At 42.5% G+C, this 144179-nt stretch overlaps 1 protein-coding gene across 3 annotated transcripts; it reads left to right on the top strand.

Moving 5' to 3' along the window:
- The first annotated feature begins 46823 nt into the window (after positions 1-46823).
- EHF (ETS homologous factor) lies at positions 46824-117074 on the top strand. Of its 3 annotated transcripts, none has more exons than XM_084851507.1 (10): positions 46824-46949; positions 75981-76080; positions 81348-81593; positions 83824-83883; positions 86640-86708; positions 86809-86877; positions 95796-95858; positions 99286-99481; positions 101974-102131; positions 115474-117074. In XM_084851507.1, exons 2-9 carry the CDS (start codon positions 75984-75986, stop codon positions 102071-102073), a joined length of 900 nt encoding a protein of 299 aa, XP_084707633.1. In that variant the 5' UTR covers positions 46824-46949; positions 75981-75983; the 3' UTR covers positions 102074-102131; positions 115474-117074. The 3 variants fall into 3 exon arrangements, with proteins under 3 accessions (XP_084707633.1, XP_084707625.1, XP_084707641.1); XM_084851499.1 differs by lacking the exon at positions 115474-117074 and adding an exon at positions 103505-103790 and having other exon boundaries at positions 101974-103321; XM_084851515.1 differs by lacking the exon at positions 115474-117074 and adding an exon at positions 103505-103764 and having other exon boundaries at positions 101974-103061.
- Positions 117075-144179: the final 27105 nt, after the last annotated feature.

The following is a 144179-nucleotide window of genomic DNA, read 5'->3' as shown; positions in this document are numbered from 1 at the left end:
ACAAATTGTTAATAATTTTTTCTAATAATTCCTTTCCTCACTGCAATGAGGTACAGAGATCATAAGAAGAAACTCTCAAGGTAAAAGAAGCCCTACAAGACAGCTCAGAGTAAGACCTTCTGACTACACTTGTGAAGCCTGACCAAGTTGGAAGAAATCTTCCCCTAAGAGAAGTTTAAACATTTGGAAAGGTAAATAGAAAGTGAGTAACGTCTCTTCTTTATAGTATAGTGCGGCTGAAGGGCTGTTTGCATTTTTGAAAGGGCCATATATGCAGTTTAAAAGATCTTTCTCCTCAAGTATTTTTTGTTACTGTTGCTCCAAATGTTACCAGTGAGGTTAGAAGATGCCTATTTAAAATTATTTACATTCCTATTTATTTAAGGGATGTATGAGAATTTCATTTATGTTTGCAAATTATGTGAACATGTTCCATTTGCAATCCCAAACACAAATGCAAGCAGGAACACATAATCTCTGAAAATGTTCACGAGTTCATGAACCTGCATTTGCAAATGCGCAGTTTAAAAATGCACATTTCCCCCCAAATGAGCATTTTCATGCTTTATTTTATGGGGGGAAAGTGTGCATTTGGGTGTGCTCTTTTTTAAAAATGCACATTTTCCCCATTCAAGATGTGCACTTTTCCCATTTGAATGAAACATAAAGTGCAGTTGTACACAGGAAGTGAGGTGAACCAAGCTTCAAGGTGGTGTTCAGAGAATCTTGACTACTGTGAAAATCTCTTGTTTGCTCTTCCCTGATAAAGATCTCGGCAATTGTTAGTTTATTTGCTATGGCCATAAAGGAAAAGTGGGCCCACCAACCTAACATTTCCACATTGCACAGAAACGATCTGAGGTAGTTTAAGATAAGTTACAGAATTCTTCATTTGCATGTCCCACCTCCTCCAGGTTCTGGAGACACTGAGGGTGTTTTGCCTGAGGGCCCGCAAAATCCTGGAGCCAGCATTGCTTAAGAATATTAAGGATCTATTAAAATGAGTCAGGCAAGTTCTTATATAGGTGCTGTTAGATATAGTTATGGGCGGACTTACTTCAAGTAAATTTGTTGCTTCCTTGGAAAGTAACAAATTCATCCATGTAGGCTTGGACAAGAGTATTCTGTTAAGATGAGATCTCGTTCTGTGCATATGAGTTTTTGCACATGTGTGATATCAAAGTGCATCTTGGAAGTTGTAGTTTGGAATCACATTGTCTGGAATGACATCATGCGTTACCACGTTATGTACCCCCATCCTGATTGGTTGTTTTTGTGTGGCCTGTCTGGGTGATGTGATGTTTACTTGCTGATTGCCAGTATATGGAGGAGAGAAAGAGATGGACCTGCAGAGTCCTCTTCATGGAGCCAGAGGTGCAGTGGCGATCAAGACAAGGGAAGCAGCGGTGGATGCACCAGATGATTCAGACGTTAAACCCACCCAACTTAGCACATGCACAGATACGGTGTTATTTAGATGCAAACTGCGTGTGCTCTGAAGCTCACAATCAATTCCAGACTTAATAGTGAATTTGTAATACATTTATCCAGGCTCACTACAAAGGTGAGCATTAGAAATGATGAGTTTCAGCCAAGGATCTGGCTACTTACGAAATTTAGCAGCATCACTAGCTATATACAAACAGAGAATTAGGCCTTTTTAATTTGTAGAGGAAATTTGTACAAACATAAGGATTTACTTAACCATATGCAAGTATGGTGATTTGATGATATTACATATTGCATGAATAATCCATCTGCTCCTTGCTTTGATTACTTACAACTAAGTGAATATATTAGGACAGTAAACAAGCAAGGGTATAATTTCAGAAATCTAACTACATTTAAAAGGATTAAATGTGATATCTGAAGATTAAAAAAAAAATTGGCTCCGATCCCAAGATTGCGTGAGCAAGATGGAAAGGATGAGGTGATTTTCACCAGTTCTCTCCTTACTCACACATGCAGCCTTCCTGTGCCTCCTGAAAATCTTCGCTGGAGGATTGAGGGACCTTCTGGCACAGCATGGGAGATGGCATGGGAGGCTGAAGGGGGATTAGTAAAAATCTCCTCCCCCACTTCCATCAGTGGGAGCCTCTATTGTATCAAAGGCCCTTCTGTGAATGGAAAGAGCTCCTTCTGTTCACAGAAGGGCAAAATGGGAACCAAGCCCTTCTGTCCTGAATATATAAAGTCTTTTCAGCATTGCAACAGAACAAGTTTTAAAAGTTATGCTTTGTATCCAAAGAGTCCTATATGTGAGGAGAAGGCACTTGCACTCCCTCACACGTGTGGGGCAGTGGGGGGGGGGATACCCCTTCCTGCCAATTGCCTGGCTACAGACCTCCATGTTGCATCACACACCATTGCAGATGAAAGTCCAATCCTTAAAAGTGGCTTTTCAGGGGGCCCCAGGGGAAAGCAGAGCCTTGGTGCGCACGCAGAACAACTCTTGCTGTTCTTTGTATCCAAGGTTGTATGATTAATTGAAGGCAGGATCTTGGAAGGTCTATATATGTTTATAAATTGGATTATATTTGGAAAACTGGAAGTAGCCTCATTGTGCTTTAATGGAAGAAAATGGTTTTAAATCTATAACCAGATGGTCTGTCTGTTTGTGACTGGGTTCACAGGAACACGACAACCCAACATAGGTAATAAGCCATGTTGGGTTGCTGTGTTGTCCGAATCCAGACCCTTTCCCACATGGTGGCTTATTAGTGGGCAACAAGCCACCCTGACAACTCATGGCTTGTTCTTCGGGTTGTTCAACCCATGATGGGTTGGCATGTCACCGGAACCTGGTATACCCAACCCATTGTGTATTGCAGCGACTGGGTACAGAGCTGCTTGGCAAGAGTGGCAAAAATCCCCTGCTCTTCACGACCATGCCCATGCTGCCTCAAGCTTCCTTTGCCAGTGACAGCCCCTCCAACGGTGCCCAAACGGCACTTTGGAGGGGCTATCACTTGTTTGCTAATTCATTTTTGCATTTTTTCAGCCCCAGACAGGTGTGCAAATGGGGCTGTTACATGTGTGTGTGTATTCGGCCCTAGAAATGTGTGCAAATGTGTTCTTATGGTGATGATGATGTCTGCCTTTCAGAGGTGCGCAAGTGTGCACTTACGGCAGTCCAGTATCACCAATATCTTTGTATATTTCAGCTGTCAAAGGCAGTGAAGTGCAATATGAAACATGCCAGGAAATTGAGAAGATGAGACTGCATATAGGCTAATTTGCACACCATTGACAGTGACAGGTCAGGGAAAGGGGACAAGATTGCCCACTTAGCAAGGTAATCCTCTAGTTTTAAGTGCTGAATTTACACGTGTGGGTGCCCTGCTTCCATTTCACATGTCCCCGGGTCTCCAGCAAGTCCTTATAAGAAAGATCTGGGTCCCATTTGCAGTACCCATGGCAGTAAACTAATAATTAAAAAATTACAAACACATTTGTGTATTTCTGGAGCCTATATGTGTGTGTGTGTGTGTGTGTGTGTGTGTGTATGTATAAAACGGCCCTATCTGTGTAAATGTCTGGTGCTGATTTTTTTTTTTTTTTAAGCCAGGGAATGAAAAGGGGTTGAGATTGGAGTGGGGAGGGGATGAGCGGACAAGGTGAGTTCTGCTGCAAAGGACATGGGATGCTGGCTGGAGGACCAAGGGGAAAGAGAGGGAGAACAACCCACAGTGAGCCCAATCGTCTATCGGGCGCAACCCGCACCATGTAGCTTAATCGCAGGGTGGGCTTTCATGTAATGCAAACCTGTTCAGTCTCTCTCACTCCCCTCCTGCCCGTCACGCTACATAACAGATAACAGGCACGTATGACAAGATAAGAAAGGCATTTCTATATGTGGTGGACCCTGGAAATTTGGGAATAAGATTAACATGGCTTTCGGAATGATTACTAGTATAAAATTACTGTTGATCCTTTGATATTGTTGTGAATTTATTTTTATACCATAACGTAAATCAAGTTTTTTGCTATACAATAAAGATTGTCTTGATCTGGTTTCTTATATGATAGTTGCAGCTAGAATATATAATGCAAAACACTAGAAAATATCTGTCCTCTCTGTTATTGTAAGGAGAAATAATAAGATACATAAATATGCTATCTTGTCAAAACTGATGAAATGGTATTAGGGCAAAAGACCAAAGAAAACACAATTATATAACCTCATTCAAAATTGGTATACTTTATGAAGGTGACTGCATCTTCAAAAGTTTAATTTATTTTAATACCTTACAAAAAGCAGCTGTGTGTGTGTGTGTGTTTATTTATGGGTGTACGGTTTTCTGTCTTCAAAAGACTGCTGTTTTTTAAAAGGCAGTATATGCATTGCATCTAGTAAATATGAGTTAAAACTTGCAATGGTTGTATGACTCCAATGCTATCTCACACTGGATCACTTGATCTGCCTGGAAGCACATCTTGCCCTGAGTTGTACATAGATAAACATCTTTACCCTTTCTAGGGTTTGGCTTTTATTTGGCTTTTATTGGTAAGTTGAAACAACTGCCAAGAATGTAACAGACATAAGAATGAACAACATACCGCCCAGAACTTAACTCAGAGCTGGATTTTGTGAGTGAAAGGGCTGGATATAGGAGTGTTGTTCCAATTCCTTATGCTAAAAGAGGGGCTGAATTTCCAAGTGGATTGAACTGTTATTGAATTTAGAAAAATAATGTGTGCATTTATTTATTTAACAGATGCTTGCTGCAAAAGCTGGTATGGGTTATTTCAAATCAGTGTGCTGTTATTTCCCAATTCTCCAGGTGTTGAAAAGGCCAGGGGCAGCACTGGATGTTGTTTCCACTGAATATGATGCAGCACTAGAAACACATTGGGTCTTATCCATTTTATTTATAAATATACAAGCAGAACGTAGTGGAAACAAATGGATTCCAATGAGAGGCAGCAAACTTTTCCTTCTGTGTCTCTTTTTGTGTCTATCCCAACAGTCTAAACTGCAATCAACTCTAAGGGTGCTTCCAGACCAGGGAGACCTCTAACATCACCTTACTTTGCTTTTCTACTTTAAGCCTCATGCCAAATTACATCTCAGTGTCTACAACTGCACAGGTATAGCACATTTTTTGTCACTTAGATCCCACTAGGTTCATCCACACTAGCAGGTGAAACATAGCTGGGTATGCAGTGGTTCAGCAAACTGACCTTCCTCCCCACCCTCTGAAATGCTGACCTATGTAGGATACTTGTCTATACCAAATCTGATGGGTGTCACATTCCAGTGGAGAAAGATTCACAGTCATTAGGTGTGCTTCCAGATGGAGGGCTCCTAGCGCTACCAATCAGAAGGCACAGTGCAGCAATTCCATCTTTTTTTTTTAAATCTAAAGCATCAAACACATATGAATACGAAATCTAGCTCTGTGTTCGCTTAACACACTGCTCCTACTCCACCAACAGCACACATGATCTTTCGCTTCTCCCGCCCTCCCTTGTCACAGGTCTCTCCTCAACTCCCTGCCCTCTCCATACCTCTTCCTCTTATTCTGTTTATTTACTGATTACATTTCTATACTACCCATTAGCAAAACCTCTCAGGACAGTTCACCGATCAAAATTTAAAACCAACAGTACAGTAACGTAATATAATATAAAAATCTGGAGTTTCAAACAGAATAAAACCAAAGTAAAAACCAAGGTAAAAAGCCAGCAGCAGTGCAAAGATCTAAAAAGACATTAACACATTAAACAAACAAACAAACAAACAAACACTGAAGGACTGAAAAGCCTGAGGAAATAAAGAGCTCTTCACCTGCTGCCAAAAAGACACCAGGCAAGCCTGACTGGGGAGGGCATGATGCAACCAGGTTGCCACCACTGAAAAGGCCTTCTCTTCAGTAGCCACCAGCCTCCCATCATTCAGCAGGAACACCAGGAGAAGGACTTCTGAAGAAGGTATATATGGGAGACGATCCTTAAGGTCCCCTTTTATCTTTCTACTGCCAATAACCATCCTTTCCTCAGGTCCCTGCTTCCCAGCTACTGCTATTCTATCCCCCCCCCCCCCCCGCTTTGCTTTGCCTCACCTCCTAGATCATCTTCCCATCAGCACTGAGCTTGCCTGCCAAGCTGCCTGCAAGGGAGGTTGCCTCTGACATAAGCTGAGAAAAATAGATGACTGATGACAAAATAAAGGTACAGTGGAAGTAAATAGGGAGCTTTTTTTCGCTGTCTCTCATACAACATGGCCAGGAAGTTGATCTGGGGGTAGATTCAGGTAGATTCAGTTCACTACAAGTGCTGATGACCCCTTGGTTCAGCAATTAAACAAAAAGGACCAATTCATTCCAACTGATAAGCCAATTAGAGCCTCTGCGATTAGAACCACTGGGATTCTGTAACTGAGTGTCAAACAACAGGGCATGGATATTACATCATGCTTTGCCTTTCACTCTCCCTTGGAACTTGTCTGCTTTTATTTTCAACATTGTAGGTTGGATTGTATTTCACATATCCTTCCGTTATAATCCCAGAAAATAAAACCATTTCTAGAGTCAAAAGGTTTGGAAGCATGGTGTACACCCCAGTTTCCACCATTCACTCATTTAGGTGGCAGAATATTTATGGGCCCAAACTATATGAGATAAGAAATGTGTGACTGAACTTTTTTGGACTTTTTTTTTTTTAAAGAAAAATAGCAATTGCAGGATGGCTCGATCCAGATTGGGACAGTGATGCAAGGAAGGAGGATTTTAAATTTTTTCCTCCCTGTTGCTCCCCCCACCCCACCCAACACACATATCCAATCTCCCCGGAACTGCTATTTGTCCTGAAGAAAAAGCACATGGGTGCCCAAGTAAGTTGTCAAGTATACCTCAAGTCTGTTCCAGAATCAAATCTGCTGCAAAGAAAGAATAGAGCAGAGTTTGTTGCTGGTCCCCACTCATAACAGGTATGGAATGAACAACATGATAGTATATTGATTTCTGAGTTAATATTATGTGATGTCCTTGCACTAGTCCGCATGCCTCTCCTAACTCTGTTTCTGCAATCAGATGGCTATAGCCAAGTCTTTGATGTCTCTTTATAGTTTTTTTTTTTTAATTACAAAGAACATAGTTATGCATTCTGATTCTCATTGGCAGGCAAAGATGGGCTCCAAATGATAGGGAAATAATCCATTCAAGGCCCTTATAGAAACCTAGGTGCTGCACAGAGATTTTACCAGCAGACATTATTTCAACAGTGGTGACCCATATGATAACAATATCAACAGCTGCCAAACTGTGAATTCTTGAGCTCAAGGGATTTTAAATTACTTCAATCCTATTTTACTTCAATTGATGTATTTTCTACTTTGAACTCAAAAGAGAGGTTTCGTGAATGTATTTTTGGTCACAGTGTTTTTTCTAGACAGACAGGCTATTAATAATTCAAAATTTTCAAAATGATACAGGCTCTACAAATATGATCACCAAAGAGCCGCCTATTTGACAAAGCTTACATTTCCAAAACTTAAGCAAGCTTTTATGGCTCTTCATTTACAAACTATGCCAGCAGCGATAATTTATGGCAGAGATTCCCAGATTCCTCTGGCTCAACATTTACGTATTTGTGATGCTCCAGAGATTGCCATATTATTTGCTGTCCCTCTCTATATTCTGAACCAAAGTTTAAATTTTTGGGTTTTGTCTTACCTGTATTGTAACACTGTTCCAGAGAAGCTTTTTAAAAAAATCTTTTGTCTGATATAGATTCCACTGTAACTCACAAGGTCTCTCTCTTTGCTTTGGCAGCATCAAGAATTCATGCAAAATTTATCTTTGATAATGCAGTTGACTGTTCTGGGATGCCTTGATTTAATGGTTTCTTTAGTTGTCTTAACTCTCAGATTATAATTATCAATTTAAATATGGAAGCAGTTTAATTTAAATTAATTTTAAATAATGTATGTGAATCATTTAAGATTTTGACTTTACACCATAGTTGCCCTAATTTGTTCTAGCTGCTTTGTATACGTGAATGGCCTATGGCCCACACAAGAAAATGTGAATAAAGTTCTGATAACAGAATATCTATAATTCTCTCCTTCAGCAAAGGAGATCGTTACCTTGTTGTGGTGCTGGAGCTTGAGCACCTCAATGACGTCATGAGCTAAACCATGAAGGGACACCCAAGACGGGAAGGTCATGGCAGAGATGTCAGACTAAATACGATCCCTGGGGAAGGAAACGGCAACCCATCCCAGTATTCTTGCCATGAAATGGATCAGTACAACCACAGATATGATGGTATACCATCGGAAGATGGGAATCCCAGGTCGGAAGATGGTCAAAATGCTACTGGGGAGGAACAGAGGATAAGTTCAACTAGCCCCAGATGTGATGACGCAGGTAGCTCAAAGCCGAAAGGACGGCTAGCAGCCGATCGTGCTGGTGGTGAACGACGAATCCAATGTTCTAAAGATCAACACACCATAGGAACCTGGAATGTAAGATCTATGAGCCAGGGCAAATTGGATGTGGTTATTGGGGAGATGTCAAGATTAAATATAAACATTTTGGGTGTCAGTGAACTGAAATGGATTGGAATGGGCCACTTCACATCAAATGACCACCAGATCTACTACTGTGGACAAGAGGACCACAGAAGAAATGGAGTAGCCTTCATAATTAATAATAAAATGGCTAAAGCAGTGCTTGGATACAATCCAAAAAATGACAGAATTATCTCAATGTGAATTCAGGGTAAGCCATTTAACATCACAGTGATCCAAATATACGCCCCAACCACAGATGCTGAAGAAGCAGAAGTAGATCAGTTCTATGAGGATCTGCAGTACCTACTGGATAGTACACCAAAAAAAGATGTTATTTTCATTACAGGAGACTGGAATGCTAAGGTGGGTAGTCAAACAACACCTGGAATTACAGACAAGCATGGTCTGGGAGAACAAAATAAAGCAGGACATAGGCTGATAGAATTTTGCCAAGACAACTCACTGTGCATAACAAACACTCTCTTCCAACAACCTAAGAGACGACTTTATACATTGACTTCACCAGACGGTCGACACCGAAATCAGATTGACTACATCCTTTGCAGCCAAAGGTGGCGGACATCTATGCAGTTGGTAAAAACAAGACCTGGACCTGATTGTAGTTCAGATCACAAACTTCTTATTGCACAATTTAGTATCACACTAAAGAGAATAGGGAAGACCCACAGATCAGTTCGATATGAGCTCACTAATATTCCTCATGAATATGCAGTGGAGGTGAAGAATAGATTTAAGGGACTAGATTTAGTAGATAGGGTCCCGGAAGAACTATGGAGAGAAGTTCGCAACATTGTTCAGGAGGCGGCAACAAAAAAGTCCCAAAAGAAAAAGAAAACCAAGAAGGCAAGATGGCTGTCTGCTGAGACACTGGAAGCAGCCCAAGAAAGAAGGAAAGCAAAAGGCCACAGTGATAGGGGGAGATATGCCCAATTAAATGCAAAATTCCAGAGGTTAGCCAGAAGAGATAAGAAATTATTTTTAAGCAAGCAATGCGCAGAAATGGAATAAGATAATAGAATAGGAAGGACAAGAGACCTCTTCCAGAAAATTAGAAACCTCGGAGGTAAATTCCAGGCAAAAATGGGTATGATCAAAAACAAAGATGGCAAGGACCTAACAGAAGCAGAAGGGATCAAGAAAAGGTGGCAAGAATATACGGAAGATCTGTATAGGAAGGATAATAATATCAGGGATAGATTTGATGGTGTGGTCAGTGAGCTAGAGCCAGACATCCTGAAGAGTGAGGTTGAATGGGCCTTAAGAAGCGTTGCTAATAACAAGGCAGCAGGAGATGACGGTATCCCAGATGAACTGTTTAAAATCTTGCAAGATGATGCTGTCAAGGTGATGCATGCCATATGCCAGCAAATTGGGAAAACACAAGAATGGCCAACAGATTGGAAAAAAATCAACCTATATCCCCATACCAAAAAAGGGAAGCACCAAAGAATGTTCAAACTATCAAACAGTGGCACTTATTTCACATGCCAGTAAGGTAATGCTCAAGATCTTGCAAGGTAGACTCCAGCAATTCATGGAACGAGAATTGCCAGATGTACAAGCTGTGTTTCGAAAAGGCAGAGGAACTAGAGACCAAATTGCCAATATCTGCTGGATAATGGAGAAAGCCAGGGAGTTTCAGAAAAACATCTATTTCTGTTTTATTGACTATTCTAAAGCCTTTGACGGTGTGGATCATAACAAATTGTGGCAAGTTCTTGGGGGTATGGGGATACCAAGTCATCTTGTCTGCCTCCTGAGGAATCTGTATAACGACCAAGTAGCAATGGTAAGAACAGACCACGGAACAACGGACTGGTTTAAGATTGGGAAAGGTGTACGGCAGGGTTGTATACTCTCACCCTACCTATTCAACCTGTATGCAGAACACATCGTGCGACGTGCTGGGCTTGATGAAGCCAAGGCTGGAGTTAAAATCGCTGGAAGAAACATTAACAGTCTCAGATATGCAGATGATACCACTTTGATGGCTGAAAGCAAGGAGGACCTGAGGAACCTCATGATGAAGGTGGAAGAAGAAAGTGCAAAAGCTGGGTTGCAGTTAAACCTAAAAAAAACTAAGATTATGGCAACCAGCTTGATTGAGAACTGGCAAATAGAGGGAGAAAACGTGGAGGCAGTGACAGACTTTGTCTTTCTAGGCGCAAAGATTACTGCAGACGCTGACTGCAGCCAGGAAATCAGAAGACGTTTACTTCTTGGGAGGAGAGCAATGACAAATCTTGATAAAATAGTTAAGAGCAGAGACACCACACTGACAACAAAGGTCCGCATAGTTAAAGCAATGGTATTCCCCGTAGTAACCTATGGCTGTGAGAGCTGGACTGTAAGGAAGGCTGAGCGAAGCAAGATATATGCTTTTGATCTGTGGTGCTGGAGGAAAATTCTGAGAGTGCCTTGGACTGCAAGAAGATCAAACCAGTCCATACTCCAGGAAATAAAGCCAGACTGCTCACTTGAGGGAATGATCTTAAAGGCAAAACTGAAGTACTTTGGCCACATCATGAGAAGACAGGATACCCTGGAGAAGATGCTGATGCTAGGGAAAGTGGAAGGCAAAAGGAAGAGGGGCCGACCAAGGGCAAGGTGGATGGATGATATTCTGGCGGTGATGGACTTGACTTTGGGGGAGCTGGGGGTGGTGACGGCCGACAGGAAGCTCTGGCGTGGGCTGGTCCATGAAGTCACAAAGAGTCGGAAGCGACTGACCGAATAAACAACAACATACATAATTCTCTCCGATATAGAATTGGTGCCTATTAATCAATCTTTGTAGAAAGTCCATCATGCCATGCGCTACCATGATGTCAGGCCCCATGTAGCTACCAGGCAATCTGTGAGCTAGATGTCAGCACCTTATTCTCTGCACCTCCGAATCAGCTAACCAGGAGATGGAGCTGCAGCTGCCCACTTCTCTTGGGCCCACCGAGGCATCTGTCTCTCTGGAGTTACCATAAGTCATTTCCCCCATCCCTGCTGGCAGACTGCTAGGTGGGTCAGGATCCAATGATATTCCAACTTGTGCTCTAAAACTCAGGTGCTTCTCTTATTCTTTGGTCTTCCACCTTCTAAGGAACCTGTGTCCTTCACCTAAGGATGGAAACAGATCCAGGTAACTGCTGGGTTTTATAATTTCAAAAATGGGGGATCACCCATTGTATGTTTGTTTGTTCATCCAGCACTTCTTGGAACAGTCCTAAGTGCAACCTGGAATCTAGTATCACCTAATTTGACTGTCTGCTACCTTCTCCTACATTCCATCTTAAGGCTGTCCCTAAAGGCAGACTCCATGGCTTCAATACCAGACAGCTTTTTTCCTCCTGCCACACCTGCTTTATGTGATACAGCCTGATAAAGAGCCCTGGAGAACTCGAAAGCTGGCACACTATTTTATGACAGTTTGGTTGACCTAATAAAGATATTGCCGTAATGTGGATTTTGGGATTGTTGCTCCAGTGAAATCAAGCTGCTGTTTATTATCTCCCAATGAACTTATATACTTACCTACCTGCTTATCTTCCCCCTGTCGTCTGTTGTTGTGACTCACCTTGCCTCCGCTCCCTGCAGATGGCCTTATCCATGATCCCGCAGTTTCCAACTTATGTTGATCCATGAAAAATGCCCCCCAGCCAAGTTTAGGGATGTCAAGGAATCTGTCCGGGGGATGTGTATGTGAAGTTCGCTGAGCTTTCAGCAGCTCAGCCCTCTGGACTGAGCTGGCCTGACTCAATCTGTATCAAGTTGGACCAGCTTCCAGATTTTTGTGGATTTTTTTCTTAAATTGCCATTTACGCAAATTGCAGCTGCAAATTGAGCAATTTGCAGCTTGGCTGTAATATGCTTACTTTGCATGAATTGCTGGTAACTTGCACAAATAAAGCATATTATGGTTGTAATTTGCACAAATTAAGTAAATTATGGCCGAAATGTGCACAAATTACACAAATCGTAGTTACAATTTGTGTAAATAGCAATTTACGGGAAAAAACCCTGATGAAGTTCCTGGATTTTGGGGGAAAGCCCATGCCTCGGCTTGCAAATGCAAGCTGAGCTGGGGGCTCCAGGGAAATCTGGTGAGCCCCCCAAAAGGGCCAGATTTCCCTGCAACATCCATGCCTAGCCAAGATAGCTAAGGCTGCTTGTATGGAGGGAAACAAGCAAATTATATGAACTTGCCCTGAGACATCTATCTAATTTACATTCTTCCTCAACCTGGTGCCCTCCAACTGTTTTGGACTTCAACTCCCATCAGTACAGGCCAGTATAGCCATAGGTCAGGAATGCTGGGAGTTGTAGTACAAAACATCTGGAAGGCACAAGGTTGGGGAAGGCTGACCTACAGACTGCTCACCTGACTTGTCTTGTGATTTGGTTTCTGACCATGTCTCTTGACTTTCAGCACTAGGAATGCCTGTTTCCTCCTTTCTACTCTCCTGACACCACCTATGAGGCTTGAGCAATGGACAACCTAGCACCTGATGGCACATAGTATTGCCCAACCTACTCCTCCGTTGTTAGTAATAAACTATGTAAATGTAGTTTAGGGGAGATGTTTCCAAAAGATCTGCAGCCACTAACTACGCTAAAGCTGAAACTAGATGTTACAGGGAGAGCAAGGCGTCCACCGAAAACAACAAGTCCATGTCTCTTCCTTTCTCCTGGTAATGGGATTTTCAGTGTGTGGTGTTATCATGCTATAAATTTCCCCACCTTTGAAAGCAGCAGCTTAATAATGTAGAGCAGGAGTGGGGCAACGGGCCGCCTGATGACATCACATCACACATTGACTATATCTAGATGTTGGGAAAAGAATGAGGAATGGGACTGCTGTTTTCAAGCGAAGTACCACATCAGCTGTACCGCTTAGTTCAATCTGTGTGAAGAACAAAGAAACTTTCCTTTTGCCACCTTCACCAAAACTGAAGTGTTAGTGAGTTATAGCCAGACTTAGTCATTCTTAGGGACTCCCACCTGGAGTTCCAATCCTGCCTTTCCCAAATGACCATGCCTCCTGCCCCTGCCTCCTGCCCCCCGACTGTCAATGGTTTGGCAGTTTCCCTGCTTTTGTGTGGGTTTTCCTCCATTCTAAAAAGTTGAAATGGTTCTCCTAAGGCTCAGTTACTGACAGTAAGAGCTTTAAGCTAAAATATCATGGTGTTTTTGGTACTTTGGCCTGCCCCATTGTCTTTGGCTCCATCCTGTTTTGCCTTTGGTCCCACCCACCACTGTAGCGTGGCCCCCAAAAGCTTCTTGGGCTGAAAGAAGTTCAACATGCCTGGGGTACACCCACTGAAATCAGTGGGACCTAATTTAGTCTTGACTAACTTGTCTTGCTGTTTTCGATGGATCTGCTCTAAGCATGACTAAGTCTGGATCCAGCCCACTGATTGCTGTATTTCTCCATAAAAACACAAGAGCTTGGTAGATCAGACCAATGGTCCATCTGTTCCAACAATCTGCTTCCTACACTAGCCAGCCGGATGCATCCGGGAATCTTACAAGTAGGTGAAGAAGGTAAGAAACCTCCTATGTTTGTCCCCAGTATATCATCTTGATGAACATTTATTTTTCTGTCTCCTTTCTTGGAATCCAGCATCATCCTAAGATTCCCCATAATTCTTTGTTTTCAAGAACAATTCTATGATAACTCTAAATGGGTTATAAAAAGAAACAAACACTTCTTCGTCGTGATATTCCAGGACTGGAGGGTGTATGTAATTTTTCAGAGAGTTGAAGGTGTGATTGTACAGACATCATTGTCCATGGTGTGTGCATAGTCATCATTTCTTCACAGGAGGTACAGGTTTTTGTGGTGCTTCAAAAGCCTGCCGAACCTGTTTGACCAGAGATGACAGGAAAGGAGGAAAGAAAGGTATGCACACCACAAACAATGATGTCTGTATTGCACCATCTTCAACTTGTTTTAAAAAACAATTGTCTGTGATTCTGCATCTTTTGTCAGGGAATAGATGCGGTGGTTCATACTGTCATGGCCACCATGGCAATGCTGGGTTTTCCATTAGGCAATCCCATAATATGATCTCTGAATTCAATACACAGGGAATGTGGGAACTTGATGTAATCGTGTAATTAATTATTAAGCCTTACATTTCCTTGACTTCTGAACTCATTGTACTCTGACTTCCTTATCTCTTAGTCTTCTGCTTTGAAGGTGAGAGATGGAGAAAATATACCAGGACTAGCTTAAGAAATGCTGCAGGTTATACTGTTTCTATGCTGTAAAAATTGTAACATGAGGACAAGAGTAGACTCAGATAAATAGTTTTGTTGTTACCTAACACTGAACAAGCAACCTTATTTGACAGAAACACTAATAGATACATTCAATGGTACCTAAACCATTTAATGACATTTGTTAGTTTAAAATATCCCTCTTCTGTTAAGATAAGACACTACCACCATCATCACCAACTATATATGCGAATGGAGTGGTCCTCTCGTGTCGTGACTGTTTCATCCTCACATTGCTATGAACTGGAAGAGATTTTTACAAGGCATCCAACTGCAGGCCAACACCCTGTTTCACTTTTGTTCTTCACAGCTAGGGATGGACGAAAGTCACTTACCTGATCCCGAAGCTTGCTTCGTGGTGGGGGGGAGGCGCTCCGTCCCTCCCCCCGAAATTCTGGCCGGGGGGGAGGCGCCCTGTCCCTCCCCGCCGAAATTCTGGCCGGGGGGGAGGCGCCCTGTCCCTCCCCGCCGAAATTCTGGCCGGGGGGAAGGGGCCCCGTCCCTCCCCGCTGAAATTCTGGCTGGGGGGGAGGTGCCCTGTCCCTCTGGCCATGAAACCTCGTCTCCTGCCGGGATGCAAATGGTGGTGGCCGTAGCCACCGCCGTTTGAGTCCCTGCAGTCAGCCATGATAGGCTATGTAAATGTTTACGTAGCCTATCATGTCTGACTTAAAAAAAAAAAGCGCGTATGCGCCCATGGGCGCCGCCATTTGCATTCCTTATTTTGGCACATGTAGTCTACGTAAACATTTACGTAGACTACGGCGAAAATAAGGGCAACGCTATTTGTGTTGCCCTTATTTTCACCGTAGTCTACGGAAATGTTTACGTAGACTACACGTGCCAAAATAAGGAACGCAAATGGCGGCGCCCATGGGCACCGCCATTTGCGTATGCGCTTTCTTTTTTTTTTCAAAGTCAGCCGTGATAGGCTACATAAACATTTACGTAGCCTATCACGGTGTTTTTAAAAAATCTAGCCGTGATAGGCTACGTAAATCTTTACATAGCCTATCATGTTTGTTTGTTTTGTTTTGTTTTTTACTTGGAAATGGCGGCGGTGGCAGCCGGTCGGAAGACCGGCTGCCGCCACATCGCCGCCGCATCGCCACCGCCGCCGCCAGGGACATTTGAGCAAGGTAAGTCCCGTCCCGGGCGGGGGGGGCGCAGACCGTTTCTGGCATTTGGCCTCCCCAAGATTCGTGGAGAAATTCTCTGACATCCCTAGCTGTAACAGAGCTTTTCAGGCATTCACTTTGGATAGAAGGAATTTGCTGGGGGAGGGGAGGGGTATCATGTGATAAGCTCTGCCCCAACTTAAGCACTTGGTTTGAAGGTCTGAAGACAACCTGTCTTCATACAAAAGTATATATGTAAATACCTGTCTGCATGATCAGGAATTTTGAAAAGGCATAGGTCTTCTTCAAACAAATATCAGTAGTGGATCATGCAAAACACTGCTGGTCTAGAGACTTTAAAAAAGAACCAGGCTCTGGAACACCTGTGGATCTGTTGCCTAGCTCAAGGTGGGCAGAAGGTAGATCTCCAGATGTTTTGGACTTCAATTCCTAGAAGTCCCTGCCACAATAGCCAATGTTAAGGAATGGGGGGAATTGAAGTCCAAAATATCTGGATATCTACTTTCTGCCTGGCCTAGTTTAGTGTAAAGGCACTTAATGTAAAGGGCTTTTTTTGACCAGAATTTACCCAATTTGCACCATCCAGAACCAACAGTGAACTCAGACACAATCTGTGGTTGAAGTCCATACATTTTCAAGCTTGCAAAATGCTTTGCATGGATCAAAAGAAAATGTGTTCAACAACATGCATACATTTGAAAAATGTGTATGTAAAAGTGGATACTTTCAAAAAATGCATATGAACATGCTTTAATCACTGGGAGAAAAATGCACACATTTCAAAATGAGCACAACTCATGCCATATATTTGGGGAAATGTGCATGCAAATGTGCATGAATTTTCATGCAAACAAACAAAGAAAGCTCGCTATCTGAAACAAGTCAGGATTAGCCTTGAGGTGGAATTGGCCACACTGGTTGGTGATGATGGGAATTCAGAACATAAGAACATAAGGAGAGCCCTGCTGGATCAGACCAAGGGTCCATTTAGTCCAGGGTTCTGTACACACAGTGGCCAACCAGCTGCCGACCAGGAACCCACAAGCAGGAAACAAGTGCAACAGCACCCTGCCGCCCATGTTCCCCAGCAACTGGTGTACATAGGCTCACTGCCTCTGGTACTGGAGGTAGCACATAAGCATCAGGACTAGTAGCCATTGATAGTCTTTTCCTCCAGGAATTTATCTAACCCTCTTTTAAAGCCATCCAAATTGGTGGTCATCACTACATCCTGTGGTAACGAGTTCCATAGTGTAACTATGCGCTGTGTGAAAAAGTACTTCCTTGTATCTGTCCTGAATCTCCTTCCAACTGGCTTCATAGGATGATCCCGGGTTCTAGTATTTTGAGAGAGGGAGAAAAAATTGCAGTCCAACACATCTGAAGGGCATCAGCCTGTGAAAGGCTACAGAGAGAGAATCATAAGCCACCAAGTGGTAGAAGCTACTAATGCACTATTGTAAGACAACTCAAGATTCATTACTGGGAAGGAGCCAGTTTGTACGCTGGGTGGACCTGCAAGATATGCTTTACAGTAGTGATGCAGAACCTCAAGCCCAGGGGCCATATCTGACCCACCTGGGGTTCTCAGATAGCCACACCCCTTCTGCTGGCCCCCCTTTCCCCAACCACCAATGGTTTGATGGCTTCTCAGCTTTTGTGCATTTCCCCACCTGCATTCTAAGAGGTTGAAATGCCTCTCTTAAGTTACTGGCCATAAGACCATTAAGCTAAAATTTCCTCTAATTTTGGGTATTTTGGCCCTGCCCTTTTGCCTTTGGCCCTACCCACCACTGGAATGCAGCCCCTGATAACTTCACTGAAATGGAATTCAACCCTCAGGCTGAAAGAGATTTTTACTCTTGCTTTAACCTAACTGGTGGAATATCTTAAGGAATATGTGTTCTTCCGTGAAACTATAGCCCTTCCCAGAGTGGCTTATATTAATTAATAACTTCAAGTGATACATATTAATACTATGTACTACTTTAATCTTGAGTTTCCTGTTAAGCTGGTTGCCATTTGGGCCATGGATCGTAAAATGTGGACAATACTTTCTAAGAAAGAACTCTGCGACTCATGCCATGTTGGAGCTGTGGATGGGGAATTGTATAGTAAACTCACTTTTTCTTTAGGGCCAAATTCGAAACAATAGAGTCCAGAATTGTCTCAGTCCTGAAGACCAACATGATCAGGAATTAAAGCTGCAGAGCTAGTGAACCTCATACCCATTCTACAAACACCTTATATAAAATATATTTCAAAAAGCACTGTTACAGAGGAGCTTCAAATGTACTGGCTCTCTGACACATGGATTGTTTGCTATGTATTTAATTGGTATTACCCCAACACCTTGGTTCAAGAATCCATTTTCCCACCAGATGGCACAGCCTGAAAACCTGCCAGAAATGGTGCTGAGGCTCTAGAACCACCTCGAAAGCACAGGAGCCATAGAATATGCTTGCTTCCTCCTTGATTAAAGAGTTTTCCCTGTGACTACAGAAAAGATGCAGGAAACATGCCATAGAACCATCCAGACTAAGAAAGTACCTTTGAACTGGCTAATCAAAAGTCCTTGCAAGGAAAATGGCCCAATCCTGAAGCATCCCCACCTCCCAGCCTCTATATAGCTAGCTGGATGTAAATTAATTAAGGGGAAAGGAACTTCCCTTAGCTTTCTGTTCAGGTTCCAAAACCAAGCTATTGTTCCCTTTGGTTTAACCCATCCAGGGTCCAGCCTCTGTGTGATGGAGCTCTGTGTCCCTTTTGTTTTGAACCCTATAATTGCCTTGGAGTTTGGGCAATCGTTCATTCTGTTTGCTTTGTCATTCTTAACATTGGCATGCCTTAGATCTGAGAATAACCCAGGATCTAACTGGCTTTAATATAATTCCTCATGACTCTTTCCTAGCACAATTATCTGTTCTACTCTGGTACCAGTCTCAGTTTTTCAGGACCAGCATTTCTCCTTGCACTTTCCTATTGTCAGTAGGAAATGGGTCACCGAACCACCATAGATGCCCAGAGAAATATATTTACCTTGTACTCTCAGAGAAAAAGCTTTAACAACCCTGGAAAAGTGCCCCCTGAATCCCAAAGAGAGGTTCCATATGTGCAGCAATGCGGTTTGTCCTGCGACGCCATGTAGGGACTCTCCAACCTCCATGTGAGGTATCAGATTTGATTTCAAGGGAGGTAGTCAAGAAGTGAGCTTAAGCTATTGGGAAGTGGTGACCAAAAAGGATGATTGATTGTACAGAATGGGTTTGAAGAATTAGAAGTTATTCAAAATCAACGTTTATGATATATTTTAGCTTTACCCACAGTCACCTCAGCTGCTCTCCTGTGTACTGAGGTGGGTTTACCCTCTATCACTGCGAGGGCAAATAAGACCCATTTTTCTGTCTTAAAAGACTGTTGAACACACCTGAGCACTATACAGCAAAACTCTGTTTTCAAGAACAAAATAGCACAGGAGGTTGGTTCCATGATATGGATGAAAGACCTGCTCAATATTTCTTCACAGTGTATCCCCCTCTTTCAGGAGAGGGTTTTAAAAACAAAACTCTGGGATTGGATATATCTAATGGATGCAAGTCAGGGTAGGAGAATTATCCAGTCCTCACATTTCAGTGGATGGCTTTCAAAAAGATGCCAGAAGTCTATCCTCCTACCTTCAGATCGTGATATTTTTTTCCTTTGAGGCAAGCCTTTACTGAACTACACTTTCAGACAATGGCCTCTGCTTATTTGGATGGGAGGTATGCTAAGTTGCAGATCATGCAGCGATTATGTATTTGTTTAGCTTTACAAATAGAGAATATTCTCCATTACATGTTGTTTTGTGAGTTGTATTCATCTCTAAGAAAGAAATGTATTGCTCCATTGTTAAAAACAAGGCCTGGTAGAACATTATCTGAGAGAAGACTAGCACTGTTACCTGTTAATGATCCTTACGTTACTAAACAGGTGGACTTGTTTGCGACTGCAGAAAAGAAAATCAGAGCAAAGTTTTAAAAATCCGTTTCCGTTAATTGTAAAAGTAATGACCTACATTTGTTTTAACCTTTTGCCATAATCTATGGTTCTTACAAATAAACTTAGATAAGATGAGACTGTACAGAAGGAATTGTGTTTATGTGTGTGCAGAACGTATTTTCCATAACACTGAATCACTACAAACATCTTGGATTAGGGGTAAGGGCTTCTGGACAGACAGTATGGTCTAGAAAGTACTGCCCCTTCTCATTTTAGAATGAAGGACTAGAGGGGCATCCTGTGTGTGTGTGTGTGTGTGTGTGTGTGTACCTTCCTTTATTGCCTTTGCAAAATCCCTTCTTCAGGTCTGTGACATTTGAAGAGCCAGTTGGAAACCCGTAAATGTACTAGGCCCCTTATAATGAGAGAAATGAGTTTAAGAATTACTCTGAGAGATCCTGCTTACATTCTTCATAAATAAATCAATTTCTAAAACTGGTAAATGATTAACTACTGCTTGAGATGACCAACTATGTCTGAGCAAAAGTCAAAGAAGCATTAGAGAGCTCAACAGATTGAAGGTTATCATCATTGTTTAAGAATGCACCCAAACATACATGCATCCAGTGTATCTGTACTAGAAGACGAAGCTAAAAAACACTTGGCCTGGGACAGAAGAAGGAATTGCTTTGTGTACCTATTATTAATTATTACTAAATAGGAAGCTGGAAAGCAGCTAGCTCAGCGATTAAGTACAAAATAACTTTGTCTAGACAACATGACCTATATTTTGGTCCCCTGAAAAGACTATTTCATTTAAAAAGATTATTTAAAAGACTAGAGTCGATGGCACTAACATGCTGGTGGAAGGGTTCCCAGGAGAAAGCATGAAGTACATATGGCTACACCCCACCTTCACATGCTCATCCTTCCCCACTCTAAGGACCACTTCATCCATTACGTTTTTAGGTGTTCACTTATAGCTTTTATTATATTGTACACTTAATGAATGTAAAGTATGATTTCAACAAAGATGTTATCAAACACGTCTATCGTGCAGCTACATTCATCAGAGGTCTGTGACTGAATACAGCTCCTTGTTGAGTGTACATTCAGGGACAAACTACACGCCCCCTATAGACCAGTCCAGATGTTAAGATCAGCAGGGGAGGCCCTTTTGTCAATACTGCACTTTGAGATTCGTGGGGCAGTAGTACATGAAAGGACCTTCTCTGTGGTATCCCCAAGGTTGTGGAATTCTCTCCCCTCTGAGGTGCATCTTCCACCTTCATTGCATGCAATTTGTCTGCAAGTCAAGATGCATCTCTTTAACCAGGTCTTTGGAAGTGCATGAAGGATATGAAATCGTGTTTTCCCCCCTCCCCCCATAGTGTTTACTGTATGAGTGTTTGGGATTATGAAGTGAATTCATTCATTCATTCATTCATTCATTCATTCATTCATTTACAATATTTATATACCACTCCATATCTAGAACAGATTTCGGAGCACTGAACGCAAAAGATAAAACAGTAAGAGCATAAAAAGACTAAAACACCACATTAAAATTACACTTGTTTAAAAACACAATGCTAATAGAAACTGTAACTGGTCGATTAAAGAATGCCTCCTGGAAGAGTGCTGTTTTCTGGAGGCGCTGGAAACAATGCAGTGTTAGTGCTTGCCTGACCGCCAGGGGCAGGGAGTTCCAAAGAAAGGGGGCCACCACACTGAAGGCTCTTCTGGTGGACTCCAGTTGGGCCATAGGTCCATGTGGAATCACCAGGAGCAAACCCTCCAATGACTTTGGTGACTGCGTAGGCTGGTAAGGAAGAAGGCACTCTCTCAGGTATCCTGGTCCTGTGTTGTTTAGGGCTTTGTGCATGAGTATTAAAACCTTAAACCTGGCCTGGTAGTGAATAGGCAGCCAGTGCAGTTCCCTTAGCAAAGGAGTTACATGCTGGAAAGGGGTAGCTCCCCCAAACAGCCGAGCTGCTGCGTTCTGCACTAGCTCCAGCTTCCAGAGCAGTCGTAAGGGCAGCCCCACATAGAGCGCATTGCAGTAATCCAGCCTTGAGATTACTAGCGCCTGTGCCACTGTGGCCAAGCTATCCCTGTCCAGGAGAGGCCATAGTTGGCGAACCAGCCGAAGCTGGTAAAAGGCACTCCAAGACACCATGGCCACTTGGGCTTCCAGCGACCGTGATGGATCTAGGAGTACCCCCAAACTACGGACCTGATCTTTCAGAGGGAGTGAAACCCCATCCAGGACTCCTATCTCCTGGACTCAGGAACTACTCATCCACAAGGCTTCCGTCTTGCCAGGATTCAGTTTATTGGCCCTCATCCAGCCCATTCTGAGTCCAAGTACTAGTCCAGTACTTGCACAGCCTCTCCTGAGTCAGATGTCACAGGGAGATAGAGCTGTGTGTCATCAGCATACTGATGGCATTTGGCTCCAAATCCCCTAATGACTGCTCCCAGTAGCTTCATTTAGATGCTAAATAACATTGGGGACAAGATGGTTCCCTGAGGAACCCCATAGTTCAATTGCCAAGGGGCTGAGAAATGGTCACCCAATGTTACTGTCTGAAATCAGCCCCGCAGGTAGGACCAGAACCACTGTAACACAGTGCCTCCAATGCTCAGCCCATGCAGTCAATCCAGGAAAATACCATAGTCAATGGTATCAAAAGCCAATGAGCGGTCCAGGAGAATCAACAGGGTTGCATTCCCCCTGTCCCTCTCTTGATAAGGGTCATCCATCAGGGCGGCCAAGACTGATTCAGTCCTGTAACTAGGATGAAACCCAGATTGAAATGGGTCTAATTAATCAGTATCTTCCAAGAGTGCCTGCAGTTGTTCCACCACTACCCTCTCCAGAACCTTCCCCAGAAAAGGGGTATTTGCGACTGGGCAGTAGTTGTCTAATCCCATTGGGTCCAGAGTTGGCTTCTTCAGGACTGGTCACACTACTGCCTATTTAAGAACAGCAGGGATCACCCCTTCCCAAAGGGAAGCATTCACCACACCCTGGACCCACCCAGTCATACTCCCTCAGCTAGCTATTATTAGTCAGGACGGGCAAGGATCAAGAGGGCATGTGGTTGGTCACATTGCTGCAAGCACCTTGTCCACATCATCAGGCCACAACAACTGAAACCGATCCCACAAAATCGGGCAGATGGTGGCATCAGACACCTTGACTGGAACTGCTTTAACAACAGCATCAAGTTTGCTGCAGAGACAAGCAATTTTGTCTTCAAAGTGTGATGGAAGAAGGTCATAGCGGGTCCTTGAGGGGACCAGGGCCCCGTTCACTGGGGAGGGTGTTAACAGCCCATGGACCATCTGAAAGAGCTCTACTGGATGGTTACTTGAGAGCGCAATGGAGGCAGCAAAGTAAGCCTTCTTTGCTGCCAGCAGCACCACGCAATAGGCATGATTATGTGCTCTAGAGCATGCTCAGTCATCTTCACCTCAAGACTTGCGTCATTTGCATTCTAGCTGATGTCCAGCCTGTTTCATTGCCTGTAGCTCCCCAGTATACCAGGGAGCAGAATAGGTTCCACAGCACCAGAGAGGGCACTCAGGTGCAATTGAGTCGATGGCCCTCCGCACCTCACTGTTCTACATTGAGGCTTGGGCCTTGGCTGGATAACCAGCTTTCTCCAATGGGAAATACCCAAGAGCATTCAGAAATCCACCACATTCCACCAGTCTCCTGGGATGGACCATCCGAATGGGTCCCCCACCTCTGAAGGAGGGAAGTAACGCCATGAGTTCAAATCTCACCAGGAAATTATCTGACCATGACAATGCGGATACTTGGCCCCCCCCCCCTCCGATTTTCAGATTACTCACCTCACAGCTTGGAGCAAAAACCAAATCAAGGGTGTGCCCTGCTTCATGTGTTGGGACGAAGACAAACTGAGACAGCCCCATGGCTATCATGGAGGCCATGTAGTCCCAAGCTGGAGCTCCAAAGAGCCTCAGGGTAGAAGCTGAAGTCACCCAGAACTACCATCCTGGGCTCCTCCAACACCACACTTTAGACCACCTCCAGCAGCTTAGTCAGGCAGGCTGCGGTGCAGCAGGGTGGGCGGTACACCAGCCGCATCCCCAATCTGTCTCTATGGCCCAACACCAGGTGCAGCTGCTCAAGGCCTGCTCCAAGGTGGAGTGGTTTCCTGGTGATGGAGATGGAGGTTCTATGAACATTGGCGACTCCCCCCACCCCCTGGCCCTCCAACCTATGTTGGTGCTGCACCAAGTACCCAGGTGGGCAGAACTGAGTCAGGTCAACCCCACCCAGCTCACCCACCTAGGTCTAAGTAATACATACCAGATTGGCCTTCTCATCCACAATTAGGTAATGGATGAGTGTGGTCTTATTGCGGACTGATCTGGCATTAAACAGCAGCACCACATGACAGGAGGGCACAGTGGATAAGCTACCAGGGATATGAGAGCTAGAGAAGAGGGGTAGCTTTTGATGGTGGTTTTAAGTGGTTTTGCACTGTTTTATTGTTATGTATGTTATCCTGCCCTGGGACCATAAAGTGGAGGTTGGGCTAAAAATATAAACAAACAAACAAACAATGAATGAATGAATGAATGAATGAATAAAGTTATGCCAGAGATCCAGGACTGGATATCCCAACTTTTTTTTTAACACCGTGGTATGTGTCTCTGCACGTGCAAATTGGATCAGAGTTGGAGCACTGGGGAAGAGGGCATCAATCCTTTCACCTTGGATTGTTTTCTCACTCAAAATCCACCCCACCTCCTGCCACTACAAGCTGTCCTGGGGGAAAAGGAGAGGTAGCTATTATTGTGCTTGCCTTTTTAACCACTGTGCCCAACAGAAGCTTCAAGGGTGATTTTGAGCAGGGAAATAGCATTGACAGAAAGCCTTTCCCCCCCAGCACAGCAACCTTGAGCTAATTCAGGCTCCCACAAATTTCTTTGAAGACTTTAGATGATTTTTTAAAAGCGTTGCAACATGGATATCCATGTTATTGATAACATTCACAAAGCTGTTTTCTCTTCCCCATCCTTCTCTTTCTCTCTTTATCTCTCATGCACACATACACTCATACACATCATGTTTTCAGCCTTCTGGAAGAAAATTAACACAGCCAAAAACACACTGAAAATTGTGAGCTAGGCTCACAATTTGCATTGAAGTTTTAATACATTTTAGTAATATAAAATGCAAATAATGTTCCACTGACAGAGGCAAACCAAATTGGGTTACTATTTTCCCTGGGAAAACAGGGCTGGAGTTGACATTCAAGTAAAACCACAAGCGTGTATCATACAGAAAAGACAAAACCACACGCAAAACAATTAGCTATATCGTATGAAATCTCAATGTTTCTTGTATACCTCCTATATGGTAGCAATAATAAGATTGGCTCTTGAATGAAATTTGCCAAAGCTGGCAGTAGTGAGAGCACAATTGCCTTGCAGCCAGAGGTTGGGGCTAGTTCTTATAGGTCTTTGATCTTCTGATTCATTACTATACAAATTAAACGCCGTTGGCTTTCAGCCCACGTCCAACTGTACTGTCAGGCCTCAAACGGCTCTTTATTTGAGCAGATGCTCTTTCATTTTCCAAATGCCTCGTGGCTCACCAGGCTCACCATTTATTATGCTTGTTCCCTCGTGATTCCTTATCTGAGCCCTTCTCCTTCAAGGACTTGGGTGTCGATAAAGCTGTCATCTAAAATAACGCAGATCATATTGCGGCTGAGAAGACAATTTGCCTTTTCTTCTGGAGCATCTCAGATGTTAGGACTAAGAAAGCCCTTAGAAGTTAGTCAATGCGGTGTGAATAGATATCTAACGCAAGCAAGCACAGCCTTTTGGGCCCTGAGGGCCACATCGGGTGCCTGCTGGCGTGGGCTGCCCATGTGCGCACACAGACGCACGCACACACATATTCATGTTCAACACACAACTCACACACCTACTGCTCACTCACTTTTCAAATCCAGCTCCCACCCAAGAGCATTTCAGAGGTCAGGCACCTGTTTCCATCAGATAAAACCAACACTTCTCCCAGAAACTTCAGTTCTCCACCCACCCCATCCAGGAATCCTGTCTCCCAGCCCTTCTGTCCACTCTAATCCACTCTCTTGCAAAAGGATCTGACATCCCACATTTTGTTACCTGGAACATTGGGGGGGGGGGAATGGAGGGGGGATGAGGAGAAAACGCTCTAGGAATGGGCTCTATGGTTCCTAGAAGCATCCTAGGAACCAGGAAGGAGCCTTCTTGCACTGCTTACTAGGATGGTACAGGGATGTTCTAGGAATGCGGCCTCAATGGCAGGCCCATGAAGCCCACTCCTAGTGTTTTTCGTCCCCGCCCCCCATTTCTCAGGTTTGGGAGGGTGCTAGTCCAGTGTTGGGGGCTGCCACTTTTTTTATACCCCTGATCTAAGGGTATCATAGACCTGTTGTTTCTCAGTCTCTGGTGGCTGAATGCTGCTGTACAGCAGAGTCAATCTGCTGTAGTGTTGTTATCAGAATTAACTGGACAAATTGCCTCTGGAAACTAAGAATCTTTGTTTTGTTAAAAATATTTATCCCTCTCTCCTTTTATAAAAAATAATGTAAAGCAGTTTACAGAAACATTAATAAAAATATAAAACAGAAGTATAACAGGAAAAAAGCACAATAAAAAACAGTTTAGCCATTTACCACCAGTCACAGAGAAGTAGCTATTAATCTGTCAGATGTTTCTTAAACGCTGCTTTCTTCTTTTTCTTTTAATTGTCCTCAGTTGAACTCAGTTTTCTACAGAACATGTTTTCCGTTTTACTTCTTTCAAGTTTTGATCTTTACCTGGATACTACAGCTACCCTGCTTGATTGGACGCTTTCTGAAGTGATATTCTGAACTCAGCAACAGCAGCAAGCAATGAGCCCAAAGACCTGTGAGGAGGACAAATGATTGGAAATGCATGGAGGTGCTTGCAGGAATGTCATAAACTGCTCAATCCCATTTGGATGTTCATTTGGATGTCAGAGGGAAAATACTGTATCATTATCTTCTTTGTTACTATACATCAACCTTACCCAACCTGATGTTTTGGACCACAACTCCCACCATCCCCAGACAGGGTACAGCTGGCTGGTGGGTGGGGATGATGGGAACTGTAGTGCAACACATCTGGAGGGCGGCAGGTTGGGGAAGGCTGCTTTATATTTCCTGCATTGTGTATTGATTTGATTTCTATCCTACCTATCAGTTCTGAAGGATCCCTAAGGCAGCTTACATAATTAATAAATAAATAAATAAATAAAATGTCATTCTATGGCAGCCAGTGTGGTGTAGTGGTTTGAGTGTTGGACTGGGACTTGGGAGATCCGGGTTCTAGTCCCCACTCGGCCATGGAAGCCCACTGGGTGACTTTGGGCCAGTCACACACTCTCAGCCCAACCTACCTCACAGGGTTGTTGTGAGGATAAAATGGAGAGGAGGAGGATTATTTATGTATGTCGTTTGGGGCTACTTGGAGGAAAAAAGGCGGGATATAAATGCAATAAATAAATAATAGATATTGGCACTGCTTTTACCCCTCCCGACACCTGGCATTGGTCTGAGTAGCATATTGCTCAACGTCCGTCTCAAAACCGAGTTCTCATTTGGTTGTTGCAGCTGTTCCCACTGACTTTCATTCCAGAGCACTTCTCTGAGAGCCAGCAATTGGGTGATTTGTTATGTAGCTGCATTTTCTTTACTCCAGGACTGTGGGTCTTTTCACTTCCCAAGGGCAGTGAGGGAGGACCGAAAGAGTGGCGCAGTTGGGTAGTTTTATACTCTGGACCTAATAGTCTCCCCTTTTTAGATAATGTGGTAATGCGTATTGGTTCACTGATTTCAAAACATGGTAAACCAGCTCTGCCATCTCTGTTGATATCATTGGGAATGTGATGGAATAGCTTGGCATTGGACTTGGAATAAATAAGCCAAGCTGTTGGAGTGGAGCAGGGGGGAATAACTCAATTTAACAATTCTGAACTGAGCTGGGGGTGGGGGCTTGTTCATTTTTTATTTAATTTATTTATTTAAAACATTTCTTGGCCACCTTTCAGGGCAGAAGCCCTCCCAAGGTGGCTTAAAGCAATAAAATACATAAAAACAGTTAAAAAGCAATAAAAACATTTTAAAAAATGAAAACCCACAATAAAACCAGCAACAACGATAATGGCAGTAACAGCAACAATAGCAGTCATATCAAGAGAAGGACACAGTAAAATAATATGTTTTTAAGGACTTCTTAAAAGCCTGCAATGACAGAGCATAGTGGACCTCCAATGGCAGCTTGTTCCAAAGGTGTGGGGCCACTGCAGAGAAGGCCTTCTCATGTGTGGCCACCCACCTGAGCAAATGAGAAGGGCCTCTCTTTCTGATCTTAAAGTGCAGGCAGGCAAACCATTTAAGGCTTTAAAGGGCAAAACCAACACTTTGAATTGGGCTCGGAAACACACTAGTAGCCAGTGTAGCTGGCACAGTATAGGCATTATGTGATCGAATTGCCTCGCCCCCACCAATACTCGGGCGGCTGCATTCTCACAAGCTGGAGTTTCTGAACCGTCTTCAAAGGCAGCTCCACATATAGCACATTACAGTAGTCCAGCTTAGACATCACTAATGCATGGATAACTGAGGCAAGAACCATCCTCTCCAAATAGGGCTGCAGCTGGAGTACCAGACTAAGCTGGTAAAAGCACTCCTGGAAACCGCAGCAACCTGGGCTTCCCCAGTTAGCTCAGAGTCAAGGAGGACTCCCAGACTGTGTACTTGGTCTTTCAGGGGGAGTGCAACCCCATCAAAGACCAGTTGTAAACCTCCATCCAAAGTAGTTGGTTTCCCAACCCACAGTACCTCTGTCTTGTCTGGATGAAGTTTCAGCTTGTTCACCCTCATCCATCCCAAAACAGCCACCAGACATTGGTTCAAGAGTTCCACAGCCTCCCTGTCCCTGGGATGTACAGATGGAAACGAGAGGTAGAGCTGAGTATCATCTGCATACTGATGACGGTTCAGCCCAAACCTCCTGATGCCTTCCCCCACTGGTTTCATGTAGATGTTAAAAAGCATGGGGAACAAGATTGCGCTACCCCGCAGACTAATGGCCATGGGATGGAACAGAACTCCCCCAGCACCACCTCTTGAGACCGCTCCTCCAGAAAGGACCGGAACCACTTTAAAACTGTGCCTCCCAAGCCCAGTCCAGATAAACAACCCAGAAGGATACCATGGTCAATTATATCGAAAGCTGCTGAGAGGTCCAGAAGAACCAATAGGGTTGCACTCCCTCCATCCATTCCCTGGCATAAGTCATCAACCAGGACAACCAAGGCTGTTTCCATCCTATAGCCAGGCCTGAAACCTGATTAGAATGCATCTAAGTAATCAGTTTCATCCAAAACAGCTTAGAGTTGTGAGGTTACCACAGCTGCGGGGACCTCACCATCCCCCATTTACCACCTCTGAGGTCCAGATATCTAGCCAGCTCTGGACCTCAGATTTCACCAGCCAGGATGGGCAAGGATCTAAAGGGCAAGTAGTAGACCTCAGTCCTCCAAGCAGTTTGTCCACATCCTCAGGTTGCACAAGCTGAAAGGTATCCATAACATGACTAGATGGTGCACCAGACCCATCCATATCAGACTGTCAAAACAATGGCATCCAAGTTGGCATGAATATGAGCGATTTTATCTGCAAAGTGTCTGGCAAATTGTTCACAGAGGGCCTTTGAGGATTCTAGTTCTTATTTCCAAGGCCTACACCCAAGAGGTCCGTAAACACACAAAAGAGTGCTGCTGGATGACACTGAGCAGATGCAATGGTGGTGGAGAAGTAGGATTTCTTTGCTGCCATCACTACCATAAAATAAGATCACAAGTAGATTCTTACCGATGTTTGATTGTATTCTTTCCAAGTCTTCTGCCATTTGTGCTGTGATCATCGACAGAGTAGTTTCATCGCCCTCAGCTCCTTGGAGTATCAAGGAGCTGACACGGTTCTATGAATAAGTAGCCCAGGTCATCTCCTCATTCCAAGCATTGACCAGGACCTCAGCAGGACCACCGGGTAAGCCTGCAGGAAAATTCCCAAGAGACCTAAAAAATCCATCCAGATTCATCAGTCTCTGGAGGCGGACCATCAAATTTGGCCCCCCACCCCTGCAGAGGTTACAGGTGGCCTGAAGATCAAAACTGATCAGATAATGATCTGTCCATGCCAGAAGAGTCACTACTAGCAATACCATCCTCAGATAATTTTCTCCCCCAGCACAGAAAACCAGGTCCAAAATGTGTCCTGCCACATGTGTTGGGCAAGATATTATTTGAGGCAGGTCCATGATTGACATGGCAGCCATGAAATCCGTGGCTATTTTGTACAAAATAGCCACGGCATGAATATTAAAGTCCCCCAAAACCATAACCTTTGGGGTTCTCAACATCACACTCGAGACCACCTCAGTCACCTCAGGCAGGGAGACTGTCACTAGATGCTCTAGATATCCAAGTCAGGGCCAAACTAGATGTGACATGGGGCATCAATGGATAGGATAGTCTGCTTTTTTTATTATTATTCTTATTTCAATGTAAAAGCAACTATGCAGGCCTGATTTCGATTAGGGTAGTGATACTGATGCCTTTTTCTGATTTCAGTCAGCATTCAGGAACCATATAGGTACCCCAACAATCCTGACCCAAATTTGTCCATGGTTACTTTAAAAAAAAACATTTGGGAAATCCTGTATCTCCTCCAGGGATTTGGATGCTGTCTGTGATCTTTCCTGGCTGCCCACCCATTTGGCTTGTTCACATCAACACACAAATGGATACCCTTCTGAGGGGCAGGTGGTAGCTACAGCAGGCTATACCTGACCCTAGAGCAGGGTTTTGTGCACTCTAGTTTAGTTTTGCTAAAATCAGTGTCTTAAACTGGAAAAGCTGGAGTGGAACCTGAAGTGCAATGAGTGGCAAGTTCTTTTCTGCTGACCAGACAAAGGCCAGTTCCTAGTATTTATATCATGCCTGTACAATCCATAGTCTTCACACCGCTTGCCAATCACAGGGACTAGATTGTCTGTCTCTTACTATGTAAACATCTTCTGATTGTACACTGCCTTTCTTGCCTGCATTTGAAGAGAGCCCTGAGGCATCAGCACACACAATTCCCACTTTACACTATCACAGGCTGGTGGCTTGTTAAATACGGTGATGTATTAACCACCCTTTGTGTATGCTGGTTATGTGCTGGCCCGATTGACATAATTACTTTCGCTGGCGTGGCTTGTTGTGACATCCAAATGCAGTGAGGATGGCTTGTTGTGGTGGTTATCAAACCAGCTAGAACCCATGGCCTGTTTTAGGATTGCTGGGTAGTTTGTTAACCACCCCAACCATCCACCCTCACTGGGTTCTGACATCACAGCAAACTGTGCCAGTGAAGGTCATTATGTCAATCAGGCCAGGACATACAGAGTGGTTAACAAGCCACCATGGCGATTGTGTGAACTGTCAGGAGTGCCCTAGCTGCCTCTTGCAGTCCCCTCTAATAGCCAACTCAGGACACAGACGACGAGGATTCTTTCCAAGGCTTTATTCCTTTATGACTCTTTCAGATACTAATCACTAGCGACTAAGCAAGGAACAGCACTGGGGAAAGATAGCAGAGTAGCCTAAGCTCCAGGTAAGGCAGTTGGTCCCCGTTTGAAGGGCAGCCACGGGAAGACTCTGAACTTATGGGCTAGGGAGAGATCCTCCCTCTTTCCCTTGGGTCCTCGGGCGCGACCGTTGCTTGCGTGCCAAACGAGCGGAGCGCCTCCTTTCGGCGCCCTCCATCTGTCGCCGCTCCCTGCGTCTGCGCCGAGCGTCTAGCAAGCCCCCCTCCAGCGCTCTCTCACTGCCAGGGTCACTATCTCTCCCAGGAATGCTGGCAGGAGGAATCTCTGCCAGCTGCTGTGCTTGTGAGAGATGAGTGACCTCCTCTCCCACGGATTGCTGTTCCTCCTCAGAATCAGAACTGCTCTGGGGCTCTATGGGCTCAGTTTCCACCCTGACATGAACTGGCCCATCTATGGGAGGTCACTAGGCTAGAACCCACCATTATGTTTCTGGCTGAGTGTTTTATAAAATTCATCCTTAATTAGTTTGGCCACTTGTGAATTGCCAAAAAAGAGGAAATGCGTTAACAAAAAAGGACACAAATTTGCATAACATGTGCATGTGTTAATCTATATGTATAGATGCTAATTTAGAAATAATTAGTATAATTTAAATAGAAATACAGTACATCTAACCTTAGCGTAGAAGACAGTGACCAGGGGTGTGTCTCCAATGAGTGACTTACTCCGAGCTGGCTCATTTGCACATCATTAGGGGTACGTCACATCATCGCCATCTTGCAGCCACTCTGGAGTTTTGTGCTGAAAAAACGGTTCTTCTGAGACTACTTTTAGTCTGATTGTTTTCCTTAATTTGGCTTGTCTGCACTTCTGTTGTGGTGTGCACTACCCTCTGCATTTATTCCGGCACGATGGTCCTGCCCAGCACTGTGTCTTTCACTTCACTGACGCCAATCAAGGGGTGTTTCCCCAGTGTTTTCCCCACCTGTGTTTCCCTGCTGTTTCTGCCATTTCAGGGCTGGCCGTCAGAGTTCTGCACTACCTCATGGCATTTACTTCACCTTGCCTACCACTAAACTCTGGTGGTCATCCCCGCAAAGTATGTGCTCCGGGCAGCCTCTAACTTCTTTTTTAAAAATTAAAGTGTTAAACTGAAATAGTGCTTTTGTCGGCAGTACCTACACTTCCCCTATATCTCGCTGACGCTATCTCAATATGTCGCTATCATGCATTTGTCCAGCAATACCTATATCCCCTATCTCACTACCTCACTATGCCACTATTCAGGGGCATAGCAATTGCTGGACAAATGCATGATAGTGACCTAGTGACATTGAAAACCCCTTTGTAGGGGTGATTTTTGAACTTCTTTTCTGGATGGGTGATTTCTTTCATGTCTCTATGCCTCTATCACGCATTTGCTCTATCACGCAAGTGCTCTATTGCTTTATTATGCAATTGTGCGATCGTGTGATAGCGCAATTGCATGATAGAGCACTTACATGATAGAGCAAATGCATGATAGAGGCATAAAGGCATGAAAGAAATCACCCATTTAGAAAGGAAGAAGTTCAAAAATCACACCTACAAAGGGGTTTTCAATGTCACTAGGTCACTATCGTGCATTAGCACTATTGCGCTATTGTAATAAAATGATAGTGGTTTTAGAGGGGGAGAAATAAAAAAACAATTGGTAGAATCGGGTATAGCTTGGGGAAGGGCTCTCCTCAGAAGCAACTCCCATTGTGGTCAATGAGGCTAAGATTCCATCCACTTTACAGGAGTATCAAGGGAAGGAAAAAGTAGAAGTTTCCTTGCAAGAGGAAAAAAGGCGGGGTATAAATGCAATAAATAAATAAATAAATAATGTATACAATTTACACTAGATTGTTGATCTGTATATATGTACAGTTATTCACCTGTAATGGAGTATATATGTTTTCATACAGGGCATTCTGGCTGATAACTCCAGATCCTTTTGCCCATCGAATGGCATATGCACCTGGAAGTACACATGACAGAATATGGTAGCCCTTACATTGCTGCAGCAGCATTCAAACACCTTAATTAAAGAACAATAGAATAAGGACTGTTTGGATCATGAGTAAAGGGATTACTTTTTAAAAATTCAAGTAATTGCTCATAAAATACTGCTGCTATTCTACACAGAAATACATCTTAAGGCACAATCTTATGCATGTTTATAGACAGAAAAAAGTCGTACAACTCCCAGCATGCCTAGCTAGCTGGGCTATGCTGGGAGTTGTAGGACTTTCTGTCTAAACATGCATAGGATTGCACCTTTGGTGTGTTTAGTGGAGCTTGCATAGGATTGCGTTATCTGGAAAAGTGACTAGATCTACCTAAACCATTTTAAGGGTGCAATCCTAACTACATAGGCGGCCGCCTCTGAATTTGGAGGTGACCGCCTATCCTAAGCAAGGCAGGAGAGGCATGGGGGGATCGTTCCCTCCGTGCCTCTCCTGGCTTGCTCTTTTTCGCTAGGCAGCCGTTTTCAGCTGTCTAGAGGCAGGGGGCCCGACCGGGAGAGGAAGCTGCCGTATGACACATAAGGTGTGTCGTACGCGCAGCTCCGCTCTCCCTGCCCCAGAATACCCCCCCGCCCCTTTTCAGTCGCTCTCCACTTTTCTTCTGAGCGCAGAGGACAGGGCCTCAGAGGCAGTGCGGATGAGGGGGGAGGTCAGATTTCTGGGAACCGGCCTTGGAGTGCAAGCTCCAAGGCTGGTTCTCAGAAAGAAGCATCTCCTACGGCCCTCTAGTCAGTGTCTAGTAGCCATAGGAGTGCACCCTAAATATATGTTAACCAGTTGCATATAATTAAAAAAAACCCTACCCACTAAAAAACATTATTATGAAACTTTCAAATGGAATAAAAATACAAATGATAGTAAAAATTTTTTGCCAACACACATTTATTTAATGAGGGGGAAAGAAGGAAGGAAGCTATAGGAACGATTCTTATAACTATGCAATTTAAGGTAAATCTCTAAACAAAAAAGAGGAGGGGATGGAACCCAAGAAATCATTTATCCACTAGTGAACGCTTAGGATGTCCCATCTCAGGCCTGTCTGCTGTAATACAGCTGTAGGCCTCAGTCTGCCATTCTTTGGCATCAAAGCTGCTGCTGGATGAGTGCCATGTGAGGGTATTTGACTGCAGTTCGCTCCTCAACTGTCTACTCTAGTTTGTGCTTTTCATTCACACTGTGGTCTCCCCAATCTATTTTCTCTCTCAAATTTTCCACTCTCCCTCAGAATTGCCTCACAAAAATCTCCTCTTCAGAATCTCCTAAGAGCGAAAAATGGTTGTACTCCAAGCATCCTACAAGGGACTACACTTCTATAAGCTGGAAAAATTTCAGAGCTGTTTTATCAATACTGTGCTAATACCCAGACACCAACTGGTGGCATGAGAGACTGAGTAAACTTGGATGAGGTCAGGTACCTCGCATTTTTTTTTAGCCTGGGACTCATGATATGCTTTGGGGGGAACACATAAGAGGGATGGAACTTTGCCTGTTGGGTTTCTGCCTAGTTATGCACTGGTACAAGCCACACCAGTCCATGGAGTTCATATTACACTGGCTTAAGCAAAAACATTTTTGTGAGACAGACAATTGGAAGATGTTTACATAGTAAGAGCAGTGGCAAATGGCACCTGTTGACTTTGTGCCTGAGAGACAGAACACTGAGAGGAATGGAGGGGAAAGGCAAAGAAATGGAACTAAATTCTTGATGTAAACCATATTCAGAAGTAGACTCTGTGTCAGGGGTGGGAAACATGAGGCTAAGAATGTATGAGCATTTCATTTCTGTTCACAAATCATGCAGACATCCCATTCCTAAACCAGAATGCGAACATGAGCAGGACCACTTTTTTTTTTTTTTTAGAAAAGTTCACAAATTTGTGAATTTGCAATTGTCTTTGAAAAATGCATATTTTTTAAAAATATGCACTTTGAAATGCATATTTTCCCCATTTTCATTCTTAAGTCCATGTGTGTGTGGGGGAAGGGCACACTTTTCCCATTTGAACAATCCAAAAAACAGGTCAAAAACAAAAACGAGAGTGAGCTGAAATAAGGCTCAAACTGATTTTTGGAGAATTTAGGCAAACTTGAAAATGGCTGGTTCTCCCATCTCTAGATGAGGCCCTTTGGCTCCCTGCACCCCTGGCTGTTTTTTTTGCATCCCCATTGTCCACCGCACTGAACTGCTGAATTTGCCACTGAAATATTGAGATTACATTTTGAATTTACAGGTATGGAACTTAGCATGATGAGAGGTTGGAAATGCAGCCACTGTAAACTACAATCCTATGCAGGTTATGCAGAAGTAAGCACTACTGACAGGGCTGATGGAGTTCCTGGAGCCATGTTCTAGTCTGTATTTTCTTACTCAAATGTAAGATGGATTTCATTTAACAGGCAGCCTCCATTTGCAATCCACATCTTTCATTATAAACTCCAGGAATGGCGTTCTAATAAACCTTGTTACTGTAATTCAGCACAAAAGTCAATTCAGACTTTTGGTTATTCCTGATTGTATTTTGGTGACTCCTAGTAGAAGTGACTGTTCAGTTATTCCTAATAGCAGTAATTACCCTACTGTTATGCTTTTGATTGAATATAGGACCAGGATAATGTGGGGATCTTTGCTGATCCCAGGCACTCCATCCTCCCCATCTGAATTTGGACCTAAAAGACCAAGGAAAAGTGTGGGTGCCTGGAGGGTAAGTTGTAAGCAAGCACAATTTGTGACACTGCACAACATCATTGCTGATCATAGGGCAAGTCTGTTACAGCAGCCTTACCCAACCTGGTGTCCTCCATATGTTTTGGACTTCAACTCCAGTCAGCCCCACCTGGCATGCCTATTGGTCAGGAATGCTGGGAGCTGAAGTCCAATACATATGGAGGGCACCAGGTTTGGGGAGGCTGTATTAAGGCATCTGTCTTAGCTTCCAGTTTCCCAGCTTCATGCAGCTTTGAGCTAACCCTGGATTAAGTCCGCAGCTTTTGGAATAACTGAATATGGATTCCAGTTCGTCTCTCTTCTGACCTGCTATGAGATCGGGTTGCAGCCCTACCTCGTTATGTGTAACCATGAACTACTATTATTTACTGGCTCACATACTTCAGATATATCTAGGTGCATGTGATCTTGACCACATGTGTTGTATTACTGTAGTAGTCTCTCCTACAGGCTGTTAAACAATATGAAAAAGATTCAGCTCTACATGGCATGGAGATACAGAGGATAGGCTATAAATCACCAGCTGCCAGGACAAATATGGAAGTGTCGGTTTTCACTGTGGATGACGTTATTTTTGTATATTTCTGCAGAGGGAGAGTGATGCACACTAACCTGCCACCCCAGTCCTCCAGGTAGCTGAAGACCAAGTTCAGCTCTTCCCATGAGAGTATGCTCTAACTTGAGATTTCATCCCCACCTCTTTGATTCTTTCTGGAGATTCACTGCTATAATGCTTACGTGGAAGTAGAGCAGCACTGGTTGGATGAGTCAACAGAACTCACTGACCCTTTCCCCATTATGATCATCACTTGATAAGAAGGCGGAGTGAGTCAGTTCAATCCCAGCCTATTATAATCTCCCACGGAAAATTAGCTTCTGAAGCTACCTGCCCTCAATGGAGGTGATTCTGCTAATGCAAAGATTAAGCTAGTGACTCAATTCTGTGATCAGGGTCTTGTAAATAGATTTTTTTTTAAAGGAAGACTTTCTTACTTTAAATCCAAAGAGAGAGAGAGGTAGGGGTGTGTGTGTGTGTGTGTGGGGCAGCATAAATACAGTCAGGGCCAGAAATATTGGAACAAGGATAACTGTTTTGGCAGTTGGCCTCTGTACACCACCACATCGAAGTTGAAGGGAAATACACCCAGATGGGAGCGAAGTCAGGACTTTCAGCTGTAATTCAAGGGGTTTGACAAAAGTGGGGCACTAACCATTCAGGAAGGACAGCCAGTGGCATACACCACCACCCCATCGTTGGTGGCGCATAAGTAATGGAACAAACCAACATTATTTCAAACTGAAGGATCGCCTTTAATACCTGGATGAAAATCCTTTGCAGTCAATGACTGCCTGAAGTCTAGAACCCATGGACATGACCCAATGCTGAGTTTCCTCCGTCAAGATGCTTTGCCAAGCCTTTACTGCAGCTGCCTTCAGCTGCTGCTTGTTTGTGGGTCTTTCTGCCTTCAGTCTTGTCTTCAGTAAGTGAGAAGCATGCTCTATTGGGTTGAGATCAGGTGACTGACTTGGCCATTGAAGAACATCCCACTTCTTTGCCTTGAGAAACTCTTGGATAGCTTTTGCTGTATGTTTTGGGTCATTATCCATCTGCAATATGAAGCAGCGTCCTATCAGTTTGGCAGCATTCGGCTGAATCTGAACAGAAAGTATAGCCCTATACACTTCAGAATTCATCCTGCTGCTTTTATCAGCAGTCAGGTCATCAATAAACACCAGTGACCCAGTTCCATTGGCAGCCATACATGCCCATGCCATAACACTGCCTCCACCATGTTTGACAGATGATTTGGTATGCTTTGGATCATGAGCTGTTCCTTTCCTTCTCCATACTTTTCTCTTCCCATCATTCTGGTACAAGTTACTCTTGGTTTCATCAGTCCAAAGAATCTTATTCCAGAACTGGACAGGCTCTTTTAGGAGTTTTCTGGCAAAGGCTAATCTGGCCTGTCTGTTCTTGAGCGTTACCGGTGGTTTGCACCTTGGTGTGAAGCCTCTGTATTTACATTCATAAAGCCGTCTCTTGACTGTAGATATTGACAATGACATGCCTACTTCTGCAAGAACGTTCTTGACCTGGCTAGATGTTGTGAAAGGGTTCCTCTTCACCATGAGCAGAATTCTGCGGTCATCCACTTTAGTTGTCTTCTGTGGTCTGCCAGGCCTTTTGCTGTTGCTGAGCTTGCCAGTTAAGTCCTTCTTTTTCAGGATGTTCCAAACTGTTGCATTGGCCACTCCCACTGTTTTTGCTATCTCTCTGATGGGTTTATTTTGTTTTCTCAGCCTAATGATGGCCTCCTGCACTCACATGGACACCTCTTTGGACCTCATGTTGGGAGTTCCCAAATGCAAATGTAACACTCAGAACCACCTCCAGGCCTTTCATCTGCTTGATTGGTCATGGGGTACCCAGGAAACAGGCCACACCTGGCCATGCAGCTGCTTGTCAGCCATTCGTTCCATTACTTATGAGCCCCCAACGATGGGTGTGTGTGTATGCCACCGGCTGTACTTCCTGACTGGTTAGTGCCCCACTTTTGTCCAACCCCTTGAATTACAGCTGAAAGTCCTGACTTTGCTCCCATCTGGGTGTGTTTCCTTTCAACTTCAATGTGGTAGTGTATGGAGGCCAACTGCCAAAACAGTTATCCTTGTTCCAATATTTCTGGCCCTGACTGTATGTACAGCGCTTATGTACATACATCAATGGGTTGTCTACCTGGTATATTACTTATTAAGAAATCACTGTTGGGGAATGGGTTGGGTATCTGATTGATTCATATTAATTTATCTTCAACATCCTTGCAACATTTTGAAGTAATTTTACCCACATCATGCAGGTAGCGTATCTCAGCCGCCAAAGAGAAAATGCTGTGCTTAAAAACTAATAATAGAAAAGGTCCAGGTCACCTACTGACAATCTTTGTTCAGCAATTAATATAGAAATGAGTACAGAAGTCATAGCTTTGGGGTTCAAATTTAAAGTTTTAAATTCAGAATATAATAACCAAGAGCCCATGGATTCACCAAAGGTGAATGAATTAATAGCAACAAGATCCTTAGATGGAAGCACATCTGCTTAGGCATTCATCCCTGAAGGGATGCTATGCTTTAGAAACATACATCTTTAACCAATTATGAGCGCATATCCAGTTGCAAAGGAACATGGTGTTGGAGGGGTTAAAATGTGCATCAATGGATGCATAAAATGTGTGCATGTATGCCTGAGATAGATAGTGGAAAATTATAAGCAACTTTAGACTCTCTAAGAAAGTCTTGCCCAGCTTGGGGCCTTCCAAATGTATTGGACTACAACTTCCATAATCCCCATCCAGCTCTAAGAGAGGGGGCTACCTTCTCTGGCCTGTATATTCCTGACATCTAGGGAGATGTGCTTTTGTGTCTTTGTGTCTAGATCTTAATTTCCTAAGATCCAAATATAGTGAGAAAAGGGTGTACTCTTTGAACTCAGCTGCATGTGTGTGTGTGTGTGTGTGTGTGTGTGTAGTACTCCCGGTTCCTTGGAATTTGAAAGCTGTTAATCATAAACCTGACATTTGCATATTAATACCACTGTACTTTGTTTTGATATTAGAGATAGGATGAACTGGTTCCAAAAGTATTTGCCTGTGGTAGCTGCAGACAAAGCTGTATTCACAAGTGTGGGGAGGGCTGAACCATTCAGAGTCCAAAGGTATTGTGCTAGAAAGGAAAGAGAGCAACGGGCACATATATTTGTCCTTCATAGAAAGAAGAAGATTTTTTAATGTGCAGATGCTTTGCTTATCTGCAGTTTCAACATGTCCATTTGAATGTACAAAACTTTGTCTTAATTCCAATAATACTGAAGACATATAGAAAGTGGCTGGTGTCAAGCAGAGAATAGGTGGATGGATGAATCTGTCTATTTCTGGTCCGTGTCTGTTATGCATGTGTTCCTTTAATCCTGTTATGTTCCATGTCCACAAAAAACTATTATTTTAATCTGTATTAACATTTCTATTTTCTCTCAATATATATATTTAAATGCCTATTTTCAATACATTTAAACGGCTGAGAACTGCATTGTAACATTTGGAGAAGTATGAAATCTGGTGAATAGCTAATGTGATCTGACCTGCGCAGGAGTCTCGGAGGTGTAGATCAGGTCATTTCGTATTGGAATTTTCAAAGATCGAATTGTCAAGCATCACTAACAGATAACTGGACATGATCAATTCTTTTGTTTTTACTCTGCTTTATTCCATTATTTTGACAGCAGTCATCTGACAAAGCCATCCACACAATTTGGGAGATAGAGAACTAGTCTCTGTCTCCTGAATTCAGCTCTCTCACCCTTGGGGTCAGCAGAGAACTCCAGACATGAGAGTTGCTCCTAGCCATCCCACACTATCAGCTCCCTTGCAGCAGGAAAGGAGGGTGTATGATGAGGCACAACCAGTAGCAGGAGAAGAACATGAGACCAATATGGTGGTAGGTTTAGAGAAGGGGTGGGAAGAAGTTAGATCTGGATCTACGGGTAGATCTTTGGGTGATTTGCAGTAGATCAGCAAGGATTTCCAGCTCCCAATTATTTAATGATAGCAACAACAAAATTACTCCCCATGCCAATTATACTGCTGAAATTAAGAAAGCTTGGGGTAACCAGGAGAGAATTCTTGTGTGGAAGGACCATGAGCTCCTTTCAGTTTTGGAGTCAAAACAAATTCTTGGGTTCATACTTCTTTAATTCTAAGTGTATGTCCTTTGTGTCTTGCTCTGTTTGGTGGATCTTGGTGTATTGTTTTAGAGGGAAAAAAGGTAGATCCCACAAGCCTGAAATCTGTTCACCCCTGGTTTAGAGTACATGAAAGAGGCGGAGGCACAGAAAAGTTGGAAGTGGTGGCCCAGAGGGATCCAGCTCATTGTTTGATATAGGTATCAAAGGGCTTGGGAGAAGGTGACATTGTAGCTTGACCTTTTTTTCCTCCTAGTAAACTGGCTCATCCTGATATTGACCAGGTTCAGATGATGTCGCCCAGCTCCTGTGGGCACCAGGTTGCATATGCAACCCGTGCTCAGGGGTTGTTGTGTTGTGCAAACCCGGTGAGCGGGTTTTATATGAGGGTCAAACAATATGACCCAAGGGAATGCACATTTGGGAAGTAAAAGGACATATGTGCTTGATTTAAACAAATGAAATGGCTGGTCTGCTGGAGAAGCCACATTAAGCCAGGGCCTTCTGGAATATCTTTTTTTTTTTTGCAGTGTAGCATAGGAAGTACTTTCATCCTTTCATCTTATTGTCTATGCTTTTCTTTTCTTTATTATGCTGTTTTTCTTACCATGATCATCATTCTAGCAAAGATATTTGGATGCTAATATGGTGCCTAACAAGTTGTTTCATCATATTTACTGGGACAGATGAGTCAGAATATTATCGCTTTGTGATATGATGCGTGTTCTTGGAGAAGTTTTCTGTATTCTTGACCTACTTCTGGAAGCAGAGCTAATTTCAGTATCATACTACCAAGTGGTGAAACCCTGAGATGGAATCTCTTGGAGCAAATGACATCACCTTCTTTTTAAGTGTTGCTTTCCTGGAAGGCAAGAAATCAGTGAACAAAAGAAAAATATCACAGTTAGAGGTTCGCAAGTGTGATGGAATGGATGGTCCAAATATTAGACACTTTTTTCTCTGCCATATCACTCTCTCCCTTTTTATATAGATAAATAACTGAAACATTGCAAATGATATTAAATTGTTTCTTTTTCTTTCTCTGTGTTTAACATGAAAATGTAATTATTTTGAAATCATTATAAAAATACAGGCAACAAAATGGAAGAACACCACATAGTAATACAAGAAGAGCACAAATTAAGAGGAAAAAGTGAAAAGGAAACTCACCGATTACAATCCTTAGTATCCGAAAAATGAAGGTAGCTGTATTTGATCAGAATGTGGTCAAAAGCTTGAAGGGCTTCCATATAATTATTATACCGCCCAATAGCCAAAGCTCTGTGGGCGGCTTACAAAGATGAAAGGAAACCACTGCCAAGACAACTTTTTAAAAATTGAAATTCCTTGTTTGCTGCACTTCCTGAGTTAATGTGGGCGTCATCGTGGCCCCTGAAACGTTATCAGCCCACTGCTGTTTGCTTGGGAGGCTCCACTGGCAGAGACAGAGGGTAGCACTATTGCAGTTGTTGCGGAGAACCCTGATGTAATACTGGTGTTTCCTGCAGCAATCATAACCTGTAGCACTGCCTTGTGCAACACAACAGAGAGATCGGCTTTTGATTTCCATTTGCATCTGTCTCACAAATAGGCTGCAGCTTACCCATTTGATATATTGGACTTATTTTCTCTGGAAACTAAACCTCGGCTTCAAGACAGCAGTAAAACATCCCTGATACTGTTGCCATTCCTGCCAACCTAGCAGTTCGAAAGCAAGAAATTGCAAGTAGATAAATAGGTACCGCTTCGGCGGGAAAGGTAACAGTGTTCCGTGCACCTCGGTGTTTAGTCATGCCGGCCACATGACCACAGAAGCATCTTCGGACAGCGCTGGCTCTTCGGCTTAGAAATGGAGATGAGCACCACACCCTAGAGTAGGACACGACTGGTTGGGGACACCTTTTTTTACTTTTGCCATATCAAATTGCTCTTCTCATCTTACTGAGCATCACCTATCCCCCTAGCCAATTTCCTTGTCTGCATATGGTGATGTTTCATAGCAACCAGAGAAGATATGCTCCTCAGTGATCTTTGTGGCCACTTCGCTGGACACACACACACACACACACACACACAAGGGAAGGGGTGATACAGACCTGAGCCCATATCAAGAGTGTTTAGCTTTGCTTAGAGAATACGAATGTGAACGTTTCACAAATGTGATTTATGATGTTGTCACACAAATAATAGACTTTTGTGAGTGGGTGTAGCATAGTGGCTAGGAGACTGAGCAACAAAACAAGAAGTCCTGTTTCAGATATTGCCTCTTCCTTGAACTAACTAAGTTGCCTTAAGCAAGCCAGTGTCTCTCAACCTGAGTTCCCGTCCAATCAGGGCCTGCTCCTGGTTTGACATGGCCCTCACAGTCCAACCCCTTCCCATGGTTCAGAGTCCCTTTACCTTGATAGTGACATCTGGTGGCTATGCAGTGTCACAGGTCTGCTCCCCTTCCCCACTGTTATTGTTGCAGTGATGGTGTCAGCAGCAAAACTGCTGCCCTAGCTGCCAAGCGCTGGCTGTCAATGGTGGCTGCCGTTTTAATTTCAGTATAATGACTCTGGGCAGTGCCTAGTGAGGAAAAATGGTGGATGCTCAGATCTGAGAGGAGTGCTGGGCCCAGGAGGCTGTAGCCACCATTTTGGGTCATCAGCAGTATCCATGGTTGGTGTTGATGGGGTTGACCCCTGACATAAAGTTTGGTGCCAGATGGGGATAATAATATGGTCATCCTAAAGCATTTTTAAAGCATTACAGAAAGATACCGTATGTGATGCACACTGAAAAATTCTAAATTATTATTATTATTATTATTATTATTATTACTCCTGCAAATGTGGAGTTTCACTGTACTATATGTACCATGTCAGTGAGAATTCTAGCTGCTATGAGACTTGGACATTTGGTGCAAAGTAAACTTCCTTTGTTTACAGGTGATTTATGATATCTTCTTCCCTAGTGTACAAACCACAATTATATGTGGCTCTTACATGCTGGCTACAAACTGCATGTAATGGAAGAAACATTTTGATACAGAGGTCCGCATTTCAATCCCTGGTTTGATGGCTAGCACACACCCAAAATGTTTGGCAAAGTGTTTTTAATATGGATTTTATGACATATGCCAAAGAACAAACTAAACCAGTCCAAAATACTCTTTGTAGATGCCATGTGTCAGCCCTCAACCTGGGCCAGATCTACACCTTGTGTCATATCATTACAATCCCATCATGGTGACGCTATATCCCTCTTGCATATTTATACCACGCAGGACACACAATGACATTTATTGCGGTATATTTGATAATGTGGAATAAAGCAGGAAATGACACTATAAAAGCATTATATTGAATGTGTAATGTGCCCCAACAGTTATCAGTGTACTTCAATACTGCTATAAAGCAGCACTGTAGATCTAGCCCTGTACTAAGCTTACCATTGCCTCATACATGCAGTTCTTTGAGCTCTATATATACACTACTTCCATTATGTTTTAGCTGAATCCATGGAGAATTGATAACACATTGGGATAGTTTTGTTTTGTCAAGTTCTGAGTTCTGTTCAGGAACAGAAATCAAGGAACCTTGAGTTACAGCACAGCTTTTTGGGGTGGTGGTGGTCATGACTGAGTCTAGTTTCCAGCCTTGTAGGTAGATCACTAGTCAACAATGAAAGATTGTGCTTGATTTCTCTGTGGGAAGTGGGCGGTATCTTCTAATGCAGCAGTGTCCTAATCTTTTTATCTCTAGGGGCCATTCACTTAGGTAGGCCAAGACCTGGGAATAAAGCCTCACATCTGTACCTGGATCCATGTGAGTGCACAGAGGGACAGAATTATGCAATACCATCCTTGCCCTTTCTCTCTCTCTCTCACATTGCCCATTGCAAAACTAAGCAGACAAAACTCAAAGGCCTCACCTCTCCTCCTCGTGAGGACAGCCTTGCCCCTGAAGAAGCCTTTTCTGCAAGTGGGCACTCCTTTGCCTGGCCATGGTCTGAGCCCATACTTAAGGCACCAGAGTTCTTGGAGGCTGGGTGATGGATCAGCATCCCCCTCTGGCTCGGAAGCAGAGTTTTTTGCTTTCCAAGGGGGAAGATCTGAAGCCCTCCCTCCTGAGGGCCCAGGACCTTTTGGGTCAGACCCAGGATCCCTTGCCAGCTAGCAAGCTGAAGGCATGAGCAGAAGAGGAAGAAGAGGCTGATCTAACTTGAAGGCAGCCCCCCCCCCTTCTCCTCTTTCTCCTCCATGATTTTTGTGTGTGTTGCTACTTTTGACTGTACACATATGGTGGAGTAGACCTCTCAGCTGTCATTTTTAAACTTCTGCTGCTCCCCACCATCAAAAGTGCACCGAGTTGTCAGCTGAGTTAAAAAAAGAAAAGAAACCAGAGTCTGCAGCTTTTCCCTCCCACACAATCCAAGCTCTACAAAGCATCATGTGGCACAAACTTGTGTTACAAAGTGACACAACCATACTCATGTGACCTTTCAATCTCCTCTGACTTCTCCCACAATTAGAAAACCATACAATTTTGTGTGGCACTCGATTCCATTATAAACGTGGTGGGTACTGCACTGTATTCATTATCATGTGCCTCAATGGAAACTATTGCGTTCTTTTGAAGAAATACTGCCACAGCACTAACTCAGACATGGAAGGGGTTCTAGTATAGCTGTCTTCAGGGATTGATCTACAGTTTGTTCACAAATGGCTCTCTCCATCTGCATTTAGTAAAGCCAGAGCCAGCTGGGCACCACACCTGTTTATCTTCCATCCTCCTTTATGAAGGCAAAAGCACAGCTAATGCTAAATGTGGTTGAAGGGCACCATTCATGCACAACATCTTATGGAACATATTCTACAATGGTGGTTTTTAGCAAACTACTTGTGTCCCAGTGTCATTCCCTCAGCTGTACAAATTGGCCTGACTTTATCCTAATGGGACAGAAGGTATTTGCTAGAATCTGAAAGGCAGCATGGATACTGAAACAAGTGAAACACATATACTCTGGTTGCCCCTTTGAACACTGATTGCCACATCCATAGTCACTCCTTCTTCAGGTATGCAGTTTTCAGTTTGTGCCAAGTTTTTGTTTTGTTTTGTTTTTCCCCATGCATATGAATGTGTACTCACAGAAATAATACATGGGAAGGACAGCTACAAAGAAACATTCTCTTATATGTGTACAATTTGATGTCATTTAATGAAGGTAAATCAGGGAGGAGAAAGATAATCCTTCCGTGGAGGAACATTTGCTTGAGTTTGCTGCTAATGCAAATCTGTTCTATGTAGTTCATTTTCTGCTTATTTTTTGCCCCCAAGCTGGTTTCTGCTATCTGAAATGATGGACACATTTCTGGAATTTTCTTCTAATTACATTTTGCTAACTACCTGAAATAACCTGTGTTTTGGGGGCAGGGAAAAAAGTTGGGATAGTCTTAAAAAAACATGCATGGGGAAACCAATGCCTCATCCATTAACAGGGCTCTTTCTCTTTTGTTCTTGGGACACAAGTGTAACCTGGTTAGACTTGTTTTGTTTGTACATGAAGGTGTGAGTTGGCTGGCTGTATGCAAATGTTTGCAATCCCTGTGGCGTTTTCTTTCCCCAAGTTTAATTTTAGAAGATCCAATCAGAATAACAGGAAGTGACCTAAGGAATTCCACAATTGGCCAGCTAAACATTCTAAAAAAGTTTTAAAATTAATAGCACGTCCATTTATCTTCACTGCTGCAAGGTTTTTTGAAGTGGTAGCCTGCCACCTATGTTTACCTAACATCTGGCATAGCCTGATCAGTCTTTTTGCTGCTGGAGCTAAAGGATTTCCCCAACAAAACCAGCAGCTAAATGAGGTAAGGGCTTTTGACTCTGTGTGCTGCTCACTTCATTTTAAACAAATGACTAAAGTATAGAGTTCCACAACTATGGGCTAGGCTTGGGCATAGTGATGAAGTCTTGGTCTTGCTCTGAATGTTTTGAGTAAAGGTTGTTGAAAAGCTCTCATTAAAAGGCTTTGTGCACACCTGCAGCTCAAATCCCGTTGAAATCAGTGGGTTTAAAAGTATCCCAGCTGTCTGCAGGATCGTACCTATTGATTCAAGCATGTCACTCATCTTGTTTTTGTTTAGAGCTGTTCTTGTGATGAGGTGGGGGAGAGAAAATAACACCTGCTTCCTTTTTTACACTGAGTATTGTGCTGCTAGCCCTGATATAACAAGGTAAAGTAGGATAATGTTCAGGGGGGGAAATGTCAACTGCTCAGTGTTGTCCCCCCCACACACACTTTAATTACTTTTGTGCAACCTGATTTTGCTCATGCCTACATCAGTGCATGCTGTATAGCTTCTGATGCGTTTCTTTCAAGTGAAGTTTGTGGGTTAACACTGAAGTATGGGCATTGCAATCAGACCTCTTGATTGCTTTTCTAGTTCTGGTAGTAAAGGAGACTTTTTCATGTTCTTATGTGGCTGCTGGTCAGCTCCATATAGGGCTTCTGGGTCCAATATAAAGTTTGTTCTGCAATGCTCTTTACTGCTATCACCCAATTACCATCATACTCAGTGGTTATTCATATTTGCATATCATTGAATTGATCCAAAGGTTCTCCATGTTGGGCTGATCCAGGGCAAATTTAATGCCAAGTTCCCAAATTACCTCGCTTAGATTATCATTCACTTCTTAAGCAAAAATCCACTTTTCAAATGGGAGTCATGCCTTCAGATCCATACTCTTATTTTCATAGGTTAACATTCTTTGAGCTTAAGAAATCCAAGAATAGGCCAAAAAGAACAGGGTCTTCAGAATTTTATATATTTGTGTGCTCATTTCATTGGCTTTTGCTGATATTTAGTTTGAACAATGTGCTAATTAAAATAGCAGTATTTTCTACAGTCCCTTGCAATGTTTTAATGACAAACTGTACAAATTAAAGTTCATAGTGAATATGAATCTTAATTTGTTCAATAACCACTCAGTCTTATATATACGGTTTCATTTTTATGTCTGTGTTTGAGTAATTTAGATTATGACAATGAATATACTGAAAAGAACCTGTGTACATAAAATTCATATATAACTGGCCAGTATTTTAACCTAACCCATTCATTTTAAGTTTAATATTAACCAGCGTTGTCAGTCTGAAAATTTTGTTAGTGGTTAAGAATTAATTTGTGTCAAGGGGAATAATGAAAGGAATGAATATTTATTATTGTAGAAAACAAATTCAGAATAATAAAATGGCTTTAGTTGTACTTTCAGCTGGATGGTAATGTATTTATTTCCTGAATAAAAAATCAGTTTGTGCAGATATAAAGTGGCAAACAAATGGTAAAACTGGTTTCCGTTAATTACTCATTTTTATTCCTATAGTAAATGCTCTTATTCTTCCTGTCTTTCTGTTTCCAGAACACTTGATTAGAAATGTAACTTTGACTGCTATCCTAGGCATGCTTACTGGGAAATAAGCCCCATTGAACACAGTGGGATTAATTTCTGAGTAAAATTAATAGGACGGTAGAGTTAACATAAATAAGTCACTGGTTGCAACTTACTTTTGTATGTTATGCATCCAGAGGCAATTAAAAAACATTATAGGGCTGTCTTTCTATTCTTTTTCCTTCTCTTCCTCCTGCTGTCCTTTCTCTAGTCTCAGGGCAGCAGACACAATTTCCCCTTTCCTTGTATTTTGAAAAGTATAAATGTAAACATTTGTTACTATGAAATGCCTATGTTAGTCTGGATGCTCAATATAATTGCATGAAACAATACCCTTTCTTTATGATGTATTTAACACATTGTGAAAGGTATTGTACAAACACGCAAATTACCCCAGAGACTAAATTCAGCATGAAAGATGGCTGATGGTACAGTGAGGAAGACACAAATAAATAGTTTACAAAGAGAATGGGTTTGCGTTCTGTATGAAATGCTGCTGTAGAGTATGGTTTCGTAATCACTTCGAACCACAGTTCCCCAATAAAGCCAAAGATTTGTATCGCCAGAGAAAACCATTGCAAAAGTATAATCTTAAGAGTACTGTGGCTCTTTCTGATAGCATATGTGCAAGAGGCAGAGTATGGATAACTGGATATATTTGTCAGTGTATGCACTTATTAGATCTAATATCCCTAGCATAAGGAATAAATTTTAAGCTTATTTTGGCTGCTTCCATTCCCAGTGAGTAACCATATTAAAATCCATATTTCTGCCTGGTTGAATTAGAACTAGAAATACGTTATTATTATTACCCTGCCCCCCATGTTCTCTTGTATTCTCTACTATCAGCTGTAAGTAGTACCTTGATGTAATTGCCTTCCAGACTGTATTGTGTGATCCCATGTGTCTGAATATTACAACTACATGAGTAGAGATGATTGTGCTGGTCTTTTCACTGAATTAGAAGTATTGGAGGAAGGGGGCTGTTGTTGTTGTTCAGTCGTGTCCGACTCTTCGTGACCCCATGGACCATAGCACGCCAGGCCTTCCTGTCCTCCGCAATCTCCCAGAGTGTTCATGGAAGGGGGCTGACCAGGTGGTAAAGACCCACATGATTTGCCCTGCCCATACAATTTCAATTTTCACACAAAGTCACTAGCAGCATGAGATCACAACATGGGGAAGCAGTTCCTATGCTATCAGATGTTTGTGTAAAGATGGCAAATGGGGGCATATATGGTAGCTGCTTATGGTAGCTTTGGAATTTGCATCATCCAGAGGATCACCAAAACCTGGAAAGGAGGCTGCAATTGGGCAGCATTTAGTGGCCAGTGAGAAGCACTGATATATATATATATATATATATATATATATATATATATATTTCAGTTCTTTCACCAAGAATGCATCCTCCAGTGGAAACAAATGTGACTAAACTAGACACAGCAAGTTACGGCTTTGTAGTGATCTCTTGTGAGCATGGCAGATCTAATGTACACACGATAGAAAAAGGTGGGGTATATAAATATACTAAATGAAATATACTAAAAGGAAAGTTCACAAGGGGAAGCTAGGTTATGCAGAGACTGTGGATCACTTAGGATCATTCAGTCATCTTCATAGCTGAGCCATACTGGCTTATCTCATTTGAAGTTTGAGTACATGTGAATTAAAAGGACTTAGGCTGCAACCTAGGAAGTAAGTCCTATTAAATGCAGTAGATTTTATTTTGAGTAAGCAGTCTCAGGATTGTTCTGAAAGGTTGTGTCCAATGAAGTAAATTTAATTCCCATGGCACGGGTAAGCAACCTGCCCTCCAGATGTTTCAGACTACTGCTTCCATCAACTGCAGCCAGCATGGCCAATGGTCAGGGATTATGGGATTTATAGCCCAAAACATCTTGAGGGCAACGGGTTGCCCACTCCTGTCCTATGGAAACAAATGCGACAAAGAGTTACACGTTTGTAGTGTCGAATCCTAATAATCAGTGATCTCTTGTGAGCATGGGGGATTTAATGTACGCACAGATATTTCCTATTCCTTCTAATGGAGGGTGGGCTCCATGTGAATCTTTGTTTGCATACATTGAGTTGCCTTCTCCATCTTAATAACAGGAAAGCCACACTGAGCACTGGATCAGGATATAAACAAATAAAAATTATTGTAAGATAAATTGTATCTCTTGTTCCCAGAAAGCATATATTTCTCCAAGTAGTCAATTTGTGCAGTCGGCCTTTAAAGGTGCACAGTAAACAACAATTAAATATCCAGAAGTTGGCATCATATAGTAAATGTCAATGGTGCTAATAATAGCTAAGTCGCTAAGATAATTCTTTTAAAATGAAAGCTGCCTGCATACACAGATACAGCCTCCTTGAAGCTACTTTCCTTATTTATCCCTATACCCTGTCTGGATGTTTTTGTTTGACTGTACAAATATTTTAGAAAATGTCATCTGTTCAGTAGCTATTGATTAGTTCTTTCCTTATTTTGACCAGCAAACCCTCAGTCAGTCCAAATTACAGGTCACGTATGTCATTCTTTATGCAAGCCAGTCTCCTTTGACTGCACACTATGAAATGGGCACAGTCACCATACTGAAAGAGTTATTATAACCACTCTTTAATGTCTGGGTGAGGTCTGTATTTTTCCACTGTAATATTTCTCAGGCAAGAGGGTGGCATCTGAAGGGCCACAGTTATAACCTCAAGAGGGAAAAGGTACATTGTTAATGCTTCAGCCATGGAAAAATATATAATTGCAGAGTTCCCTCAAAGATTGACAAAGGAATTGTAATGTGAGGACCTCATGGTCAAGGTCTCATTCACTGACTAAAGCATGCTATGAGCAGAATAAATGTAATTAAATCTACAAACTGGGCAGCTATACCTATTGATTTCAATGGACTCAAGCAAGTCTGTCTCTATAGGATCAAGCCCCAAATTGGCAAATGGTTCCTATATTTCTCCAGTGTTTAGAAACGAACCCTACTTAACTTCCAGAAATGTGATTCCACAAGTTTGTTCATTTGTCTTCTTTGAATAAATATCGCAGCATTAATGTTTTAGTTGCTAGTGAAAATGTGCAGTATATTTAACCATATACTCTGAAAGACATTTTAAATATCTCCATAAGAAGAAGGATGGCTCATCAAGAATGCTACTTATGCAAGATCATGTTGCCATGAAGCTGGTAAGTGAAGGCAATATCAAGAAAGTTGTTGTTGCTGTTTTTGCAACATATGCACGTTTGCACTGAAATAAGACTTTTCTGCCCATTCCAGTTAGTACTGATTATCCTGCCAGTCTTGTATTAGATGTTCTAATTTAAAAGACAGTACAGTATTTCAAACAAGTATATTGGGAGAAAGTACACAAACTTCTGAACTTAAGTAGCACCAAACTCCAATTCTTAAAACTCTTTATATAGTGATGGGCTTAGTGGTAGAATACATGCTTTGCATGCAAAAAGTATCTGGTTCAGTCCATGAAGTCTCCCACAGACCCTGGAAAGTCACTACTAGACAGTGTATACAATACTCATATGTAACTGCCTAGGCCCTAAGATCATCTTCAGGGGTCCTTCTCCAGGAGCCCCTGCCAAAGGAAGTGAGGCATGTGGCTACCAGGTAGAGGGCCTTTTCTGTTGTGGCACACCGGCTGTGGAATGAGCTCCCTAGCGATGTCTGCCTGGCACTTACGTTGTACTGCTTTCGTGCCAGGTGAAGACCTTTTTATTTTCCTAGCATTTTAGCACTCTAGTCTTTTAGCTCTGCTGTTTTAAATTTGTACTGTAAATCTCTGCATTGCTGCTAGGTTTTATTCTTGTCGTACTGTTACATTGTAGTATTAAATTTTCATATTTTATATTGTTTTATGCTGTACTTTGTGGTTTTAATTTTTGTGAACCACCCAGAGAGCTTTGGCTAATGGGCAGTATAGAAATAAATAAATAAATAAATCAAATACTGTGCAGGATAGACCAATGATCTGACTTGGCACGAAACAGCTTCCTACCTGACGTTTCTGATTACTCCGATTCATTGGATAGCTCTCATTTAGCATGTCGTTAGTCCTATGTGGATAGGATTTCTATTCGTCTGAACTTCTGATTGTCCACATGCCTGGGATGAGACATAAAGCATTTGGATGGAAAAATCTAAAATTCAATGTGTTGCATCCAATGGTGTTATTCCACTGATGGCAGCTGTTCTATCAATGGAATCAGGAAGGCAGCTATTCCCGCTCCCCAAAACAGCCCCCTGCATACCCACAAAATCTGCTCTGGAGAACTCTCCAGAGGGTGCAGAGGGCTACAGGGTGGAGGAGAGATGGAGAAATTCCCATCATGCTAGCAGACATCCACTAGTGCAATGTTTGGTTTAACCTAATAATAGCCCAATTACAGTCTGTCCGTCTGTCCATCCATCCATCCATCCATCCATAAATAAGACTTTATATCTGACGCACAGTCTTGTTAGGGTGTGATCCAGCGTCCATTTAAGCCATTGGGGCAAGGACTTGTAAGAACATATTAAGGAAAGAATGGGAAATGCAGCTGTAACATCAAGTTAAAAGGAATAAGTTCATAACATTCCCAAATATCAGCATGCACTTACTTTAGCAAGATTTAATGTCTTATCCTCTGCTCTGTTATGAGGGAGGTTTCAGAAAACTAGCCTTTTAGTTTTCTATGCCCATGTGGAAGGAATGAAATCAAAACAGTTATTCATGTTTTACTTTGCTGCTCCTTTTATATAGACATTAGAGAGAAATTACTGTCTGATAATCAGATAGAAATGTACTTCTCTACTGTTTTAGGACAACAGAGGATAGGGATACAATCGAGGCTTTTGCTAAATTCTTCTTGAATGCTATGAGAATAAGATCTCTTCAGAACTATTTTACTGTATATTTCCCAAATGTGTTTGTAGACTCTTTGTATTTTTGTATTTTTAAAGTCTGGTCAATGACCGTAATAAAGATGACGATGATGAATAGGTTTAATGGTAAAGAAAGGAAGAAGAGGTAACTCTGCAAAGACAAAATTAAATAAAGATTACTAGCTACAAAAGGAAACTACGTAAAGATGGCACAACTTCCACTAATGTCATTGGGATTCCTATAATACTATAGTATATCATTACTATAGTAATGATGTAGTTCCATAATTAAACCCCAAACTTTGCTCAAAATACAACACACTTACAGGTTACACGTAGGGCTTCTCCACATGGGGATTTTATCCTGCTATTGAGATTGGTTATGCATGGAAGTTTGCAGGTCTTTTCCATAACATTGTCAATCTCCAGGGCGTCGCTGCACTAAAGGACCTTTATCTCATTTTTTAAAATATCGGAGATAATGAAATATCAAATAACAGCGTGTTGAGCTCCCTTGTGAAAAGAGGAAATCCTGCAATAAGAGGAGCTAGACCACAGCACCATCTAGTGGCCATATAATGAAACATCTAGAACAATGCAGATAAGGGGGGGAACGGGGGAAGGGAAGCATGTGTAAAGGGAGGCCTTGTGATCCTGAATTTAAAATGGAAGCCCTGGTAAAGTTGCGGGATTTTAGCCTGGTGTAAAATGCTCATATACTCGCCTCTGGTGATAAACAGGAAGTGCTATATTGAAAACGAAGTCTGTTATCAATGGAGCAATTAAGTGCTTCCCTAACCAACCTATTACATCAAAAAGAGCCTTTTCATGGACCCACTACTGAGTTAGGTAACTATTTATTTCTTCATTTGGAATAGATTATGAACTCTAAAGGGTACTTTTAGTGTGATTACAGAAGGATCACGGTACTAAATTCAGAGATTAAAAAGCTTCTTCCAGACCCTGCCAGTTATAAATTCATAATAGCACTGGAGATGGTCCTAATCCAGTAGACCAATAGGGCAGATACAGAAAATGCGGTGTGATTACCACAGAGTTTTTTGGTAGAAGAGTAACCTGTAATAAGAGCAGTATGTGCATATACATGGAGGAGATCTAAATTGTCCTGAAATATGTAGGGAAGCAATCTTGGGGTTATAGTGGAAAGCTCATTGGAAATGTTAGCTCAGTACACTGCGACTGTGGGGGGCAGAGGGGTGGATCACCCTCATTGTTTTCTTATGTTCTTAGCTAAAGATATAACCAGGAAAGGTTAATATGATAATTCTTGGAGAGAGACAACTATATGTAAAATAACTTTTCAGTTGTTAGACACAATCCTGCATTTGCACAAGTTCAAAATCAGCTTTCATAAAACTGACTTTTAGTGAGTGACTAATTTATAATACAGTATAATTACTCTTTCATGTAATGTAAAGACCATGTAAAAATCAGCCAAGATGTTGTGGTTAAAAATCCTATCCACCTAATGTAATTATATCGAAATTTTTCTTAATAGCTTTGAACAAAACATACCATTACTATTACACAACTGCACAAAATGATCCGGATTCATTTGTTTCATCTTTGTGATGAAATTTCAGAAGATAAATATAAGTAGCTGACTCTATGGAGATGGGTATGCAGATACATTACCACAGCGTGACTGGTATTTAGGGTGGCCACATATGCATTGCCAAAGAAGAGGAAATCCATGACTCAAAAAGGGACACCATTTGCATATGCCAATGTATGTGTATAGATGCAAATTTATAAATAATAACTATAATTTAAATAGCAATACAATATATCTCACTATAGTAGTTGAAGTCTAGCCGAGTGACATGTGTCTCTCCTCAGTCTGTTAACAGATGTTAACAGTTGATGGGCACCTTAAAGGCCTCTGTTCTCTGTTTTTATGGTTCTTTATCTTTAAACCAGACTTGGATTCAACAGCCCTTCAAATAGAGGATTGTCCTCTGGCAGCTGTTAAAATAGAGGACTGTCCTCTGTAATCTAGAACATCTGGCCACCCTACATGATATTTGAATGCATGCAACTTTGAGACATTTTAACCTTTCTGTGCAGGAACACTTATCTCTAATATCTGTAAGATTCGTTATTATTTTACACAGTTATATAGTAATACCATTTAAAGTATATAATATATATAAAAGGACAGTGTCTTTCCAAGTGTGGTACCCAGATTTTGGAGCTACCTTCTCTGAGAAGCTTGAATGGCTCTACGTGAGACTGTGTTTCAGGAAATCTGAAAGATGTACCTTATGTTTTGTCCCTCTGCTTTGAGTCTCTCTTCTGCTGTCTCTGTCATTAGCTCTATGCTTTTTATCTTGTAATGCTTTTTATATGTATTTTGTATTGCATTATATTAATGCTTCTAAGCCACCATAGGAGGCAGTTTGACCAAAAGGTGGGGTACTTAGACTACAGTTTTTATAGTAATTCACCCTCCATAGCTTCCCCCAAGAATCCTAGGAGCTATAGCGTGGTGTTGGTGTTGTAACAATGATAACAATCTGCATTACGGCCATGTTGGGTAAATAAGCAAAATAAAGATGGCAATTTTTGTTTTTTTTTTAGTTGAAAGTAATAAGTAACCATTCTAAGTAACAGAAGTCCTCAATGAGTACTTCTCTTACTTAGAATGGTTATTTATTACTTTTAGCAATGGATCAGCAAGCCTAAAAGAAATCAGACCTATTATGTAAATTCTGTTAACCATCCCTAGCTCACATAACCACAGTTTAGGCCTGTAGTATAGATTCATCTTAATAGATTGTGTAGTGAATTTCAACTTAACAGGGCAACCCTATCAGCTGTGTCGGGGAGATCTGAAGGGGGATGAACGGCTTTATCCAAAACCCTGCTGGGTTCATGGTGGAAGGGAGGGAGGAATAGCATTTTTGTTTTGTTTTTTCTTCTCCAGGATACCCCACCTTTTATTGTTTGCTTTTAGTACAAATTCCTTCCCATTGGTTTCAATGGGAAGGAATCAAACTACATCAGCTTAGTAGATCTGCCACTAGTTTGAAGATACGTCTGCAGACCAGGAGGGCTGTGGATAGTGTGGATCCATAGCCTCTCCCAGTGTGCCCCCAGCACACATCCTCTCTGACGCTGTTATTCCAATGTTGGAGAAGAACCAGCTGCAGAAGTTTCTGTGGTGGCTGCGAGGGGGGTCCTCGAGGTCAGAACTCCCTCTCCAAGGGCAAACCCCTCTCTCTGCAATGAGAGGGAGAGATCTGACTTATTCAATGTCCCCAGACTACCATCCCAGGGACCATAGAGCTGTAGAGTCTTAGAAATATCTCTCAGTTCAGTCATGGGCTTACTGAGTGATCTAGAAGAAGACATTTTTCTCTCACCCTGCATTAGTCATCTGTTATTCTGCAAAGTAATAATGACAACAATCTGCATTACAGCCATGATGGGTAAATAAGCAAAATAAAGATGGCAATTTTTGTTTTGTTTTTTAGTTGAAAGTAACAAGTAACCATTCTAAGTAACAGAAGAGAAGTCCTCAGTGAGTACTTCTCTTACTTAGAATGGTTATTTATTACTTTTAGCAATGGATGAGCAAGCCTAAAAGAAATCAGACCTATTTAAGGGAGCTGATTCCAAGTACGAGGGGTTATGCATTTTATATATTTGATAGGTACCCTGATACACAGTAAAGAAATAGCAAGCCCTTACTCCTGTTCAACTTCCTTTGAAAGCAGACACTATAAATGTTTTAAGACTTCTGTCCAGTGTAGCCTGTCAGCGCAATTAGCCTACCCATTTACCTCATTTAATTGGGATGGTTTGACTTTTCAAATATCAAACTATCATTAAACTTAAATATAAAATGTTACCGTTTAGATCTGATGGACTTTGAAGCCCAAACTTCTAATGTAGCCGAATTTTTAAAATGGACATAGTATGGGCAAAACATGAACAGTACAGCTGAGTGGATTTCCTGTGTCTCAGTGTGTTATTGTTCTACGGATTTGCTTTGCGTCATGTTTTACTCTGCTGTCTGCCATGTACTCACCAGTACTTGGGCAGCCACATTCTGCCCCAGCTGAAGCTTTTGGACAGTCTTTAAAGGATTTTGTAATAAGTCCTTTTCAGACATTGTCCACATCATGGCTTCATCCCCTGATCTGCAGCAAAATCTGAAGCAAACATGCATAGGTCAGGGGCAGAACCTGCCACCTCACCTGGGTTCTATGCATGGTAACCATTTGAAATGGGTGCCTGTTTCACATGCTTAAAGTGGATGGGTGCAGGCATTTGCTGGATCCAAAGACACAGTTGAGGAGCCTTCTACCAGTCCACAACTGCTGCCATCTTCCCTTCTAGTTCTCACATGCAATCTCTCATCTTCCATACATACACACTACCAGCAAGAATCTTTGGCACAATCCATAGATCTGCTGCTGGTGCACCTGGGATTGCTTTGTTGTGTAGCAATCCCAGGTGCACCAGCAGATTTGAACCCAAGTAGAGCTTCTAATAGTACTAGTAGTTCATATTTGAAATGATAGGTTTGGGGGATCATAGCTACTTGGAAGTAATAGCCTTTGCCCTGGAAGCCACTTTGCCTGGCTGCAATTATGCAGGTAATAGAAAATACTGTCTATTTTCTTCTTTATTCATATGTTTTAGGGGGGAAATGGGGATGGGAGGTCCACTTATGATCTCTTGCCCTCAAACCTGATTCTAACTTCCTGATCATGTTGTTAGTACTAATGCACTTTCATACAAAGATAAGTAAGCTTATGGATTTAACTCCATCTGAAAATGTTTGCCCATATTTAGGGAGATATTTGATTGCTAAGAAAGTAAAAGGGGAGTGGAGTTGCAGTATTTTGAGTATATTTAATTTAATACGCATATGCTTTAAATTGCAACTTGCCCTTCTAATTGGTTTACTATAACTTCAGATACACTCAGCAGTCTATATCCCTTATGACCAACAGCATTCTGTTAAAATGCCTGGAAATATGATTGATATACTGACAGTGAGGGAGACTTACATAATGCAAAACATAAACTGAAGCCATGTCATCATAGCATAGTAGGACCCATCTGTTAGTTCCAGTTGCTGACCTGAAATAGGAACTCCTTTATTTCCTTGTGTTTGGCTGCATTCTTTTCCAGTTTCAATACTCACTACTAGCTACCTAGAGATCCATAGACAAACTGGTGACTTCGTGCTTCTAGATGAAGCTTTTATTGTACAATTGCCCTGCCTCAAACATGTAATTTTACCGGGGATCCAGATGTCGTCATCTCCCACTGGTAGCTCTCCTGTGTTTTCCTCCTCTCTTTTTCTTAACGCAAAAAATCCATTAAGGTACTCAAGATGGAATAGCTGCAGAATGCCTTTTTGGTTGAAATTGCGAGGAGCTGTCTGTCTGGAAAACACACACACTAGGTTTTTTGTCCCATTATTTGCAAATCCCTGTTTTAACCTGAGCTTGAATTATAATAGCTTGTGAAGTTATGTACTCCACAACTACTTCCACTTTCAACACTTTCCTTTAGGGACCTTTGTCACTGTATTGTTGTTCAAAGGTGCTAGAGCAAAGGAGAAAATGGGGGGTGGGGGAAGCTTGCTCACACCTCTTTCCCAATTCAAGTCCTCCTTAAGTTAACCTGAGTTCTGGTTAATGGAAAAGTACAACATCAAATGCCATCTCATGGGACAACTTCTCGTCTTTAAATTGGGCTGCTGCGCAACTCAGCCCTGTCATGAGCAATGCTGACAGTAAAAATCTGGATTCCTATAAAAACTTATTGGAACTAGCTCAGGTTGTGGAGGCAGATCCCTTCCTTTGCTTTTGTTTTTCAAATATTCCAGCAAATCCAAGCCTGGTCTGAGTTGTTATTGGAGCTAAGCAGCAGGTGTACAATAATAATGATAATTAAAAAAAAATAAAAAATTAACCACGCTGCCAACTCAAATGAAAAGCTAGGGTTATTACCCTCTGGAAGGTACTGAGAAGATAACAGAAAGCCATGCCAACAACCAAATTAACGGCTCTATTTACGGTGGGTTTTACCTTGACAACCTGTTTCCAGCCTTCTGACATATCAATGCTCTATTGTATTGTTGAATCCCGCCTGTTTTTACTAAGCCTGCAGACAGGCTTACCAAGCAGGCGGAGACAGGAGGGGGGAGCTATCTTCAACAGCAGCCATGGGGAGAGGCATTTCACAGTGAGAAATGTTTATTCCTTTCGCTGATCAAGAAGTGAACCTTTTCTTTTGTTGTGAGAGGAAGGCACTGCTGGCTTCATACACATGGAGTTGGATCCAGAAGAAGTTAGTCATGTTTTAGTCCTATTGAAATCAACAGAACGAGTTAGTCATGTGGACTAAAGGATGGTGGAGCCAAGGGGCCTCGGTCCTTGCTAACCCATTGGCTTTTGGCTTCTTCACTTCTTCCTGCCATTCAGACAAGTACTTGCACCAAAAGGTTACTCAAAGTCACTGTTAGTGAGACACCTCTGGAAATGATCATATTGATTTTCTCAGCAATGGTATCTGGAGAAATAATAAAAACAGGGATAATGAATTCCTTTATGCATGCGCTGGTCTGTATGATAAGGACTGGAGTATCACGCAGCAAAAAAGAAGTCCCGAAGTTTACATGCGAAGCTGCTCTTACTTTCTTTTATTATTGTGGTAGAAGTAAAGAATAAAACGTTATGCCTTTTCCTGAGTCTTAATTAATATTTGCAGGAAGTAAGCAAACAGCTAGTCAGTGCACTCTTTTTGAAGTCAACACCCCTCTAGAATAAGGTAATTGGTTCACCGTCTGCTTTTAGAGTTCTTTACTGGACTGCCAACCTACCCCCCCAGCCCTTTAAAAGGAACATGCTGCATTTAAGTTACTAAGCATTAGTTCATCATTAGAATTATTTACAGAAGTGGTTGCTAAAAGTAGTTAATAACTGCAGTTTGTTTTAACTGAGAACAAGAAGATTTCAGACATCAATCTCTACAACGTAAACATAGTATTAAAACTTATTGGGACATTATTCATATTCTTAAACTGCAATTCTATAATAGCTTTCATCTGAAGATCACAAATGATGATGCCTTGGGCTCTCCTCAATTTTTATTTTGTGTTGGCCATTATCAAACTTTGAACTTTCCTCTCCAGTAGATGAAAGATTTGCATCCGGGTTTCCTGGGCACCGGGAAGTGGTATTCATTTTAAATAAATAAATAAATAAATAAAATGGTTTACAGATAACATTATAAGAAAGTCAAACAAAACAAAGGAGATAGTCATTCTACCAAAATGCCAGTTTAAATAAATAACACCTGCTATTTGAATTGAAAGGGAAGTTCCATTTGCACCAATGAAAGATTTCCTTCCCATGTAAGATAGCAGACAAGGGGAGGAGGTGATCTGGATTGGGACCTCAGGGGGGGCGAAGACTTAAAGCTCACTAGCCCTCATCATGGTCCCAATCCTGATCAACTCCTCTACCACTAAACCTGTTAAAAACAACAACTCCAAACCATCCATGCAATTGTTAATTGTGTGAATGGCATCATGTCTAGTTTGGCCCTAAGATTTCTGTGAGTGACCTTATCTGATGTTACACTGCTCATTTGACTTGAGTAGATCACTTGCATGAAAAGGTTTTTTTTGTAACTTGAGCTGGTGCTTAGATCATCTAACTGGCTCTAGTTAGACCATCTAACTAGACCATCTAACTCAGGAGTGGGCATCTTCCAGGGGTGAGGTCTCTGAAATTTGGCATGGCAGCAAGGAAGAATAGCTTGCTTTTAAAAGCCGAAAGCATGGTTTGCTGCTAAAATTTGTGTATTGATGATGGGGGGAGGGGCTATTTTGTTTCAAAATAGCCTCTTCTTGCCACCACTGCGCTGCCAAATTTCAGCAGCAAACAATGCTTTCAGCTTTTAAAAGCAGGCTATTTTTCCTTCTGCTGCCACCACACCACCAAATTTTGGTGGCAAATTTGGTGGTGCAGCAGTGGGGGGAGCACATACACCCCACGGGCCACACATTGCCGAGCCACACATGCTAATCTAGTCCAATCTAGAACAGGAAGAGACATTTTTGGAGTAGCTTCATAGAAATCTTAGGCTGACAGGAAAAGAATCTTACTTTTTAAAGTTTCCTCATCAGGAAATAGCATTTAAGAGCGAAGGTCTTAAATTCAACTGTTGTTCAATGGAAGAGTTTATGTAGCAGGCCAAACGTAATGAGAGTTTATATACAATCTAGATACATAAAATCTAGATACATAATGCATATATTACTAAACATCCTTGAGAAATCTCTCAACCATAAATGTGCATTATCCTTTTTAAGGAGATCTAAGCACTGCTTATTTGAGCTTTGAGCAATGTATTGGAAATCAGTTAAGTGGATGGTCCCAAGCTTTAGTATCATGACAGAAAGAATAGTTTCTCCACACTTCAAAAGCCTTTCTCTGCATAGAAGATGTCCCAGCCGCCCTCCTTTTTGAGACAGAGTGGACAAAAGGGCATCCAAAGGTGGGACCTTCATATATGTATAAAATAGCCTTATGAAATCAGCTGCTTTATTTTTTAGTCTTTCCCCCAATAACTCTTAGCAAACGTGTCATTGGAAAAGTGGAAATCACCTCCACTCATGCTAGCTGGGTGGTTCCCTGACTCTTGCTGATTTCTCCTCCTCTACAGCCTGCTATGCCATCTTCCATGCTATTCAGGGGTGGTTTTTCTCAGGAGCAGCTTGGGGCAGGGCATGGGGAGGAAACTGCAGTGGGAAGGAGGAGGAGGCAGGAAGTCTACCAGTGAATTTTATATTCATTGTAATTAACTTTAAAAGATCTTGAAAAAGTTATAATACAAGCACTGCTGCCACAGAAGATAATAATCTTTTCAGATGGCGCAAAATGTTTGTTATGTAGAATTAGCTATGTGGTTTGGTAGCAGCCTACTCATATTCTGCACAGGTTCCCAATTGCTACTTATTTCCAAAGCCAGTTTCTTCTGCTCATTTCAAAGTATCCCTGTATTACTTTCTCCTTCATTTGTTCTACTGTTTTATAACCAACTACTAATTTACTTCCAATTTACACTTTATGCTTTTGTTGCATTCACTCTGCCCATTTTTGCCCACTCATCTTTTGCCATTGCTAACCACATTTTTGTCTTATTTTTTTCATAACCTGCCCTTCACAGTCCTTATTTTCTCACTGTGGTCCATTTGGCACTGGTGGTCTCTGACTGTGCTCTTCCTTCAATGAGTGGTTTTTTTGCTAGATACATCTTGTTCCTTTATCACAAGAACCCACATTTCTTGACTGAGAAGAGAGGCTGAATGGGAAGGCAAGGCACAAACAGAGCGGTCCTTCCCCATAATGGCCTTGTGTGTGAGTGCCTGTGTAAGTGTGCCTAGGGCAGGGGAGGGGAGGGGAGAACAGTGATGCACTACAGTGAAGGTGCACAATCTTGTCAGTCCCAAGGTCTGCATCGGGTGTCTGTTGGGGTGGCGGGAGCCACACACACCCAAAGCAGATCTAAACTGATTCATCACTCACACACACCCTCACCCAAATCCAGCTCCTGCGCAAGAGCTTGAGAGGCCTAGCACCTGCTTTGATCAAATAAAACCAACACTCCTCCAAGAAACCTCAGTTCTCAAACCACCCAACCATTCATGTATCCTGCTTCCTAGCCATTCCCTGCCTTCTAATCCACTATCTTGTTGAAAGATCTTGACATCCTACAGAGAACTTTTTCAGAAAAAAAACAGGGGGCGCGTGCACACACACACACGCACACACACTCTAGAAAGTGGCTGTATGGTTCCTGCCGTAGAAGCCCCATCCTAGAGCATCCAAGGAAGCAGGCAGGATCTTTCGAGCACTACTTCCTAGGATGCTTTGGGGGCACTCTAGGATTGAGGCTTCTGTGGCAGGAACAATAGAATCTGTTCCTAGAGCATTTGCCCTTTTTTCTGTGGGTCTGGGGGGCTGTCACACAGGGCTTGGAAAGCTATCTGTGGGCCACACTTTTTGCACCCCTGTTCTATAGAGGTTAGTCTACATGTATGTACTGTGCCACATTCCCTTTGTGATTTATATATTGCTTCCATGTCTGTCTACATGTTGTTCTGACATCTACCTTTGATTAATAAGTCTTTTAATACCATTTTCTTCTCTGATTCTGACTATACACACAGGCGCATAATTAAAAGAGTTGAATTTGTTTTCAGTAACCCAACTGTGGATGATAGATGATTAAAAAAGTGGCCTATGTGCACTATGCACATATTTTGATGGAATATCACACAATTGCACTAGATTTAGTTCTCCAGAAGAGGGGCATTCAGTGATTAGTAACGGTGGTAGGAAGCCTAACACAGGATCTCCATGTGGTAGAAATATATGCTTTGTCCAACACAATTTGATATTTTATTTACTTGCTGCAGTTTTATAAAGCTAAGGCACTACCACTCCAATAACACAAGAAAAATAAGTTTAATGAGCTAAATTAACCTGTGCCAGGTTTGGAATACTCTCCCCAGGCCCAGGAAGGCTTGCCTGGCACACCTACTTATGTCATTTCGGTGCCAGATGGAGATCTTTTTATCCTCCCTGATACTGTGAGGATAACTGAGGTTTTTCTATGGCGTTTGGTTTTTATGCTACTCTATAGTGTGTTGTTTTAGGTTTGTATAGCAGTTGTTTGATTGTCACAGGAAGCTGGTGGCTCCGATTTCAGTGGGGCTTTGAATCAGCTCTGGGTTTCATTTAAAAGCAGTCAGAACTCTAAAGAAGCTATCCAAGGTGCTGAACCCCTTTTGGGTCAATTGAAATCGGAGCCACCAGCCTCCACTGCTTATTGTATACCTTTATTATTTTTGCTCAGTTCTCTTATTTATATTTTTATTATAAAGCCACTCTGGGCAAGTTTATTGGAAGGCAGGTTATAAATGACTAAAATTAAAAATAAATAATAAATGCAGCTATATTTCTGTCTGACATCTTAATGCTAGGGAAACTTGGTTTTGTGAGTATAAACAACTCATGTCTATAAAAAAAAAGCAGGTGGCTAAATAGCATTAGGATTGCTACAGAGAGTAAGCCACACTCTACAGCTGGTCTATGAAATCCATGGCCTATAGGCTATATGTGGCATGCACCAAAAGGCCTTCATGGGCTTGATAAACCACCTGTTTTTGCAGCCTATCTGGAATCACAGAAACAGGAGGTTTACCAAGGAACTAGCTTTACATTTCGATGTTTACATTTTGAATTGCTTTATGCTTTGTTGTGAATGGTGAAGAGAATATACATCTTTCAAAAGATCCTGTGTGCTATTAAGCACTTGGAATCAGTTTATTGCACTTGTTATGCTACAGCTTTATTAATTTTAAAATGGATAAACTTTACCTAAAATTGACAATCCTATATCTACCTACTGAGACATGCATTCCATTGACTGCAATGGGACTTACTCCAAGGTAAGTATGTATAGGACTGCAGCCTTAGGGTCATAACTATTAACATCTCAAACAGTGAGACCAGTTTTGTTTCATGGATTAATGTAACTAATATATTTTTCTCTATTATGAAGAGCCCCAATAAGAAAAAAAATATTTAGTGACTGATATTTATTCAAAACTGCAGCGGATGGATAATTACTGTGATTCATTACTGATCTGGTAACTTATAATCAACATATAAATATGTAGTTTCAAGGTGTCTGTCCTTCACTTCAGGTTTACTCAGGCGTTGTTTTTCCTGTAACAGACTAACGCTGCTACCCCTCTTGAAATAATTATATATTGTGTCTTACAAATAGTCTTAAAATTTGGAGTTCATGTTCATAGCTGCTTGGAATTACAAATCTATTCTAATCTCTGCAAACACCAGGCCTAGAAGTTTACCTTCATTGGGGGAAAAAAAAGTGTCTCAGAATTTTAACAATATTAATTGAATTTAAACATTGCTTGTGGTTGCAGTTCCATGTCGTCCACAAGTTGCAGTGGTGTAATGGAGCCAGGGCTCCCAGGAATGCAGCACTGGTACTTTTTGATTAGCAGGGATAGGATACTGACATCAATTGCCACCCTCTCAGAATTCCCTGTTCCCTTGGAACTTAGCTGCAATTCTCACTGTAGCTGGGGGAAATGAATTTTGTTCCCTGTTTTAATGCAAAGTATTTTGGGGTGGCTTGGTCTTTACAATATACCTGCGCCTGGTGGAGATAAAACTGCTAGAACTGGCATGTTGAAATGGATCTACAGAACGGCCTGCATTTTTGGACTCTCCTTGGAGCCGTGGCTATGGGGCTGTCATTAGGAGTGCCTGCAGATAAAAATGTATCACTACACCACTGTCTAGTTATCAAAATAAGACTTGGTCACTTTTCCTACTACAGCCTCCATGCCTTTTCTGTTCTATTGTCAAGAACACATTGTCAATACATTATTTTTAATAACTGATATGGCCAGATGGACAAAATCTATCATTCTTTCATGACCGCATCATATGAATGTAATGTATCTAAACCAATCACCATGAGGGTTAAGGTTTATAATTATACATATCACAATATTATACTCACTGCAGCAAAATTCACAGGTATATGAAATGACCCACTTACATCTTCATGTTAAGTCTAATGACAAAAATATTATAACTGATCTCAAATCTGGTCAGTTTTTCTATCTGTGTCTCCTCTTGTTTAAACAAAAGAGTGAGACATACATAACAAAGTTTTTCCCCCACCCCAGAATGATGACATGACTAGAGATGAGAAGGTCGAAAAAAACTGGAAAACTATGTAATAAGAATAATTTTATAGACAGACTACAGACATAAAATGTCTGGAAATAATGAAGCCATGGGGGAAAATGTTTTTAATCCTCTCTGTAAGATTCTTAGCATAGTTGTTTCTTCCATTTCTTATTAAAATTATTGATCCGATGTATCTTTTACTGACAGATATTTTGGGATGCTCCCAGTCATGCTCAGTTTCCCAACATGTGAATAGAGTCACCATATCATAATATGGAAGAAAATGTACATTCTTGACAGTTTAGATTTTGTTCTACTGAGTCTTGTGTTTCTGGATTTGTCTTTCTCTGCCTCCAGTTCTTCCTGCTTCTCCTGGCTTTTAGGATAGTTCAGATGTTTCAGGAAGTACTTGCTAAAGTTCCCTCTGGTCAGACATAAACTAGGAATCTAAAGTATGTTATGTACAACTTGGTTTGCTCATAAAATTGGTATATTAAATTTAAAAAGTATAGTTCATTAAGACAATAATTACAAATTTACTGACTTCACTTTTTAAAGTTTTCAAATATAATGATAATTTTATGAGCAAACCAAGTTATGCAGAATAGAACTTTAGGAACATAAAGGCTGCTATACATTCCTAAAGCAGGCTTCCTCAACCTAGTGCCCTCCAGATGTTTTGGACTACAATAGCAAGCATTCCTGACCATTGACCATCCTGCCTGAGGCTGATAGGAGCTGAAGTCCAAAGTATCTGAAGGTCACCAGGTTGGAGAAGGCTGTCCTAAAGCAACAAATTGACTTTAGATCTGTAAAGAGCAGGGATGTTGTGGGAGTCCAAGAAGCAGGTAGGGTCTGACAGACTCCTCCCACCCACCCCGTTCATCCTCACAGACCCTATTCACTAAGCTGCCTGCACTTAGCAGTTCCATGAGCGCCTGGCGGCCACGTGTCCCCTTAACAAGCCACCATTTTGTAAATGGCAGCTCGGGGTTTTCCGGATATGTAATGTTACGTAAATGGCAGCTGTAAAGGGGCCACTTATGCAACATTACAGGCATGAATGGTCCATTTAGACCATTAGAACGGGGAGGACCACTAGAATGGGGAAAGTTGATCTAATATGCCCATGCGCACGCACACTGTGTCTGTGTCTGTTTCTCTCTTACATACCCCTTTCATGCACACAACTCTCTCTTATAGTCCTCCCTTTGTAGTCATATGCACACTGTACATGCCCAGTATGTCTCTCTTGCCTTCTTGGATTCCTGCACTGAGCAGGGGGTTGGACTCGATGGCCTTGTAGGCCCCTTCCAACCCTACTATTCTATGATTCTTCCTTTCACTTTAACAAGCAACACATACAATCTTCTTGTAATCGCCTCAAAATTCCAACAGATTCAACCATGCAATACTATCTGTAATCTCCTCCGAAGGCATTACCGTTCCTTCAGCAGAAGTGTAAATTCAGGATCTTTAGTAAGTTCTCTCATTGTTACCAGTAATTCATTTGTGATGAAATAGTTTAATAAATAATCCAAACGACGGATCATTTTATGATATACATTCAATATAATTCCACAGACATACATATCTTAATGGAATTTGTAATTATTGTCTGAATGAACTATACTTTTTAAATTTAATATACCAATTTTATGAGCAAACCAAGTTATATGTAACATATTTTGTGCATATCACATCCTGCAAAACAAAATTAGAGTTCACAAACTAGGCCAGATTTTCAGTCTGTTACATAAGATGAAATATTACAAGGGCGTCAAATATATTTACATAATTTAAATATACAGTTTATTAAAAGGAAACCCTGAAGAACACTTTCTCTTCCAAACTAGCTTATAATTTGGAATTGGCCTTTTCTAAGGATAAATGACCCAGTTCTGTCCTTATTTATTTCTGTGTGGTCATGTTGATTTAATTGAGGGGGTGGATAGAAATTGCTCAGCCTAAATTTAAACCATTCCCTGTTAGGAACAGGGAATCAAAGGCTTATCAGCTTGATTCTGCAGCTATTCCACAACCCTGCTATATGTTCTAAAGATGGCCATTCAATCAAAGATTCAGACAAAGAATCAGAGAAGGACTATAAATATAAAAAACAGTGTTAATCAAAAGAAGAAATCCAAACTCCATTTTGGAACATTTTACACATTTTGTGATCTTTGAATACTAATAAAGGTATAAAGGCCCACTACAGAGCCAGCGTGGTGTAGTGGTTAGAATGTTGGACTGGACTCAGGAGGTCTGAGCTCTAGTCTCCACTCAGCCATGAAGCTCACTGGGTGACTTGGGCCAGTCACTGACTCTCAACCGAACCTACCTCACAGGATTGTTGTCAGTTTATAATGGAGAGGAGGGGAACCATGTAAGCCAAGCTGCCTTGGGTTCCTTGCAACATAGGCTGAAATCTAAAGAGCACCACAACTATTTCCATGTGCCCAAGATTACTTTTGGCTTGCTTCTTTCAAACAACAGCCCTCCATGCCATATAACAAATTTGAAAATAATGGGGCTTTTCAAATACAGCTGAACAACAAAGCTGCCCCCACCCACTTTGTAGGCTGTGACACTGGGGAGGGCATTCTGGCAAAGGGAGCAGATTGAACAGGGGTGAAGCATTCACTCCACTTACCACGGTGTTCACTCTTCCCACGGCTGTTGGGCCCCTTTCCCCCCCAAAGTTCCTTCTGTTGCAGTCCAGACCAAAAGAAAGCATCGCCCCTTGCAAATCAGTGTGGGGGCCAGTAGCTATGCTGCTGCCATCAGGTTCCTGTAAATAGGTGGTGGCAGCAAAAGAGATGGAGTGGGTATGTGGCGCAGCCCCATCTCCCCCCCAAAAACCCCTTAAGCATAAAATGTAAAAACATTTGGCTCAGTTCTGCTTTCGAAGCTGTTCAATTATTGTGTTATGGTGGTCTGCTGTTCAGATGGAGGGGGGAATTAAAAATTCTACCGGGCATGCCCAAACCCTAAAGTAGGGGTGGGAAACCTCAGGCCCAGGAACCAAATCTGGCTCTACTGGAGTCCTAAGGTGGTCTTCCAGATGGCCACACCCCATTCCTCTGGCCCCACCCTCTTTCCCTCAACCACCGATTGTTTGGTGGTTTCCCAACTTTTGTGACTTCCCTTCTGCCATTTTAAAAGGTTGAAATGCCTCTACGAAGGCCAAGTTACTGGCAGGAAGGGCTTTCAGATAAAATATGTGGGTATCTTTGACCCCACCCCTTTGGCCCTGCCCACCACTGGAATACGGCACCTGTCCCGAGAGCATCTCCAAACTTGAATTTGGCCCTCAGGCTGAAAGAGTTCCCAGCCCTGGGCTAAAGGGCCTAAAGTATCCTGGCCAGAGTGTCTTCAGAGTGTGGCACTTGGTCAGGAAATGGCTATAATTCCCTCATAAGGCATGACGTCAACTGGTTGTCCCACACTTTTCAAAAATGGTGACCTTAAGTAGAATGTAGGCAGGTCATAACTCTAAGTCCAGGTTACAGGTTTTATCTGTAGTGTAAATCCAGATTACAGGTTTTAGTGATGCAAGTGTAACACTTTTCTTCAGGGTCTCTAAAGGGACTCACAGCAAAGTCTTTATATAGGGACAATTGACCTATATTATTTTAATTTAATTAAAAACACTTTACATGCATAACAATTTAATTATCACCAAAACAATAAAACAGAGCACAGCCCTCCCAAAGTTCTGTCTTTTAGCTTGAGCCCACAACAACAAAAATAAATAAAACTTCTCTCTGAAGCTTGATTTTTCTGCTGGCTGAAGAAAGAAAACAGTCTACTCAGTTCACTCCAGCTCTGCAGCAATCTTCTCAAAAATGGATGAGCATCCAGCAACACAGGAACAATGTAAACAGCCCTTTATACAATATAAAATAACATAAACAAGGAACTCACTCGTAATGTTTGTAAAAAAAATCATAACACTTTTAAAAACATTTTTAAGGAAACCTCACTACTAACCTGTCTCAAGGATTCAGGACCTTACCGAGAGGAGAAAGCAAACTTCTTCCTAACTGTGATGAGGTAACTGCCCATAATGGCGGCCACTCCTCATCTCACTCCCTTACAGAGCCTGTAAAGGAATATTTTCCCTCCAAAATTCTTAAAGGGAAAATATACTGGTGGGTTACACAATGATCCAAACTGGGCCAGTTTAGCTAGAATGGCCAAGCTGCTATTGCAGTTTGACTCTGCCTTTTCCATTCGCTCCCTATTGGTGACAGTATTGTTCCCTATATAACATTTTCAGTGCTTTATTATACTGCTAGGAATCCCATACATGATGTGGCAAGTTTTGTCCTAAATATATTTAATCCAAGTAGCAGCCTCTGATTTCAAATCAATATACTTCTAGATAAGTGTGCTCAGGCCTATGACTGTGGATATCCATCAACCCATGATTTGCAAAACATTCTGTTAGTCTGGAGGAAGGTAGGTATTGCCTGAGAAAATTATCCCACAACCTAAGCGATAATCATGCATTTCTTACTTTTGGAAGTGATTATTAATAGGCATACAGCTTCACCCAAAATGCTAAGGGACAGTGTCATATTCTAAAGGGCAGATTGGAATTCTATGTCCATAAGTAGAATTTCATATTTCATATGTGGAAGCCACTGGAAATGCTCCAGAGGAGTCCATAACATGGACTTTTTATAACAAGACTTCATGCAATATTAACATTTTAGTAATAAACCATTCTTGTGCCCTTTGTTGGATTTTAACTTCTCTTCCCTAGTTATAGATATCCATAAGACGTTCAAATGAAATGACATCCGGGGGGGGGGGGGAATGGAAGTCATTTTAGCACATTTAAGACTAGGCAGCAGTCCCAGTCCATCTAAAGTTAGTCATGACTAAATTCCATTGAAACAAATTGAACTACTTAGTTATGACTATCAGAACTCCATTGGGTTTTTTTGTTGCTGTCATAACCAACATTCAATGGCTTGGGCCATTACGTGTCAAACTATTTTTGTAACTTAGATTATTTTTTTAATCCCCATTTTCAGAAAACTGTATTTTCCCCCAGAGACTCACATCAGAAAGGGGGGGTGGAAGGGAAAGAAATAGGAGGGTTTGGGATCAGTTTGACAATACCAAGATCAGTTTGACAATACCAAAACAAAGTGGTGAGTTGTAAACTGGCATTTATATCCAATTTAAGGGAGGGCTGATCTTCTCTTCCTGGGTTGGAGATACTATAACTGTCCTGTGGCCCTTGTTCCTGTGGTCCATGGAAGAGGCTAGAGTGTTTCTTTCTCTTGCTTCTGCAAGAGGAACTGCTAATTATTTCTGGCAGAGAGTAGGAGAGCAGAAGCAGGCACCCTGTAGCTACTCCTTCTCTAGCCAATGGCTGGGGCCAGGATGGTCTCCACCTTGCTGAGGGGAGCAACCTTCCAGTTAGCCCTTGCTTTTCTGTTGGGTGATAGGGCCAGAGTGTCTTTCTCCTCACATGAGGACATGCTAATCCAATTAGTTCTGTTTTGTGGTTTCTGGGCATAGTTAAATGGTCACAAGCATTAAGAATCCAAGGCCAGGATATTTTTTACCAAATGTTGTACAAGATTTAGATTCTATTACTATGTTAAGTAAGAGGACACTAATTATATAAACCAGTGAAAAGTTATTTAGAACCATCTCTAGACTCTCTTAAGGAAACTTGGAAAATATATGCTGGTTTGACAATTCAGATGGATCAAAACCTGTTTTCAACATAATCTTTAAATATTCTAAGACTCCCTGTGTTGGCTATAAGGTATCTAAACAGATCAAAGCAGATCTAAACTGATTCATCAACAGTTTAAAGGTCATTTTACTGAAAATGGTTAGCATTTATTACTTATCTAGACTTAAAGAAATATAGAGACAGCCAACAAAAGATTATATTTAGGGCATATTAGACCTCACTCTGACATGCTGACAGAAGAATCCGGCAAAGGATAGTAAATGCTGAAGCTGTATGACTCCCAATGCTTTGTAAAGGGTTTTGTAAGCTGGGTTGCCATGTGTCCTACTTTACAAAGGATAGTCCTCTGTTCGAATGCATTCTTTATTTGAAGGTAAAGAACCATAAAAAGGGAGAGCCAGGGGCCTTGGAGTTTCCCATCAACGGTTAGCACCCCGGACTACAGACAAAGAAGGCACATAGGTCATCTGATTACAGTCTTCCCTTCTGAGATGTCTTTTATTTCTATGTAAATTATAGTAATTGTTTCTAATTGTTCATGAAGAGCTGTGCTGAATCAGACCAAAGGCCCATTCAGTCCTGCATTCTGTTCATGCAGTGGCCAATTAAATGCCCATGGGAAGCCCAGCAGTAGGACATGAGTGAAACACCACCCTCCCACTAGCATTCCCCAGCACTGGTGCGCATACTGCCTCTGATACTGGAGGTAATATGCAGCCATCATGAATAGGAGACATTTATAGCCCTGTCTTCAATGAATTTGTCTATTTATTTATTTATTATTAAATTTATTAATCGCCCATCTGGCTGGTCACCCAGCCACTCTGGGCAATGTACAGCGTATAATAAAACAGTTTAAAACAATAAAATTCTACAATAAAAACATTTTCTAAAATACCCTAACCCACCCGAAATGCCTGCCTGAACAACCACATTTTTAATGCATGACTGAAGCTCATTTAAGAGGGGGCATGGCAGAGTTCCCTAGGGAGGGAGTTTCAGAGTGGGGGCCAAAGAAAAAAAAAGTCTAAACCCTTTTTTAAAGCTCTCCAAGTTGGTGGAGATAGAATCATAGAACAGTAGGATTGGAAGGGGCCTATAAGACCGTCAAGTCCAACTACCTGCTCAATGCAGGATCCAAGTCAAACATCCCTGACAAATAGCTGCCCAGCTTCATCTTGAATGCCTCCAGTGTGGGAGAGCCCACCACCTCCCTAGGTAATTGGTTCCATTGTTGTATTGCTCTAACAGTCAGGAAGATTTTCCTGATGTTCAGCTGAAATCTGTCTTCCTGTAACTTGAGCCCATTATTTCACGTCCTGCACTCTGGGATGATCGAAAAGAGATCCTGGCCTTCCTCTCTGTGACAACCTTTCAAGTACTTGCAGAGCGCTATCGTATCTCCTCTCTTCTCAAGGCTAAACATGCCCAGTTCTTTCAGTCTCTCTTCATAGGGCTTTGTTTCCAGTGCCCTGATCATCTTTGTTGCCCTCTTCTGAACCCTCTCCAGTTTGACTGCATCCTTCTTAAAGTGTGGTGCCCAGAACTGGACACAGTACTCCAGATGAGGCCTAACTGGTGCTGAGTAGAGGGGAACTAGTACTTCACATGATTTGGAAGCTATACTTCTATGTGGTGGAGAATCCCATAGTTTAATTGTGTGAAGAAGAACTGCTTCCTTTTATATGTCCTGAATCTCCCACCATTCAGCTTCATGGGATGACCCCAGGTTCTAGTAAATAAATTAGCATAGGAAAATATTATTTGAATTTGTGTTATGTTTGATCTCTTTTTTGCCAATGTGTAAGTAGCACTGGCCAACCTAGTTGTAACACTATTCAGGCAAGGACCTCCCCCCCTACCTTCTTAGTATGATTCTTAGTTCTGTTTGTTAATTTCCTTTTATGGGAGCAATCTTCAAAGTATTCTCTATAGTCTGGGATCTAGAAGATGCATACATGGGCTGTTTGGGGGCTGGGGGTAATTTGTTAACCACAGCAACAACCCACCCTGCGCTGGGTTTGGATGTCACGATAAGTCCTGGCAACTGCCTTCCGTGGCTTGAATATTCAAAATGGACACAGGCACACATCGCAAGTGACCATGGCTTAAATAAGTCATGGTCAATTGTGGTGATCATGCAAACCAGACTGTGTGGTTAAATTGCACTTTTCTATTTTAAGAAGTCTTGAATATACAATACTGCATGTCTAATTTATGTGCATTAGCACCCCAACATAAAATAGTGTTTGTTAAGTACGACAAGGTAACAGAGTTTGAAAAAACATAAAATGCTTTCTTATTGAATAATTCTGTCTTTCTTTTTTCCTTCCTCCTGCATTTGTCCAACTTCTGTCTGGTTGACTTTTTGTTAATCGTGGTTAATTTTTACACTAAGTGGAAGCCAGAGTTGTTTTACGTTGATATAATATACATACTGTTTGTCATAGTTATGCGCTTATTTTTTTTTTTAAAGCTAATAATGGTTGCCATCAGTTGTAATGTTTAAAGTTTTAAAGAAATGTACACAAATTTAGAGTCGAAATGAAACTAGGGGTGGTTGAGGAATTCAATTTCTGTGAATCCTGATACAAACTGACCTGATCCACACTTTCCAGAGTAATGTGTGGATGGGAAGTTATTTATCAACTTTCGCATGCCTTGAATGTTCTGATGCAGTTTTCATCTTTAAAAAGTATCAAAGTATGTTTAAAACACATATTTTGACAGAAAATATGTTTAGAAATGCATATTCTGAGAGAAAATATATTTAGTAATGCATATTTTGAGAAAAAATACTTTTAACAATACATACTTAAGTATGTATTTAAATGTGAATTTTCATGTGTACTGAAAAAAACCCCTCTGATTAATGCAGAAATAGGATGGAACACAGACAAAACTGTCACAGACCAGAAGTAGACTATGACTTGGATCCAGAGTATCCATGAGTAGAACTCTGCTCATGGGATACTCCCACTAGAGGGGCAGGGGGACGCCATTTTTGCTGATTCCCCTTCCCCATGTAGTCCCTGTGCCTCCTGAAAAGCTGTTCCTGAAGGCTGAGCAACCATCCCAAACAGTGTGAGAGGTGGCAGCGAGAAAGGCAAATTGACCAGTGTTGCCTCCCCACTCTTCCTCTTGAAAGAGTTTCTGCTGCGTCTCAGTCCCTTTCATTTGTGGAAGGGGCACTCTGGATCCTGTAGTTACAGTACTATACAGACCTACCTGGAAGTTATTCCCACAGAACTCAATGGGGCTTACTTCTCTGTAGACATGTGTAGGATTTTATTCCTAAATGAAAGAGGGTTTTATTATTATTATTATTATTATTATTTATACCCCGCCTTTTTCCCAGTATTGGGAAACAAGGTGGCTTACAAACATTAAAACATATGAAAATATACAAAAGTTAAAATATAATTAGACAACAATACATTTTTTGTCTATATCTGTATATTTTCACTGGTAATTATTTCCCTGTTTTTATATTATGGTTACTTGGTTTTCAAGAGCTCCTAACCTGTCTTTAATTATTATACGCTGGCGGCCAATCCATCATACAGATTTCCCCCTCAGGAAAAACAGAATTCCATGAAAAACTAGCTATTAATATGTGAATGATCCAAGTTGCATGTGCTTTATTTGTTAAAAATATGTTTTTATATTAATTATTAATTCTGGAAGGGGGCAAGTCCAATATGACTAATTACATTTTACCATTCAAAGAAAAACAGTACAAAACCTCTTTTCTTCTTTTTCTGCTTTCAAACACCAGGTAATGGGAACCAGGCATTTTTAATTATGCTTCCTTCTTGATCACAGATTATTCTTTTATGGATGGGTGGCTGTAAAAACCTGCCTCATATTTATGAAAATTAAGCATAATGTTTTGCCATTAGGATTTTTTTTCATCTAGAAAGGGGTTGTGGCAACACATCCTTAACCTGGGCTGCGTCTTTTTGTAAAACACTTAGCATTGTTTGCTTTTGGTGGGATATGCTTGGCATTTGTGGAAAAAGAAGTATTAGCTAAGTAAGCTATTTGGTTCATTCACAGATCATGATTTTAGAAGGAACTGGCAGAATGAGTCTTAATTCCGTCACAAGTCTCCTCCATGAGCAGTCGTCCTGGACAGATGGATATCCCACATGTAATGGTAGGATGAATTCACCAATAGTGATCTATGAATAGGTTTGGGAATTGTCTCTTGCCATTATCTTATTTGGAAAAATATCCAGTCTCTTGTATACATTATTGGAAAAGCATTGTTTGTGCTAGATTTTCACTAGACATTTTTTAAAGTCCGAAGCTTGCACCACCAGAATGGAATGGAGTGTAATCATTTTAATGTATAAAGTTTTAATCATTGTATCCATTCTAGTCCACCCATTCTATTCCTTATTGTCGTTTTAAAAAATAAAGTTGCTTTCTGCAAAGAGTATATCAGCTGCAGCAGTCACTATTCAAATGCTGCTTAGATATGCACCGCATTCTAATCTACTGCTGACATCAGGAAAGATAATCTCTGCAACTTGAAATTCTCCATTCCAGTTCTTACTTTCTTAATTCATATGGTCTGGTTGTCATTGGCAGTGAAACTAAGGATGCCACCTATAGCCAGAAGTAATTTTGGGTGAGGTAGAAACCTCTTTGGTATAATGACAGAAATATCCATTAGGCTTGATTTCAAATAGGTCACATATATAGGGCAAGCTCATTAAAGACTCTCTCCTTATTAAGTGCTAAGCAGTTAGAGTAAAAGGCTTAGCACTAATTTCTGCATGTAGAAATGTAATCATATTGGGGCTCTGAACCTGTGAAGTGGATCCAACTTATAAAATTTACAAAATGTTTTCCTTACCTCTAAGGAATGTCACAAATGTCACAAAAGAATGTCACTATACTAAAATCTGGTCAGACAATCTCACATCAAGTCAATGTCATTGATCAGTTTCCTTCCTTTGATGTGTCATGCAGCGATATTTCCCCAATTAAAAAACATCTTTCTCTAAAAGAATTCCTGGTTATTTTGAAATTACTGTTTTAATTGTTTGCTGATTTCTGCCTGTTCTCTTAACCATACCAAGACTTATGCAACGTGTGTTGGCCTAAATATTATCTGCCAATATCTGTGCTGCCCCAACTCTTGTTCTTCAGTGAGTTAGGTATGTATGAGTAGAACGTGACAATTAAGAGGTGTGAGAGGGACACCTGTAGACAATACCAGTACAGAAATTATGATGAACACTTCAGCCTACTCCAGACTGGTTCTCCCTACTCTGATATTTTTTAAAACAATTGGACATTAATGTTGAACATCTGTTCAGGTTAATTATGTAACTAACAATGGTTAAAATACAATTATGTGGTTTGCTATATTTTACTAGGTTTCAACATTTTGCTTTTGTCATTCACAACGAATTATCTTTTTCTTCACGTGTGAAATTCTGAAGTAGTTTCATTTAAGTTTTAGTTTTGCACACTTTCTTGAGAAATAGTAGTGTGTTATTTTGTATCTGGAATGTGCTTGTTTTGTGTGAATGATCATCCTCAACAAACAGCATATTCCCTACACTATGGTTTAGCACAGGGGTGCTGGATCTCTTTCAGCCCGAGGGTGAAATTCCATTTCAGATAAGCTCTGGGGGCTGCATTCCATTGATGGGTGCCCCAAGGCTGAAGGCAAAGGAGGCAGGGCCAAAAATGCCAGCATATTTTAGCTTAAAACTCTTCCTGACCAAAATTAAGCCTTAGGAGAGGCATGTCAGCCTTTTAGAATGGGAAAAAACTGCACAAAAGCTGGGAAACTATCAAACTATCAGTTGTCAGAGGGTCATGGTCATCTGGAGACCCCCAGATCCCCAGATCTCCAGTTTGGGACTCCAAGTGAGCCAGATTTGGCTCCCAGGCCTGATGTTCTGCAACACTGGTTTAGCAATACGAGAATGACCTTGGCCTACTCCTGGGCTCGCACTCTCCCCCTCTCCTCTGCTACTCACACATGGCTGGGAAGAGGAGTTGGGAAGCTTTTACTTCTGCTTTTAGTTAAATGTAGTTTGTCATGTTGTCTGAACTACCAAATTGTGTCTAGCATTAACTATGGTTAGTTTACAAGCCAGCCAGCTTCATACTGTCGTTTCTGAAGCTAGCTTGTTTAAATTAACCAACCATAGTTAATACCACAGTGCCTGGTTCAGACACAGGAAGCTGTAGTTAAACAAAAGCAGAAGTGGAAACTTCTGAACTCCTCTCAGCTGAATGGGAGGAGCATGTGAGCCTGGAAGGAGGCTAGGCTTGTTCATGTCTCACTAAACCATGATTTAGTCTGAATGCAGATATTGAGTAAGATGACCATTAATTGATCCCATTATTGAGTGAAGCCTTATTCCATTGAGTGTTAAATATTTCTGCTCAAACATACTTTGGAAATCCTGTGCACCTGTGATTGGAAATATGTTCCAGTGAAATAAATTGGAGTTACTTCAAAGGATATGTGTTTAGGATTAGAAAAGTATCTTCCCTTATATAGGCACCTTTTGTACTAATAATTCTCATGCTTGCAACGTGCTTGCTCGGTTTCAGTGAAGAACTTCTTAACAATTTATTTTAAAAAATTTAAAAACTTTAATGTCTTGCATTCCCATCTTTTTCTCCCCTGACAGTGGATTTTTATTTTTAACAGTGGCATAACAGGCAGATATTTAACAGGTGCAACATTTTCACATATCCCAAGTGTCTGGCTGTTAATTCAGCTATTAAAGTTGCAGACCCTCTCTTAGGAAAAAGGTGAAAACCCTTTAAAATGACCACTGCAGAACAGTTATGAAGTTGTATTTAATTCTGCAGAAAGGGGAGCTGACTGGAGAGGAATGTTTGTTTGCTTGTCAAATTTAACATATTTAGATATGTACTATTTCCTAGGCATGGAAAGGCTGGCTGACCCCTTATGTAAAATGTAGTTATAAAATAAGACCCTAGCAAATTTAGTCCTCCAGCCACAGTGAAATTAACTGAAGAGAGAACACATATATACAAAGATTGCCCATCTCCATGTCCATGTGTTGAGTTTCTTTCAGATTTCCCAACAACTCAGGAACTAGTGGCTATTTTATTTTATCGCATGATAAAGAATTGACACCATGAAGTAATTTAAAACTCTGGGAGCCTGCTCAGCATGAGACACTACAGCAGCGGAGACACTCCACTTTTAAAAGTGGAGACTTGCTGGGACAGAAGACGCCTTCTTACAATTCAGAAAACTGCAGACTAACTCCACACTTCCCGTGGGGCTTTTTGACATTTAATTTTTGCACACTGTTGTTGCATGGTGTTGTTTATTTTCTAAAGATCAGGTGATATATCAAAACAGTGTCAATTTTGCACTTGTGCTCTGGGGCAGTTCTTCCACTTTGAAACAGGAGCCCATTGGCTGGGCTCAGTGATGTCACCATTAAATACTGACTTCCCCAATCATTTTAGTAGTTTTGCATTCCAAAAAAGGGTCCTTTTAAAATAATTAAGATGAATGACTGGCTAAACACATACATGGTAATGGTGTGCTTTAATAATTAAAAAATACACCTGAAGCATGGAGAGAAGAACAAGACTGAGGCTGAGCCTGTGTGAATTTGCTAGAATGCATGTCTGCCATTTCAGCTGTGAAGGCAGGAGGAAGCCAGTCAGTCCAATTTCATGGCTAAGATGCTGTCTTCACCTATTCAGAAGCCTTCCCCACCCTGGGGCCCTCCAGGTGTATTGGATCGAAACTCCCAGCATTCCTGACCCTTGGCCATGCTGACTGGGGCTGATGGGATTTGCAGTCCAAAACATGTGGAAGGCACCAGATAGAGTGCTGCTCGTATTCAAAGTAGTGCTGTGCTGAAAATTTCTCCCACTTTTTTTTTTTTTACCATTCTCATTCAATTTGATAGAAAAGAAATTGCTTTCAAAAAGGAATTCAAAGGGTGAGAAATTCTGAGAAATTCTCATAGGTTTGGTTTGGAGTTCTTGTGCTTACCTTACTTAGGGGGTGGCCACGGAGTGTGCATGAGTGTCCTGTCTGTCATTGTACAGTACTCTCTGTGTCAGCCTGTAGTCTCCTCGGCTTCCTGCACTTCAGTTAAAGCCATCATGAGGAAGACATCATCATGAGGCAATTCCTCCCATGGGGCTTTTTCAGTTCAGACAGCATAGGTGGCCTCAGAGGCTGCAGAGCAGTGGGAAGATGTATAATAGAGAAGGAAAACACACATAGCACCCTTGGCCACCTTGCAGTGATTAGGTAAGCTCAAAAAGACCACCAAAAGAAATTCAAAATTCTGCCTCAGAAGAGTGGAAGCCTCAATACAGTTGATGCCGTTGCCACTTACAGAAGCAGCGCAATAAACCAAAAACCATTAGGGAAAAAAAGAAAGAAGCTGTGCTACAACCCCTGCCAACAGTGAGCCCTATCTGTGAGAAACTGCTGGAGAATTTCTCCTCCCCTAGGAGAAATTCGGTGAAATTGTCCCCCCAATTTCTCTGCCCACAAATGGGCTGGAGAATTTTGAGAGGCCACCTGCGCACAGCTTTAATTCAAAGCAACAAGAAAAGAATTCTTCCGGATTAACAAGTTCCAGATGTTTTGGCTCACAACTCCCATCACCCCCCACCATAGGTTAAGTTGTAGTCCAAAACAGCTGGAGGGGACCAGGTCAGGGAAGACTGCTCTAAATGGTCTGGGTCCAGGGTACCTCAGAGGAACATAGGAAGATGCGTTGTACTAAGTCAGACCATTGATCCATCTAGCCCAGTGTTATCAACACTGACTGGCAGCAGCTCTCAAGGGTTTAAGGCAGGATTCTTTCTCCCCCCCCCCCCCCCGAAGCTGGAGAAAGAACCTGGGACCTTTTGCATACAAAGCATGTACGCTACCACTGAGCTACAGCCCAATCCCATTTATCATTTATCAAAGATAACTGTATGCAGCCTGAATATTTTTTTCCTGAGGCTTTGCTTTCCTCCTCACTCTCTGGCATACAATGGGCAGTTACCTGGGCCTTTTCATCAGTGGCTCTGACTGTGATGGAACTCTCTTCCTCGGGTTGGCTTTGTGGCTTAGTTGTGGATATTTAGCTATTGGATGAAGGCTTTAGGGTTTCCTGACTTTGATTTTTAGTGGCTGAGGGGGCTTGCCTTTGCTACCTCTGCTGGCGTTCTGCAGCTTAATTAGCTATTGTTACTCCTGTTTCTGCTGTTGTATTTTGTTTTAGTTTTTATTATGGTTTTATTTTGTGTCATGGATTTTAAATGTTCTGGAGAAAAAGTCAGGTTAGAAATGTTTTAATAAGTAAATAAAATAATATGTATCCCAATTGACCAATATTATTCCGGAAATAGTTGGTGATAAATGATGTAGAAAAGAACCAATTTCTTTCCTTGCAGCATCGGGCAGTTTTTTTGGAACTCAGTGGCATGAAATCCATCCTCAGTATTGGACCAAGTATCAGGTCTGGGAATGGCTCCAACATCTCTTGGACACCAACCAGCTCGATGCCAACTGTATCCCTTTCCAGGAGTTTGATATTAGCGGGGAACACCTGTGCAACATGACTTTGCAAGATTTCACCCGGGCAGCTGGCACAGCTGGACAGCTTCTTTACAGCAACCTTCATCATCTGAAGTGGAATGGTAAATACGCACTGAAGTATAAGCTGCCTTTCCCAATTTTCGGTACCTATATGGCGCTGGAATACAATTCCCATCATCTCCAGCTAGCATGACCTATAGTCAGGGATAACTGGACTTGCAGTTCAACTATATTGGGGAGCCCAAGGTTGGGAGAGGCTGGTAACAGGAGTTTGGAACAGGGCAGACAGTTCTGTAAATTTCATTGAGAAAGGTAAGCACCGAGAGAAGAGAGAAACTTCACCATTTAATAATTCCTTCACAACACGTTAGTCACAGAGGACATATGCAGAGGGTTGGAATAACCAATCTATTATAGATCCATGAAATTACCATGCAATGTCCTGTTCCTAAAATCTAGACACCATTACATGTAATAGTTATCTCCAGAGTTATCTTGTGAAATAGCAGTTATGTTTGTGGCAGCATCTCTTTCATATGGGGATCAGAAAGATATTAACTCTTTAAAATGGCTGAAGATCAAAGTCAAGCTTGTATCAAGGCCTAAGTATATCAAATTGAGCATTGCTGAGCAGTAAATCTTCAGTTCAGACTCTATGGTGCCGAAGTCTCAGATCTGTCATTTAGGGCACAATCCTATCAAGATAAGCGGCCGCCTCCAAACTCGGAGGTGAATGCCTATCCAGGACACATTGGATGTGTCGTACAGTCATTTCCACCCTCCTCGCCCCTCCTCACCCCCAGACACACCCCTTTTCGGCCAGTCCCACTCCTCTTGCAAGTGAGGAGGATGGGGCTATTCTGCACTGCCTCCGAGGCAGTGCGGAAGTTGGGGGAGGTCAGTTCCCGGAAAACAACGTATCCTATGCATGTCTAGCTGCTGTCTAGCGGCCATAGGATTGTTCCCTTATTGGCTCAAGTAAATAGGTAGATATTATCTGGGATGAGTAGAAACAGAAATGAGAAAGGATGGGGAGTACACTGAGTGTTTCAAGTATATAAACCTATAACTTTGCAAAGGTTTTGTATAGGCTTCAAAACGATGACTTTTGGAACTGGCTATACATGCATTCAGGATGCTAGATAAGACAATTGTTTTGTTGAATTGCTAAGGGCTGTTTTCACCACATTAAAACATAACACTCACATCTGTTTCCTTTCAAGTTGCTTCCATAAGTAATATTTTAACACGATAAGGAATTCTACAGGTGTTTGCTAGTGAGTTAGAAGTGGGTATGCCAAGGAGCCAGGAGCAAGAATAATGTGGGAAGGCATTCTTACATAGACTGCTTTTCTTTTTCATTCTGAATTTCTGATAGAATTACTAATACAGCTGTTGGGTGACATTGATTCCTGACGTGAAAATAGATCTGCTGCTTTGGCAGTGTGTGTTTGAAATCCTGCCTTTCACTAGGGATGTACGAAAGTCACTTACCTTTTCGAAGGGTGACATTTGCGGTCAGGGGGAGGCACTCCGTCCCTCCCCCTGAAATTCTCTTCGGCCAGCTCCACTCTGCGGCGATTCTGCGGAGCCGCCGGCCAGGGCCGCCCGCAGCCGGACATCCGGCCGCTGGGCAGCCTGCAGGGACGCAAATGGCGGCTGCCGTAGCCGCCGTAAATATCTACGTAAATATTTACGTAGCCTATCACGGCAACCCCCCCCAAAAAAACCAGTGAACGCAAATGATGGCGGCTACAGCGGCCGCCATTTGCGTTCTCTCTTTTTTTTGGCTGTGATAGGCTATGTAAATATATATGTAGCCTATCATGGCAAAAGAGATGGGCACAAATGGCGGCCACTACGCCATTTGTGCCCCTCTCTTTTGCCGTAATAGCCTATGTAAATATTTACGTAGGCTATCATGGCCAAAAAGAAAAGGGAACGCAAATGGTGGCCGCCGTAGCCGCCGCCATTTGCGTTCCCTTTTTTTTGCCCTGATAGGCTACGTAAATACTTACGCAGCCTATCATGGCTTCCACAGGGATACAAATAGCATCCCTGCGTTAGCTGTGATAGGCTACGTAAATATTTACGTAGCCTATCACGGCTATAGTGAAGAAGCGAATGGCGGCCGCAATGCTGCGCGAACGGCAGCAGGTAGGTGTCCCGTTTTGCGTACCTTTCGTGGGGCGGGGGGTGGGGGGCTTCGTTCCGCCATGGATTTCGGGGGCCAGTGCATTCGGCCTCACTGAGATCCGTGGTGGAATTTTCTGACATACCTACCTTTCGCATATTGAGCTGTACATGGATGTCCCATTCCTTCTCTTGCAGGTCAATGTGGAAGTGAAATGTACCCATCACACAATGTCACTGTTAAGACAGAGCAAACAGGTGGGTTATAGTTGTGTCCTTGGTGTCCCAAACGCCTCCAAATAGGAATGAACCATTATTTATTTATTGGATTTCTATACTGTCTTTCTGAAGCTAACCATGGCAGTTTACATAAAGTTCAGAAAATGAAAAACATAATCAAATAAAAACATAGTAAAACATTAAAAATAACCTTTAAAATCATCACAACATTTTTTAAAGGACAATGTTTGTCTAGAAATAATTAATAACTTGCTTGTTAGCTAGTTGACCAACATGGACTGACAGACTGAACTTGGAAGGGGACAGGGAAGCCCACTTAGATGTTACAAAAAATACTAGAGGTGCAATCCCATGCATGTTTATCCAGACAAAAGTCTGACAACTCCCAGCATGTGGAATGCTGAGGGTTGTAGGACTTTTTTCTGTCTAAACATGCATAGGATTGCATCCTAAATGTACTAAATATAAATAACATGATGGAGTCAGCATTAAACATTTTAAATCTCCACTGATTTCAATGGGTGAGAGTCAAGGAGGTCATATCTCTCACTGAAGTCAATGTGACCTAGAAGTGCTTAACATTGGCTGAACTTTGTCATGAATTTGTTTGTGTTTAAATAAAACCGAATGTATTCAAAATGTGTTTTTTAAGAATTACATAGAGAACTGATTCATTTGGAAATTCATAAAAGCCTTATGCAAAGGTGTCTTTCCAGAACTTTTTTCCTCACTCCATGGGAGTTCACTGTATTCACAAACAGAATGCAAAATACACCCCCCCCTCTCATTTTCACTTTTTATCAGCTAAAATCGTAGCTCGGAATGCCGATGGTCCCAGGTTCAATCCCTGGCATATCCCCTTAAAAGGACCAGGTAGCAGATGGTGCAGAAGACCCTGCTTGACACCCTGGAGAACAGTCAGAGTAGGCAATCCTGGCTGGGAAATGCTGGTTGCTGCAGGACTTTTTTCTGTCTAAACGTGCATAGTGTTGCGCCCTAACCAACATAGTTTTTCTCAGATATTCTTTTCTCGTAGAAATGATATGGCGCTGCTGGCAGTCTAAGGAAATTTATTGGGGTTCACATTTAGAAGTGAAAGTAATTGATGCTGGTATTGATGAACTAGGCACGAATGGGTTACATCAGAGGCTTGATTACTGATGAATGGGAACTATCTGACTTTTCGAATTAATTCCTAAATGGTTGCAAATTCAATCCACATCCCTTCAAAACACTGGGAGATTTGTCCTTGACTTCAATGCAGTGTAGACTGCACCCCAAATTTGACATTTTTTGAATACATCTGTATGAGATTACTCCTTTGCATGTCCTTAAAGGATAACTTGTATCAGTGGTATTTTAAAGATGACATGTAACCTTGTAGGTCGGACTATGCTAAATAGATTGCTAGTGGAGTGTTCCTTATACCATGCAGAACTGCAAAAACAAAAATTCATCCTAGCCCCACTTGGGTGAGGCTTGTTTTTAGAGAAAACAATGGATAGATCAGGTGTCTAAACAACAAGAGGGTGTGTGTTCTTGTATGGACATAGGTTTGGGATGCCCAAACATGTAGATGGTAAGTAAAATATTGGCTAAATTCCTATGTCATACTTCTTAACCTAGCCAAGCACGATGACTTAGCAAGTGATTCATTTTCAGCTGTAATCACATTCATTACTGTAAAAGACAAACAGATCCCCAAACACGTATTTTGAAATACAAACAAAAACAAACTTAACTTCTCCTAAAAAGCAACACGTATTTGTACAGAGGGACTATAGCTATGTAACAATACCCACAAGAGTTTCACATAAGTGCATTGGTTCAAATAGTAATTTTAGAATAATTCTGAAACATTTGATTCTTTTCCTTTCTACGTTAATATGTTTTACCTCTTGTCATCCCATGTAAGAATGCCACCGCAAGGTTTTAGAAAGAATGGGGCAAATTCAAGCAACACTAACCACTTCTGTGTGATTTCAGTTGAACAACATGTGCTTCATTCTGCTATTGTAATCTTTCATTCTCTCTTTCTCCCTTTGCTACAAAAGATGTGTGCAAAGCCATTTGATTATATAAATCAAATGAGAATGGATTTAAGCGGGGAATGTTTGGACTGAGGCTTTCGTACTCTCTTGCTGAAGCAGCTATTGCTGCACTGGTACAAAAGATGACCCACGCTCATGGCATCTGATATCCTTATTTATTTATTACATTTCTATACCACCCAATATCCAAAGCTCTCTGGGCAGTTCGCTACCATTGAAACCATAACATTCAACACAATAAAATATAATATAAAAGTTTAAAAATACAGTATAAAATAAAAACCAAAACTAAAATAAAACCTAGCAGCAGTGCAAAAGTTTAAAATACAGTAACTTATCAAAAACAACAAAAACTGAAAGACTAAAATGCCTGGGAAATGGGCAAAGGAGTTATGATTGGACGTACTTTCCCCTAGATGAGTGGCGGACCAAAGCTAAAGATCCTCATTTGTCCATCACAGCAACTCCAGCATGGCAAACCCAACATGCAAGGTCAAGACTCATGGAGGGTAGGAATGTCACACTCTGCCCATGCAGACTATTCAGTTTGCCTGTGGCCTCCTGGTAATCAGTGAGACATTCAAACTATTAACTTGCTCTGGGATGTGCCCATTGTAGACTTTTATTCTCTGTTCTGAATATGGGGCATTTTTTAAAACCTTACTGAAAATATTACTTTACCAATATTGATTTTTGTTGTGTGTTTTTCTTGTTCTGTTTAAGATCCATCTGTAATGGCATCCTGGAAAGAAGAGAATTATTTCTATGATAGTGGATATGGTGGCACAGTAGGTAACTAACTCAATGACCAATGTGACATTTTTGAATGACACTGGGTATTATTTTAAGAAGACATTACATTAAGCTACACTCTTTCTTTTTGAATCCTCAGAATTAGTGGACAGCAAAGCCTATTGTCGAGCACAGATTTCAATCAATGCTACTAATCATCAGGTGATTGGTAAGAATATCTAAAGTCTCATCATTTAGCTCAGACGCCTCAGAATTAGGAGGCCAAATCATGCTATCAGTTTTCTCCCACAAGTTGACCGTATCCCATTACCATATTGTGCACATTTATTCCAGTTCTGGGAATGATTCAATGTGTTTACACTTCAGAATGTGGACTGTCCTGTGATGAATGGAATGTGAGTGGCTACCCACTTAGGTTCTCCACCTTTCCTGGCTTTATATTTTGACCCTGACATATGTCGAATGCTGTGACCCTAATCTCAACCTGGGTTTCCTTGGTCATAGTCCCAACACTTAACCACTACACCATAGTGAGCCTTGATGACCGCAGCATCCAGTGTTTACTTGCATGTGTGAATGAGCCATCATGGATCAAGCGCCACAGTTAGAACTTTCGTATCACTTCACATCACCTCACATGAAAATGTTTCGTAGCCGGATCAATTTACACTCTCAGCTGGGAGTTATAACTGAGTGATGAGAAGTGAAACATTGTACACACACGTGTGAACCAGTCCTATGTGGAGCAAAGCTAAGAACATGTATTATCATTATTATAATGTTCTGATAATATTAACTTTTTTTTTACCATTGCTACAACATTGATTTTATCTCCATTGCTACATTTATCTTATCTCCATCTGACACAAATAAATGTATACCCTGTATGCAGATAATCTGTACAAATCCAGGCTGGTGCCATATAACTTTTCAGTTGTCAAGTGGGAAAGTTTACACTGGATATTCATGGTGGCTGTTACATAGGATCAGTTTATTTATTTATTTTATTTGTACCCTGCCTTTCCACCAAGCCAATGGTGGAATCACATAAATCAACCACCACATGGCTTTGCTGAGTTGAAACGTATAGTGCAGCTGAGAAGTGGTGAGCTGAGCGTTCATGAATGACCTGTGATAACCATACATAATTCAGTTAAAACAGCTTCCTCACTGATGTTTCTGTAAAAATTGTCATTAGTACTTAGGAAGACAAGGTATCAGATACCTGCTCTCACCAGACACTTTTCTAAACTTGTCTGAAGTGGTTTTCTCTCAATAGGCAAAAAGTGCTGTGATTTAAAAGGTAAAAAAGGTAAAGGTGTCCCCAACCAGTCGTGTCCGACTCTAGGGTGTGGTGCTCATCTCCATTTCTAAGCTGAAGAGCCAGCGCTGTCCGAAGATGCTTCCGTGGTCATGTGGCTGGCATGACTGAACACCAAGGTGCACGGAACGCTGTTACATTTCCCACCAAAGCAGTACCTATTTATCTACTTGCAATTTCTTGCTTTCGAACTGCTAGGTTGGCAGGAGCTGGGACTGAAGATGGGAGCTCACTCCGTCATGTGGCACTCGGGTCTTGAACTGCTGTCCTGCCGACCTTCCGGTCTGCAGTTCAGCGTCTTAACCACTAAGCCACCGCGGCCCCTAGGTCACAGTGATTTAAACGGGCCAATTCAATGGAACATTTTTTAAGAATTCAAAGGCCACTATTCAGAATGTGACACACTCTGGTCTTTTATATTTTCCAATAAGTTTGTATTAATTGCCTTCTACAGCCCTGTACCATTGTGTGAGGGAATTTCCCTGGCAGCCATTTTATGACTGAGGACATGATGTACCACGGTCTGTCCCTTTATGTAAGGAAGGTGGCTAGAAAGTAGATATTGAGTGACTTGGGGTGGATTTCATATGAACAACTGGCTGTGTGGTGTAGAGGAGGACCTTGGTTTTCAAGTATTCCTTGATAAACAGTACAAACTGTTGTGAGTAAATGTAAAGGAAATGAGTAGAGATTGATGGCAGTTAAGAAAAGAGAGAGATGTTCTTTGCTGAGAATGAATCAGAAAGGAAATGGAGACTGGGATACTGATCAGAGAAATAAAGTTAGTGAATGTAAAAGAAAAATGGAAAGTAGATATAATTAGTCATAAGGGACAAAAAATGCCAATAAATCAATAGATACCAGTAAGGTGCTACTTTTTTTTTTAACAGACAAAGTCTCCTTACAGTTAATATATCCATGCAAGCCAAAATTCAGGGATTCTAGTCCCCCCCCCCCTGCAACACCATGGAGATAGAGCGATGAGGAACTAGTGCCTGTTGATTTTCTGTTTGTCATGCTTTTAACAAGTAAAGCTTTGTCTCATTGCTTCTATGCTGTGAAATGTAGCAATCTTTAATTTCTCTCTCACACACAGCTGTTCAGGGCACAGAAGCCCTGCCAGAAAAAAGATGGAAACCCTGTTCTTAAATGGGCGGTTAACAATATTGATGGAAAAAATGCGTGTGTGTGTCTCTGTGTGTGTGTCATTCTGATATACAGCAGCTGCACAGCCTGCTTTACCTCAGTAACACACACACTTCAAACAAATGAGCTCAGCAACTGATGTCTGCCTTTTCCTCTTGCTGTCCACCCATTCTCATAAAATGGCTGCCAGTTCTTCAAATCACTCTGACGGTAGCGCAGTTCAGTCAAGTTCCCTTTGTGTGTGTTTACCCTCTTCCTACTTGAACCTAGAGGAAGGGTGGCATGACAAGGGCACAGCATGTTGTAAAAACTGAATTTGTATATTCTGTAAAAAAGGAGTGGCTAACTCCTGAATCATATGCAAATATTGTGCATTTTTTCTCTCCCAGGTTTTGCAAGACACCTTTGTTGAAACATCTTTTTTTTTTCATTTGCCAAGGTACAGCCTTGAAAAGCTCCCCATATTTGAAACACCTCTTTCTGTAAAACGATAAGCCATTGTTTTTGCAGGCATAAAATAATTACCAATTCTGTGGTAAGCAAGTAGAGGAACGATCCTTCACTTACATTACACTGGGACCAGAGATGCACCACTGTTCTGCCAGCAGAGCAGCCACCATATCCAATACATGCTCAGTCAGACCAGGAGAGAAAGAGAAAAAAACACAAGTAGAAAACACAAGTAATGGCATAAAAACAACTGTCACACCCACAGTGACCCTGGAAATACCGCCAGCGCCCACCAACCAAGGTCTGTGTTGGTGGTGACAACTCCGACACACAAAGACAGACAATTAACTCACAACAGAGAGGACACACCTCCAGCCCACACGCCTGTATCATCACCACACACACAAACGTGACTACACCACAGCACCACCAGTCCATCAGCCCACAACTAGCAACAACTCTGCTATTGCCAGTCCCCAAGCATCCCTACAGGCAATGGTCGGAATCCCCTCATGCCCTTTGTGACCACTGTTTGTTGAGCACAAAGAGGAGGAAGGCGAAGATACACAACACAGCATCCACATAGCTCCCTGAGGTTCAAGACCCATCCAGGGAGGAAAAGTCCGCTTTGCCAAGCAATTAAGGGGAGGAATGAAGACATGCAACAAGGGGGGACAACAGACACACACTTTTGTACACCTCTATCATGTCTCCTCTTACTCGCCTTTTTTCTAAGCTAAAAAGCCCCAAACATTGCAACTTTCCCTCATAGGGGAGTTGCTCCAGCCCTACAATATCATTTTTGAGGTGCAGTGACCAGCACTGTCCGAGTGTGTTCTCACCTTGTTACACCATATCCAGTGCTCCAACATGGAGATCTGGGTGGGGTGGTCATCAACTCTGGGGGGGCTATATTCCCCCCTCCCCCACCCACTGAAATCACTGGGAGAGAAACTTCGTGCACGGGTCTAGGGCTGATTAAAATGGCCCAATCAGAGTCACGGGTGGGATGGCTGTGGACAGAAGGGGTACAGGATCCAGTGTAAGTGTGCTCCTCCCCTGCGCTGCCCATGTCTTTGCCGGTGGAATGCCTCTGCCAGCAGAGTGTTCTCCTGTATCAATCATGGCGGCAGCATATCTGGTGCTCTGCCTGCATCTGCCAACGCTCCTCAGGTGGGGTAACTCTCTAGCACTCGATTGAGCCTTGATGTGGGAGGAATAAAATAATGATATAATTCAAAAGCAGCAAGCATTTCCTCCCATGATGAGGATAATACAAAAGTAAAATAAGATGCTGTAGCAAACTAGGGGTGTTTCTACATTAAGCAAACCCCCCGCAAAACCTCACATCCTTTCCGGAACTTCCTGCTTTCGGTTTCTTTGCGGGATTAGGAAGGGCTTCTTTACACGGCAGCCATGCGGTTTGAACTGAGGGAGTGCCTCCCTCCCTCCCTGGCATGTGTGCAAAGGAGCGGGAGCGGGGGCGGGGGTGATGTTCTTGTTTTTGTAGCTTAACTTCTGCTGTACTGTTTTCTCGCAGCCCCCAGGAAACCTCTGACTTACTTCTGAGTAGACATAAAATGTAAGATTGTGCTGTAAGTCTGCAACCCTTGGCACCCTTATGTGGGAGTAAAATGCATTGAACTCAGTGGGACTTACTTCTGAGTAGACATAAGATCACCCTGTAAGTCTGCAACACTCAGCACACTTACTTGGGAGTAAGCCCCATTGAACTTAATAGGGTGCTCTGAAAAAACAGAGGACATTGCTTCTGAGCTTGGTGGGGTGGGGTATCAGATATGTCTCCCTTCATTGCAGGGAGGCATTTTACCCTCTTCTCCCTCCAACTGAGAAATGCAGAGGCAGGAGACGCAATCAGCAGTCGATTCTTGCCCTTGTGCCTGTCAAATCTGCTCGGCTTTCCTTCCCTGCAACCTCACGCCCATCCTCAGTGCCTTCATCATCCTGACCAGGGCCCCAACAACCAAAAACAAATGCCCACAGCAGGCAGACAGAGTGGTTTCTTCCACTATGGAAGAATTTCACATGGAGGTCATGGCGCTCCTGTTCTGTGGGCTGGAAAAAATACTACATTTTTTGCATTTGGGGAAAACATGGGATAGGCTGAGGGAAATGGCAGGAGACACCCTGGAGGGTAATGGCATCATCTAAAGAGCCCACAAACCTCCGTGACAGAGCCATCTCAATGGCAGGATAAAAGCTCCGTGTGATGAACCCCTAGGTTTTAAGGCACGTGTACCTAGGATCTTAACAATGTAATTTTAAATTCCCAGGATTCTTGTTCTTAGAGCAAAATTCCCAGTGGCTTTAGGTTGAATGGCAAGCTGGCCTCAGTAAGGGCGGAAAAATCAAGCTTTAATTAGTTTTTGTGGCTTTCCCACAAGCTCAGCAAATCGCACAGGAGGCTGATGCTTTCCAAGCGTCACAGTGCAGAAAAGGCACAAAGGTAATTAGCTGGTCTTGAGCTTTGAGTAAAGGACTGCTGCATGGTTTCCTCTCCTGCTCAGATTTCCAGCCATGTTTCTGGAATGCTTATCAGTGTTGCAACAAAGCAGTTCAAACAAGTTTGTACAGAGAGGCTGGTAGTTACTGTAAGTCATTTGCACATGCAAATAGCTAATTTCCATTGAAAGCTATGGTGACTGTTTATGCTTGTATGTAGGTGGAAGAACGTGTGTGGGCTTTAAGCTCCTCTGGCACTAACTATCCTGCAAGGCAGACACAACACAAGTTCCTTACAATTGGTGATGCCCCACTGATAAATGGAAACTGATTGCCAGTTGTAGTTTAGGCATGTCTTGAGACTTCTTTTTCTTTTCCCTTTTTCTTTAGTGGTGTGGATTCAGGATTCAGACCTCTGCTTAGGTGATAAGTCTTGAACGGAAGCAACTTTCTAGCTTTTATTGGTTAAGAATTGCTAGCACTCAGAAATCTGATTATCCCCACCCCGCCACCCCTGAGGATAATGTTGCGTCAATAGGAAAAGAAAAGTGTGTCCCTATAAATCTGGCAATAAAATAGATGGCCCCAGCTGCCAAGAATTCATAATAACGTTGGCTGTTATTCCCACAGACTGTTTGGCTTCTTCGTTTTCTCAGAAACATTATTTGCCAGATGGTTATGTGTTCAGACAGGCGGACATATATCAGTATGTTATGCTGATATGACTACGTACATTTTGCATTAGATCAGATCTAAGGTAATACCAGAGGGGAAGGGGAATTCCTCAAAGGTATATGCTGTAGCAAATTCTGGAGAATAATGGGCTAGCACAGGATTTCCCATAGGGTGTGGCAGGGCTAGCACATTTGTCAAATCTCATTTCATTTTTGACTGAGGCAAGCTTTTCGCCCTTCCTCATATTATTAGAACTCAGGTTTACCCAATGAGGTTGACTGGCTGAGAAAATATAACATTGCTTCACACATTGTGTAATTAACAGTGCAATCCTATACATGGTGCTTACTCCTTGTTAAGCATGGCTGGCACTATCATTAGGCAGAGTGAGATGGTGGCCTCCTCAGGCAACAGATACTACAGGGCAGGGAGCAGTGAGATGTTGGAGAGCAGACATATGGCCTGCCATGCCGTGCTCCCCCTAAGCTAGCCTGCTGCCTTCAGGTGCAGTGGAGGATGTTGTTCTATTACCAGTGTTGAAATAAGATTCAGCTGCCGATCTGCTTGGCATCTCCAAGTCAGGCTGAGAAAGGTACCTTGCTGGAAACCCTGGAGAGCCGTTCCCAGTCAGTGGTGTGTGGATAATATTGAGCTAGAGGGACCAATGACCTGATTCAGTGTAAGGCAGCTTCCTATGCTCCTAATTCATGAGCATAAAATGTGGCGATAGCTACAAGCATGGAGAGCCAATGAGAGCAAGTGTGGTGTAGAGTGTTGGGCTGGGACTCGGGAGATCCGGGTTCTAGTCCCCACTCAGCCATGAAGCTCTCTGGGTGACTTTGGGCCAGACACTGATTCTCAGCCTAACCTACCTCACTGCGTTGTTGTCAAGATAAAATGGAGAGGAGGAGGAGGGCTATGTAGGCTGCCTTGGCTTCCTTGTAAGAGGAAAAAAGGCAGGATATAAATGTAATAGTAATAGTTAGAAGAAGAAGAATATATTTTTTTAAAAAGTAAAGATTATACAATTGTAACAGTTCTATTGATGGCTATTAGCTATGATAGCTAAATGGAGTTCTCATTGTTCATCATGCTATGTGGGTAGTACTGGTTCCCAACTGGGTACTTGTAATATGGAATGGTGGATTCACTTGAATGATAGCTTCATTTGCATAAACTCCACGTCTATTTCAGTGAACAGAAGAATGTAGTTCCACCACTCTGCCACTGACAGCCAACACATTCCAAGATAGTGGTGAAGCTGGAACTAGCCACAAGATAGGATGCCATACCATACCCATATTGCTAAATAATGCATCTGTTAAAGGAGTGGCCCTTAACAGCTGCAAATTCCTGGCACTTTGGAGCTTGAATGAACATGGAAAGCCCTTAACAAAACATGTTAAATCAAACTTTTTTTGTTAATTGAATATGATTACATTTTGACAAGACTGTGCCTCCAGCTATCAGACAAACTTGAAACTGAAAATGAGAAATTCAATGGAAAAAGAAAGGAAGTTATATCATAATAAGAAATCACACATCATTCAGAAGGGTGAGAATTCACACAGAGGCACTTTAACATTCATTTTTAAAACACATATTTATTCCAACAAAGAAATATTGTGATGCATGTATTTTAATATGAAATGCTGATTATTATTTCAGGAAGTTTAGCACTACTCTAAAAATGTCCAGAATTCTGAAATAATTTTTATCACAATTCCACTGGTATAAATCTCTGATAGGCTTATAAACTTGTAAATTAAGGATATTTTATTTATTCACATATATTCTGGGGGCTTAGCAGCAGAAATGGGTCCCTCCCATTCTTACTAGAACCAATGTATCTGCTTGCTTATGTTTGTTCCTGCTCCTGCAGCCAATTGGCTGCCTTGCTGATTTCTTCAAGTACATAGAAAATGCCCGCATGCATGAAGGAACTCTGGGACATGTAGTTCTTAAGAGATCATATCTCATAGGAAGACGGGCACACTATTCTCTGTCTCAAATTAGAAGTCCTAAGTTTCAGTAAAGAAATATTGTTCTGTATACAGTCCAGGAGAGTGGCTGTCAGGAAAAACTCTGGGAAACTCAGATTTCAGAATGTGTTAACTTTTAACTTATAGTGTAAAAAAGGCCTACAATTTGAGAAATGCTGCTGTTCTAAACCAAAAGAGCTACTAAATAAAGCTAGGCCTGTCATCTTTCTCCCAGGGGCCCTACAGTTAAGTACAAGTAGAATACCCACAAGTATTGTGTCCATCCTCATCCGCTAGATAAAGTTGCACCTACTGAATTTCTCACCACGCACCTAGTAAGAGTACTGGGTTCTCTGCCCCTTAGGAACTCAGCAGCTCCTTCACTTTATGAGGTACAAGGCTGGAGGCTTGGCAAATGCCAAACAGCAACACTGAGGCTTAGCACTTTTGAGGTAAAAATGAAGCCAAATGAAGAAGGAGAGGTAGAAACAGTCAGTTCTGGCCCTATAATACACATGCATACATGCGTACAGAGAAAAGGAATTGTGATGATGGTCACTAGCTTAGATGACTGGTAAAATATAATAAAACTAAGCATATTCATAGAGAGATCAGTCAGCAGCTATTAGCCATGGTAGCTAGACAGAAACTCTTCTATTGATTATTCTAATTCATCCTTACCATAGGGCCACAGCTGCAGCCTTATAATGTACTTCTATGTGGGTTAATTTAGCATTTTCTAAAAAGGACTCCAAGAATAAAGGTTGGGCAGGACTATGATCAGGAAGAGGGGCAGGAAGTTTACACTTCTTGAATGACTTACCAGTGTTTTGAGCTTTGGCTGCTTTATCAGTTTAGCCCTTTTCTGGAGTGGAGGGAAAGGACTTGGCTGCTATCATGGATGCTCTGGTACCTTCTTGACTTGACTACTTTAATGTACTATCCATTCAACTGTCATTAAACACCTTTGGGAAATTTAAAAATCCAGCAGCATAGCTTTGATTTGTATAGATGAAGCTTATTGTGTGATAGTCTGTAGAATGGATTTGGGTGTGTAGGTGCAAGAACTGATCCCCTTTTCTGTTACAGAAGATTCTTCAGATGTGAAAAAGATACCACAAGATCAGCCTCCAAAATCACACAAGAAACACAGTAAGTCAGCCACTATAGAGCTATTTCAATACAAGAAGGGTTGTTTCATACATACGGTCGGTACAGATAACACTTAACAAAAAACAACAGAAGCAATGGAAAAGGGTTCATCCTGAGCCAGCCCTACCATTAGGCAGAGAAGCTCTGTTCAGCCATCTTCTCTCTGTGCAGTTAGCATTGTATGGAGAGAGAGTGGGGTTGTGCACGCTGGCCCTGCTTCCACCATTGTATCCCCTGCTGGCCCCCGCTCCACACTGTTGACATGTTGGGGGCATATCTAAAGAGGGGAAGACTGCCAAATATATGTAGGCTGTTCCAGTGAACTGGAAGCTGGCACAGTCAGGTTTTCCCTCTGCAGAGATACCCAAAATGTGTGGACAGTGTGAGAGCAGGGCTGGCAGGGAACACAACAGCAGGAGTGGGCCAAGCACCCGCACCCGTAGTTCTTCTCTCCGTGTTTAAAGTGAAGAATTCTTGAACAGGGCTAGTGAGGTAGTTGTCTCAGGCAGCTGGTGTTGGGTGTTGTGAAAGGGCAGCAAATGGTTACTTTTTAATTTATATTATTATAATTTTACTCTAAGGGAGAGGCACTTGTAGGATTCAAATAAATTGACCAGTGTTGGATACTACACACCTTGACTTGCCATGTGGGTGGTGGTGGTTTTCATTTGCTGCTCATCTCAGTCAACAAAATGGATACATTTCACAGGATTTAAATTATCCAAGAAATAAAGTGAAGGTCCTCCTGTATTACACTGTGGGCCTGTTCAGGCATAATACCCCAGAGAGAAGTTGTAACACCCTTCACGCTCGCGGCAGGTTGAAAGCAATGAATGTACTATATCATATTTATAATTTATTTGAATGCTGTAGCTTCCTGGTTACTCAGTTGTAATCCATCCCCATTGTATCTGGAAATGAATCAGCTGGCTAGGGAGTGACTATGCTCCAATATGCACAGTTCAGCCTTATTCATCTGTTACTTTATTTCCATGGGAAATAACACCCAGAGCCTGATACGAAGTTGAGAGTTCTTCCCAGAATGTACCATTCTTGAACTGTCCCATTTCATTTTCTTAGCTCAAAGCAGACTGGAGAATTGGAAATATAATGAACCTTTCAAAAAACAAAGTTAGATACTATTTTGCTATGTCCTTTGTGACAACCTCAACTAATACAAGTAAACTTTGGAATTGTCATAGGGCCAATCTACATTGTAGATGTAATCTAAATCTACCATCGCAATGAATTTGGTGTCCTGTCGGGTTAAATGCTCTCGCATTAAAATGTGATTATCCACACTCAGCCATTTCCCCCGTTGCGGTGCTTCATCGAATGTGCGAGCTCAGTTCACACTCGAGCGCTGTGCTGTTTTCCTGCTCTTAAAGACGGCTGCTCTCATAACTCATTGGAGAATCAGAAACTCTTCCTGTTTCTGCTGGTTCCATGCCCACTGCATGGCAGTGGCACGGGAGAGGCTTGTCGTTTTCCGCATATTTTCCTGGCCTTGGGGAAAACGACCAGTTTGTCCCTTGCCGCCGCCACTGTAGCAGGTGGGGGTGGAGGGAAGAAGGAGGCACCTATCCTCTCCCCCTGCACCTGCTGGAGGCCAGGGTGAGCGGCCGGTGGGGTGTCTGCCAATGCTCTTTCCCCCGTGCCAGCCCTTGACAGCCAGCACGAGGAAGAGAGGCAGTGGTGGTGGCACCCAGCGCTCACATTGGGCTGCTGGCATCTTCGAAGATTCGAAGCTTCATGTCGGCCTGGTCAGTAGTTAGATGGGCAACCGCCTGGGAATCAGGCTTCCTGCATTGAGCAGGGGGTTGTTCTATCCCTTCAAATGAGACTAAGTTTTACCCCCTTCTATCCCCCGCTTCGGCTTTTTAAAAAAAATTAAGGTGTTATCTTTGAAGAATCGTGGCTTCTCCACGATTTTTTTTTCTAATTCAGGCATGATCTTTGAAGATTCGAAGATGTGAAGCTTCAGATCTTCAAATCTTCAAATATCATGCCTGAATTAGAATAAAAAAAAATTGTGGCGAAGCCACGATTCTTCGAAGATAACGCCTTAATTTTTTTTTTTTTAAGCCGAAGCAGGGGACAGAAGGGGGGAAAACTTAGTCTCATTTGAAGGGATAGAACAACCCCCTGCTCAGTGCAGGAAGACTGATTCCCAGGAGGTCGCCCATCCAACTACTGACTGGGGCCAACCCTGCTTAGCTTCTGAGATCAGACAAGCCCGCGCACATCCAGCCCTTTGCTTGTTGCTGAGGAAACACTGAATGCAGAGGAAGCTATGCGATCAGTAGCTGGAAGACGACATGGGGCCGTCGAGAGCTGTGATTAGACAGGAGGGGAATACGAACACCGCCGTATATGGACAGGCAGGGGAGGGGTCTACGACCAGATACGGTAGCGAAGGCGGAAAATCAGAGCACATTAAGGGGAAATACCGGGATATCAGGGTATTGAAAGCGGGAGCACGGAAGCAGGAAATTCCAGTTCCAATTGGAGGTGGTTACTACCGCGTAATGTGAAAGACAGGCGGTGAAACTCATTGGAAACGAAAAAACCCGTAAGCATAGATCGGCCCTACGATTCATTCTTCCATTGATTAAACTTTTGTCACTGGTGGAGGTCTAGGAGGTAAACTGCATATTCTACTGCAGCTGTAACAATGCATAGCTGGAACAGAAATATGTGAAAATTTAGAAGGTAAAAATGGAGACGTGTATTCAAGGTACAGGGGCGTTAGAATTCGGTATTAAAGAAAAAAATCACAAACGTTGAAACCTAAGTTCTGCAATCAGAATGAGATATATATATATATATATATATATATATATATATATATATACCATTGGAAAATTAAGAATAAAGTTGCTAAGTTTTCAGATGATCTTGCAAATTTGAGTTTCATTTAAGAATGTGGCATAATTTGCCAGAAGCTGGAATCTGGAAGGACAGGTGGGACTCATGGCAGTGAATGTAGAGAAGATAACAGATGTAATAGATGTGTGTGTGTGGAAACAATGTATGTCAACTATTCACAAGTTTTGGGCAGCAGGGTTGAGGGAATATTTCTTTTTTATTCCTAATAAAAATAGGATAAAAGTTCATTCCAGCTTCTTTTGCTTTCACTGAATTGAAAGCTATAGTTTCAGAGTAATTGCCATTTTATTCATGTATCTTCAATAATATAACAGGAAATGAACATCATTTTGGATTGTCTTTCCTCATCTTGAATCTTAGCATATGCATGTGAGCTGGAAGATTAATTGCTCCCGGTCTTATATAATGACATTTCTACAGTTACTCAGAAATTATTTTCCTTTTTAAATAGTATTGGAAATTCTCTTGAAGAGGTGAAAATACATAGCTTTCATCTTTAGTTGAAGTAATTTTTCCTTTGAACACCATTTTATTTTAGCTCCTAGAGGGACTCACTTGTGGGAATTTATCCGAGACATTCTACTGCATCCAGAAAAGAATCCAGGCTTGATAAAATGGGAGGACCGGTCTGAAGGCATCTTCAGATTCTTAAAATCTGAGGCAGTTGCTCAGCTGTGGGGAAAGAAGAAGAACAATAGCAGCATGACTTACGAGAAACTCAGCCGTGCCATGAGGTAACAAGAAGGAGGAACGTTTTGGCTTAGAAAGACACTGTGCTTAGTCTGTGGCTTGTAGGCCACATAAAACAAGACACGTGTGCTGAATCACAGGGCATTGAATAGTGTGTAAACTCAAAAAGTTTAAAATATTATGAGGCAAAATTTACTTCCTGTGGTATAATTCCATTCTGAATGTGAAAGATACCAGTGGGATCAACATGGCAAGATGCAAAATTTAGGATAATCCCTGAGAACCCCATATCTGTAAATAACGTATTATTACTGACAGTTCCCTGTTGTCTTCATATGAACACAAGGATCTTGTCTGTTTTGAAAAGTCTGCAGAGCTGTGGAACAAACTTTGGGTTGTGCCTAACATTGTCACTCTGCTGACTGAAGCTGTTCTGTCAGCAGAACTGGGAGTGGGTCAGTTACCCCTCCGCCCCACAGCAACTGCACACCCTTAAAATCTGCACCAGAAGGCCAGGAGGACCAGATTTTCAGGTGGCACAGATGGCTACAGTGGGGAGGATAGAGGGAGAAAGTCCTGTCATTGAATTTAACCCTATGAGTCACATTTTGTCTTTGACTGCCACAGCAGCTGTATAAATGGACTGCTACAAATCCTCCTGGAACATCAAATCCTGGATCTTGATGATCTACACATTTGCAATTGCCATTTCTAATGACTATAATAATCACACTGTTGTACTTTACATAATTCATCCCTTAACCAAGTGAAATAATTCACATGAATTCTCCTTAACATATCAGTAGCACGGGGACTGTTGTCCAGTTCCAGTTTAATTATGTACATGTGGCTTTCCATTTTTTCTTGATGGGGACAATCCAAGCTCATTACAATCAGTGAGAATTTTGACTGTCTTCAGTGGAGGTATAGCCATAGTTTCTAGATCCTGTTGTAACTCAATGATCCTTGTGACTGCTGATCCACAAACATCCTCAAATTAATGCACACTGTATTCCTCTCTCAGATATTTTATACAATCATGTTAATATAAATAATTCAGTACTAAATCCTGTAGGTTAACCAAGACCGACAAGTTTCAAAATTCTGGTAGCACAGATACAGGTAGGATCAATAAAACCACTTGACATGGATGAGTGCCAGTGAAATCCCAGTAATCACACTGACTGACATGTAAAAAGCAGTGATACTACATTCTGCATGACACTGAAAAAGGTTACATGGGAACTGGGCTTGTGGCTATTAAACTTAAGGTGATTGTGACAATCCCAATGAAGTAAGGAATACTTAAGTCTTGCCGGAATCAATGGGATTGTTTTAAAAATATTGAATTAGTTTTAATAGAATGTAGGGACACATAGTTTTCTGTTGATTCCACCTTGAATACAGTGCAACTATGTCAGTTTAGGCTTTGTGCAAAGGCAGTGGATTGATGAGTCAACACACGTTAGGGCACTGGGATTAGGGATGTACGAAAGTGACTTACCTGTTCGCGGATTCTGTTTGTGGGGGGGGGCGCTCCATCCCTCCCCCTGGAATCCTCGATGGGGTGGAGGCGATCTGGTCCTCCCCCCCGGAATCCTGCTTGGCTGGCTCTGCTCCGCGGCGGCTCCACGGAGCAGCCGGCCAGGGCTGTCCGCAGCTGGATTTCTGGCTGCGGACTGGTTGGTGCATGGTGGCAGCTACGGCGGCCGCCATTTGCATTCCCTATTTTTCGCCATGCTGGCCTATGTAATATTTACGTAGGCAATTACGGCGAAAAAAAAGGGAACCGCAAATAGCGTAGTGGGCACTATTTGCAGTTCCCTTTTTTTCGCCGTAATTGCCTACGTAAATATTTACGTAGGCTAGAACGGTGAAAAATAGGGAACGCAAATGGCGGCCGCCGTAGCCACCGCCATTTGCGTACGCTGGGTTTTTTTGGGGGGGGTTAGCCGTGATAGGCTACGTAAATTCTTACGTAGCCTATCACAGCTCGAAGGACAGCAATGGCGGCCGCAGCAGCCCAGCCGCGGCTGGCCAGGAGACCAGCTGCCGCCGCCGCCGCCGCCAAATCCACTGCATCCGCCCCAGGTAAATTTCATCCCGGGGGATTCCGCGGGGGGGGGGGGCGGGGGGCAGGAGGCCGTTTCGCCATGGATTCCGGGGGTTAAAATCCGGCCTCACTGGAATCCATGGCGGAATTCTCTGCCATCCCTAACTGGGATTACATCTGTCTGTCACAGCCCTGGCCTCCACATGCAAGGGCGTGGTGGGGTAGGCTACACAGGCTAGAGGACAAGGATTGGGGGTTCCCAAGGGAGTATGTGTTTAGACCCTCTTGTACTCTTGATCAGGTCATTGGGAGCATGACAGGATGTGAACTGTTTTTTGAATTGGGCTTATTGTGGTTTGAAAATATATTAGTTTGCTAAGCCCAATTCCAAATTGAACCAAAGAGGGAAGTTCTCCTACCACCTATCTTCATTACTAATTAAAAGTTTCTGATACACCTGATTTCATGTCTTCTTTTTAACAGATATTATTACAAAAGAGAAATTCTCGAGCGTGTCGATGGTCGGAGACTGGTATATAAATTTGGAAAGAATGCCCGTGGCTGGAGAGAAAATGAGAACTAAAGGCAACCTTAAACAATAACAACTGTACAAACCATCATTAACAAGAACTTCTAGTGATGTAAATATTTCAAAGACTATTTTCTTTTATTTATGTACAAAAATTGTGTGCATGGGGGGGAGGCAGAAATCTGCTTCCAAGGGGAAGAAGGAACACTATTGTGTGTTGATGTTAACATTATTTTATTTGAAGTATGTCCTTCAATGGGGAAAAATGTACAGTTTTCTGTGACCTGTGATAATGTTGTATGGTTGTGTTTGGGGATATGTTTGCCTTTCTTGTGAAGACTTCTAAAAATGTATTCCAGGAGAAATGTGATTTATAACAATGCTGTGAGAGATGTATGTAATGGGAGGAAATCACAGGGCATTACTAGGAACCTGAAAATAAGGCCTATTGCTTTCTGCATATGAGAGAAATAAGGATTTATCTTTATCTTTTATCTCAGTGTATGAGTTGTATGAGGAGATCTGTCCACTCAAATCATGTGTCTCTTTTTAAAGGTAGTAAGTAGGAAGAGGCAGGTGTGGTTAACAACTTTAATTGGCTACTTGTTACTGTGCCCTTCCTCTGGACAAGTGATGGAGATCTACATTTGCTTAGTCTCCTGTTGTAACCCTCAGTTAGAGAAGGATTGAACAGCTGCATTGAGCAGGGGGTTGGACTCGATGGTCTTGTAGGCTCCTTCCAACCCTACTATTCTATGATTCTATGCTATGAGCTCATTCAGTTCTTGAGGGAAGACTGTTAAGCTGAAATAACTCTCCTGGAACATGAGGAATCATGACCTCAGTGAAAGGCGGATTTGTTTGTTTGTTTCAATGAATTTGGTGACCAGTCTTGAATGCATGGCTATGTTCTGAAAAACATACCTCACTATGACTTGGCTCACACCATGATATTCAGGCAGTCATCAGCTATCAGCTTGACACATATTAGAGTATCTAAGACAATCATTGTGCCACAATTCCCCCTGAAAAAGTCAGCCTTGTGGTGAAGTATTGTCTACATCAGGGATGGACAACTTGCAGTCCCCCAGATGTTTTGGCCTACAATTCCCATGATTCTTCACCGTTGGCTATGGCTAGTGGGAGTTGTAGGCTGAAACATCTGGAGGGCCACAAGTTGCCCACTCCTGGTCTACACTGACTGGCAGCAGCTCTCCAGGAGCCTTTCCCTGTTCTACATGACGATGCCAGGGACTGAACCTGGGACTTTTTGCATGTAAGCATGTGCTTTCCCACTGAGCTGTGGTATATGCAGTAGAGGCTGGTGGCTCTGATGTCAGTGGGGCAGTGAATCTACTCCGGGTTTCAGTCAAAACCAGTTAGAACTCTATAGGAGCTATCCAAGGTGCAAAACACCTAACTCCTTTCGAGTTCTGACTGAAACCTCAAGCAGATTCAACACCCCACTGACATTGGAGCCACCAGCCTCTACTAGGTATATGTTGACATTGGCCTGACTGAGGAACCTGTGTCTTGGCTGTACCACTTCACATAATTGAATTCTCCATACAAAAGCCATTCTCTCCACATAGAAAACTAACATTTCCGGTTCTATCTTAGCCTTTCTCCCTGACTTCTAGCTTTCCATTTGCAGTCTTATTTTTGTATGAACAAGTATTCAGTCGCGTGAGCACCTACCTGCAGTCTGTCGTGATACAGCCAAGAAACAGATTAACTATCTCCGGGAAAATTAGGCCATTTTCCCAATGGCTAAAATTAAAAATGACCCCTTTGGGCTTCTTCATATTTGCCCATGTGATTTAAATCCAAACTTGGCTCACACATAAAGATTTGTGAGGAAAATTCTGAAGTTTGGTAATTTTCTAGACACAAGGCAAAAATAAAGCAAGCAATAGAGCTGAGAAGGAAAGCCTCATGGCTACTGGAGGACTCAGACAAACTTTGCAGAAACATAGAAGTTTGTGCTACTTTAAAGACTAACAGATTTATTCTGGCATAAGGGTTTGTGGACTAGAGCCTACTTTTTTGCTGTGACAAGCCAATGTGGCTCCCCCTCTGGCCTTTGCAAAAAAACACATCTAAGCACATCAGGTAGACAACACCTTCTCCTGCACAATTCCTGCCAAAGCTGTCACCATCAATTATAACTATGTGACAGTTTTGACTTTACATAAGGTGGGTGAGGCAGGTTCATCTTATTTACAGATGAAGTCATAAGACTCCATCTATCAAAGCAAGTCTTTTCTTCTTGTGTCTTTTTCTTGACTGAATATTTGTTCTCTCTCTGCATGAGAGAGGGTTCTCTACCCTTCCTTAGCTTACACCCTATCTCCCTTTCTAAAAACTTTATATGTCTCTGGCATCTAATTAATTATCAAACCCCACATAAATGTTAGGCAGCAGGCTGGATTTATCACTGTGTTGTGCCTTGAGTATCACCAATATGGAGTTCTACTGAGCCAAAAATGCAGTGTAACTATATATATATATATATATATATATATATATATACACATATATATACACATACACACACACACACACACACACAGTGAAGAATAAAACACACTTCCAGTGGATAAGATAGTGCTTTTAGACTGCAAATCCTATGCACATTTACTTCTGAGTAGACACACATAGGATTTGCACTGTTAATGAATCAGTTCATGGGCATAAAAAATACAGTTTCACAGAGTTGTCTTCAGGTAATTGAGAATAGACCTATTCAGGCATTCTGAATGGGGTTAAAATAAACATGTGAGGAGAGAGGGTGCTATTCTTAAGAGGAGAGCCTCCTGTATCCGTGGAGGCTCTTTGCGCTGGAAAACCAATATTCAATAATAGATATGTCCCACTATTGTTAAGCACTTCAGAGAGAAGGAGTTTGTCATTTGATTTCATGACTCCATAGATCTGGAAACAAAGACAAGATAACATTTACTCTGCTATAAACAGAGACAGTGGATTTATTGAGCACCATCCATCTTGCCAAGCACATACAGTGCCAGCCAATGGTGATCCTTTTACCCGTTCTAACCGACAGGATATAATGAAGACATGAATGTTTGTATCAGATTGCTGTTTAAACATAAAGGCATTTCTGAGATTGCTCTTTTATTGTGTTTGCAAAGAATGGAGTGGCTGTTGTTATTTTTTAAAGATGTATATTTTACACCAGTAAGATTTGTATAGATTTTTATTGTAGCATAATTTTCAGATGTATAAAGCTCTATATAGGAAAAAGACATTGCTCTATTTATATGGTTGCAATTCTCATGGGATCAGACTGTAATGTATACAAAATATATGCTAAGAATTTGTTGATGTACTGTGCATTTTTCCTAGTATATATTTTGTATACTCTGCAGTCTGATCTGATGCATGTATATTCATAGGTAAGTTCCACTGCATTCAATGTGGCTATTCTGAAGTAAGTGAACATAAGATTGCAGCCACAGCGAGCTTTTTAAAGACACTTCTTGAGAGCTCTCCATAGCAAGTAAAATTTATTCATATGCTTAATGGTCCAGCTTTCATGTTGCTGGAAAATGGATAATATCAGCTCCTTAGTCCATCACTGTTTAAATGTTTTCTAACAGTGCAATATATTCTTTGGTGTTTTTACTGCATATGTCAGATTTAAGACTATCACCGAAGTGCCATAGAATTCTAAACACTGATTCTGTTTATAAATGCTAATTAAAATAATGCATTCATTTGCTTTGGTGTTGTTTTTTTTAAGTTGACTATCCCCATAGCAGTTGCTTATTAATGAAGTAATATAATCATTGTAAGGCATAATGGGAAGTAGGAAATTAGAGACTCTGTTCATGGGTAAACAAGCTGTTGACGTGCAATTAGTTGTTCAAGAATGCGGATGTGCATCCAATTTTATGCCTGCAATTTCCAATCCAGCAAGTGATAATGCATGAAAGTTTGTATACACATGAACAACCATGTTTATTTGTATGGATTTCCTTAGCTGGCTTGGAGCACCCATTTAAACAATGACGTTCACAACCGGGCAATGTCAGCATTTTGGAAATGGAAAGAAATCCTCTTTTATTGTCTCATATAATAACAGAGACAGTTCCAGTGCTTAAATTAAGAGGTCTCTTCTTAAATTATGATTCATATTGATACCTGTTCATAATCTTTGCACAGTTGGAAACAACATAATCCTTAAGTATTCACAATAAAACATTGGTCCAGTGAAATTCTCATTGACATTAGTAGTGACAACGCTTTTCTCCAAGTTCCTTGTTCATAATATCTGTTTTACACGTCCTGTTTTCATCAGCTTATGGGAAGCCTCAATGTTTTTAATCAACTACACCTCTATAATATCAACATTCACAACATCAAGCACAAATGAAGTTCATCAAATCAGTAATGCCTCAGCAGATGAAAATATCAAAATCCGGGTAATTCACCTGCTTTCTAGCCTGCCATATGGAAGCCCCATAATGTTTTATATATTCACTGTAAAGGTATGGATTGCTCCAGAACCATTTGCAGAATTTTGATTTGAATATGTACTAGCGGCCATAAAAAAAATGGACACATATTTCTGAGAATTTTTGTCAAACCTATTTTGGCCTGGCGTGACGTATATTAACAGAAGGAATGTCCTGTGTTCCATCCTACCGACAACTTCAATAAAGGGTAAATGCAGACATCTACTTACCAAGTGGTAACCAACCACAATGTGATGGAACTACTTAACAAGTCAGAATCAATACTATCTTGCCAAGCAGTGAAGAAATTTTCCCCACATTTCCATACCTGATCACGGAGCATTCTCCTTTCTGTTCATAGGATATTACAGAACGTGAATATGATGACCATTTACCAAGTGATAATGTATAACTTATAATGAAGAGACCTAAAGCATTGCATTCCTCCCCAGATTTCTGATCAGATATGGACGTGTGGTAAATTTTTCCTCACTTGGCATTATGTTACAAATAGGGATGGCGGAGAATTTCTCCCCGAAACTTGGGGGGGCCGAGCGCCAACGTGTTCGGCCCCCCGAACAAGTTTCGGGGAGAAATCCTCCGCCCCCCCCGCCCCCCGCACCTCCCCTGGGACGGGACTTACCTTCACCGAATGTCCCTCCAGGTGGCGGGTCCGGCCGGCGGTTCGGCGGGTGTTCGAGCAGGGCGGGAGCGGCAGCCGGTCTTTCGACCGGCTGCCGCCGCCACCGCCATTGCAATCAAAGAAAAAAAAAAAACGCCCCCTGATAGGCTACGTGACGATTCACGTAGCCTATCACGGCTAGATCTGCAAAGTCAGCCGTGATAGGCTACGTCAATCGTCACGTAGCCTATCACGGGTGACTTAAAAAAAAGAAAAGAAAGCGCGTACGGATAATGGCGGCCCCCATAGGGAGCCGCCATTCCCGTTCCTTATTTGGTCGCTGTAGTCTACGTAAATGTTTACGTAGACTACGGCGACTAAATAAGGAACGCGAATGGCGGCTCCCTATGGGGGCCGCCATTAGCGTACGCGCTTTTTTTTTTTTTTAAGTCACCCATGATAGGCTACGTGACGATTGACGTAGCCTATCACGGCTGACTTTGCAGATCTAGCCGTGATAGGCTACATGAATCATCACGTAGCCTATCAGGGGGCGTTTTTTTTTTTTTTAAACTTTCGCGTTCGCGGCCGGGCGAGGCGGGAAGCCTCCTCCTCGGCCTGAATTTCGGCCGGGGCGAGGCGGGAAGCCTCCCCCCCGGCCTGAACTTCGCGGGGGGAGCAGCGAAGCACCTCCCCCCCACCGCGAACGTCCTTCGACAACAGGTAAGGGACTTTCGTCCACCCCTAGTTACAAACAGCTGGCTTGTTGTGGCAACTTATAACCTGGTAAATGATTGTCTGTGTACACCCAACAAAGCAGCAGCAAGTGTAAGATTGGTTATGGTAGATTGCTCCTGTCTGGTACACTGTCTGATACAATTACATTGCCATTCAGTATAATTTCTTAAAACATGGGGAGGTGGGGATCGTAAAACCCATAGTAGAAATCAGTTTAATATGAAACAGTGATGAAGCTCAACTGGAGTTTTATTATATCAGTTGCTGAATTTCTGACAGATAAAGTGGTAACATGGCCATGATTGCACCCATCAAAAATCATGCACTGTTTTGCTTCAAAAGATAACACTCCAAGCCAAAATTTTAAAATGGTGACACTTCTCAATTACCTTAATTCCATACATTTTTTGTGAGTACATTATATATATATATATATATATATATATATATATATATATACCCACCCACCCACACACACACACACGACTATGAATAAAGGAATAAATAATGGCAAGTCCAGGAAAATTGCTAGTGTGGAAGCAAGTGTTGTGTGAGGCGGTTGATCATGTAGGATCAGTGTGCAGGAGGGTGACAACATAAGAACATAAGAAGAGCCATGCTGGATCAGACCAAGGGTCCATCTAGTCCAGCATTCTGTTCACACAGTGGCCAACCAGCTGTCAACCAGGAACCCACAAGCAGGACATGAGTGCAACAGCACCCTCCCGCCCATGTTCCCCAGCAACTGGTTTATATAGGCTTACTGCTTTTGGTACTGCATGTAGGACACAACCATCAGGACTAGTAGCCATTGATAGCCTTCTCCTCCATGAATTTGTCTAACCCACTTTGAAAGCCATCCAAATTGGTGGACATCACTACATCTTGAGGTCGCGAATTCCATAGTTTACCTATGCACTGTGTAAAGAAGTACTTCCTTTTATCTGTCCTGAATCTCCCACTAGTCAGCTTCATGGGATGACCCCAGGTTCTAGTATTTTAAAAGAGGGAGAAAAATGTCTCCCTATCCACATTCTCCACACCATGCATAATTTTGTAGACCTCTATCATGTCTCCCCTTATCCTCCTTTTTTCCAAGCTAAACAATCCCAGCTGTTGTAACCTTCCCTCATAGGGGAAATGCTCCATCCCCTTGATCATTTTAGTTGCCCCTTTCTGCACTTTTTCCAGCTCTATAATATCTTTTTTTAAGTGCTGTGACAGTATTCTAAGTGTGGTCGCACCATAGATTTGTATAGGGGCAGTATGATATTGGCAGTTTTATTCTCAATTCCTTTTAAGACTTTCTCCCTCTATCCCCCCTGCTGTCAGGAATGCCCCTGCTGCCTTCTGAAATCCTCAAGAAGCCAGAATTAACATGCAGACAAAAAGGCTCCTTTCCAAGGCTTTATTTCCATTCAGCCTAATGAAGCTTACAGATGCTAATTGCCTGAGACTAAGTGGAAATACAAAGGAGCAGCCTACCAGGGGATACTAAGACTTAGGATGGCAGTTGGTCTCTGTTTGGAGAAAAGCGCGGCAAGTCTCTGAACTTAAGGAGTAGGAGGGGAGCTTCTCCCCCTTTCCTGTGGGGCCTCAGGGCGCAGCTGTTGTCGTCGCACCAATCGGGCTGAGCGCATCTTCTTGGTGCCCGCCACCTCTCACTTGTCTCTGCACCTGCACCTCGCGTCTAGAAGCTCAGGTTGTCCATCCCTCTCCATACCAGGGTCACTGTCGCTCCCAGGAATGTGAGGGGGGGGGAGCTCTCCCTCCAGCTGCACCTCTGAAAAACAAGTGGGTTCCTCTCCCACAGATTGTATCTATTCTTTGGAATCAGAGCTGCTTTGGGACTCTATGGGCTCAGATCCAACCCTGACACCTGCACCTGCTAAAATCCCTGAGAACCTGCTCCAGAGGGTCCCCCAATGAATTCTTTGCAAAAAAAACCCCTAATTGGATTTCATCCTTTATTTCCCTCTTAGTCCACCACCACCACCACCATTCCTAGCAAAAGCAATGAAATAGGCCCACAGTGCATGGAGGTGGGTGCACATTATTTGTGATGGGGAGAAGCACCAGATAATTAACTAAATTAGAGTTAACTTAATTAACTAAATTAGAGTTAATTTAGGAAGCATGTTGCCCACTTGATCATGTAATTAGCACCCTATGCGGTGTAGCCGTGCTGATCTTGGATTGGCCTATAAGATGATATGCCTAACATGTTTCTAGCATTAAGAGTTTCTAGATGAGCTATTTTTATGTCACATTATAAGGTAGCCAAAGGCATACAAGGTACTGCCTCAGAGCCAAAGAGCAATTACAGCTTTTCTAGACAGATCAGGAAAGGTGGCAAATGCATTAAATAACGATCCAGGGGGGTGTCATCATGAGCAACCTAGTACGAAGCTAGAGCAGCTTGAATTCCTTTGCAACAGATAGGGATGTTGGAGAATTTCGCCACGGATTCCAGGGAGGCCAAATGCCAGTGCATTCGGCCCCCCGGAATCCATGGCGGAACAAAAACACCCGCCCCACCACCCCGCGAAATGGGCCCGGAACGGAGTCTACCTTTGTCAGCCATTCTGGTGTTCCTCGAATGGCAGCCTCCATTCGCCTCCTTTCGAATGGCTGTGATAGGCTACGTAAGTTAGGGATGGTGGAGAATTTCTCCACGAATCTCCGGGAGGCCGAATGTCAATGCATTCGGCCCCCCGAAATTGGTGGGGAAATTCTCCGCTGGCGCCCCGCCCCCCCGGGGATGGGACTTACCTCCCTCGAATGTCCCTCTCGGCAGCGTGTCCCGGCGGGAGTTCGGCGGCGTTTCGTCGGGGGGGGGGCGGCGGCCGGTATTCCGACCGGCTGCCGCCGCCGCCATTACAAAATAAAGTAAAAAACCCCCACACACCTGTGATAGGCTACGTAATGATTAACGTAGCCTATCACGGTTAGATTTCCAAAGTCAGCCGTGATAGGCTACGTAAATTGTTACGTAGCCTATCACGGGTGACTTTGAAAAAAAAAAGCACGTACGCAAATGGCGGCGCCCATGGGTGCCGCCATTTGCATTCCTTATTTGGTCCCGGTAGTTTACGTAAAGATTTACGTAGACTACGGCGAAAATAAAGGCAACCCAAATAGCGTCGCCCTTATTTTCGCCGTAGTCTACGTAAATCTTTACGTAGACTACCAGGACCAAATAAGGAACGCAAATGGTGGCGCCCATGGGCGCCGCCATTTGCGTATGCGCTTTTCCCCCCCCCAAAGTCACCCGTGATAGGCTACGTATCGATTAACGTAGCCTATCACGGCTGACTTTTGAAATCTAGCCATGATAGGCTACGTTAATCGTTACGTAGCCTATCACGGGTGTGTGTTGTTGTCTTTTTACTTTTGTATTTCGCGGCCAGGGAGACGGGGCGCCTCCCGCCCCCGGCCTGAACTTCGGGGGGAGAACCGAAGCGCCTCCCCCCCACCGCGAAGCAAGCTGCGGGACCAGGTAAGTCCCTTTCGTACATCCCTAAGTATTTACATAGCCTATCACGGCTAACACAGGGACGCCATTTGCGTCCCTGCGGAGGCCGTGATAGGCTGTGTAAATATATGCGTAGCCTATCACGGCAATAGGCAGGAAAGCAAATGGCGGCCGGCGTAGCCGCCACCATTTGTGTCCCTGTTTTTTTCCATGATAGGCTACGTATATATTTATGTAGCCTATCATGGCAAAAGACAGGGATGCAAATGGTGGCTATGGTGGTTGCCATTTGTGTCCCTGCACAGCCCAGCGGCTGGATGTCTGGCTGCGGGCAGCCCCGGCCGGCGGCTCCACGGAGTTGCCATAGAGAGGAGCCAGCCAGGGAGAATTTTGGGGGGAGGAACGGAGCGCCTCCTCCCCACCGCGAATGACCCCGGATGAAACAGTGAGTCAATTTTGTACCTCCCTAGCAACAGATGATGTCATCACCAATCCACTGCCAACCAGCCGCTTCCCTCTTCAAAAGCCGCATTTTCTGAAACTCCTTTTACTCCAACTTTTTTTTACCGAAAGCAGCTCCCTGATGTGGTTTTACCACAGTGTGCCGTCCCCCCCCTCCGCATTAAAATCCTGGGCATGCCTCTGTGACCTGGCAGTGACGTGGTGAAGGGAGTGGGATGCCCCATTCCCTCTTGTTTCCCCAATGGAAGTAGTTTTTCCCATTGAGAAAATCCCCAGGAGTGCAGCATCAACCCCTCACATTACTGTAGTAGTGGGGACACTCATTCACCTTAGGTATCCTGCTTTTAATATTTAACATATCCCCCTTTCAGTACATCTTTACTTAGAAGTAAGAAATAAATCTCCCTACCCTGCAGTGAAAGGGTTAAAGGCTAACTTTAGTAACTCTCCCTAAAGTGCTGTTTTGCTTCTCCATTGCTCTCTTAAATCACTATTGCGATGTTGTGCTTCTTTGGTGTCCTGTAGTTTCTCTGATGCAAAGCCGTTTCTCCTTTGTTATGTAAAGGCCCTTCTCTGTTTTATCGCTTTATCACAGTAACGATCTTTTGGGTTTACACTACAGGAGCTTCTCATTGTGAGCAGGGAGAAGGAGAAAGGGAGAAGGGGAGAGGGGTTAGAAGCAATAACTGGGTGTGCCTCTGGACTGGAAGCAATAACTCCAGGGCAGAATGCTGGAATGGGGTGAAATTGAAGCGGGGTGGGTTTCAGATACTACACTGGAGAACTGGGGATTTTGGCTTCTTTAGGGAAATCTGTACACGTGGGGAAAATTAGTTGCTTTCCATTCATAATAATGCAGTAGCCCGGGGGAGCCTGGATAGGGGTGGGAAACAACCCTCTCTCATTGGTTGAGCAGCCCCTGCCAGTTTGATGATGTTCAGTTCTACTCTCCACACCCCACCCAAACGTGTGCTCCTTTCAAGCACTGTGTGACCCCTGAAAACACTCTCCTTATTTTGCTTCATGTGTCCCTGACAGACCAAAGCCAATTCCATAAAAATCTGGGTAATACTCCAAAGCACTTCTCATTCCGTTGTCATGAAGATCCCCCACCGGGTCAGGCGTAGGAGTGGAATTGATGTTTGTCACCTATTGACTTGATCCTCTGGTTTTTCATACTGCCTTGTTATGCTTGTCCTGAATGGCAAGAGAGCATCTGAGTTAAAATAAAATAAATGGAGCAACGAATAAAAGGAACATGGTGGTTGGAGTCTACTACCGGCCACCCAATAAAGGAGAAGACGAGGATGAAACTTTTGAAAAGCAAGTAGCCAATGTTTCAAGGAAGCATAATGTAGTAGTAATGGGGGACTTCAATTTCCCCGATATTTGTTGGGAGACAAATTCTGCAAAACAAGGCCCCTCCAGGAAATTCCTGACTTGTGTGGTGGGCTCTCCCACACTGGAGGCATTGAAGATGACGCTGGACAGCCATCGGTCAGGGATGCTCTGACTTGGATTCCTGCATTGAGCAGGGGGTTGGACTCGATGGTCTTGTAGGCCCCTTCCAACCCTACTATTCTATGATTCTACATCTCTGCGGCAGTCACTCAAAGGGCTTCATTGCTAAAGAAATCGCAAGGTGTATGGATAATTATAACACTTGCAGTATCTTGGTTAGGGTAGTTCAGGACAATGATTCCTCTTGCATTCATCCTGTAGATTAGGGATGAACTAAAATAGACGAAAAACACTGGAAGTTTATAACAGCTCTTACCAGCTTTGGTAATCAGAGCTGAAAAGGTTTTCCCATCACAGAAGCAATCACTGACTCCAAGCCACATCAATACTATACTGAATTCATAGCATTGAAGCTAGATCCTAAATCCTTAGGTAACAGAACATTGATTCAAAATAGCAGGTTATAGCATCTAGGAATGGTATCATCACTAAGGGGCAAGCAACAACCCTCAGATGCATGGGAGAACTTTTCTGTGGTCTGGATCCAAGTAGCAGGGAAAGGGGATGAGAATGATGCAATCACATGAGCATGGGCAAACACAGGGTCTTTCTTTTGCTGAATCCATAGGAAAGACCCTTATGATCAGGCCCGCTCACATGGCCTATCATTTGCTTGCGCTCCCCAGCCACGTAACAAACATCACAGAAAAGTGGCTCCTTGGTGGCTGGCAACTGTGTTTGAAGGACACCTGAATGGTTATTACCTGAGATTAAACTAGGCAGACATTCTGGGCTGATAGGAACATGGGAAGCTGCCTTCTACCAAATCAAACCATTGGTCCACCTGGCTCAGTATTGCTTACACCTGCATTCCCCAATCAGGTGTCCTCCAGACATGTTGGACTACAACTCCTATCATCCCCATCCAGATGGGAATGGTGGGAGTTGTAGTGTACTACATCTGGAAGGCATTAGGTTGCTCTACATGGAGGAGCAGCAGCTTTCCAGGGTTTAAAACTTTTCCCAGCCCTACCTGGAGATGCCATGGGTTGAACCTGGGGCCTTCTGCATGCAAAACACATGCGCCACCAGTGAGCTGCAGCAGTCCTTCTCCTAGAGGGTCCCCTCATGAAGAGGCAACAGCACTGATATCCAACAGAAACAATCTAAGGGCACAATCGTATCGGAACCACCCTTGATACTCATAAGCCTCCAAACTTGTAGGCTTACGAGTGTCCAGTGCAGAGCAGGAGGCGGGGTGGAGGCAATCCTCGTCTCCACTGTGCCTCCTGCTCTGCATTTTGCCCGTCTAGCCGAGGCGTCAGGAGGGAAGGAGGTTGGGGAGGCTTGGGGATATGGTGTCAGCTATCCCCTCCCCGCCCACTGGCACGCCCCCTTTCCCTTCCATCTGAGGTTGTCTTTGTGACATTGGAGAGGCTGCCAGCATGGTTCTCCCCATGCTGGCTGTGAGGGGGATGGGGCAGGGAGCTCGGACTCCTGGGTCCGAGGTCAGAGTGCTGTCTCTGACCTCGGATCCAGGAATCTGAAATATCCTATGGCTCCCCAGAGCCACAGGATTGTTCTCTAAGGCTATCCCCATGTGAGGCCCAATCTGGAATGATTAGCGGTCAGCCAAACACCAAAATCTACAAATGGATTAAGACAGCAGTATAATAAATTTAATACCGATAAGGTATTCTGACACTGAATGTTTCCCTTTCTGTTTTCTGGTAGGATTTTTGTTGTCATCTGTGTTAATACGTGTTTTTCAGGGGGGAAAGTGAAGCTATATTTACATGGTATTGCTTTAATGTGCATCTTGAAGGCCTTCTTCAAGTGCTATGTGACTTTATGAGTCTGTATTAACAGGATTCCTCATGTTATTTTGCCTCTAAAACTGAAAATAATGCCTTCCATATTAAATGCAAGGACTTAATTCATTGCTCCTTTCAAGAATAGCAATTGACAGACCCAGCACATACTCTCATCACCACTGCTGGATACTCCCAATTTTCCCAATATTTTTCTCCCCCCCCCCATTTCTCCATAATCAAAACTCAAAGTCCTTGCAAAGATAACAACATTCATTAAAACAAAACAGAATGACACCCAGGAGATTTCAGCATAACCAATTATCAGATGCCAATTTAAATGTTGAATGTAGATTGTCTCAAGATAGCTTCTTCTGCTGAAGAAGCATTTGATTTTGCATTTGCAGTTACACTGTGGGAAGACGGAGAAGAAGCACCAGAGCTAGAAGTTATAGAAGCCATATTGCTACCATCAAAAGCAACACCACCTTGCAAGTTTCCCTGACCCTACGCTGCTTCGTTGGTTTCCGCTTGAAGGAGAAGGCTGCCTCATCTCGTGGTGATACCATGGTATACACTATGCAGTGCTAATCACAGAACATATGAAACTGCCTTCTGGCAGGTCAGACTATTGTACATCTAGTTCAGCATCGTCTACTCTGGCCATCAGCAACATTCCAGGTCTCAGACGGAGGAGCATTTCCCACTACCTGCTACCTAATCCTTTTAACGGGAGATACCAGGGATTGAATTTGGGAACTTATGCATGCAAAGCATATGCTCTACCACTGAGCTATTGTGTTTCCCTACTACTTGGGGAGAATACAGAAGGAGATGCGGTGGTCTGTTGCTCCAGGAATATCCACTTTTGTCCTCAAATTATATCGAAAGAAATTATTCAACAATTATGTGCTAACTTAAGAACGTAAGAACTGCCATGCTTGATCAGACTAACTTCTCTCGCTTTTTTAAGATACTCATTTTCCTCCACAATTAGAAGCCTTAGCTATCTGTACTGAATGGTGATCACAGGTGGTTTTATGGAATGTGCAGTGTCCTGCCAAGCCCGCACGCATGGCATTGCTCACACAGAGAGAAAACAATCTAATTTGTGTGGTGCAATTCACACTGGCTACTATCATGAATCTGTGACTTAGCACTGGTCTATGTCTTACTTTTGATGCAGGGATCAGCCTCCCCATAGCAAACATCCCAACCCCTGGAAGTATTAGAGATCAATGTGTTTGCCAGGGCCATCACACAAGGAGTTTTTCCACCCTCCCCATCCCCCAATCCATGTTACTGTCAGGCAATGGCAGAGATTCATTCCTTGGTAAGTTCTGCATTGCAATACAGCCAGCCAATTGAAAGGAGCAAGAACTCACCCAACCAAAAATTATGAGTTATCCCTTAACATCACAATACTCATGCAGAAACCTCCGTACCTCACCAAGGGTGGAGTCATAGCTGACAGTTACCTGAAATGAGTGGCTTCAACAATATGGTGGACTGCCTTGCACCACCTGGCTATCCTAGACTCATAGACCCATAGAATAGTAGGATTGGAAGGGGCCTACAAGGCCATCAAGTCAAACCCCCTGCTCAATGCAGGAATCCAAGTCAGAGCATCCCTGACAGATGGTGGTCCAGCCTCATCTTGAATGCCTCCAGTGTGGGAGAGCCCACTACCTCCCTAGGTCATAGGTTCCAATTGCTTTTTTGCAATTGCTTTTGCTGGTTGATGAAGACATTTTTATTTGGTCTGGGTTTTGCCTTGCTAAGTACATGGTATTTCTTTAAAGAATGATTTTTTTTCTGTAGCCTCTGTTGTGTTTTTATTGTATATTGAATATTTCGTTCATATATGATATTATTTTAAATTGTTGTAAGCCACCCTTAGTAGTGTATAGGTGCTAGGAGGACGGGATATAAATTCTGTACAAATAACCCCATTTGCAAAACTGTGATCAGAATGCATTGAATCAAAATAAATTAATGCAATATGTCCAATAAACATACAGCTGCATAATGTATATAATATATATAATTTACTCTGCTTTTGACTTCTTTTACAGTAAAGTAAGTCCTGTTTCTTTGTTTATCTCATAATACTATTTATATTTGATTTCAGCTCAGGTAAGGGTGAAGCTTAACTTTTTTTTTTTTTAAAGCAAAACATAAACAAAAGATTAGATGGTTCAAGGTTAATGATCTGTGAAACCATTCACTCTAGGTCATCTGTTTTAGTCTGGAACAGGTTGGTAATGAAAATTATTATATTCCAATTTATATAAGGCATCAGTACTGAGTTTCCCATTGAAAAAGCAATCCGACCCAAACAAAAAAAATGAGCATGTCAGGGAGAAGGCTAGGTGAGACCCTTACTACTCATATGCTAGCTATATATAGGCAGGGAATTTCTGATTTGTGAGCACATTCATTCATACACCTATATGCTCAAGTGGTACCATTCTGGAAGACTGTACTATATGCTTCCTTATCTGACCTTGCAGAGCAGATTAAATAATGTTGGATGTAGCCATACTACAGATTCTATAATCTGGCCAGCAGCATGCCTACACTGCTTTGATCTCCAAAGCTCATTTGTGGTCTAAAATTGGCATCTAGGCTAGATTACTGTAACGCATTGTACATGGGCCTGCCTTTAAATACAATTATTTTATTGTTTTAATTTTGAGTTAGTATTGTAATTGTTTGCTCTTTTCAAGCCACTTTGGATACGTTTTAGTGGGAAAGCTATGCCTGAATATTTCCTTTTCCCCCCACAATACTTTTTATTCTACTTTTTATCTTTATAAATGAAATAAAGAATACCAACAACATAATCACCATCTACAGTTTCCAACATTACAGTATTCTTTGGAGGACACAGCAACAACATATATATATATATATATATATATATATATATATGAAAGAGAAGGAAAACAGAGAAAGAACAGGAAAACAAAGGGAACAAGAAAAAGTATTTTTTTAAAAAAAGTTACATAAAAGGGTTAAATTTAAACTCCCTTACACATAAACTTCCAAGTATCACTCTACTTAAAAGATTATACCATTGCCAATATTACAATTCAGTACAGCTTAGGTAATCCATCTTATTTCAATAACATATCCTCAGACTTATAGCAAGGAAACAGGCATACAATTCTTTTCCCCTAGCCATAAAATGCTTTTCAACCAACATATAATGGTAAAGCTAAAATCAACCAACCAAGAATATTACTAATCATAGTCTCAAAATAATAATAATAATAATAATAAAAAGAAAAAGAAGGAAATTATTAAGGATAAAAGAAAAAAAGCTACAATAATCACTTGTATATTTTATACTATCTATATTTTAGATAGTATCATTTCTAAATATATATATGAATGTGTACATTTCTATACACCCACAAACCGGAATTTTATATACAGTATATCATGTCTATTATTAAAAAAAAAGGAGATAAAAGAAAATGGAAGGAGGAAAAAAAATATGGATATATGTAAACAATCATCTCTGGCATACTGCCTGGATTGTAACCCAAACAGACCGACAAGCGATAATTGTTTATACATTCCCAGCTTATGGGACTGAAGAAGATGTCTCCTGTGCTTTACCAACAAGCCAAACTTCCGCCATTTCATGATTTAAAAACTTTTTCATCTGGCCTTCAAAGAGATTGCAAAATGTGGCAGCGCATTTTATGTGATATTGTAAATTCATTTGTCTTGCCTGGTTTCTCGCCTTAGTGAATTGCCTTCTTTTATCAGCAATTTCTTTAGTGTGATCTGGAAATAGCATAACTTTATCTCATTTTGGCCCCCCCAAAAGATCTCCCCCCTCTCTTACCAAGTGCAGGATGTAATTTTTTGTAGAAACTCTTGCGAACTGAACTATAACAGTAACAACAATCCCTTTACTGCTACACACCGGACTTGGAACACAGAATGCATGCTCAATGTCAAGTAAATAATCAGATGCCAAAGCAAGTAGTTCATGCAGGAATTTATCCAAGAATGTAGACAGGCTTACATCAGTGGGTAGTTCTTTGATGCCAATAATATGTAGGTTCGGTCTTCGAGTGAGCACTTCCAGTTGAGAGATTCTAGTAGACAGGAGATAAGAAGCTTGCATTGCAATCTCTTGAGCTGACACCCGGTCTTGCAGGTCATTAACTTTTGACTCTGTCTTTTGCAGAGAAGTATTAATTAGGTCCACAGCCCCTTGAAGGGCAGTAATGGAATCTTGGATTGTATCCAATCTCTTAGCCTGTTCTGACAGTTGAAAAGACAAAGTTTTTATCAGAGCAAGCAGCTCCTCTATGTTTCCACCATTTCTAGGAGCCTTTGCCAAAGGAGGTGTGTGTATGTGTGTGTGTGTGTGGGAGGGGGTCGGCGGTGGTCCCATTCCTTTTTTCCTTCCCCTTGATGTTGCCATCCTTCTAATTAAACAAATTTTGCAGGTCATCAAATATTGTTGATATTCTTTAAACCATAAATACTAAAAACTACATTTGGAGCTCATCAGTCCTGTGTTCTCCTAATTAGATAGGAGTTTCAAAACAGCTTTGAGTAGATATCTTTGCTCCAGAAAACTAACCTTGGAGTCCAGCCCTTCTGCTGCTCTGCAAAAGGAGCTACTCTTCCAAGATTTCATCCAGATGGTACTCTTGCTTCCCCTTTTAATTCCAAGGGAAGATAGGGTGACATTGGCTCCGACTGGAAGTCTGATGCCTGAATATTTCCAAATAAACAGATAGGCTGTGTATTAAGAGAAGGACAAGACAAACTTGGAACCTTCCAAATCAAGTGCTATAGCCCTTCATCCACAAAATCCCAAAGGGCTCTGAAAGGGAGACATATAGACACATATTGGCTGTTCCACCTATGGGTGAGTTTGTACCAAACCCACCTAACCAGTGGGCTCTCCCACACTGGAGGCATTCAAGATGAGGCTGGAAAGCCATCTGTCCATCTCATTGGCCTTCAGTGCAACCAAACTTCCTTATGTCTCTTACACAGCAGATTGAACTATATAATCATACTGGAGATGTTCAAGATCTAAAAATCTTTCAATTAAAAGAACAGCGATATAGATAGATACAGATAAAGATACAGATAGAGATACAGATAGAGATACAGATATATAGATATAGATATAGATATAGATGTAGATGTATATATATATATATATACACACATACACACACACACATGCACAAACATACCAAAGCTCTCTGGGCAGCTTACAAAAATTTAAAACCATTAAACATACATTATACAAAGTGTAAAACCATTTAATAAAACATATAAGCAGACAGCACACACATAGACAACATATATCTAAAACAATTTGAAGCAATCAACTATCAGACATCCAAGACCCGATTTTTAAAAAAAAACACCTCATCACATGCTGCCAAATGCTGACAGAAGAGAAACTTGGTGCCAGAAAGATAACCATGTTGGTAGGGATGGATGAACCACCCCACGCCCACCCTGCGCACAGCTCGCCGAACCGTCACCACTTACCCATCCCTGTTTGGCTCCCTGGGAGAGTTGCTGGGTGGTCTGCAGGTGCCCAATGGGTGGGCATGGGCACCCGACTCCTCAGCAAGCTGCCATTTTGCATAGAAATGGTGGCTTGTTTTCTGTAAAAGATGTCTTATGCAAATGGCGGCCATAAAGTGGCCATGTATGCAATATTACAGATGTGAATGGACTTTGGATAGCTCCTTTAGAGTTCTGTCTGGTTCTGACTGTAACCCAGAGAGGACTTAGGGCCCCACTGATATCGGAGCCACCAGCCTCCACTGGACGATTCTATCATCTTCCATCCCCCTCAGACTTCCCTGTTCCCTGTTAGCTGCAATCTTCACAAGAGAAAGGCAGCAGATGGATTTTTCACAGACACAGCATATTATTGTGAGCTATCCCATGCACACATATAATACACGTGCACACGTATAGGTATGAACCAACATACCATTTTGAGGCTGTTCTTTGGGGTGTGGCTATGATGAGCACCTGCACTTCAAAATTGACCACTATGCCACTGGGAATAGATGAAGACAGAAATGATTGTCTGGATGGTGCTATAAGATGGGCTGAAGATCTGACCCCAAGAGAGACTGCTAACACCATTTGGGCTCTGCTTCAGGCAGCACCATGTCTTGGGCCATCAGTGTCCAAGGAATCCCTGCAATTATCACCTTAGAGGATCAGGCTGTAGACTGTTATTTTATTTTTTATTTATTATTAAATTTATTAATCGCCCATCTGGCTGGTCACCCAGCTACTCTGGGCGATGTACAACATACAATAAAACAGTTTAAAACAATAAAATTCTACCATAAAAACATTTTCTAAAATACCCTAACCCACCCCAAATGCCTGCCTGAACAACCACATTTTTAATGCACGACGGAAGCTCATTAAAGAGGGGGCATGACGGAGTTCCCTAGGGAGGGAGTTCCACAGAGTGGGGGCCACCACAGAGAAGGCCCTCTCCCTCGTCCCCACCAGTCTAGCTGTCCTGGCTGATGGGACAGAGAGAAGGCCATCCGAGGCTGATCTTGTTAAGCGGCCTGTCTGGTGCTGCTGGAGGCGCTCCTTAAGATAGGCTGGGCCGGAACCATATAGGGTTTTAAAGGTCAAAACCAACACCTTGAATTTTGCCCGGAAAACAACTGGTAACCAGTGCAACTCCTTCAGCACTGGAGTGATGTGATCTCTGCCTTTAATCAGGTGAGCCGCCGTGTTCTGTATCAGCTGCAGCTTCCGAACCGTCTTCAAGGGTAACCCCACGTAGAGCACATTACAGTAGTCTAAACGAGAGGAGACCAGGGCATGTACTACCGATGGGAGCAGATGGTCGGGAAGGAACACACTGTGGGTGACAACATGCCGTCTATGCAGATGATCATGCAGTTTATAGTGAATGTCTGTGAGGGGGACCCTACATATCTTGTAACAGCTATGTACAATGTATATAGGTTTTCTTCTGTGGGATTGGGACCTCAGATTGCCCAGAGTTCCTGACCCAGTAGAGTCATCCTTGTCAGCATACAGTTGTACAAATGTAGGCTCCATGGAGATGCTCAACAGAATATGCGTAGGCTGGGAGGGGGTTGCTACTGATATCTCCCACTCCAATTCACTGTACATAGTTTGAATTGACAGTCCAAACAGTCATGAGAGTCCCCATAGCCACAGTGCCAAGGAGAGCCTCGAAACGTTGATTCATATCTATATGGGTGCATGGCTCACAATAATATATTGTGTCTGGGAAAATTCATCCACAACACCACCACCACCACCACCACCACCACCCCGTGAAGTCTGCAGCTAAGCTCAGTTCAGACAGGGAAGTCTGTGGGGAATGTACAGGGCTATACATTCTGAGGTGTAATGAAATTAGTTTGAACACAGATCTGCTGTGTTGTTTTCGTGGCAGAGAATGTGTCAAAACCATTTCTCCAAGACTTACAATGTATCCCTGTTGAAACACCATATCTAAGGTGAATTAATCTGCATGAGAGAAGAGTGGAAGTCTGTGTAAAAAAGGTAAAGGTGTCCCCAACCAGTCGTGTCCGACTCTAGGGTGTGGTGCTCATCTCCATTTCTAAGCCGAAGAGCCAGCGCTGTCCTAAGACGCTTCCGTGGTCATGTGGCCCGTGGCTGGCATGACTGAACACCAAGGTGCACAGAATGCTGTTACCTTTCCCACTGAGGCGGTACCTATTTATCTACTTGCAATTTCTTGCTTTCGAACTGCTAGGTTGGCAGGAGCTGGGACTGAAGACGGGAGCTTACTCCATCACGCGGCACTCGGGTCTCGAACTGCTGTCCTGCCGACCTTCTGGTCTGCAATTCAGCGTCTTAACCACTAAGCCACCGCAGCCTGGAAGTCTGTGTACATACATGCAAAAGGAAGAGTTCCCAATCATGCAGAAAGCCTACATGTTTATAGTCTGTATGCTGGTACAGTCTGTTTAAAAGTTTCCTGAATGTGGACAGGTCCAGGACATAGCCTTCCACAGGAATTCTGCTTCTGACCTACCCAATATGCATTCACTGATCCTTTTCATTCACACAAATGAACAGTGGGGAAAGTCTGTAGGGGAGGTGAAAATTGGCTCCCATCTGTGACCTTGGAAGGCGCCTTTCCATTCATGAAAGCCTAGATGCTTCCAGGTGAAGCTTTTATCATGTAATTGCCCTGCCTTATTCATGGAATTTTCTGGCAGACCAGATGTCATTCTTTTCTGTTTGTAAGCCTCCCATGTTTTCCCACTGCTACTTCCAACTTTTCTCTTGCTATAGAAAATCCATTAAGAAGTAAAAGATGGAATAGCTATATAACAGCTTTTCATTGGTAGCAGTAGGAGCTGTCCTTCTGGAAGAACCACTAGTTAGGTTTGAAGCTATCTGTTAAAGGGAAGTTTCTGAGACTTCTTCCACATCTCTCCCCTTAAATTATATATTTTATTCAATCTGTTTCTCATACTATTTTTAATGAGACTATACACACACACACACACACACTAAAGCAACAAATGCGTTCATGTATAGAAGTAACTAAACAAATCATCTGATTCAATTTCCAAAATCTCTCATGGGCAGTATCCAATCTGCTGCTGGACACCCACTGTTTCTGTTGTGCCAGCAGGATCCACTGGGCCTGCACCATTTGGACTCCCTCCCACTCCCCGCAGGGCTAACTGACATCCATGGCCCTGCGGGGAAAAAGAAAGAGTGAGGAAGACAGGATCAGGCAAAGGGAACGTTGGGGCCTGCTCCAGTTGGACTGCCCCTCCTTTGGGAGATGAGAGAGGGGAGCAGGGCCATCCCACCAGCCCCGCTGACAGTCTACGTAATGCTTTCCCCTCTTTCTTCCCCATCACCTTTCCCTTGTGTGTCGTGTCTTTTTTAGGTTGTAAGCCTGAGGGACTGTCTTCTTTGTTCATTGATTGTAAGCTGCTTCGGGAGCCTTTTTTGGCTGAGGAGCAGGATAAAACTACAATCAATCAATCAATCAATCAATAGCAGAAAGCTAGCACTTCCTAAAACAACCCTGGAAATGAGCCCAAACATTTCTGGAATGGGACAGGTCAGTAGAGCTTCCTTCTGCAAGTTCCACCAACCTGCGCCGTTTTGGAAATGAGCATCTCGGCTCATTTCCAGTTGCATCAGAGTCCATAGTTTTGTGTTACACTAGTTGTGGGTAGTCTAGCATACAGGCAGTGTTGGATATGGCCCTATGGGTTCATCTCTTGATTTACACTACAATCCCAGATATATCTGCTCAGTAGTAAATTCCACTTTCAGTGGGTCTTAATCCCAAGTAAGTGAGTATAGTATTGTGGCCTTGACCACTTAATTTCTGTTCTCTGCATCCTAAAATGCAAGATCTATATGGTGCGGATATATATATATATATATATATATAATCAAACTGAATAATTTATCTGATACATAATGAAGTGGTAGGGAAAGTTGATGGACTGTACATCAAAGTTCTGCTTTAAAGAATATATAATGGCAGATTATATTCTGCTATTTGATGAATTTCATTTGGTATCTGTGATGGCTAAATTTGAATCTACCACTTCCTTTATACAGACTACTCTGTCTCCATTTACGTATCTCTGTTCATTCATCCAACATGCTCAAGATTTTCAAATCATAATTCTCTCTCTCTCTCTCTCTCTCTCTGTCTCTCTCTCTCTCTCTCTCTCTCTCTCACACACACACACACACACACACACATTTTGATTCTCCAGATCTAACAACATAATAAACAGATTGAATATTGGATTTCCAATTTTGACTTTCCAATTAAACACCAGTATCACTTTCTTATAAAAGCTGGATCACATTTCAATTAATTTGAAGGTAGATTTTTGTGTTACTAGCTTAACCCCTCAAAACTTTGAAGTTAAAAAATAAAAGCTGGTAGAGCAACTTTATTTGCAGAATGACAAAGAATAAAGGAGGGAGGGGAAGAGAAAGAAACCTGGAAACAGAGCTGAAGTTGCAGTTTATGTACTAATAGGATTAGTTCTTGTTCTGCCAGAGATTTCAACTGAACTGTAAATTGGTGTACAAAATTTACTGGGGGAAAAGAAACTGGAGCCATCCCTCCACTACCCCCCCCCCCAGCCCTTCCAAAGTTCTCATGTTCATCTTACAGAGGTATTGTGCTGAAATCCACAATGAAAGGCTCACAATTAATGTCAGGCTTTCATTCATAGTGGTTTCCAGTGAAAGATGAAGGTGGAATGAGTCACTTTAGCCATTGTAGGGCATTTCAAACTGTGAAGAGTAAAAAAAACACCAAGCAATAGAAAGCAAAGTAGGACCAAGAGGACAAACAACAACAACACCCAAATATTTTATGTATGAATGCATTTATTTATTAAATGTATATCCCACCTGTCTTCCAAAAATGGTGCTCAAGGTGGCTAACAAGAGTAAAAAGCAGAATTTGATTAAAATGCAAAAATGAATAAATTAAAAACACACCAATAAAAGGAAATAGAAATGAACTGCACCCAAACAGTCTTGACACCTTCAACAACAAGCCAGCTTACAAGTCAAAGGCCCGCCTGCATAAAAATATCTTTGCCTGCCAGTGCAAGGACAACAAAAAGGGAACCAACTTAGCCTCCCTGGGCAGGGAGTTCCTGAGCCATGGAGCAGCCACTGAGAAGGCCTTCTCTCGCAACTCCAACAAACATGTGTCCAATGGTGGGACCAAGAAAAGGACCTCTCCCCCCCAAATCTTAAAACCCAAGCAGGCACAGATGACAGAATGTAGTCTATCAGGTAGCCTGGTCCCAAGTTGTATAGGGTTTTATAGGTCATGACAGTAATTTTTTTAAAAAATGCAGCTCGCATTGATCCTTTGATGGTCTACTTTGACACTTTATTATTTAGTGACAAGTTACAGGTGTATCAGGCTTGTGGACAAAAAAGGTACAAATGCACACAAACGTCCTCAAACTAATACAAAAGCATTCTAGCCATTATAAGAGAATCACACTACCTTTTTACTGAAAATGTGAAAATATTCAGGCTATGTTATTAGACAATCCAATGTCATTACAGACCCATGTGCATTTCCCCTTTCTGTGGCAAATGTTTAGCTAAGACTGAAAACCTGGTAGTTTTTGAGAAGTAGGACAATGGTAATTACTTCTGAATAGCATTTTAGTATTGAAGTATCCATTTTGGTAATAATAACGTCTAGGAGTTTAACCAACAAAAAATTTGATATGAAATGGCATAACCTGTTCTGGAAAGGACAAGTTGTGTTAATGTTTCATGTGAGACAGGACGTTCCTATAGTTTATTATAATGGATCTGATCTCATTCTTCATAATCATATAGAAAAGTCTGAATATTAAACTTGAATTCTGATGTACTTAAAACCAGGCCAGCAATGACATTTGTATATATAAATACTTCATTAAGGAACACGGGAATAAAGTGAAGAGGGAAAAGCAGGGAAATGGCACCAAATTATAATTCTGCAATGTCATTTCTTATTGATTTTTGTGTTACTAGCTTAACCCCTCAAAACTTTGAAGTTAAAAAAATAAAAGCTGGTAGAGCAACTTTATTTGCAGAATGACAAAAAATAAAGGAGGGAGGGGAAGAGAAAGAAACCTGGAAACAGAGCTGAAGTTGCAGTTTAGATGCAGCATTTTCTCCTTTCAATTTCTGCAGCTAAGACACAAAGAATATGTTTCCCAAAAAGAGTGCTAAATGTTCACCACGTTTGATCATGGCTGGAAGCTCATCCATTATTGGTGTCATTTAAACTTCCTGATCTTTGACCCTAACACATCACACCAAAGTACTAACTGCATAATAAGTGATTCAGTGACTGGATGCCAATGAACCATTTAATTTTTGTCAAGTACACTCATCAGTATTCTATTCACACATCCTGTGCTGGCTCCAGGTTTTTGAGGGCCCTTGGGCAAGACACCATCATTGGTCCCCTCCCTCACTGAGTCTACCACCATTGTCACCAGCTGCTCTTGCTCCTGATCCTCTTTCTCATCACTGACACCACTTTCTTGCTTGTCAGGCAGCGAGCCAGTGAGCAAGTGGGCAGTGGCATCTCCTGCTCCTCCTTCTCTCCTCTACCATTGTCTGGGCCAGAATAAGAGGCAGGTGAACAAGCAGGTTACAATGCTGAGGAGGAAGAGCAACTCCAGAGGGATCTTGTCAGTGGGCCCCTGCTGGAGTTTGGGCCTTTGGCAAGTGCCCAACCATGCCTGTCCTTGATGCCAGCATTGAATCCATCTACAACTTGATTTGCATTGCATCGGCCAATGTAGCCTTGCCCACTTTTCAAATATTCAGCTGCGTGTACCTCACAGATTGGCATTATTGTATCATACAAAATGAAAGATAAAGCGTTCCCTGCATAGTGTGAACAGAGCCATGACTGTCCAGAACACTTCCCTTTTTACCCTTGCCCACTGTCTTTATCTCCCATGGCCCAATTTTCACTTGCAACTATCCACATGTATGTATGTATTTAATGGATTTATATCCCGCCTTTTTTCCTCTTGCAAAGAGCTTGCATGGTCCCCCTTCTCTACATTTTATCCTCACAACAACAACCCTGGGCTGAGAGTCTGTGACTGGCCCAAAGTCACCCAGGGAGCTTCTCTGGCTGAGTGGGGACTAGAACCTGGATTTCCTGGCTCCCAGTCCGACACACTTGCCGCTACGCCACACTGGCTCCCATATACGTATCGCGTTTTTTAGGAAGCTGGAAAGCTGCCCTGTGGAAACTCCTCTGGACCTGGAGGTAAGTGTGGCCGGCCTGCCACGGCCTCCGGAGGTCAGATTCTTTGGAATCCAGCCTCATTTGAATTTGGCGCCGTATTTCTCCAGCATTCCTATGGCAGCCTCCATTTAAAGAATGACAGCTTGTTTTAAGAACAGGAGCAATTTAAGGATAGGACCCTCTGAAAAATTCAGTGAATAAGGCAGGGCAAGTGCACAACAAATGCCTCATCTGGAAGAGCCCCCGAAGACTTTCCCTGACTGAGGGTGGATTATTCATGATCGCTATCACTCTATAATTACTTAAGTGATCCTGAAAAACACATCCTGTATAGTAATATGACCCTTGAAGAATTAAATGTTAGAACCTTGTATTATGGGCTAGAGTTAGACTCCACCCCTTGGACTTCCCTTTGCTCTGCTTTTCAGTTTCAGTTGTGTTCTCTACCCAGCCAGCAGTAAAGAAGTGTGTTTGTTTGCCTGCAGGAAGAAGTAAGAGATTGTTTATTCTGCAGTTATTACAATGACTAGAGCAAGATTGGGTGCTTATTACTAAAGGGTGAAATAAAAAGATAACTTAAAGTGATCTGAAAAAAATATCTACCGTTAAGTTACCCTTTACTTTTCAAAGCACTCACTAAACTCACATAGTGGTTATTTCTTCTTTTTCTGAAGTACTTGAAGGCAAAGGATGAAAACAGCCCTGAAGGAAGAGAAACATTCTGTGCATGCCACAGTTAGCTGGCTGGCTGGCCACCTGGGCTGTAACTCAGGCCTGATTCTGATTTTCCGAATGGGTGCAGCTCAGTATGAGGCCATTTCAGGGATTCTGGGCAGAAAAATCAACCCAGCGACCAGTAAAAAAAATCCCAATTGCTTTGTACAATTAGTTTCCAATTGTTTAGGTAGTCCATTATATTGTTGTTATTGTTGTTGTTCAGTCGTTAAGTCGTGTCCGACTCTTCGTGACCCCATGGACCATAGCACGCCAGGCCTTCCTGTCCTCCGCTCTCTCCTGGAGTTGCTCAAGTTCATATTCATTGCATCCGTGATGCTATCTAGCCATCTCATCCTCTGCCGTCCCCTTCTCCTTTTGCCTTCAATCTTTCCCAGCATCAGGGTCTTTTCCAGGGAGTTTTCTCTTCGCATTAGGTGGCCAAAATATTTGAGCTTCAGCTTCAGTATCTGTCCTTCCAATGAGCAGTCAGGGTTGATTTCCTTTAGGATCGACTGATTTGACCTCCTTGCAGTCCAGGGGACTCGTAAGAGTCTTTTCCAGCACCACAGTTCGAAAGCATCAATTCTTTGGCACTCAGCCTTCCTTATAGTCCAGCACCACAGTTCGAAAGCATCAATTCTTTGGCACTCAGCCTTCCTTATAGTCCAGCACTCACAGCCATACGTTGCTACTGGGAAAACCATAGCTTTGATTATATGGACCTTTGTTGGCAAGGTGGTGTCTCTGCTTCTTACTATGCTGTCTAGGTTTGCCATAGCTTTCCTCCCAAGGAGCAAGTGTCTTTTAATTTCATGGCTACAGTCACCATCTGTGGTGATCTTGGAGCCCAAGAAAATAAAATCTGTCACTGCTTCCATTTCTTCCCCTTCTATATGTCAGGAAGTGATGGGGCCAGATGCCATGATCTTCGTTTTTTTAATGTTGAGTTTCAAACCAACTTTTGCACTCTCCACTTTCACCCTCAACAACAGGCCCTTTAGATCTTCTTCGCTTTCTGCCATTAGGGTGGTATTGTCTGCGTATCCGAGGTTGTTGATAATTCTCCCGGAAATCTTAATTCCGACCTGTGATTCATCCAACCTAGCGTTTTTCATTATGTACTCTGCATATAAGTTAAATAAGAAGGGCGACAATATGCGGCCTTGTACTCCTTTCCCAATTTTGAACCAATTGGTTGTTCCATGTCTGGTTCTTACTGTTGCTTCTTGTCCCTCGTACAGGTTTCTCAGGAGACAGGTAAGGTGGTCTGGTACTCCCATCTCTTTCAGAATTTGCCACAGTTTGTTGTGATCCACACAATCAAAGGCTTTAGCGTAGTCAATGAAGCAGAAATAGATGTTTTTCTGGAATTCTCTTGCTTTCTCCATGATCCAGCGAAAGTTGACGATTTTATCTCTAGTTCCTCTGCCTCTTCAAAACCCAGCTTGTACTTCCGGTAGTTCTTGGTTCACATGCTGCTGAAGCCTAGCTTGTAGCATTTTGAGCATAACCTTGCGAAATGAGTTCAATTGTACGGTAGTTTGAACACCCTTTGGCGTTGCCCTTCTTTGGAATTGGAATGTAAACTGACCTTTTCCAGTCTTGTGGCCACTGTTGAGTGTTCCAGATTTGTTGGCATATTGAGTGCAGCACTTTAACAGCATCGTCTTTTAGGATTTTAAATAGCTCAGCTGGAATACTTTCATCTCCGCTAGCTTTGTTGTTAGTAATGCTTCCTAAGACCCACTTGACTTCACTCTCTAGGATGTCCGGCTCAAGTTCAGTGACCGCGCTATCATGGCTATCAGGGACATTAAGATCTTTCCTGTATAGTTCTTCTGTGTATTCTTTCCACCTCTTCTTAATCTCATCTGCTTCTGTTAGGTCCCTGCCTTCTTTATCATGCCCGTCTTTGCACAAAACATTCCCCTGATATCTCCGTTTTTCTTGAAGAGATCTCTAGTCTTTCCCATTCTGTTGTTTTCCTCGATTTCTTTGCATTGTTCATTTAAGAAGACCTTCTTGTCTCTCCTTGCTGTTCTCTGGCAATCTGCATTCAGTTGGGTATATCTTCCCCTTCCTCCCTTGCTTTTCACTTCCTTTCTTTCCTCAGCTACTTGTAAATTCTCATCAGACAACCACTTTGCTTTCTTGCATTTCTTTTTCTTTGGGATGGATTTAGTTGACCTCCGTCCATAGTTCCTCAGGCACTCTGTCTATCAGGTCTAATCCCTGAAATCTATTCATCACCTCCACTGTATATTCATAAGGGATATGATTGAGGTCATACCTGAATGGTTTAGTGGTTTTCCCTATGTTCTTCAATTTAAGCCGAAAAGTCCATTATATAGCAACTAGTTAAAAAGTTTTCTCTTGATTTTCCAACAGGAAGTAAAATCTAAAGGTCAGGAACATTTGAAAAAGAAAGGACAGCTAACCTTAATTTTGATTAATTTTTGCATTACTTTAATTCTAGGAAAAAACAAAAGCTGCAACTGTTCTAAAATATGATTTTTAGGTGCTGTGCATTTTCTCTCTCTCTGAAAAGGTGTGTTGAGAACCTATCATTAAGAAAACTTCTATACATTTACAAAAGGAAGTCTGTTATGTAGTAAACAAGTAAAGGATTCAATCTCATTTAGTTTAACAAGAAAGCTATGCATATCATTCTTAGCACCACTCTCCCTAAATGCTTGACTATGTTTGCATTGTCCTGTGTTTTTACTCTGTTTCTAAACCTGCTTTTTTTGTATTGGTGTTGTTGTGATAAAAGACTAAAACTGAATTTTAGTTCAAGCTCCACGCTAGTTTTTAACTTCTTAGTTATAGCACAAATTATTTTGTTTGTTTTAGACCTTTTGGTATCCCTTTGTTCACTGTATCCTTAATATCCCTTTTTCTTATGGAAGAAAAAATTCCAGAAAACCAGTGAGTTTGGGGGCTGGGGGCAGGGCTGGCTGGCACTATGTGCCTCCCCCCCCCCAATGCCTAGAAAAGTGGCTGCCCCACCTAACAAGGAAGACTGGCTACAGGGCTGCTCATACAGCTTGCATGTTCCTACAGGGGAGTTCTCAGTTCATGGCGGAGGGAAACGAGACAAGTAGGTGCTTCCACCATGAAAACAATGGTATCTCTCCAGTGAGCGTGGGTGCTTCGAGACAGAGAGCTCCTAGTGCTAATAATCAAAAGGCACTGTGATTCAGTCATCCTTTCCTTAACCATTTTTTTCCTGGGAAAAGTAACAGAGGATAATGTCATCTGGATCCCCTGAAAGATTCCAGGAATAAGAGAGGGCAGTTGCACAGTAGAAGCTTTGTCTGGAAGCACCCTGTGTGAACTGGGGCAATGAATGAATACAAAAGAAGTGTGATTGACTTGTAATTCCAATGTGGTGTCTGAGGGAAGAATTTATGCATCTTCCCCTTAGCAAGGTGTATGAGCTGTACCCACCTCTGGAGTCCATGATTATCTCCACAGATGGGAGAGGTAATCCTCAAAGAAGATCTCCCTTCATATTCTGTTCAGTTCTACTTTATACTAAACGTCCTATGGTATCTATGGCCTTCACCTGGTAACAGTACAGTTTCTCTTTTCCTCCAGACCTGGGTGTATCTATTTAGGAGTTAAACTATACTATTGATGGAGAAAAGTAAACAGTTATCCAGAATTGAATCCATTTATCCAAGGGATGATGCAAAATTAACTTTCCCTCCATACAAGTGATCAGCATTTGTGGCTGACAGACCAAGAATTTAGTGGGGAGGATAAATATAATCACTAGGTCTATTTATTAGGAAAGGAAGACTTATTGTGCCCTATATTTCTGTTCTGTATTTCTTTATCAGGCTGAAATCTGAAATGCCTGATATATTTGCAAGGGCCCTGTGTGCATTGTTATGCTGTTTGGTTTTGATAAAATGTAGTATTGTACTTGGTGTTCTTTAGCTACGTCAAACCTTGCTTCACAGCTAATACATGGCATCAGTCCATACCACAAGTTGTGCAACTTTCTCTAGCAAAAATATTGCTGCTTCTTGGGGATTAAGATCATTATTTCAATACGAACTTTGTGAAAGTGAGAAGGCCAAAGGTAAAGGAAATGTCTCCCCCAGTATAGGTTCAGAGTAGAAATGAGCACAGTCACTTGGAAGAGTTATTCCTCCATTCATCCAATTCTTTCTCCTGCTTCCTGTATTTTGGATTAAACTTCCTTCCTTCCTTCCTTCTGAAACTGGATGCAAAGAAGCAAAGGAATTTGAGTAGAATGCATATAGTTCACCTATACAGCCTTGTCATCCAAAGTGACCATTTTCAATCTACTTAAAAAACACCTTTTGAGGTTTTGACAGTTCAGATCAACTAGGTCCTTTATTTATTACTTTTATATCCCGCCCTTTTTCCTCATTTAAGGAGTCCAAGGTGGCGTACATAATCCTCCTCCATTCCATTTTGTCCTCGCAACAATAATCCTGTGAGGTAGGTTGGGCTGAGAGTCTGTGACTGGCCCAAAGTCACCCAGTGAGCTTCCATGGCTGAGTGGGGACTAGAACCCAGATCTCCCAACTCCCAGTCCAACACTCTCGCCACTACACCACACTGGGTTTAAACTGAGAAAGATGAAATGGCTGTAAGCAAGAAGGGTATTTTCCATTTCATAGGACAAAAATGAATCGAGTATCTTGGGATAGCATCCCTGCATAGCAGGGGTGTTGAACCTCTTCCATTTTGGAGAAGTTCCCAGGGGCCACATTCCAGTGGTGGGCGGGGCCAAATATGAAAGGGGTGGAGCCGAAATACCAAAAATATCAGCCTGTTTTAGCGTAAAGCTCTTACTGCTGGTAACTCAGCCTCAGGAGAAGTATTTCAACCTTTTAGACTGGGGGAAAATGCACAAAAGCTGGAAACTATCAAATGATCATTGGCCAGGGAAAAGGGGGTGGTGCCAGGGGAATGCGTGGGGCCTTCTGGGAAACCCCAGAGGGATAGATTGGAACCACAGGTGGGGACCCCAGGCCCGAGGTTCTGCACTCCTGCTGCATATATTTAGTTTTATCAGATTCCTTGCCTTTGCAACAAGGAAGCGTATGTCTGTCATATTGCAAATCCCAGCACTGATTTGGTGATGTCCAACCTGGTGCAGACATTTGGTGCTTACAAACAGCCTGGGGTTTGTAGTCCAGAATCTTTGTGGGATGCTGAGCCTGTGTGGAAGTCCTGCTGAATAGAAAAATCCATCTAGAACCTATGAGGACAGAGCAGCATAAGAGACGACTAGCTTTGCCTGATAATGGCTCAGCACAGGGCTACCACAACATTAGAACACTGGGTAGTATCCAATGTTAGTCCTACAAAAAGCAGAGCCGTTGAAATGAATGAGGCATAAGTTAGTCACAACTAACCTATGTCCTATTCTTTTCAATGGGACTCCTCTATGTAGGACTAACATTGGGTACTACCCAATGTATCATATCTCTGCATCAAACAAGTGAGTTTTGTGTAAGCTAACATTCCTACTTAGGGCGGTACTCAGGGTTAGTGCAATAAAATCAATACTAGAGCCATTAGGAGTACAGAATGAGGCACTCCTAACAAATAAACACTAATCTAATTAGGGCTTTTTTAAATTTCCCAGATAAATGAACAGCTCTAGAGTATTATTCTAGGTACTGGGACCCAGTATGAAATTGTCTGTTGCACATGTAGCTAGAATCAGCAACGAAGGCTGCAGCCCTATCCATACTTGCTTGGGGTTAAGCTCCACTGAAGTCAGCAGGACTTGCTTCTGCATCAATATACACAGGCCCGCACTGTAAATCTTGATGTGTAAAAAGATTTTTACTGTTGAGCAACTATTGATTCTGCAGAAGTCTGTTTGCTTCAAAATGATACCAAACCCCAGGCGTACTGGCTTAATCTGAAGCCAGCAAAGTTTGCATATGGTGTTTGAGTTTCTAAAATTCCTGACTACTCTCATCAGGACTTGTAAAATGCCACCGCCACTCTTTGACTAAGATGTCATTCAAAGAGGCTGATTGTTCTGTTCTAGGTTTCAGAAAACAAAAGGTCTGCAACCCCTGCCCCCCAAAACCCCTTTTCCAGGAAGGGCAGCAATGGTTAGTAAGGGGTGGGACATTTGAACGGAGCCACAGAAATGAAATACAGCTTCGCTCACTCTCATTCCATAGCTATTAAATAACTATGCTGTGGTAGCATTAGAAACGATTGCTTAGCTTGTTGGGGATTTGAAGCTTTTTTTTTTTTCTGTTCAAACTTATTTCTATAAGAAATACCTACTATTCTACAATTAACAGATATTTTAAAAGATAGGAAAGGAAAGGTTCCTCCTGTGCAAGCACCGAGTCATTGCTGACTCCTAGAGGGACGCCGCTTTCGCTGGCGTTTTCATGGCAGACTGTAGTGGGGTGGTTTGCCATTGCCTTCCCCTGTCGTGACCACCTTTTCCCCAGCAAGCTGGGTACTCATTTTACCGACCTCGGAAGGATGGAAGGCTGAGTCAACCTGAGCCGGCTACCTGGGACCCAGCTTCCGCTGGGATCGAACTCAGGTCGTGGGGAGAGTTTCGGTTGCAATACTGCTGCCTACCTTCTGCGGCACACAAGGCTCTATTTTAAAAGATAATCTAAAGGTTAAATTCTACGCATGTTTAGGCAGAAAAAGTCCTAAAACTTGCAATATGCCCCAGCCAACATGGCCTTTGCTCTCTAAAGCTCAAAGTCTAATTTAAAATGCAGGGTTTAAGAACGTTTCTTGAATGCTTCCCCCCTCTGACCTCACTGGAGTTATTTAACAATAAAATCATGATCTCAAGCTTACAGTGGTCAGACATTACTGGAATCAATGATCTCTTCATGTTTCTAATATTCATAAAACTGCACAAATATTTATATGCGTTAATATTTTATGCCTATCATAATAACCCCTACTGCCTCCTCAATAGGTCCCAATCAGAATCATGTTCCCTATGCTTACTTTTGAGTAAGGAAAAAAGGCTGCTAGCTTTGTCTTTAAAGTAATGTGCAATTTGACTCTTGTTGTAATGTTTATAATGCTTAATCTCAAATACAAGTATTTCTCTCCTTTTTTCACCTTGAGCATGTCTACACCAGCCTAAAATCCTGCATTTAAACTGGGTCTTTCCGCTTCCATTTTAAATGCAGGATCACAATGGACTCCCTTTACACGTGCTTCCTTTTCACCCTCCCCTTTCCCTCTCCTTCACCCCCTTTGATATGTTTCATTGATCTCGCTCCTCTTCTTGTAGCTTTTCCTCTTTTCACAGAGGGAACTCAAGCAGGACACAAGCGGGGTAATCCGATAGCTCATTATCTCCAATCTATTTAAAAATGGAATAAAGGTTATTTAGTGCAGAAGACGCCCTGGGGGTTCACAACATCATGTAAAGGGCCCACAAACTTCCGTGAGTGAGCAATCTCAATAGCAGGATAAAAGCTCCGTCTGAAGAAGCCCCTAGAAAAGCAGACCTTAACTCAATGCATATGACAGTTGGTAATGATTCAATTGTAAGAGATAATGTCTAAACTTTAACATGTTTGTATTAAATTCAGATAGCATTTAAACTGGAATATTTTTAGGCCCCCCCATACTATAATTGAAAATGATAAATAATTCATCAACAACATTTTCAAAAAACAGATTTTTTATTTGTTTGAAAAAATCCATCAATTTCTTACCATGCTGTATTCTACTTTCTATTCCCAGATTTCTATGAATCTCAAAGGTCTGTAATGGGATATCAGGACCCACTCTGATTCTCCCCTGCTTCCAGTCAGTTTCCACTCCTGTTCTTGCCATTGGCCTCTTGAATGAGAATCTTGGATGAGAAGACAGCATTTGAAGAGAGCTTCTGGTTTGTTCACACATGCGTATTCATCATCCAATGAGCGCAAAACCAAGAGGTTACCGTCATGAAACAGCCATTATTGATTAGATACCACAGGAAGAATGTTCATGGCCCCATCAACATGGGGGATTTACTCTGGTTCTACTGCACCTCACAGATGATCATGGCAGATGATGTAACCCCACTCTGCATCCATCGCACATCTTTCTGCCTGAAAGGCTGCTTCTTTGCAAAGCCATTTTGTGCCAGATTTTCCCATCGTGGCAGCCTCAAAGCGGGTTGGAAGTCTGTGTGACCTGAGTTGACTTCAGCGCAGGCTCTGGGGAGCAGTGCTGATAGACGGAAGGGAAAATTATAGGGATGTATGAATCCCTTACCTGGTTCCGGTCGGGGCATCCGCTGGGGGGCGGGGAGGCGATCCATCCCTCCCCCCCAGAATCCTCCCCGGCCGGCTCCGCTCCATGGCAAAGCTGCGGAGCCGCTGTCCAGGGCCGGCCGCAACTGGACTTCTGGCCACTGCTGTTGCGCTGCGGACTCAAATGGTGGCTGCTATGCCGGCCACCATTTGTGTCCCTGCCTTAGGCCATGATAGGCTATGTAAGTATTTACGTAGCCTATCACGAAAACAGCAGGGGCGCAAATGGCATAACGGGCACCATTTGCATCCCTGCTCTTTGCTGTGATAGGCTACGTAAATATTTACATAGCCAATCACGGCCACGGGCAGGGACGCAAATGGCAGACATTACAACGGCCGCCATTTCGTTCCGCAAGCTGGCTGCGGAAGGAGGACGACCCGACCCAGAGCATCCGCTGCCAGGTAGGGTCTGTCCCGGGGGGATTTTGGGGGGGTGGCAGTGGGGGGGTAGTCTGTTCCGCCACGGACTCCAGGGGGCCAAATTCCAAAGAATCCGGCCTCACTGGAGTCCGTGGCGGATTTCTCCAACATCCCTACAAAATTATGTCGTGAAAGGGTGGACACGAGGAGAGGTGTTGGATAAACATGTCTACTTGGAAGTAACTTATTCTCTTCCATTGCATTTCGCTGAGCATGCAAGCAGGGAGAGGGGCAGAGAGCAAGCCTGCTGTTTTAAGTCTCTGCTCTTACAGAAGAGCAAGGGTACACAGGACTGTGCAGATTGCAGCCAGAAGTTGTGTAATTAGCCAAAACTGCAGCCATACTTTGTGCAATTTGTGCAAATGTGTGCAAAAGCAGACATGATTTGTGCAAATAAAAAACATAGAAAATCCACTAACTGGCCCAACTCACTGCAGACCAAGTTGGGCCAGTTAGCAGAAAATGGGGGGGGGGGCAAAGTGATGAAAACTCATCTGACCAAAACTCCCATTAGCATATGAATGCTAGTCAAGGATGAGAAGCATTTCCCTGTGGCGGTAGAAATCCTTTAGGAATAAATATTTAGTACAGTTGCAGCGTAGCAATGGCTACTTATGAGCTCCCTTGGAGCCAGCAAATTGGCCCATGAGCATGGCTGGAGCCCTGCAGTCCCACCCCCAGGATCCATCTTGGGAACCCCCTTTTATTGGGGAGCATGGTGCCCACCCCTGCTTCCCCCCAAAATGGATCAAGCCTAATGCCCACCATGCTACAAGCGGGGGGCATTCCCCAGTGCGACTCACTGCCAAACATACTGTACAACAATTCAGAAATCCATTACGGATGTTGTACACCCAGGCTTCCTGCCCCTTGTCTGAGAGGTGAATGCCATCAGGCCAAAACAGTTTGAGATGCTTAAAGGTGATGTCCAGATGCTGAATGACTCCCTGCCCCCTAACACCTCCATGAAACAGCGTACGGCCTCATTCACCTTCATTCAGGCTCCATTCACCCTTGCTAGATCTTGGGCTCCCCGCCAAACCCATCCGTTATTAATGCTCTAAAGAGTGACTGAGATAATACAAAGAGGTGTGTTATTAATGCATAGCTCAGTGGTAGAGTGCATGTTTTAAAGGTCAGTTCCTAGCATCTCCAGGCAGGGCAGCAGAAGACTCCTGCCTTGCGAGCCACTGCCAGTCAGTGTAGTCAGTACTGAGCTAAATGTGGGGTGGACAACCTGTTTGGCACTGAGCGCAGCATCTGGTGTTGGCTGGAGGGCTGGGGGCCACACACGTGCTCATGCATACATGTGCGCACGCACACACACTCTCCCCCCCAGTCACAGATCTCCCCTCCCTACCCACTGAGATCCAGGGATCACTGTGTGTGTGTGTGTGTGTGTGTGGAGGTAAAAGCCTCTGCATCTCACAGCAATCGCCCCCAAGATCGCTGTTTATCCACTGCTACTAGACGTGATCTTGGAAGCCAAGGAACCGCGTTCCCCCTCCTCTCCACACACAGCCTAGCTGATCAAGTGGGCTGTGGAGAAAAGTGGGCCAGGTCCTGCCAGCTTCAGGGGACACAGAGAGAGCACCCAAGGGCTGCTTGTGGCCACAGGGTCACAGGTCGTGCACCCTTGAGCTAGATGGACCAATAACTCTGTGCAAGGCAGCTTCCTACGGAATCAAAGACATAGAGATGAGAAGCCCAGAGAGGTGAGGAAATGGAACAAGTGTAGAATGGGATCACAAGTGAGTGGTCTGAGGGTAATGGTCATGTAGGAAGTCTGCCAATGGTTGAGGGACAAAGAAAGCAGAAAGAAGCAGCCAGATGTGTACTGATGTCACACATGATGTTGTGCCATCAAGATAAGCACTGTAGTGATGAGGAAGCACAGGGCAGCAACCTTCAAAAGGCACTGTGCAAAACAAGTCCTGTGAACGATGGGAAAATAAATTAAGTTTGGGGCTTTCAAGTGCATGATTATTTCTGTCTCCTGCAAAGGATCATACCAAATGGGTGGAGGATTTTAATATCACTCTCAATTAACATCTGCCAGGCAATGGTATCTTATCTTCCTAATCTTCTGCTTGTTTGTCAGCATGTCTGACCTATTTAATTCAAGGAGCACATATTACAAAGAAGTGAGATAGATGGGAGAAAGGTTTGACTGACACAGAATAATGAAAAAGATACAGGCAGTGTCAATTATCATAAACAGAAAGAACATGCAACCACAGTTCTTGTTGTTATTACAGTTGTTATTATTCAGCACATCTATTAAAGGGGCATCTAGAAGCCAAATCAGAAATGGGGGTTCACTGTACGAAGTAGAGTGGGGGTGGGTCTAGCAGACACAACTCCACTCTCCTGTAACACATGATCTTAATTGTGTGGTTTTGCACACCCAAAAAAGGCTCGAGTCTTATGAACAATTTTCAGCAGTACTGCTTTACGGCAGAATGTCTCATTCTTGTACTACTAAGAATGAAAAAATATCTGCCCTGTCCTGCAAATATATATGTGGAGAATGGGGCTGGGACCAGTAAGCATAATTCTTCCACCCCCACCATATGTTAATTTAACACATCTGTTCTGTGTGAAAAGGGCTTGGGAATGCACTGAATATGTGTTCAAACCACTTCCATAAATAGAACATTTATTTATTTATTTATTTGTAACATTTATATCCTGCCTTTTCCCCCATAGAGCCCAAGGCAGCATACATGATCCTGCTCCTGTCGATTTTATCCTCACAACAACCCTGTGAGGTAGGTTAGGCTGAGAGTCACTGATTGGCTGAATGGGGACTTGAACCGTGGTCTCCCCTTTCCTAGTCCAACATTCTAACCACTACAACGGCTCTCATATGTCTGTCTTCCACTGACATTTACCACAGTTTTACAGCAAATGTGAATTCAGGCTGGAATTAATTGCTATATCATAATAACGTTGGGGTTCTCAGCTGAGCTCCACAAGAGCCCTTCTCAGGTGTTCAGCCTGAACAGGGCACATAAACACGAGTCAAAGGGACAGAGCTGCGCATGCCCTGCCTCCTATGTTGGGCATGTTCCAGCCCCTCAGTCCCTAACCTCCCTGTTAATGAGCAGGGAGATCTGAAGAAGGTCTCTACCCACACTGAAATGAACATGAGTTGAGGGGATCCCCTTCAAACCTTGCCATGCAATGCAGCACGGTCAGGGACTGAGGGGGCAGGGCCTGGCATGTGCAGAGACTTAGTGAACAGGGACAGCAAGCAGGGCTCTGTCCCTTTTACTTGTGTTTGAGCATGCCTGAACAGGGCTGGACAGCTGAACAGGGCTAAGGGCGGGTTTGCGGCCCACATGGGTATTTGATTGATTGCACAAGTACGGAGACTTGCCTTGGATACTTCCCGGAAATTCTATATATTAGTAAATTGTTCCTGGTTAGTCACAAGAGTGTCTCAGAATGTTTGCTGCTCTCACAATACAATGGGATTTCCCCTTCCTCTGGGATGTAGGGAACTGCTGAAACTATGCCTCCTATGTAATATTTGTTGCTCCCCATTTAGAATGAGAAAAGATGCTAATGGGAGAAGGGAGTGTAGATTTTAAAAATGAAAAATTAAATTGTGCAATTTTTACAGTGATATACAATGATTATTTAGGGTTTAATTCCTTGCTTGCTTTCCCCCAGAACTGTTTCCTTCAGGATGAATTGTTTTAAATCAAGGCAGTTTAAATCATCACTGCTTTTAATCATGATGTACAACATGACTTCAGTCAGGCATCTTGTTTTAAAATTCATAATTCTTGCATACTATTTGGTATAACAGGTAAAATATGTTTATTTGCAGCTAAATAGAGCTTTTATACAAGTGGTGAGATTGCCCAATTCCTGGTCACAGGGCCCTGCTAGAGACACAGTCATGTTTCTATTTGACTCTCTGTACTTGCTCAGATTGAAGAATGTCTCACAAGAACTGAACCAAGGAAGCAGATTAAAGTGTTCATAGAGAGTCTGGGTCAAAAGAAATCCTTAAAAAATCTATTGGGTTGGATCCAGACTTAGTCATACTCAGAGTAGTCCCACTGAAATTACACGGTTAAGTTAGCTATGACTAACTTGAATATGACTAGACTGAGTATGACCAACTCTGGAGCCTATCCCTGGTGCTTTTGGTCCCAGCCAATGTTAACATATTGTGTAAAACATGCCCCATGGGTTTTTCAAACAAAAACTGATCCAGGGAAGCAGACTTAAGTGCCCTTGTTCTGACATCATTCATTTATTCATGTGTGGGACATTTCACTACCCATTGAAATGCATTGGAATTTGGCCAGGGGTACTAAAACATCCCAAAAACCATGTGTGCAAGGGTTTTTTTTGTATGTACTATGATTAAATTGTATGTACTAGGATTAAATTGGAAAGCAGCTCTTAATTAAATTTGTGTCATACATGGTCATGATTCAGTTTTAAGAAATCGTGAAGGTGCGTTTAACATGACCACTTGTACTGAATTCAGATTTCCTTTTAAAACAGGTTATTTATTTGTTTTAAAAAGACAGACTTGTTTTTTTAAACAAATTGTAAATGTTAAAATCCAATGTTTAGTTTTGTTATAAAGATTATTGGGTTGGTTCCACATTTAGTCATACTTAGAGTAGATCCATTAAGTAGACCCATAGAGCAGACATATGTTAGTCATTAATTTCAGTGCGTCTAGTCTTGTTGTTCAGTCGTTAAGTCGTGTCCGACTCTTCGTGACCCCATGGACCATAGCACGCCAGGCCTTCCTGTCCTCCACTCTCTCCTGGAGTGTGCTCAAATTCATATTCGTTGCATCAGTGATGCTATCTAGCCATCTCATCCTCTGCTGTCCTCTTCTCCTTTTGCCTTCAATCTTTTCCAGCTTAAGTTCGCTGATTCCCAAAATGTCGATGTTCAATCTTGCCATCTCATGTTTGACCACCTCCAGCTTACCTTGATTCATTGACCTTACATTCCAGGTTCCTAAACAATATTGTTCTTTACAGCATCAGATTTTCTTTTCACCACCAGACACATCCACAGCTGAGTGTCCTTTTGGCTTTGGCCCAGCCGCTTCACTCTTTCTGGCACTAATTGGAAATACCCTCTGCTCTTCCCCAGTAATATATTGGACACCTTCCGACCTGAGGGGCTCATCTTCCGGCGTCATATCTTTTAGCCTTGTGATACGTTCCATGGGGTTTTCTTGGCAAGAAGACTGGAGTGGGTTGCCCTTTCCTTCTCCAGTGGACCACATTTTGTCAGAACTCTCCGCCATGACCTGTCCGTCTTGGGTGGCCCTGCATGGCATAGCTTATGGCTTCACTGAGTTACGCAAGCCCCTTCGCCACAACAAGACAGTGATCCATGAAGGGGGTAGTAGTAATGGGGGACTTCAATTTTCCCAATATTGGTTGGGAGACAAATTCTGCAAAACATGGCCCCTCCAGGAACTTCCTGACTTGTGTGGCTGATAACTTCCTCCTACAGAAAGTAGAGGAAGGAACTAGAGGATTGGCTATCCTTGACTTGATCCTAACCAACAGAGATGACTTAGTGGATAAAGTAGAAGTTACTGGAACTCTGGGGGAAAGCGACCATGTCATACTTGAGTTCTTGGTTCTAAGGGAAGCAAAAGCCGAGTATATTCAAACGCGTACCCTGGATTTTAGGAAAGCTGATTTTAATAAACTCAGAACAATGATCAGTAAGGCCCCGTGGCAAGTGATTCTAATGAGAAAAGGAGTCCAAGATGGGTGGGAGCTTTTAAAAAAGGAAATTCTCAGGGCACAATTACAAACCATTCCAACAAGAAGAAAAGGTGGAAGACAACAGAAGAAGCCAATGTGGCTTCACAAAAAAAAAGAGATGACCTGAAAACAGAAAAGGATACATATAGGAAGTGGAAAGAAGGCCAAGCAACAAAGGAAGAGTACAGGCAGGTAGCACAGAATTTGCTGGGATGGTGTCAGGAAGGCTAAAGCTGAGAACGAGCTGTGGTTAGTGAAGGATGCTAAAAGCAACAAAAAGGCTTTCTTCAGCTACGTGCATAGTAAAAGGCAGAGGAAAGAAAGGGTGGTTCAGCTATTAAATAAGGATGGCAAAATGATAACAGATGACCAAGAAAAGGCAGAGGTGCTCAATTCCTACTTTGGCTCAGTCTTCTCGCAAAAGAGGGTCTATGACCCCCCTGGCAAAGGCAAAGTCCAGGCTGAAGGGGCAGGATTGCAGCTCCCTGCAAAAGAGGCATTGTTTTTTCTGCCTCTTTCACAGTGAGGGGGAGAATTTCAGAGAATGTTCTTCTTGGGGAGGGCGACAGGGTTTCCACATACCTTTATTAAGTCTAGGCAATTCTTGAGTTGTCTTCTATTTTTCTTTTTTTAATACCCCCAGCACTTGCAGGAGCCCAGGACTAGGGATGGCAGAGAATTCCACCACGCATTCCAGTGAGGCCGGATTCTTTAGAATCCGGCCCCCTGGAATCCGTGGCGGAACAGCCTCCTGCCCCCCCGCCCCCCCGGCATCCCCCCGGGAGGGAACTTACCTGGGGCGGATGCAGTGGATTCGGTGGCGGCGGCAGCGGTTCCAGTGGCTCCGGCGGCTGGTCTCCTGGCCAGCTGCAGCTGGGCTGCTGCAGCCGCCATTGGCGACCTTGCAGCTGTGATAGGCTACGTTAAGTATTTATGAAGCCTATCGCAGCTAACCCCCCCCAACAAAAAACCAGCATATGCAAATGGCGGCAGCTACAGCAGCCGCCATTTGCATTCCCTATTTTTCGCCGTTCTAGCCTACGTAAATATTTACATACGCTAGAACAGCGAAAAATAGGGAACGCAAATGG

The sequence above is a fragment of the Heloderma suspectum genome, chromosome 1, assembly GCF_057233095.1.
Source record: "Heloderma suspectum isolate Gila_16-S chromosome 1, 16-S_ref, whole genome shotgun sequence".
Classification (NCBI taxonomy): Eukaryota; Metazoa; Chordata; class Lepidosauria; order Squamata; family Helodermatidae; genus Heloderma; species Heloderma suspectum.
Note: the sequence above shows the minus strand (reverse complement) of the source record. Positions and strands in the feature narration are given on the sequence as shown.

Coding starts and splice junctions, on each gene's coding strand:
- EHF (XM_084851507.1), top strand. CDS start 75,984: ATGATTTTAGAAGGAACTGGCAGAATGAGTCTTAATTCCGTCACAAGT. Junction 81,594..83,823: donor TCATCATCTGAAGTGGAATG/GTAAATACGCAC, acceptor CTTCTCTTGCAG/GTCAATGTGGAAGTGAAATG. Junction 83,884..86,639: donor TGTTAAGACAGAGCAAACAG/GTGGGTTATAGT, acceptor GTTCTGTTTAAG/ATCCATCTGTAATGGCATCC.